Source organism: Coffea eugenioides, chromosome 10 (assembly GCF_003713205.1).
Source record: "Coffea eugenioides isolate CCC68of chromosome 10, Ceug_1.0, whole genome shotgun sequence".
In the NCBI taxonomy this organism is placed as follows: domain Eukaryota; kingdom Viridiplantae; phylum Streptophyta; class Magnoliopsida; order Gentianales; family Rubiaceae; genus Coffea; species Coffea eugenioides.
Genome location: NC_040044.1, coordinates 37,647,061 through 37,785,695, shown reverse-complemented (window position 1 = coordinate 37,785,695; position 138,635 = coordinate 37,647,061). Strand labels below are relative to the sequence as shown.

Genomic DNA, 138,635 nt, shown 5'->3' with positions numbered 1-138,635 from the left:
TAGATAAATCATAATCCAAACACTGATGTACTGGTATTGATTCTCTATAAGAAATGTACATGCATACATCGAGTTGGGAGTAAGAACCAAAATTATGGACATTAGCAAGGTAAATTTCTCGTACATGCATATGTCCAAGGGTAAAAAAAATTGCTAAACATTAGTAAAATAAAGATTTAAGCTGTAAAAATAATTTTGATTGGATATATCATTGATGGGGTGTTAACGATCTATCACATGTAATTATTTCTAGCTATTTGTCTATTTTTTCTTTTTCAACTATGGAATTTTTTCTTATTTTATTTTATTTTATTATACTACTATCCTTTTTTTTTTGTTTGAATACATATTCATCTAATTTATTTTTTAATCAAAGGAAAAAGAATTATGGCAATGAAATTAGAGTTGGTTCGTTGTTTATAGATGAAATATATGAACAATTTTCGTTGTTTTCTTAAATATGGTTAAGTTGAACATAATTTCAATTAAAGCTAAATTATTTTTATGTTTGTTGTTTTTCAGGTCAATTTTTTTTATAACAAAACATATTTCATTAATGGATAGCTAGAAAACGTCCAGCATGATTGATATACATCGTTGCCCTAATGTCAGATCTACAATTTTAGTACATGTTTTACCACATACCATCAATTTTAAAATCATCTCCTCATAGAATAAATTGCTGCAGTCCACTCTGTGCATGTTGCAATCGTCAAATCTGCTAATCAACAATTGTAAACTCTAATAAAGTTGATGAGATCTGCCGACATAGACTGAAACCTAAAATAAATTCAGATCTGACAACTAGATCTGAAGTAAATTCAAATTTAAATAACAAAACAAGGAAAATAATACAAAATCTCACTAGGAACTCTAAGGAGAACAAAAATTCTCACTAGCAACCATAGGAGGAACAGAGAAATCCCACTAAGAAAATTTAGGAGACTTTATTAGGAAAATAACAAAAACAAAACCTATGAGAGGAAGACCATGGTGATCTCCCTCCTGGAAACGAAGGCATTCAGAAAAAAGGAGCAGTAGAGAGAAGTTGGAAAAGAAGAGTAGTAGGTCAATTTAACTTATCTTTGTTTCTGATGAATTTGAAACATATTAAAATTGAGATGCAATGTTCACTGAACTTGGACTGTTTGCTCTTTATTTGAGTACCATTACGGTTAATAAGGTGTGTATAATCCATCGGATATTGGCATTTTTTCTTATTTTTTTTCATATTCATATAAAGTAGTAGTACATAATTATGCACTATGCAAATGGCTCGTGATCTTCTTATAAAGATTTTTCAAGTCAATAAAAGGACTTTTTTTTTCTTGCATGTCTTCGGTTTGTCCTAAGAGCATGTATATTTCGACATTAATATCCAATAATCATCTTAAAATTCTAGCTATTTAACATTTTGTCATTGCTTTGAGCAAGAAATTTTAAACACAAGAAATATTAGGAAATGAAGTGCAAATGTTAGTAAATAGTTTGAAATGGGAGAAATTTTCATTTGAATCAACAACATCATTGAATTAATTGGTAATGTTTTAGTGTTCATTTTAATTACTGACATTATTAAATTAATTGGTAACATTAAATTCATTTAATTAGTACCATAACTGAAATAAAATATTTGGTTATAGCCAAAACTAAAAAAAATTACTTATACTCGGCTTGCCTAGACTATTCATAATTAACAAAAAATTACTTACACTCTACTTGCCTAGAACATTCATATTTAGTATTGAGATTGGGGTTCTAGAATTTAGAAATCTCGAGCTCTAATCCCCATCTCCCTCTCCAATTTCTTAAATCCTATCCCTCCCGTACTAGTAAAAAGTTTTTTTTTTTTTTTTTAAAAAAAAACCAAGTATAGGTGATTCATAATTAAATATTACTTACACTCCACTTGCCTAGACGGGATTATATAGACACATCGTACAACTTATCATTTAGTATTAATTTGTCAATTTAGTCGTAAAGAATGTCATTAAATACTTAGAATAAGTTCATTTGGTTGCTCGGCTCTGTCACGCATTAGTGGGGGTTACTTTCGTTCTTTTTTCCGCTATCCATTAAACCAAAAATGGTGGTTATGCATGCTGCCATTTACTAATCATCGGGGATTATATGGTAATAAGTAAAATCACTGGGTGGTATTTGTAATTTACCCTATTTAGCAAATGCTTGGAAGTTTCTTGGAATTTCAATTAGAGCACCAGAGCAAGTTTCCTGGTACGTGCGCAAAATTGAGAATTCTCCTGTCCATATACTGATCTGGACACACCCAATAGTATTGGCCAAAATTTGGGTAGACCTGGTATTCAAAAATCTAATAATTCAGATTGTGCCACGTCACTTAGTGAGATGTTGCGTCACAATTTGGACTGTTAGATCTTTGAAGATCGGATCTACCCAAATGTGCGTCAATACTTGACTCCTTAGCCATCAGGAAACTAATTTATTCTCCAAAATCTAAGTTGCAATTGGCTGCAGCATCCCTTTATGATCTCTTTACAAAATTTCGGTTAAGTATAGGCTCATTTATCTTTTGAACATTTTGAGACTTTGAACCCTAAATATGTGGTATCAAATCCTTCATCCATCCTGTTGTAATCCTGGGACCAAGACCTCTTGAACTAGTGCTAGTCTGCTACAAACTTCATTCAGGTTTTCAAACAACAAAAGAGGTGAAATTTGCTTTTAGTCTATTCAAAATAAATGTGGAATTGCCAATAAACGATAACTGCACAATTAGCCTTACTGATCATGCTAAAAAAAATAATAATAACAGACAGACAAACAGAAAAACAAACAAAGACTCAGGATGTCTGGCAATGAACATTGGTGTGAATGCACTCGGATACTTCCCGGCATGCAGGGCAGATTCTCCATAGCAGCGAGAAACTTCCATCTAAGCATGATTGAGTGAGTGATACGGAGATGATAATGATCATAACTGTTAAGATAACTCATTGATAGGATAAAAACACTTGCAACTGTCACGCAAAATACTTCAGTTTGCTATACAAGCACGCTTCCGGGATCAGAAGCAATTCTGGCTTATGGTTATTCTGGATTTTGATATTCTGATCTGCCAAGAAACTGCTTGATGCCGCCAAACTCATTACCTGCATTCCCTCTTTGCTACCTCCTTTGCAGTTCCAAAGCACAAAATATTCAAAAGAAAAAGAACCTGACAGTGTAGAATCAGTTTTCCAATACTACATAATTTTGTTACTTTTTAGCCTAGGCTAACATCCACAGATGGACCTTATAATTTGCTTTCTTTATATATAGTTTTCCCTTTCTTGAAAGTTTTTCTTCTGTTCCTTTTCCTGTTTTGTTATTTTTCCTTTTTCATTTACGGTCTTTTATCTTCCTTTTTCTACCTCAATTACAAATATGTTCTTCTTGCCTTCCAGAATCCATTAACATTATCATTTGATCATTACAATAGGCCCGAGGTAATGGGTGAATTTAAAAGACAAATTGTTCGAGCAAAACGTTAATTTTAGTCTTTGTAGAAGAAACCAGAAGGTACATAGTTTTGAGGGCAATAGATGGTACGGTTAATCTTGACAATCTTTATCCCAAGAAGACAGATTCTTGACAATTTTTTGATTGCTCAGGAAATTCTTCACCTTTTGAAAAACAAAAGAAAAGGCAAAACTGGATTCATGACCATTAAACTGGACAGGTCTAAGGCGTGCGATAGAATTGAGTGGACTTTTCTTGGGAGAATGATGATGCAAATGGGATTTTGTCCCATCTTTGTTAGGTGGATCATGGTCTATGTTTGTTCTGTTTCTTACTCTTTTAACTTAATTGGTGGCAAAGTAGGACATGTTCTACGTAGCAGAGGCCTGAGACAGGGAGATCCTTTATCCCCTTATTTATTACTAGTAATAGTTCACGTGCTTTGCACGTGATTGTCATAGCTTAAAATATATATTTTTCAGATACTAAAAATTTTTTATAAAATTTTGATCATCAACATCCTAATATAGTATTTTAATGTTATTTATTTTTTTAAACTAGTTACTTTTAAAAATTTTATTAAATGAAATGAGGCAGAAAACATTCCAATGTAGTTGACATATCCCTTAGGATTGAATTTGAAATCATGAATAAAACACTTTTTGATTTATAGCTTGAACTCTAATATATCAAATATTGATAATATCATGTTTTACCAAAATTATTGTATATTCATGACTCTATTGCATATAAACCACAATCATCACAATTTTTTTATAAACGAAGAATATAATTAAGTTAGAAAAATAAACATACATGTATTTAAATTCTTTGTATTATGTTAATTCTATTTTTGTCAATAATGGAGTATAAACGATCCACCACGTAAAGTTTTTTTGGCTTATACATTCTAACAATTGAAATTTTATAGATAGAGATAGTTGGAGTTTTTCTATTTTCTTTTTCTTTTATTCATGTTTTTAGCACAATCCAATGCGAAACAAGAGCAACAGGTCTACTTTTTTCATATGAGGACAATATTTTTGGTTTTAATATTTTTTTTTGATGATCATGAAATTGGAATGAGAATTGTGGCTAATTAATAATTTTAATATTAATTTTTTGTATATTGTAGTGTTTTAGTTTTTAATTGCTAACTTTTAATCCATAACCGCTATCATTATTATCAATTATTGGAATACATTAAATCTATCTAATTACAATTGTCACCATAAATGAAATTTACTTAATTTTAAAGCTTTTCATTTCATAATCGCTTCCATTATTCACTAATATTACAATACAATAAATATATGTAATCCTTAAAAAAATAAGGGTATTTTGGATATCACCAAAAACAATTTAGATATCATTTTCATTTTATATTTACTCTTATTATAATCCTTATTTTATCATTGGAGATGGTTTCTGACTTGATGGATGGATGTAGTCTGCTCAAACCAACACAAATGAAGCATTACTATATTATTGTCAATAACAATGTTTGTCTTCCCTTGGATATCAGTGATTTGGATGTTGTCTTTGGTACTATTTGATTTGTATTCTAGCTTTTTAATTCATTTGCTATTTACTTTATTTCATTTTATAAATAGTTTTCAATTTTATTTCAGTTTTTCTTGTTTTGATCAGTTGTTATTAATGATAATAGTGGTTTGTATGGTGCTATTTTAGATTTCTTTTTTCTAGTTTAATACTGCTATTTTAGTTATAAAAGTGTCATCATTTTTTGTATATTGAAATTTCATCGGGTGCAACATGAAAAATTCTTCATATTGGTAAAAGTGCATAATTGTAAAATTTACTTGTGATATTTGTGTGAAAATATACAGATGAATAAGGATTTTCTTGTCATTGTATGTTTCTCCATTTCTAGAGGGTATCTATTTTTGGAAATTGATTTTTTTTAATAATCTCAACTAACGACTAATGAGAAATTTTTCATGCTTCAATTAAGAAATTTTGATACGTATAATAATAGGAGATGGAGTCTAAGGGTAGGTAAATAGTTTTTAATGAGGAATTTTTAATTATAATTACCAATACCATTAAAATGTAATCAATTGGAGTGTTTTATTTCTTTTAATTAGTGCCACTTTAAGTAGTGCAACCCAATACCAACATTCATACTTTTTATATAGTTACTTTTTTATCTTAGTTTTTGTTATTCCTAACTTACCCTCATATCTTTTAATTAGAATTATTGCATTTTAATTAGAATTAAAAGAAATAAAAGACTCCAATTGATTACATTTTAATGGTATTGGTAATTATAATTAAAAATTCCTCATTAAAAACTATTTACCTATCAGTTATAAAGGTGTCATCATTTTTTGTATATTGAAATTTCATTGGATGCAACATGAAAAATTCTTCATATTGGTAAAAGTGCATAATTGTAAAATTTACTTGTGATATTTGTGTAAAGATATACAGATGAATAAGGGTTTTCTTGTCATTGTATGTTTCTCCATTTCTAGAGGGTATCTATTTTTGGAAATTGATTTTTTTTTAATAATCTCAACTAACGACTAATGAGAAATTTTTCATGCTTCAATTAAGAAATTTTGATACGTATAATAATAGGAGATGAAGTCCAAGGATAGGTAAATAGTTTTTAATGAGAATTTTTTAATTATAATTACCAATACCATTAAAATATAATCAATTGGAGTGTTTTATTTCTTTTAATTAGTACCACATTAAAATGCAATAATTCTAATTAGAAGACATGAGGGTAAGTTAGGAATAATAAAAACTAAGATAAAAAAGTGCTTACACTTGCACTACCCAATACCAACATTTATACTTTTTATATAGTAATGATCTGTGCTGAAGGACTTTCTGGATTACTCAAGAAAGCTGTGGATGACAAATCCTTGACATGAATAAAAATCTGCAACGCTAGTCCTGTTCTTTCACACCTCTTTTTTGGCAGATGACTCTTTACTGTGTTGTAAAGCAACTAAATAGGAAGCAAGGACAGTAAAAGAGATCCCCAAACAATATGAGAAAGCTCCAGGGCAAGTGGTGATTTTAAAAAGTCAGCAATGTATTCAGTAGGAACACACTAAACCAAGATAGAAAGAAGATTGGTGAGGTGCTGGAAAACATGAAAGAAGCCACAAGTGGGACATACCTTGGATTACCAATGGCAATTGCAAAATCCAAGAACCAAGTTTTTGGGTATGTGAAGAGCAAAATAAGGATCAAAGCTGCTATCATGGCAATTCTAAACTATACAACGTCCTGCTTCAAACTTCCTAAAAGCCTGTGTAAGGATATTAGCTCAAGAATAGGAAACTTTTGGTGGGAAAATGGTGAAAAGCAGAACAAAGTGCATTGGGCTAGTTGGAAGAAGTTGACAGAGGTGAAAGGCAAAAGAAGGATTGGTTTTAGAGACTTGGAAGCACTTAATACAGCCCTGCTTGCAAAACAAATTTAGAGGTTCATCAGAGCTCCAAATTTGTTAGTAAGCAGAGTTATCAAAGCTAAGTATGTGAGAGATCACTGGATGAATAAGAAACCCCCTAACTCAGCTTCTTGGACCTGGAAGAGTATTCACAGTGCCAGACACCTGTTATTTAATGGATTATGGAAGAGGATTGGAGATGGAAGCACAGAGGAGATTTGAAAAGATAAGTGGATAACAGGAAGTTGCCCTCATCAAATAGACCTAAGAACTGCCAATTTCAGAGAGTAAGTGATATAATCATGGAAGGAAAGTGGGATCAGCTAAAGCTACAACAGTTGTTCAATCAAAAAGAGGCAGAGTTAATAGCCAGCATCCCTCTGAGGCTATATAGGAGGAAAGACAGGATGTTCTTGAAACACTCCAAATCAAGCTCATATACAGTAAAATCTGGCTATGCAATTGCTAAGCAGGACATACATAGTGATGGAAGGAGGAAGGAAGCGAGAGAGGACACAAGCTGGGAGATAAGAAAACACAGAGTCTGGAAGAAACTTTGGAAGCTGAATGTGAAGGTGAAACTGAAACACTTCATGTGGAAAGTTCTACAAAACTGCTTGCCAATAAAAGAGGTCATCTATAGGAGAACAGGTAAAGGAGATTAGATATGTGAGTGCTGTGGGGAGGCAACTGAGACAGTAGAGCACTTGTTTTTCCATTGTCCAATGGGAGAAATGACATGGAAAATGGCACCAGTCAAATGGGAAAGGGCCACAGAGCTAAGAGATAATATATGGAGGTGGTGGGAAATATTAATTCAAGTAGAGGAAAAAGCTCAGGGAAGAGATCGAATTAACCTCACAGTCAATCTTTTGTGGCAGCTGTGGAAGGCAAGAAACAAACGAACCTTTGAGCACAGAGTGACAGAAGAGAGAGACATAGTGCAAATGGCACAACAGGAATGGATGGAGTTCGAAATGGATAATGAAACTGAAGAGGAAAAAGCCAAAACATTAACAACACAGCAGAAACAACAGGAGAGATGGGAACCACCAAAGCCAGGGGTTAACCACAGATGCAGCCATCTCAAATCAATCTGTAAGAACAGGACAGGGAATCATAGCAAGGAACTAGACTGGAAAACTAATGAAAGCAAGGGCTATAATGGAACACAAGAATGGAACAGCTATTGAGGAAGAAGCTCTGGCAGTAAGAGCTGCGCTTATGATGACCAAAGATGCAGGATGGACTAAGATAGAAGTCCAATCAGACTGCAAATCCATGGTCAACCAAATCAATGCAAGCAATGTTCAAGACATTAGCATTGCAACAGTCCTAGAGGATATTGAGGAGATGAAAGAAGGTTTTGAACAGTGTGACTTCTCTTTTGTGTATAGAGCAGGGAATATGTGTAGCTATATACTAGTTCAACATGCAATCAAACTAGTACATGACATAGAATGGGACATTGAGTTCTCAGTATGGCTAATGGATATAGCAAGGAAAGATATGAGAGCAGTTGCTCCTTTTTATAACTAACTCTTGTACTATCAAGTGTTAATATATAAAAGTACTGCTTCCGTTTGTTGTAAAAAACAAAAAATAGATTGTACGGTTAATCTTTCCTAGAGTGGCCACAACTTTCTTGAGTTGCAAAGCTTCAGCTTCAATTGGAAGGCTGTTAAAAGTACAAAATTATTGAATTTTGACATGGGGTAAATCTTTTCTCAAGCTAAGAGTTGAAGCCCAAATATTTAAAAACAACATTTGGGAGTTGATTGATAATGGATTGGTGGTTGACCATGTACAGTTACAGAACCAGTGTTTTGATGCGTGAGCATGTACATTGTTTTCAATGATTATCACTTGCAACTGTTAATAAATTTTGGTCCCTCAAGCTGATTCTTAATCAAAGGACTATAAAGCTCTGATCACTGTTACCTTTTACAGACAAATGAGTCTTAGATTGCCAAAGCAACAGGAAGCTGTAGAAGACATCAGTTAGCTAATCAGGACAAACATACGAAAGGATCTGTTAATTTTTAAGAGAGATAACAACAGTAAGCTATTATCGGCTGGGTTCCATCAAAGCATTGATAGAATCCTAGAACTATCAAGACTGCTAAAGTTGCTGGATATGTTGATGTGCTTTCTGCTTTATCAGGGCTCTTCTATTTCCTTCCTCCTTAGCAGCTGCAACACGTTCAAGTTCCTCGACAACTTCTTTCATTGATGGCCTGAATTGCGGTTCATGTTGAAGACACATGGACGCAAGAAAAGCCAATTTTTGTGCAGGTTTAAAAGGATATTTGCCTTCTAACTTTGGATCCATAATTTTCTCCAATTTGTTTCTTTCGAGACTCATAAAGTATGTGATTGGATGGATTTCCACCCAACTAAGTCGATGTCTGTTCTTTGTAGATAAACCAGTTAGCATTGCAACCAATACCACACCAAAATCATACACATCGCTTTTCACATTCATAAGCCCTGTTGCATGGGAGAGACAATTATTCGCATTATAAACTCTTTTTTTTTTGTTTTGTTAAGTCAAAAAATAAATTTTTTGGAATCTGATTAAGCTATTACTGGAGCTTTACTTCCTTTGGCAGTGCTTTTGTGCCACAAGATCCGAAACCTCTAGTCTGGAATCTCAAGAGATCAATCTGGATGAGTTACCTGCATCTGCACCTGGAAAGACATTCCCAGGAGGAGGATCAACATCTCTTCTATTCCGGAAAAAATTAGGATGTACTTCATAGGGGGCTATCTTTGCAGGGCCAACACCCAATATCTTCACATTGTAATCCTGAAAACAAGATAGTATACCAAATTTGAGATGGATGAGAATTGCATCAGTAAATGATTTGTCAGCAGTTTTACTGAAGATATATAAAAGGTGGCATGCATTTTAAATTTTCTAAAGTAGTTTGATAAACTCTGGTGGATGTATATTATTTGATTGCACATGCAGCAAACTTGTATTGGTCAAATATTTTGCTTCTCAACTTACAACATCAAGCAAGATATCTGAGGTACCGAAATATTCACGAAAACCTTGCTTCTCTGTTGCATGCAAGAATGCTAGGCCTCGAGCTGCTCCAATTAAAATGTTAAGTCTTGTGTCCCAGGAAAGTGGCTGAACATCAGAGCCCCCTAAAGACATCCAAGTATCAAGATTATTTCAATAAAGATAGATCATGCTTAGATTGTCTGAGATCCTATTAGAACAATATAATCCAAATCTCACCTGCAAAGAGATGGTTGTCTAGGCTGCCATTTTGCATAAATTCGTGGACAACAAAGAGCTCTTTCTCCTCACAGTATCCGAGGAACTTGACTAGGTTAGGATGAGATAGTTTTCCAAGTGAGTGTATACGAGACTGCCCAGAAGATGCAAAAGAAAATATTAAAGCAACACAGGAAAGTTTGAACAAGTAACCAAAAAGCATATTGAAGTTCAATTACCACTGAGTTTGCCAATGATAAATTTCGCATATGGAGATAACAACAAAAAATTTCCAGAGAACTTAGGTGGATATGTGCTTGTGTTGTACGAGGTAGAAAGTACAATTAATATAGGAAGGAGCAAGATACAAATTCATAAGGAATGGATTTTGTTAGAGATCTAAAGTGACTTGCTACTTACAAGTTTGGTTTCCATTACCTTTACTAGCTGCTTCATGTATTCAGAGGACATGTTTCTGACAGCAAGTGAGCGTATACGAGACTGCCCAGAAAATGTGTAAGAAAAATATAAAGCAACACAGAAAAGTTTCAATAAGCAACCAAAAAGAGAATTAAAGTTCAATTACCACTGAGTTTGCCAATGATAAATTTCTCATATAGAAATAATAGCAAAAAATTTCCAGAGAGCTTAGGAGGATATGTTCTTGTGTTGTGCGAGGCAGAAAGTACATTTGCAATAGGAACGGGCAAAGCTTGGAAATTAGATACCAATTGAAAGGAATGGATTTCTTTAGAGATCTAGAGTTAGTTGCTACTTACAAGATTGGTTTCCATTACCTTTAATAGCTGCATATATTCAGATGACATATTTCTGACAGCAACTAGAGATCCATTGCCATGCTTTGACGAGGATTTGTCTGGAAGCCAGGCTTGGTATACTCTCCCGAATTCAACCTCTCTAACCGCCAGGTCACTTCCAAAATGTCTGGTTGCTTCCAAAAGTTCTGAATAAGAGAAAGTAGTTAGACTGGGATGAGCAAAGATCCCTCCATTTGGACAAGTCTCCTCAGAGCCACCAGCTTGTGAGATTCCATGGTTACTTGAGGCAGTACCACTTCCTAAAGTTTCTGTATAAGCAGTTGCCGGCCCTGTCCTTCCTGCAAGATATACTTTTATTTTCGCATTCGTCATTTCACGTTCTTAAAATGCTAATGACATCCATAAACCAACCTTCAAGTTTAGATCCCCAGAGTGTCTCTGCAATCTCCATAGCTACTCCAACTGAGTCATTATTACCAGTAGTCTTGGGGGTTCTACTAGTGAAACCTGATGATTTGATATGCTCTAAAGCCAAAAGTATCTGAGCCATTTGGGGACGTTTAGAAGATTCAGGACTGAGACACGCCTTAGCAATAAAAGAAACTGCCCATACTTGGGCCAAGACATGCTTAGCCATGACTAAAGATGAGTCGATGATGTTCATAATGAGTTCAGCATTATCTGGGAGAATATAAGACAGTACATTTGCCATCCAACCATTGGTGGTGGAATCATCTGTGGCACTTAAACCCAGCTTTCCTGTAACTAGCTCTAGCAGGACCTTTCCAAAGTTATAAACATCATTGGAACATGACGTATGACTTTCTTTAGATGTACCTGATTGTTCAAGATAATAGACTAGAGCACATCATCTATAGTATAACTACTTTCAAAATGAAATTCACAAATGTTTACCGGGTCACCAAAAAGTTGCTTAATGTATTGAAAAGAAAAGGACGCAGCATGATCTATCTGCTTTAGCAATTGTCATGGAACATGGGGAAGAATAGCAACCCTATAGCTGAATCTGGAAGGCTTTGTGAAAATAGCTTTATCATTTCCATCTTTTAATAGGGAATATCAGTCCAACACTACTCTATATTTCCTTATTACCTCAAAATGATCAAGAAGATGGTTTTGCCTAGTATTGCTATGGCATAGACATGTATACATGAGGTTCTTTGGCAAAATCAGGTCTATGTAATTATATAGAATAAACTAGACTGAACTCAAAAATTCTAGGTAGTTAAGGTTACACTAAATATGCTTCATGCTTATTCAACCATATCATGTGGAATAACAGATGTGGATGATGTGGAACTATCGTTGAGTGAAACTTTATGTACCAATAATGCCTTGTCCAAATGCCCTGAGAATATTAAGAATGAAATATACAAGTCAGACATAAAATTTGTAAAATTGGTAAGCAAAAGAGTGATGGTTTCAGTTTGGCAGGTATAGCTAAGACACCCCCAAGAACCAAATACTTGTAGAATCATGGGAAAGATGAATGTAACACCAGTCTCACATGTAAAATAGAAGAGCATCAAGTATCAATCTGACTGATAGATGTCATATCAACTAAAGAAGTTAATTCCTGGTCCCTTTTCCATTTTCAAGACAGCAGACGGCTATTTGGGGATGTTGCAATCTTGGCTTGATTTATTTTGTTGTAAAGGGGGTAAGCTTATATGTACGCCCTCCTTCATCTATAAAATTAGCATTTTATGTGAAGCCAAATGCCCTTAACAGGACAATTTTAATGTCTATCGATGTGAAAAACAAGAAAATGAATTGTTACACCAATCAATTTTGACTCAGTTGCTGATGTGTATGTGCTTCCATTCTGCTAAAGATTTTACATGTAAGCATTCTCACACAACTTCTTTCTTTTACCGCAACCACAGAAAAGTCAAACACAGCTAATGCTAGAGAAATGTTGAAAGGTAATATCACAATGAGCTCAGAGCTTTCAAAGTTGGGTAAATTACTTATCACCTCCCTGTGATTTTACAGAATTCCAAATGACCCCTCTAAGGTTTTAAAATGGCCACATAACCCCCTTGTGGTTTTATGTAAAGCAGAAAATGAACGAAATGCACAATTAGTTATGGTGTTTATACCAAATGCATTTTTAAAAGCGCATATGATAAAATCTTAATATCCATGTAACCTCTTATGATTTGTATAAATATTACTTTATTCCCGTGTGATTTTTGCATTTATCCACGCAATCTCCCTATGCTTTTATGCAAGGTGTTTAAACTATTGCTTAATTTAATATTTAAGTAAAGACACTATTAGTATTTCAACTAATGACATTACATAGCTATTTTTCGTCAAATTTTCACTTCACATAAAACTATAAGGGTGAAGTGGACATTTAGAAACCTTATGGAGGTCATGTGGTAATAGATAAAACTACAGGGGGTTGTATGTAATTTACCCTTTAAAGTTTCGACTACTTCACTGACCTGGAAATACCATTCTGACGCATGTTGTTTTCTTCAGCAAAGACCTCAAAAAGGCTTAACCTCACTTCAAACTTGTCATCAAGATGTATGCTACTTGCTTGAATGTTGCTAGAACAATAGGAAAGATAAGCTGCAGCTTATGTCCCAAAAGCCAAAATAAACATGCAAATAACAAAAGTTTTCTAGGAACAAAGTGAGGAACATCTCAGCTACCTGTGAACAAGGGGAGGGACACATTGATGCAGATAGCATAAACCCTCAGCAACTTCAGTTGCCATCTTCAACCTGGTTATCCAGTCCATCAATGGTAATTGTCTAAGATTACCTGAATCGATTTTCCGAGGCAAAGAAGTTGACAGATCCTTGATAGCCATATTCTTGTAAACCAGAAACTTCTTTTCGTTCTCCAAGCAATGACCAATCAGAGGGATAAATCTATGATGATGAGAAACCTCCCCAAGAACTTGCAGTTCTGCTATGAAACGGGATTCTTTGGTGACCGATGAAAGATCAATTTTCTTGACTATAACTTGAGTCCCTCTTTTTAAAACTCCAATCCGTCTTTTTAAAACTCCATAAAAGAGATCCCCAGAGTTGCCATGCTTGATGAGGTTGGATGCACTCAAGTAATCTGTCACTTGGAGAATTTGATTGTATGAAAATGATTCCCCCACCAATAACCTGGATAAGTTGAAAGATGAAACTTGTCGAGAGGAAGAAGCTAGATTGAAGGAGGAAAATGGTGATAATGACGCCAAGGAAAGGTCACTTGGGGTCCTCTGAGCGGTGAGGCGGAGATCTTCTCTTCTCAGGGTGGCTGTCACCAGCCTTTCCCAGTTGTCATAACTCCTAGCCATCTATAATCTATTTCGATCATGACTAGTATCACACTCTCCTAGTGAAAATCAGGTTATCAATAGTCTTAAATCATCAAATTCAGATGATCTCGGGTTCTCTAATAAGAACAGCATGTGTTTCAACTGGAAACTAAAGATGTAGACCACTGGAAAAGTGTTTGAACTAGTTGTTGTATTATTCAGTTGACTCTGACAGGTAATCAACTAGTCTTCTCGCAAGCATTTTGAACTAGTCTGTATACACGTATTATTAATGGCGTAGTCAAGGGGTTGCCTACGTTTTGAAAATTTTAATTGATAATGTGTGAATATATGTATAAAATAAAGTTGGCTCTCCTAATTTTTTATAATTTTAGTTTATATTATGAGAGTTTATATACATACATATATATATATATATATATATATATGATTTAGCCACCTTTGAATTAATGTTTTTCTTAAAAAAAAAGTTATTTATTTTTTATTGTGCTGATTATTTAACATTGAAAAAATTATCTGAACAGTTTTTGTTGCTTGCTTGGATATGGCTAAGTTGAACATAATTTCAACTAAAGCTAAATTGTTTTTACATTTGTTGTTTATCATGTCAATTTAACTTTCTTTTCTTCAATTGAATTTGAAACACATTAATTGAGATGCAATGTGCATTGAACTTAGATTATTTGCTCTTTATTTGAGTACTATTAAGGTAAATAAGGGGTGTAAATATCCATCCAAATTTGGCATTTTTTTTACATTTTTTCATATTTTTTTTGGCAAACCCCATATACAAAACTATTATTTAAAGTACATAAACCCCGTATATAGTTACTATTATATACTTAACTATTATATAAACCCCGTATATTTTTTCTTATATGTATATATATAAAGTTCATAACTATGCAAATGGCCCATGATTTTTTTATAAAGATTTTTGAAGTCAATAAAGAAATTCTTTTCTTGCATGTTTTAAGCTTTTCCTAAGAATCCAACAATCTTAAAATTCTAACTATTTAACATTTTGCATTTCTTTGAGCTAGAAATTGTAAACATAAGATAAACGGAAATGGAGCGCAAATATTGACAAATAGTTTTAAATGGGAGAAATTTTGATCTTAATCAATAACATTATTAAATCAATTGGTAACATTTTAGTTTTTATTTTGATTACTAACATTATTGAATCAATTGGGAATGTTCAATTCGTTTAAGTAGTACCATAATCAAAATGAAATAATTCTAGACCATTTATAACTAAGATAAAAAAAATGACATTTAGTACTTAGAATAAGTTCATTTGGTTATCATTTAGAATTAATTTGTTAATTTAGTTGTAAAGAATGTCATTTAGTACTATACTTGCAATAAGTTCATTTGGTTGCACGAAACTGTCTTGCATTAGAGAGGTTATTTTCGTTGATTTTCTACTTTCCATTAACCCAAACGGTGGTTACGCATGTGAATGGCTCCCTCTCCTTGAAACTTCCTCCGTTTTCTCTCTGGAATCCATTCTCTTTTCCTTCTCTTTAACACTCCTCCAATTTGACTTCCAACAGGGAAAGACTAGACAATCTGGTCTTCCCCTGCGGGTAGGAACTCTTTACCTAATTATTTTCTTTTCTTGAATAAATTCTCTTTTACGGTTTCCTAACGAGAGATTGATCTCTCCTAGGTTTCCTAGTGAGACATTCTTCTTCTCTAAATTTTTTAGTGGACGTTTTATTTTCTCTAAAATATTCTCATGAGAGTGTTTTTCATTTTTCACCTTTTTCAGCTAGAGAAATTAAAGATTTGGTAAATCTTAACAACCAATTTTGGAAATCAAATCTAAAATTTTCTTTGAGCTTGAAGCAGTTTTTATCAAAATTCAACTATCTAACAATCGAACGGTGGTTACGCATGTGAATGGCTCCCTCTTCTTGAAACTCCCTCCGTTTTCTCTCTGGAATCCATTCTCTTTTCCTTCTCTTTAACACTCCTCCAATTTGACTCCCCAACAGGGAAAGACTAGACAATTTGGTCTTTCTTTGCGGGTAGGAACTCTTTACCTAGTTATTTCCTTTTCTTGAATAAATTCTCTTTTACGGTTTCCTAACGAGAGATTGATCTCTCCTAGGTTTCCTAGTGAGATATTCTTTTTCTCTAAATTTTTTAGTGGACGTTTTATTTTCTCTAAAATATTCTCATGAGAGTGTTTTTCATTTTTTGCCTTTTTCAGTTGGAGAAATTAAAGATTTGGTAAATCTTAACAACCAATTCTGGAAATCAAATCTAAAATTTTCTTTGAGCTTGAAGCAGTTTTTATCAAATTCGACTATCTAACAATCGAACGGTGGTTACGCATGTGAATGGCTCCCTCTCCTTGAAACTTCCTCCGTTTTCTCTCTGGAATCCATTCTCTTTTCCTTCTCTTTAACACTCCTCCAATTTGACTCTCCAACAGGGAAAGACTAGACAATCTGGTCTTCCCCTGCGGGTAGGAACTCTTTACCTAGTTATTTCCTTTTCTTGAATAAATTCTCTTTTACGGTTTCCTAACGAGAGATTGATCTCTCCTAGGTTTCCTAGTGAGACATTCTTCTTCTCTAAATTTTTTAGTGGACGTTTTATTTTCTCTAAAATATTCTCATGAGAGTGATTTTCATTTTTCACCTTTTTCAGTTGGAGAAATTAAAGATTTGGTAAATCTCAACAACCAATTCTGGAAATCAAATCTAAAATTTTCTTTGAGCTTGAAGCAATTTTTATCAAATTCAACTATCTAACAATCGAACGGTGGTTACGCATGTGAATGGCTCCCTCTCCTTGAAACTTCCTCCGTTTTCTCTCTGGAATCCATTCTCTTTTCCTTCTCTTTAACACTCCTCCAATTTGACTCTCCAACAGGGAAAGACTAGACAATCTGGTCTTCCCCTGCGGGTAGGAACTCTTTACCTAGTTATTTCTTTTTCTTGAATAAATTCTCTTTTACGGTTTCCTAACGAGAGATTGATCTCTCCTAGGTTTCCTAGCGAGACATTCTTCTTCCCTAAATTTTTTAGTGGATGTTTTATTTTCTCTAAAATATTCTTATGAGAGTGTTTTTCATTTTTCGCCCTTTTTCAGTTGGAGAAATTAAAGATTTGGTAAATCTCAACAATCAAATCTAAAATTTTCTTTGAGCTTGAACTTGAAGCAGTTTTTATCAAATTCGAGTATCTAACAAAAAGACATGGATACAGATTTGTTAAATTGTAATGATATACATCTGTTGGAAGATATTTTTGGAGTTTCAATGCTATGATCACATTTATAATTTTTTAGATTTGTTGTATCATTTGATTTTCAAATCGATAAATATTTGTATCATGTTTGATGTACTTGTTGTCACTAGTGCAAATATTGAAATGAAATTATCCTTTTTATCAAAAAAAAAAAGTTAAACCAAGGGGTGGTTATGCTGCTATTTACTAACCATAGGGGATTATGTGATAATAAGTAAAATCACTGGGCAGGATTTGTAATTTATCCTATATTAGCAAATCTGGTTTCTTGGAATTTCAATTAAGGCACCAGAGCAAGTGCTTGGAAGTTTCTTGTTACGTGCCACGAATGCCAAAGTCATGTCCACAAAATTGAGAATTCTCCTGTCCATACATTAATCTGGAAAACAACTAATACTGTGTCCGGATTTCTTAGCCAATTATCCGGAAAACACCTAATCTGGAAAACACCTAATACTGTGTCCGGATTACTGTTGCAGTTTGTTTGGATAGCCAATTATTCTAAATAATATTTCGTTTGCATCATAAATACATTTTTCAACCCATCTTTTTATATTTTCACCCATTTTTTTATCTCATATACATTAAATCACAAAAAATGCTATAATAATTATTCCAAATAATACTCTATCCAAACAAAGTTTGGATCTAAGTTGCAATCAATGTTTTGAAAATCGAACCGGACCAGCCGATTCGAACGGTTGAACCACGAACCGGCCATGGCACCGGTCCAGTTCTATACTAAAGTTGACTTTGTAATGAAACCGGACAAACTCATCAAAACTGGTGAACCGAGTCGAACCGGTGATTTCCAGTTTTTCAACTTTCCCCACAATATTTTTTTAAGTTTTGCAAAACGCAATTACCAAAGATCAAACTCATGACCTTTGTGATAGAAAACCAATATAGTAACCATTGTACCATTACATCCTATTAGTTTTTTGTTATAACACATTTATATAAACAAACATCCATCTTTCTTTTCTTTGTTTTTCTTACAAAATTTCATTCTATCATGACTCTTTTTTTCTATGATCAACTCTCTCTCTCTCTCTCTCTTTCTTCTTTTCTTTTGTCACTCCCTTTTTAATCAAACCTCTTTAGTTTTAATTTATTGATGTTTTCTTCCATCTTTTAATTTTATTTTTGTCCATTAAATTGAAAAAAATTAAAAAAAAAGAATTATTTTTCTTTAACTCTAAAAACTAATTATTAAATGCCACAACCATTCACTTTTATCTCATGTTTTGTTTGTTATCAAATTTGCATTTCTATTTTCGATTCTCCTGACTTCTTTCATACTCCAAATTTCTTTTTTTTTTTTAATTGCAATCTCTAAATCTCAAAAACATAAATTAAATTTTAAACTCACAATGTCAAAATTCCCATAAATGTGAATTTTGTATAATTTCAAAATATTGTGGTATTTTTGGGTTGGATTTAAGATTATTTTTTGTTAGATATAATTGAAATTGAGATGAAATTTATTTGTTTCAACTTATAATTTTAAAAATTTATTTTTGAAAATCCAAGTTATTCGAAAATACTAAACTTTTCATCATATAAAGTTTTAAATTAGTCCATTGCATGTCTTATTTTGTGCATATATATATATATTGATATAAATTATTTTTAAAAAAATTCATTGAACCAGATTTGAATCGGTCCGACCGGTTGAATCTTGACCCAAACACCTCATCGGTTCAATTAACGGTCCGAGCTTTAAAACATTGGTTGCAATTGGCAGAATCCCATTATGATCTCTACAAAAAGTTTCACGTAAGCTTGGCTCATTTATCTTTTGAACATTTTTGAGTCTTTGAACTAATTATCCAATATCAAATCCTTTATCCTTCCCATTGTAATCATATGGCCAAGACCTCTTGAACTATTGCTAGTTTGCTACAACTTTCATTCAGGTTTTCAAACAATAAAAGAGGTGAAAGTTCCCTTTAATTGTGATATAGATTGAGAATCCTCAGGTTCAAGAATCTCTCGTTTGCATCGATAATACTTAGTTTAGAGTTTTTAATTAGTATCTTTACTGTAGTTCTATTGTTATTTTTATTTATTTTAGCAAGGTATTATTGTTGTTGTTTATTGGGAATAATACAAGAGAAAATGACTAAAAATTACAAAGCAAATAATGCAGAAAAATTTCAAATTGTGACTTGAGATCACTTTCTTTTAGGTTTTATTTGTCCAGAAATTTATGTGCAAAGATGTTGGATAAATATCCTTTAGCACAATTTGAAAGATATTTGCCTTAACTCTTGCATAAAATTAGACAAATTTACTTGAACTATGGTGTGCTTTTGCAAAAAAAAAATTAGCAATAGGAAACCATCCCTACTAGATCTTTATAGAGTTGAGATTGGAAATGATCAAGAGTTGCAACCTGTCACCACTAATTTGTGTATTTGTGTTGGCCAAAAGGTTTCTCAACATCAATACAAGTCTTCAGACAATTTTTTGGATGTTTAAACACCAATTAGATGGTAATTAACTATAAAAAATATGAAGAGGTGTCAAATAGATTTGAATAATTTCTAAACATTGCAAGAACCAAACAGTGATGGATCTTATGTCGGGTTCTAAGACGGACCCCCATCATGCAAATGATCAAATTTTGAAAAATATCTAATAATCTCTCGTCATTTTCAAGATTTAGAAAATAGACTTCTACTTTCAAAAGGTCACATAATAATCTAACAATTATATATATAAATAATGGTGTCTTTTGATTGAACCACTATCTTAATTAGAGTTCTTTGAAACTAATCAATACAAAATAATGGACTAGTTTTGAGCCACTTGTACATTAGATTAACATCATAAAGACATCACACATAGATCAATACACAACTATAGTTTTTTAATGATACATTTTACGGTTTTGTATCACTATCCTTTCATGAATGTTTCAAAGCAAAATTCTTAACTCTGTAGTTTGTCAAACTTACATTCATATAGGCAACATCTTAGTGCTCCCGTCACTAATAGCACTTTCAAGATTCATTAAAAGTCAACAACTCAACCTAACTGTGAATAGGGAAGAATAAAATACACTATTTTACCTTGGAATGAAAAATGAAATAGTGCTCCAATCATTAGAATGATGTGCTTAAGGATGACAATGGGGGCGGGTGCCCGCAGGCACCCGCACCGCGGGGGTAGAAATGGGGTGGGGGATGGAGCGGGGACGGGGGCAAAATATTTCCCCCCGCCTTAAAACGGGGCGAGGGGTTGGGGAAACATACACCCGCCCCATCCCCCGCCTCGTCCCCCGTATACAATAAATATATATATATATATATATAATACAATCCTAAATTTCTTAGAGTTGTACTCTTACTTACAAGTACAACGCTAGTCAGTATCAACGGCCGTCGCAAAAACTGAAGAAATTTCTTGGACTATTGTTGATTTGTTTGTAACACCCCCTTCCCAAAGACTAAGGTATCCAATTCCAACCTGTTTTGGTCCTAACCCTTTTTTATTTCGATTGGTTCCCTTCCTCCGCACTGAATGTAACTTGACTTGTTATGCTTTATTTCTATCTTGACAGCTTTTTAATCTTATTTAACATTGTTTATAATTGTATTATTGTAAATAAACATTTATGATAATTTAATTTTTTTCCCCGCAGTGGAAATGGGACGGGGGATGGGGCGGGGGACGGGGGGTGGGGGAAGGATCCCCCATGGGGCGGGGGCAGGGGAAGGATCCCCCACCCCAACCCCCACCCATTGCCACCCCTAGTTGTGCTTTCACTCATTGAATTTAAGGCTAGACGTTGTATCTAACGTTGAATTGAGATTCCACCATTAATAGTTATTAAGTTTGGACTTTAAATCCATCCCCATTGATGTTTTTAACATCAAGTCTCTTGATAATTTTTTGTCAAAGTATCACTCAAGTTTCTACTAGATTTCACAAAGTCAATTGATATGACTCCATTTGTGATCAAATCTTTCACATAACTATGTCTCAACTAATATGCCTTGATTTGTCATTATACACTTAACTATATGTTTTAACAAGTGTAGTTGTACTATTACTCTGTATTGAGATAGGCGACAATGATTTTGGCCACAATGGTATATCATAATGTAAATTTTGTAACCATTCAAGTTCTTTACAAACTGAAACAAGAGCTACAAACACAACTAACATTGTTGAATCGATGATACAAGTTTACATCTTAAATCCCCAAAAAACTGCACCACCACCTAACATAAAAATCCAATCACTTGTCAACGAGTGATTATCTCTATTAGTAATCCAACTAGTATCTGAAAATCTTTCTAAAATTGAAGGATAACTGGTATAACAAATACTATAGTCCTTAGTGGCTTTCAAGTACTTCAAATATCTAATTACACATTGCCAATGTAACCTATTAGAATTCCTTGTATATCTATTTAATATACCAACAGCATATGCAATATTTGTTCTAGTACATGTCATTGCATACATTAAATATCCTATAATTTTGGCATATTCTAATTGAGAAATTGGATTCCTTTCATTTTTCACAAAGGTTATTTTAGGATCCGATGGTGTTGAAGTTGGCACACATTCATTTTGATTGAACTTGCTAAGAATCTTTTCAATATAATGTGATTGAGACAATACTATATTGTTTGTCTCTTGAGATTTTTATGCTCAATATGACATTTGTCTCACCCATGTCTTTCATATCAAACGTGTTAGAAAGTAAAGTTTTGGTGAATTTGACTTGCTCTAAATCAGTCTCAAATATTAACATGTCATCCACATATAAGCAAATTATGACATCTTTACCTTTATTAAACTTGCTATAAATGCACTTATTAGATTCATTAACCTTGAATCCATTAGTAAGTATAACTTGGTCAAATTTTTTATGCCATTGTTTAGGTGTTTGTTTTAACCTATATAAGGATTTAACAAGTTTATGCATCTTGTACTCTTGTCCAAGTACTACAAATCCTTCAAGTTATTGCATGTAAATTTTTTCATCCAAATCACCATTAAAAAATGCTATTTTAACATCCATTTGGTGTACGATTAAAATTTGGTTTGAAACTAGAGTAAGCAGTACTTGAATTGTAGCAATTCTTGCTACTAGAGAATAGGTGTCAAAATAGTCCACACTATGTTTTTATGTGTACCCTTTCACACCTAACTTGGTCTTGAACTTATCAATAGTTTCATCAACTTTCATTTTCTTCTTGAAAATTCACTTACAACCTATTGGTTTTGAACCAAGTGGTAAGTCTACCAATTTTTAAATTTTATTATCCATAATTGAGTCCATTTCATCATTTATTGCTTCCTTCCAAAAGGGATTATCATGTGATCTCATTGCTTCTTCAAATGTCTTAAGACTAGCCTCAGTATTGAAGCAATTAGAGATTTGATTGCTTAACATATCTCTAGTTCTTTCGACTAGATACATATAAAAGTCCAAAACAAAGTCTTTTGACTTTTTAGCTCTTTTGCTCCTTCTTAACTCAATAGATTCATTTCCATCATTTTTTGTTAATTCATCCTTTTTTTAATCCACTTGATTTTGAAATATCATCCTTTATTTTAGAAATGACAGTGAATTTATTTTCTTCAAAAATAACATCTTTAAACTCAATTATGATATTAACCAAAATTGAATCATTAGATTCAAATACCATGAACCTATAAGCTTTGCTATTATGTGCATATTTTAAGAATATGCACTCAACACCTCTTTTCTTAGGTTTTGGAAGTTTTACAATAACCCTACAATCCCAAACTCTCAAATAGTTGAGATTAGAGTTCCTTTTATTTCAAAGATCATAAAGGGTATAGAATTCCTTTTATTTGGCATTCTATTTAGAATGTGACAAGACATCAATAAAGTTTCATCCCAAAAACCTTTACTAAGGTTAGAATTTCACAAAAGTGCATTAACCATTTCTGTTAATACACGATTTTTCCTTTCAACTACGTCATTTTATTGTGGTATATAAGGAGTCGTAACTTCATTTTTAGTCCCTATTGACTCAAAATATATAGTTGATATCAATTTTAATCCCAGTTGATATGCTTCACCTCTATCAGACCTTAAGTACTTCACAAATGTTTCATGATGAAATTCAACTTCACTTTTATAACTTTTAAATTTATGCATGACTTCATCTTTCGAATGTAACAAATAAACATAGTAGTATCTAAAGAAATCATTTATAAATATGACAAAATACTTATTCCCTCCTAAAGTAGATGTGTCATGTAAGTTATATACTCCACTATAAATCAAGTCCAATACTTTGGAAATTCTTTCAATTTTCGAAATGGACTTCTTGTAATCTTTTTTAACATGCATATATTACATTTTCCTTCATTTTTGTCATAATATGGTAAAATATCAAGTTTCATCATTTCATGCATTCTTCTATAATTAACATGACCAAATTTATTATGCCATAAACTAAAAGAAAACTCAACCAAATATGCAGAAATAACATTATTCTTATTATTAGTAATAGCAAGTATATTCAAGTTGAACATTCCATTACAAAGATAACTCTTGCATACAAACATACCACTCTTGGACAAAACAAACTCGTTAGGCTCAAAAATAAGTTTAAAGCCAAATTTGTTTCATAAACCATCCGACAATAAGTTCTTCCTAACTTTTGATACATAAAGTACGTTAGTTAAAGTTACAATATTTTCGAAAGTTAATTTTAATTCTATTTCATTGACTCCTTGAACCGGAATGGTGGGAGAATTTCCTATATGCACCACATTCATCTGAATGTTTCATGGACTTGAAGAATTTCTTGTTGTTGCAAATGTGTCATGTAGCACCAGAATCAACCCACCAATCAAAATCATCTTCTACCAAGTTGGTTTTAGAGATCATAGCAACTAGATTTTTGCTTGCGTTGTTCGAAGAGTCTTGTTTCTCCTTCTCCTTCTTGTTTTTAAGGATTTTGCATTCAAACTTGTAGTGTCCTTCCTTTTCGCAATAGAAACATGTTTCGTTCTTCCTTTTCTTATTGTTTTTGGGTTGACTCTGTGACCGTTGGCCTCTCTTGCTACCTTAGAACTTGCTTGATTGTCTCTCTTCAATCACATGCACTTTTGTGATAGAGTCTTCATTCTTTTCAAACATTTGATTATCCTTCTTTTCCTACATGTGAATTTCCTCTTCTAAACAAAGGGATTTAGCAAGAGTTTTAAGAGAGATTTCCTCTTTCTTATGTTTAAGATCTCTCTTAAAATTTTTTCAAGATCAAAGTTGGCATTTTATCTAAAATAGAACACATAACAATGGCTTCATCTATGTGTAAGTCGTGTTGATTGTAATAGTTAAAAAACCTTTCAAGTTCAGCAAATTGTTCCATTATATATTTATTGTCTACCATTTTATAATTATTAAACGATGAAACAAGGAACTTTTTACTTATTGCATCCTTATGCATGTGTTTTGACTCCAACTGGTTCCAAAATTTCTTTACGGTTGTAATGGTATGGTAGACATCAAAAAATTCGTCACTCATGACGTTGAGAATATGTTTGTGAAAAATCTCATCATCATTCTCCCACTTTTGATGCCTTTGAATGTCATCAAGAGTATCTTCCTCAAGATTGATGGTGAGTGGTTTTGCAATGGTTAATACATAGATCACTTGCAGGGATGTGAGAAGGAAATGAACTCGTTTTTGCCACCTTATGAAATCTCCTCCATCAAAATGATCAAACTTCACAAAGTTGGTTGCTAATTCCTTCAACGAACTTGCCATTATTATACAAGAAGAATAAAGTCTAAAGATTGTTGGAGACAATACAAGAGAAAATCGTTAAAAGTTACAAAGCAAATAATTCAAAAAAATTTCAAATCGTGACTCAAGATCACTTTTCTTTAGACTTTATTTGTCCAAAATTTTGTGTGCAATATTGGACAAATATCTTTTAGGATAATTTGAAAGTTGTTTGCCTTAATTCTTGCAAAAAAATTAGACAAATCTACTTGAACTATGGTGTGTTTTTGCAAAGAATTCTAATAGTAGGAAAATGATCTTTTGCAGCAAACCATCCCTACTAGACCTTTATAGAGTTGAGATTGGAAATGATTAAGAGTCGCAACCTTTCACCACTGATTTGTGTATTTGAGTTTTCCTCAAATTCAATGCAAGTGTTCAAACAGTTTTTAAATGTTTAAATACTAATTGGATGGTAATTAACTATAAAAAATATGAAGAGGTGCCAAATAGACTTGAACAACTTTTGAGCATTACAAAAATCAGACAATGATGGCCATATGTCGGGTCCTAGATGGGTCCCCGTCATGCAAATGTTCAAATTTTGAAAATATCTAACATTGTTGGTAGCTAGGGTCTATGTGAAGGAGAGCTAGAAAATAGAAGAAAAAGTCGCGCACATCAAACTTCAGAAGAAGTCCAACACCAAGCTGGTTTCATACCCGGTGTTGGATATCCTATTGGTGATCCTTAGAGTACATCTGGCCTAAAGACTAATCATGTGCAGGGTTGTTTTGATGTCTATTTTTTCTATTTTTGTATTATTTAGTTTCTTGTTCTAATTAGATGTTCAAGGAGTTTATTATTAGTTAAGTAACTAGACTAATTATTTTCTACTCCTCATGTATTCATAGTTGTGCTTGTAGCACATATATAGGCATGTGTAGAACCTTTTGTATTAACCCTCTTTTATCAAATAATATTCAAATTTTGATTGGAAATTCCAATTCTGTGAGTTTTCTCACATTTCTAGATTCTTGTTAAATCTTGATATTTTCAAGTTTGATCATGAATCAACCCCTGTTTCTTCCTTATGGAGAGTGTTCATGAAACCCTTATGATTTACCACACTTTCGCCTCATGTGACTTGGTACTTTTTTTTTTTTTTTTTTTGTCAACACAGGTGTGTCCGGGTCATGTGACTTGGTACTTGAGCAGGTTTTTCCTGTTCCTAAATTACATCAATGATCGGTAACAAATTAGGTGATAGATCTTCTGCCTCTACAATTGAAGCGTAGATTTAAAATGAATGCTTGGATTGTTTGGAGCATATTTGCAATGACCTAGGAACCCGTTTTACTTGCATGAAAAAGACTCTTGATGTGTGTGTTCAAGACATGGATTTATAAAGCAACCAGGGACAGAATTGACAAGGCGATCAAGACGAGAAAGTATCTCTTAACCAAACCCTAGTCAACATAGAGCAAAGAAGATCTTATAGAGAGTAGGCCTATCAGGAAAATAAGTACTCTCTCCGTCCCAATTATTTGGTTCTATTTCAAGAATCCAACTTTTTAAGAATAGTAGTTTGATTGTGATGTTTGTACTTCTCTTTTCAATTTTGAATTGCCCCCACAAATTCAATATTTGAATTTGAATGATAACATATATATGATTAGAGGGAGGGGTTACATTGGAAAAAAAAAAACCAAAAATGTGCTTTAACTTTCTCAACAGGACAAATATTTTGAGATATCCCAAAATGAAAAGTAGAATACTTTCAAAGGGACAGAGGGAGTAGAACAATGAGATGTTAATTGATTTTGGTAGGGAAAGCCCTAATTAAAAGGGTAATCAATGTCGAAATTGAGCACCTACAAAGTTCAAATTGAAGGTGGATGTTCCCTTTGTCATCAGTAATTTGGAAATCAATGATTTCTTGAATTGAATTTTAGAAATGGATAGATTCTTCGATTACATGAACATCCAAGAAAATTGATAAGCCAAGCTTGTGGCTTATTGATTAAAGGGTGGCACGTTGTCTTGGTGGAAGCAGTTACAAGCTCAAAGGCGTCACTTGGGAAAACAGCTTGTAAGGACATAGGTCCAGATTAAGCATCTTGTGACTATTAGATTTTTACCACCGGATTATGGCAGTACTTGTTCTCCCAATTTCAACACTATACCCAAGTTAATAGGTCTGTTCATGAATATTAAACTAAATTTTTGCAGTTACTTTCCTGTAACAACATTACAAAGACCGAGGGACAGCTCATGTCAAGATTTTTAGATGGTTTGAAAAAGAGTATATATATATGGGATGAAATTGGTATAAAATAATTCTTACGTTGTCAAATGTTAACAACTTAGACTTGAATGTCGAATTAAATTTGGCTTGGAAAAGCAATGCAAGGAGAATGAGTTCGCGAGGATCATGTAGAAGAGTCCATAAAACCGCCAATTGATGAGAAGTTTTAGCCAGCACCAACGGTTCATCAAGGCAGGTATAGAGAAGATAAAAAGCAAAATGGTGAAATGAAGGGGGCTACAAAGAAGCAGTATTAAAAACTAATGCAAATCCCTATGCCAAGCCAATGGCAAATAAGTGTTGGAGGTGCGAACAACTCGGACATCATTCAAATAATGGTCCACAACGAAAGCCAGTGAATTTTACTAAAAATAATGGAGCCACAAGCAAACAAGGAGAAGAGGAGGGAATATATCTATGAGGCCAAGAATGAAGAGGAAGAAGACTATGAGCAACTAGTGTACGTGGTTCGTCGAATCGAGCCAAAGAAAGAAGCTAAAACATAGCGTGAGCAAATCTTTAGGTTTAGGTGCAAAATTTCTAATCAACTTTCTGATTTGGCAATTGAATTTGCCTATTGAACTACATCCTAAGGCTTACATGATTAGTAGGATAAAAAATGTACAACCTGTTAAAGTAGTTGAGAAGTGTTTAGTTCCTTTTTCAATAGGCAAATATTACACCAATAGTGTCATTGACAGGGTGTAAATTGTAACTATATGGGTAGTTTTGTGACAAAGTAGTGATATCTTTTTGCACCTGTTAGAAAATTGGCTTAAATTCTTTTAGCTAGATTTTTTATTTTATTTGGAAGTAACTAGTTTCCTAATTGGTTTTAGTTACTTAAAGTAGTAACCAAGGAATATTCTATTTAGTTTAGAATTAGAAGTTATTTCCTATTCTGTGTAAGTCTACGAATTAGAATTGATTTCCTATTGTTATTTGGGTTTTGATCAAATAATATTCCCTATAAATAGGTGGGTTAGTATACTATACAAGAGACACACAAGGGGACATAAGGGCATCATGTAGCCTTATACATGGGGTGTGCGAGAGAGTTCTTGGGAGATGAGAGATGGTATATAAGGGTTGGATTTGGGTTCAACTTGTATTCTTGTATAGGATTTTCCTCTCATAATAAAGAACGAATTTCTCTCCGTGGACGTAGGCTCGATGGTGGAGTCGAACCACGTTAAATATTGTGTGTCGTTTATTTTTTATGCTTATGGCTTGTTTGCCATTAAATTATTGTATACTTGATATCTCAATAGTTGTGTGTTCTGCGCTTGGATTCTAACAAGTGGTATTAGAACTCGGTTGTGAGATTGGGTTGCTCAAAAACACTTGGATCCTAACAAATGAATGGTTGGATCAAGTGCTTAGTTGTTCAAAGTTGGATCCTGATTAACTATTGAGATTAAGTGGATTGGTGGTTGTTACCAATTGAATAATTTAATGGGTGATATTCTTGTTTCAATGGCTTGACAAAAAGCATTGATGGTGAAGAATGGAAAGCTGAAAGCATGGAGGCGCTTGACGGTGAATCTAGGCAGGTGATTCAAGAGTCAAGGAAAATATTGAGTACAATATTGATTATGGACGTGAATCGGTAGAAACTTTCTCACACCTCCAACGGTTGATATTTCATTCCGGTGGATTTTAGATTTCGATTATGTTCTTTGGGTAGTGTGACACATGTCCCGAAAAAATAAAGAGATCTAATTTTCACGCGCCAGAAAACTCTGACAGTTACGAGTTTTTTATTTTAGGTGGAGTATTGAAAATCACACGTGGCGAGACAGTCCTGAGGATGAAAAAAAATATGGTGATTTTTCCACTTGATTGCCTCAATAGTTATGGTTAGAGCTCACAAAAGGGGATCCCCGATTGCAAGTAGTGGTGAGAAGAAATCCTGTAAAGGGAGATGGTGAATTGAGGCACCTTCTCACGAGTCAACTGGAGGTTGGACTCGGGGTAACTACACATGTTCATTTGCCGATTGAATCAATTTAGTGTTAAGACTGTATTGATTCAGGTGTGTAGTTCGATACCATATTATTTGGTAATTGAAGGCAAATGATTGCTGAAAGAAATTTTTGTCAAGGTGGAGATTTGCTAGATAATTGGCTTAATTTCTTTTAGATAGATTTTTTGTTTTGTGTGGAAGTAACTAGTTTTCTAATTAGTTTTAGTTACTTGAAGTGGTAACCAATGAATATTCTATTTAGTTTAAAATTAAAAGTTATTTCCTATTCTGTGTAAGTCTAGAAATTAGAATTGGTTTTCCCTATAATATTCCCTATAAATAGGTGGGTTGGTATACCACACAAAAGACATAAAAGAAGACACAAGAGCATCATGTAGCCTTATACATGGGGTGTAAGAGAGGGTTCTTGGGAGATGAGAGATAGTATACAAGGGTTGGGATTGGGTTCAAGTTGTATTCTTGTATAAGGTTTTCCACTCATAATAAAGAACGGATTTCTCTCTATGGACGTAGACTCGATGGTAGAGTCGAACCACGTTAAATATTGTGTGTCATTTATCTTTCATGTTTGTGGTTTGTTTTCCATTAAATCGTTGTATACTTGATATCTCAATAGTTGTGTTTTTTGCGCTTGGATCCTAATAGCACCCATCAGGATGTAGAGCCGCTTAATTTAGTATTGTTTTGATGTTGCAGGAAAATGACAAGGTGTTAATCAGAAACGGCTAAGAAAGGAAATGAATTGAAGTTTGAGAGACCAACTCCAACACCAGTGTTTGCATTGGTCCTATCGCCGGTGTTGGTCTGACGAAGCAAGTAGCTGAAGTCCGAAGGAACTTCGGCGCCGGTCTTCATCAGGTCTTGACGCGCACGTTTGTTTTAAAGCTGAAAGAAACCTAATCCAAAGGGGATTCACTTGTAACTTCTAGAGGTTATAAATAGGAGTTATTTAGGTCGTTTTAGGGGAGGAAAAACACTAGTTTTAGCAAGAGCAATATACTTTTACATCTTTTTATAGCTTGATCTTGAGAGATCAAGATCAACAGAAGAGAATCAAGGAGCACAAGGGAGAAAATTGGCGACGAGCATTGGGAAGTTTTTCTATCTCAATTTCTTCCCTTTGTATTACTTCTTGAACTTGTGGTTTGATTCCTTCACAATGTTGCACTCAATTTACTCTAGGGTTAGGGTTCTTATAAAGAAGACTTCATTTCTTATAAAGAAGACTTGATTAACTTTCTCAATTAAAGTTCTTGTCTTTTTCTATAATTTATTTATCTTGCCTTTTTATCACGTGTTTATGGCTGATCACCATGAACATGACTTTAGGGTTTGTATCAAATTGAGAATGGAGATGCAACCGTGCACCAGATAAATTAACATATTTAGCTTAATTACGAGAGTAGGTTAGGATTGTATAACGCACTTATATCACCAAAGTTGTTAAAGGGTTTAATTGAATGTTTGTGGTCTCGAGAGAGACGTAAAATTTGGTTAAGCACAATTTAGATGCATCAAGAAATAATCCAAAATATAATTGTGTGATGCGTTAATAGCTTGACAAGAAAATAATTAGGAAATTAATTCAACCTTTGGATTAAAGCTTATCAATCAGTCATGCGTGATGTTGTAGATATGGATGCATATTATGTATTATTTGGGAGACTGTGGCAATACATGATCGGGATGTGATTTTCTATGGAAGGAAAAGTGTCTATTGATTTGTCAGAGATGGCAAAAATATCAATCGAATGCAATTGAAGCCTAGTTCACAATTTAGGTCTAATCAATTGAAAGAGACTAATTTGTTGTTTATAGATTATAATTTTAAAACAGGTACAAAGGAAGTTGAAGGTGCCAAAGACATTGAAGTTCGTAATTCAACTGCTGAACTCCAACTAGATTTGGCGTCTAGTAAATTTGACGATGTAATTGTGATCTAGGATGATGGAAATAAAAGTCCTTGTGGATATTGAATCAACAAAATTCCTCCAATTGCAAATCCATCTCACTTCTTGGGTTGTCCATCACATTCATGGGATCAGCTGTTTTCCCAAGCCAAAAAAATACCACTTTTGATGGAAAAATTATGTTTGATAAATTTTCTTCTATTGACAATTTTATGTGAAGAACAGGTTGAGTTTCTTGTCAATCAGGGAAACATCCTAAAGTTTATTTTGACTATGGTGGATTACAATATTAGCAGGTGCCGAACCTGTGCAATAATAAATACCTACTCGAGAAAAATACAGATTTTGTATATAGCGGTGAGTAGGGTCGAATCCACAGGGACTGGGGATAATTCGTTTCTTCTAGAGTCCAAAGTATGGGGGGTTTTGGATTAAATGCTAACTAAATAAATTAATTGCAGAAAATAATTGATTAAGAGGAATAATTAAGGGAAAACTCTAGCCAAGGGTACACTTCAGAAATGGTTCATGCACTGATCATTGATGCAAAAATAATTCCAACATTTAGTAATAGATTAGTTATAGTTGTCATACACGCGATAAACAACCAACCCTTCCTTAATTTCTCGATAGCTAAGGTACGATCGTTAGCTATTTCTCTAACCCAAAAATAACCATAGGTACGACCGTAGGATTTAATTTCTAGATTGCATTAATAATTAGAAAGGCCCAATCCTAACCAACAAACACGCTACGAGGGTTTGTTTAAGCTAGATCATATGCTCCCCTGACATAAACCCAATTACGCCAGTTGCTACTAAGATAGAGATAACGAACAATTACGGATTCAATTACCTCTATTTAGCAAAATAACCTATATGAATAATTAATTATTGCGCACTAATCAATCATACATAAGGACTATAACAATTAAAAACAGGAAACACATAAATACCAATAAATGAGGAAGCGATTAAAATAATTTCGATCTCACAGTAATTGTTGAACCAAGTCTTCAGTTGTCCCCTTGACTAGAATTAAGAGGTTAGTCCTCCATTAATGGAGAACAACCATGCGAAAGAGCTAAAAGAAGAAAAAAACTAAAACTATGCTAAAAGCCTAAACTAAAACTATTGATTGATAAAAGTTCTCTGTACGTTTGTCTCCTTTTTAAAGCCAACAATGACTAAAGCTTCTTATCCCTGTGGTCCCCGCTGGAATTGAGAATCAAACCAAAAATGGAGCTCTACCGAATTCCTTGCTTTTAGTTTCCTATTGCCCGTAGGACTCCAATCTCCTAATCAGCAAAGGAAATGCAATCTCTTTGTAGCACTATGTGGGCCCGGTTGTTTGAAATCCCAATTATCTCCAAAAAGTCCCTCATTTTTGTAGTTTTCTGTTTCACTTCCTGAAATTGAGTCCAATACCAAATATAAGTAAATATTAATAATTAAAACAATATTTGGCAAGGATAAAGGGAAAAATTAACAATAAAATAACCAACAATTAACACCCTATCAAACATTGTTGATTTTGAAATTGTCTCAGGATCATATACAACTTCCTACATTCACAATTGGGTGTAAAAGTTTCATTGCAAGCATCGACCCTATAAAATTCATGGCAGGATCATAGCTATGTCTTTTTATGATTCCTTATTAAACTTCTCCGTAGAACTCGAGGACAAGTTCTTTTTAAGTGAGGAAGTCTGATACAAAATGGAGACCCCAGGGATTCACGAGTCTCTTGTTTGTATCGGTAACGCTTAATTTAGGGTTCTTAATTAGGATATTTTTTTTATCATTTTATTGTTATTTTTATTTATTTTAGTAGGATATTATTGTTATTGTTGGTGGTGAGGGTCCATTCGAAGAAAAGCAAGAAGAAAGAAAAAGAAAGCCGTGTGCGTCAAAAAATAGAGGAAGCCCGACGCCAAGTCTGGCTTCATGATCGGCGCCGGATATCCTGTTGGTGATCATCAGAGTATGTCCGGCCTAAAGACCGGCGTTCAGGGTCATTTTGATGTTTGTTTTCCTATTTTTGTATTATTTTATTTCCTATCCTAATTAGAAGTTTTAGGAGAATCTTATTAGTTAAGTATCTAGACTAATTATTTCGTATTCCTTATGTATTCATAGTAGTGCTTATAAATAGACATATCTAGACCCTATTGGATTAACTCTTTTTTTATCAAATAACATTTAAATTTGATTGGAAATTCCAATTATGTGAGTTTTCTCATGTTCCTAGATTTTTATTTGGATCATGATATTTTTAGGCTTGATCATAAATCAACCCTTGTTTCTTCCTTATGGATGGTGTTGGTGCCACGCTTCCACCCCGCATCAAATCGTTTCATAATCAATGTGGAATCGCCAATAACCGATAATTACACAATTAGACTCATGATCATGCTAAAAAAAAAAATAACAGACAGACAAACAGAAAAATAGACAAAGACTCGAAATATTCGGCAGTGAACGTTGGTGTGCATGCACTCGGACGCTTCCAGGCATGCTGGGGAAGATTCTCCATAGCAGGGAGGAATAACCATAAGCATAAAATATACAAAAATACTTCATTCCTGGTGTGAATGAAAACCTTCCGAGTTCAGAACATAGCAAACTTCCGTTGGTGTGAATGAACATACTGCGTTCCCTCTTTGCTACCTCCTTTGTAGTTCCAAAACACAAAATATTCCAAAAAAAAAAAAAAAAAAAAATCTGACAGTGCAGAAACAGTAATCCAATGCTATATAATTTTTTTACTTTTTAGCCTAGGCTAACATCCACATATGGCCCTTATAATTTGCCTTCTTTCTATATTGTTTTCCTGTTCTTTAAGTTTTTCTTGTGTTCTGTTTTCTGTTTTGTTAATTTTCCTTTTCATTTACGTTCTTTTATCTTCCTTTTTCTACCTCAATTACAAATATGTTCTTCTTGCCTTCCGGAATCCATTAACATTATCATTTGATCATTACAATGGGCCCGAGGTAATGGGTGAATTTAAAGGGCAAATTGTTCAAGCTAAACGTTAGTTTTGGTCTTTGTAGAAGAAACCAGAAGATGCATAGTTTTGAGGGCAATAAATCTTACAGTTAACCTTTCTTGGAGTGACCACAACTTTCTTGAGTTGCAATGCTTCAGCTTCAATTGGAAGGCTGTTAAAAGTGCAAAATTATTGAATTTTGACTTGGGGTAAATCTTTTCTCAAGCTAAGAGTTGAAGCCCAAATATTTAAAAACGGCATTTGGGAGTTGATTGATAATGGATTTGTAGTTAACCATGTACAGTTACTGTTTGCGAGCATGTACGTTTATTATTTTCAGTGATTATCACTTGCAACCGTTAATTCATTTTGGTCCACTATTATCTTTTACAGACAAAAGATTGCCAGAGCAATAGGAAGCTGTAGAAGACATCAGTTAACTAATCAGGACAAACATACGAAAGGTTCTGTTAATTTTTAAGAGAGAAAACAACAGTTAGCTATTATCGGCTGGATTTCATTAAAGCATTGATAGAATTCTAGAACTATTGAGACTGCTAAAGTTGCTGGACCTGTTGATGAGCTTTCTGATTTATCCAGGGCTTTTGTGTTTCCACCTTAGCAGCTGCAACATGTTCAAGTACCTCGACAACAACTTTCATCGATGGTCTGAATTCAGGATCATATTGAAGACAAATGGAAGCAAGAGAACCTAATTTTTGTGCAACTTTAAAAGAATATTGGCCTTTTAGCTTTGGATCCATAATTTTCTCCAATCTGTCTCTTTTGAGATCCATAAAGCACAGAACTGGATTGATTTCACCCCAATTAAGCCGCTGTCTCCCTTTTGTAGATAAACCTGTTAGCATTGCAACCAATACCACACCAAAACCATACACATCACTCTTCACATTCATAAGCCCTGTTACATGAGGGAGACAATTTTTAGTATTATACTCTCATTTTTTGTCAAGTCAAAGTTTTTTTTTTTTTTTGAATCCGATTAAGCTACCACTGGAGTTTTAATTTCTTTGGTAGTGCTTTTGTAGCACAAGATCCCCAACCGGTAGTCTAGAATCTCAAGAGATCATTCTGGATGGGTTACCTGCATTTGCACCTGGGAAGACATTCTCAGGAGGAGCATCAACATATCTTCCATTCCTAAAAAAATTAGGATGTACATCATAGAGATAACTTAGAGGGGTTATCTTTGCAGTGCCAAAACCCGATATCTTCGCATTGTAAGCCTGAAAACAAGATAGTAAACCAAAATTGAGATGGATGAGAATTGCATCAGTAAATGATTCGTCAGCAGTTTTACTGAAGATATAAAAAGGCGGGCATGCATTTTAAATCTTTTGAAGTAGTTTGATAAACTCTGGTGGATAATTGGATATATATTATTTGATTGCACATCCAATAAACTTGTCTTGGTCAAATATTTTGCTTCTCTACTTACACCATCAAGCAAGATGTCTGAGGTACCGAAATATTCATAAAAACCTTGCTCCTGTGTTGCATGCAAGAATGCTAGGCCTCGAGCTGCTCCAATTAGAATGTTAAGTCTTGTGTCCCAGGAAAGTGGCTGAACTTCAGAGCCCGCTAAAGACATCCAAGTATTAAGATTGTTTCAATGGAAAATTTATACAGGCAGATGATGCTTAGATTGTTTAAGATACTAATAGAGCAATATAATCAAAATCTCACCTCCAAAGAGTTGGTTGTCTAGGCTGCCACTTTGCATAAATTCATGGACAACACATAGCTCTTTGTCCTCGCAATATCCAAGGAACTTGACTAGGTTAGGATGAGAAAGTCTTCCAAGTGAGCTTATACGGGACTGCCCAGAAAATGCAATAGTAAAACATCAGCAACTGATAGAAGTTTGAACAAGTTACCACAAAGCAAACACTCTCGATTACATAATTTCCGATTACCACCGACTTTGGCAATGATAGATTGTTGGAATAGAGCTGACAGCAAAATATTTTTAGAACGCTTAGGAGGATATGTTCTAGTGTTGTATGAGGTAGAATGATCATTTGAAATAAAGAGCAATACTTGTGAGGTAAAATGAATTAGATACAATTGCGAGGAATAGAGTTTGTTAGAGTATCTAAATTTAGTTACTACTCACAAGCTTGGTTTCCATTACCTTTAATAGCTGCTTAGTTTCGGAGGACAAATTTCTAACAGCAACTATGGATCCCTTGCCATGCATCAACGTGGATTTGTCTTGAAGCCATGCTTGGTATACTCTACCAAATTCCAGTTCTCTCATCCCTATATCACTTCCAAAATGTCTAATTGCAGCCTTGAGTTCTGCATAATAGAAAATAGTTAAATTGAGCTGAGAGAAAATCCCTCCATTTGGATAGGTCTCCTCAAAGTCACCAGCTTCTGAGATTCGATGGTTCCTTGAGGCAGTGCCTCCGCCTAGAGTTGTTCCAGAAGCAGTTGCCTGTGCTGTCCTTCCTGCAAGATATAGTTTTATCTTTGGCATTCCTCATTTGAAATTATCAAAATGCTAAGGACATTCACAAAACCAACCTACTATTTTGCATCCCCAAAGTATCTTTGCAATCTCCATAGCTGCAGATCTAACTGAGTCATGATTACCGGTAAAGTTGAGGTTTTTATTAGTGAAACTTGCTGATTCAATATGCTCTAAAGCAAGATGTATCTGAGCCATCCGGGGTCGTTCAGAAGATTCAGGACTGAGACATGCCTTAGCAATAAAAGAAACAGCCCATGCCTGGGCCAAAAGATGCTTAGCTCTGACCAAAGACGAGTCAATGATGTTTACAACAACTTCCACATCATCAGGGAGAATATAAGACAGCACATTTTCCATCCAACCGTTCAATGCGGAATCATCTGTGGCAGTTAAACCCAGCTTTCCAGTGACTAGCTCAAGCAGAACCTTTCCAAAGCTATAAACATCATAGGCACATGATGCATAACTGTCATTAGATGTACCTGATCTTTTAAGATAATAGACTAATTTAGACAAGATTATGCAGCACATTAGCAACCATTTTAACTGTCTAAATGAAATTCACTAATGATTACCGGGAGACAAAAAAGTTACTGGCCTCTTGTCATCATTTTTTAGTCCTGTACTTGTCTTTGACCCTTCAGGTACGAATGATCTACCACGTGTATCTGAAGCTGGAACTGGGACAGAAACATACCTACCAGCTTCTTGGTCCCAAATGACCGATGCCCTCTTGATATCTTGTAGCAGTGAAGTTGTTGGTGCTGCAGCTGAGAGCAATAATGGTTCTGTTTGCTTTAGCAATTGTCATGTAACATTGGGAAGAAAAGCAACCCCTTAACTGAATTGGAAAATTCTATTCAATATCTCTATCATTTCCTTCTTTTAACTGGGAATATCAGTCCAATACTGCTCCATATATCCTTATTACCGTAAAATGCTCATAAAGATGGTTTTTCCTTGTATGGTATAGCATAGACATCTACATATGAGGTTCTTTTAGCAAAATCAGGTCTATACTGGAATAAAGAATATACAATTTTTTGAACTGAACTCTTAAGTATTTAAGGTTACACTATGTATACTTTATGCTGATTCAACCATTTGGAATAATATATCAGATGGTGTAGAACTAAAACTGAATGAAAATTACTTACCAAAAGTGCCTTCTCCAAATGCCCTGTGCAGAAGAAGAATGAATACAAATCAGAAGTAAAATTCAAAAACTGGGGGAGCAAAAGAATGAATGGTTAATTTCACTTTTGCAGGTATGGCTAAGGCACCCCGCAGGAACCAAATACTTGTAGAATCATGGAAAAGAAGAATGTAACGCCAGTCTCACATGTAAAATCTCAAGAGCATAGAGTTTCAATCCAACCGAAAGAAGTCATATCAACTAAAGATGTTAATTCTTGGTCCCTTTTCCATGTTCAAGAGGGCAGATGGCAGGGATGTTGCAATCGTGATGCTATGCTAATGAAGTATAAGGCTACGCTTGGCTTGATACAATAGACTGCTTTGACTATAAATTTTGTTGAAAGGGACCAGGTTAAACATACACTCTCTAAATTTGATCTTTTAGCATTATATGCCGAATCCGGATACCCTCAACCTACAACTATGATGTCTACCGATGTCAAAACAAGAAATGGAATCATTGCTCCAATCATTTTGACTCAGTTGCGGATGCTTATGTTATTTTCATAACTGACAGATACGCTTTCATTCTCGTAAAGAATTTTAGATATAAGTACTCACATGGCACTTATCTCTTTTTCTGCAACCACAAAAACTAAAATACAGATAATTCTAGAGAAATACTGAAAGGATGTCACAATGAACACAAGAAATATTAACTTAAGCTACTGCACAAACCTGAAGTAGCAGTCTGACGCATGTCTTTTTCTTCTGCACAGACTTCATAAAGGCTTCCTAACTTCACCTCAAACTTGTCATCGAGAAGTAGGCTACTTGCTTGAATGTCGCTAAAATAGTAAAGATAAGCTGCAGGTTACGTTCCAAAAACCAATATAAAAATGCAAATAATAAAACCCTGCTGGGCACAAAATTAATGAGGAAAACTTTGCAACCTATGAACAAGGGGAGGGACACATTCATGTAGATAAGACAGACCCTCAGCAACTTCAGTTGCTATCTTCAACCTTGTTATCCAGTCCAGGAATGGTAATTTTCTACGATTACCTGATTCGATTTTTCTAGACAAAGAAGTCGACAAATCCTTATTAGCCATATGCTCGTAAACCAAACGCTTCTCATTCGCGTTCTCCAAGCATTGACCAACCAGTGGGACGAATCTATGATGATGAGAAACCTTTCCAAGAACCTCCAAGTCTGCTATGAAAAGGGATTCTTTGTTGACCGATGAAAGATCGATTTTTTTAACTACCACTTGAGTTCTTCCTTCCAAAACTCCATAAAAGAGATCCCCAGAGCTACCATGCTTGATGAGGTTAGATTCACTGAACCAATCTGTCGCTTGGAGAATTTGATTGTATGAAAACGATTCCCCAGCCAATAAGCTGGAGAAGCAGAAAGATGAAACTCGGCAAGTGGAAGAAGCAAGATTAAAGGAGGAAACTGATGATAATGATGCCAAGGAAAGCTCGCTTGGGGTCCTCTGAGCAATGATGCGGTCGTCTTCTCTCCGCAGGGTGGCCGTGACCAGCTTTCCCAGTTGTCATAACTCCTACTCATCTATGATCTATCGATCACTAGAATCATACTTTCCTTTGAGAATCACGTAATCAATAGTAATAACCCATCAAATTCAGATTATCTTAAATTCTTTAATAAGAGCAGCAATGTATTTCAGTTGAAAACTTAATGATGTAGACAACTGGGAGAATGAAATATTTAAGTTGGTGTATTATTCAGTCGACTTTGAAAGCGAATCACATGTCTTCTCACGAACACTTTGAACAAATTTGTGTATACCCGTGGTTTCACTTAATACCACGGAATCCCCCCTATGATTTAAAAATGGCCACTCAACCCCTCGTGATAATATGTAAAGAGAAAACCAAATGAAAATTGCCTCAGGATTAGTGTTAGTTAAAATGCTCGTTGGAAAAATAAAACCTAGCACCTGCTTGTACACTCGAGCCTTGATGAATTCGTCTAGAGTAGAAAACCCATAAAAAAAAAAAATGGGGTTATCTCCCCTGGAATACACTACAATGCTTAAATTAGTAAAGAATCCTAATTTGAAAGATAGTATTGTTATTAGAAAAGTGGATTATCTATCTTACTTTTTTCCTTTAGCCGTTTCCTATTTATTTACCTGGCACAATTTTTCATGTGCTCGCCGCTACACATTATATTGAGATCATAATATCAAGATCTTATTATGACGTGACAAATTGAGACCTATCCAACTTTTTTTTTTTTACTGTGAATTAATGACTCATCAATTCTTTAAATGACTTGTCCTCTTGTTATAATAAATGTCATGTCACTTGTCAAGTCACCAATTATTCCTACATGACTATCATGTACTTCATTTCTCTTCAATCCTTATACTTTTAAGGAATAGATTTTTATATATTTCTTTGTTTAGTTGTATATGATTTGATATTACACTTTATTTATATGTTCATGAATCTTGTGATTTTTTTTTTTTTTGTCATTAGTCTTACGGTTTACTCATCCAATGTACATCTTTTGATTCAAACTTACACTTAGTTAAAATGTTTGATTTACTTGTGATTTTTATACTTGCTTTTTTTATTAGATTTTACAACTTGTCATTTAGTATTTACAAGTTCATTTAGTTATATAAAAAAAATGTTTGCCGAAGTTCTTAATCAAACAAATGTTTGCCGAAGTTCAAACAAAGCCAGCTAGCATCTGCTTGGTTCTTTCTCGAAGAGTGTGCCTTTAATAGTTTTATATCAGAATAGTCAACCATATGAGACTCAAAAGAGTCAACCATATGAGATTGGCTGCTCCTAGTTCTGTTCATACTTCTTCCAAAATTTTAAATTTTTCACTGTCTCGTTTAATTGAATCCCACTGCAACCTCCTAATGAACCAAAGAACGAAGAATTGAAAATGCTACTACCAATTTTTAGGAAACAAGAAACATCACTCTTCTTCTTTGAGAATGGAAGTTCCCTATTAGAGGAGCTAGTTGCTTCTTTTGGTGGAAGATACAAAAAACACCCATTCGTTGCTTCACACTCATGGGTGCGATGAACAACTTCACCAGAATAATTGACCTCACAGATACTGGACATATGTTTCATGGTGTTGTAAAGAAACAACAAATTTTAGACGAGGGATTCAGTGGTAAAGAGATCAGCTCTAGAGCTTTTCATGGCACTATATTCCTGTTTGTTTCAAACCAAATCTTGGGCCAGATCAGGTTCTGAGAGTAAGGGAAATTTTCCTTACAGGATCAGGCACCAAATCTGGCTCGAAATTCCAGCTTTGGTATATGAATGAACTGGAAATTGACTGTTTCCTTATATTCTCCACATTTCAGAAGAGAACAAATGCGCCATCACTTCAAACATTAAACCATTGATGACGTTCTATCTTATGATACATAGAATCCTTAAGCAAGAAGGGCCTAGAGTGTAGTTCCCCTCCCCTTCTCTTCTCTGATGTCTCCAAGAACAAATTCCTATCCAGTCATCGAGTCAAAGTTACAACAATCTTTGCCAGAAAAGTTAACCTGTGGATATGATCTTCCTGAGTACTTTTTCCTCACTACACTCCCCTTTCCCTTCCAGTCCCGTTAAGAAACTCCATTTTCTTCTCTGACGGTTGATTTTCACAACACCATGTTAATTGTCCTTCATCAGTAATCTCAAGATGAGACTGAAGGAATCAATCCAACAAATTATTATCTTCTATTACTTCAGACTCTAATTGCACTTACATCTTTTTCAAAGTCAATTCAGTGTACAATTAGTTTTTGTTGAATGCTAAACTAATTCATTGTGTAGGTATGCATTCTTTGGTCCGAGCTGATTCTTCGGAGAACTTGCTTTTAAACCAGTGCAACTCTTAACCTTTCAAACAAAACGAAGCTGAGATTACAAAAAGGAACAAGAACGAACAGATTACATATCAACCAACTAATCAGGACAAATATTTAAGGATCTGTTATGTTTATTTATGAAAGCAATAGGTCAGCTTTTATGGGACGGATTTCCACCAATGCTTTGTAGAAGTGGAAAACTAAGAATGCTGAGGGTGGTAGTCATGATCATAAGCTGTCTGATTTGTCCTAGGCTCTTCTGCTTATTCCTTAGCAGATTCAAAGCGTTCTAATATCTCCACAACTTGTTTCATTGTTAATCTGAATTCAGGTTCATCTTGAAGACATAAACAAGCAAGAGCCCCTAATTTTTGAGCAGCTTTTGCTGGATATTTTCCCTCTAATTGGGGATCCATAATTTTCTCCAGTTGGATCTTCTCCAGATTCATATGGTACCTGAAAAATGGAACCAGATGGTGCTCTCCCCAACTAAGGCGATATCTACCTTTTGCTGATAAACCTGTTAGCATTTCAGCCAATACCACACCAAAACCAAACACATCGCCCTTCACATTCATAAGCCCTGTTACATATGAGTTGATGATTAGAATTTATAACATTTTTCTTTTGTTACTCAAATTTGTTTTAAATCCAATCGAGCATGTCCAAGAGCTTAACTTTGGTGAGTACTCAGTAGTGGGCTCAATTTTAAAAGCTCAAACAGTCAAGCTGGCAATATTACCTGTTGGGATATTTTTTTCTCAGATCATACTCAGGAGGAGCATTAAAATACTTTCCCCTTTCATACCAAAGAGGATGTACTTCATTAAAGACATTTCGACGAACAATCTTTGTTGTGCCAATACCTGATATCTTGGCATTGTAAGACTGTCAACAAAAAATATGACCAAAATTCAAAGAAAATGAGTTTTTCATCGGTAATAGATATTGCCATCAATAATTCAAAGAAAAAACTCAGCATTCATGTTAAACTTTATGTAGTCCTGATAAGTACAGAAACCTCTAAGTTTTGGCAAATACATTTCATGAGAACATTGCGCAAATAGATTTTAACTTACACCATCAAGCAAGATGTCTGAGGTGCCGAAGTATTCATAGTAACCTTGCCACTCTGCCGCATGCAAGAATGCCAGGCCTCGAGCTGCTCCAATTAGGATCTTAATTCTTATGTCCCAAGAAAGTGGCCGAACATCGGAGCTTGCTAAACACATCAAAGTAAAATTATTTCATCTGAAGCTTACTATCAGTAAATGAGGCTTAGTTTGAGTAACTATTAGAGCATATTAGTCTAAACCTCACTTCTAAAGAGATGGTTCTCTAGGCTGCCATTTTGCATATATTCATGAACAACGAATAGCTCTTTGTCTTCCAAACAATATCCAAGGAACTCAACTAAGTTTGGATGTGAGAGCCTTCCAAGCAAGCATACCCGAGACTGCTCAAGAAAATGTGAAACGAATAAGCAACTTAGAAAAGATTGGACAAAGCAAGTTAGAGTTCTTCACTATATACTTGGAGGAGTTATTAAACTTATCTAATGCAATTACCATATCAATGCCAACAGTAAATTACTTCAAGGGAAGATGATAGCATACATTAACCGAAAGTGTAGGAAGATTATGTTCTAGTATTGTAAGAGCCAGAAAAGACCAATTGAATTTGGAGTAACGCTTGTGAGCCAAAAGGAAATTCGGTTCCAAATGAACTGCAAAAATTTGTCAGAGAAGAGGTAGTTTCTATTTGCGGGTTAATCTACCTGCCAATCATTTAATAGTAGCATATTTTGAGAGTAAAATTTTCTAACAGCAACTAGTGCTTCACTGCTACTCTTTGATGTGGATTTGTCTTGAAGCCAAGCTTGGGTTATTGCACTGAATTCGCCTTCTCTCAGCACTGCATCACTCCTGAAACCTCTGGTTGCAACCATGAGTTCAGAATAAGAGAAAATAGTCAACTTGGGATGAACAAAGCTGCCCCCATTTTGATAACCCTCTTTTAAGGCAGTGCGGCTGCCTAGTGTTGCATTGCCAGTTGCCTTTGGCATCCTTCCTGCAAGATACACGTATTTTTCAACATTTATCATATCAAATTTCTTACACTGCTAAAGAGAGTCATTAACCAACCTACTATTTCAGATTCCTGTAGTATCTTTGCAATCACCAGAGCTGTACTCTCTGAGCCATGATGACCAATAGGCTTGAAATTTTCACCACCAAACCTTGCTGATATAATATGATCTAAGGCCAAAAGTATATGTGCCATATGGGGCCTTTCAGAAGATTCAGGACTGAGACATGCCTTAGCGATAAATGAAACTGCCAATACTTGGGACAAAAGATGCTTATCCGAGGATAAAGTCGACTCCACAATGTTTACAAGGAGTTCCTCTTTATCAGGAATGATATAAGCCAGCACATTTTCCATCCAATCCTTCATGATGGAATTTTCAGTTGCACTAAAACCCTGCTTTCTCGTGACTAGCTCGAGCAAAACTTTCCCAAAGCTATAAACATCATAGGCACATGTTGCATAACTTGCATTAGACGTACCTGGCCATTCAAGATAATATGATTTGGAATGCTTCAGAAGTAGCTGATGGTAACACCTAAATTGGAAACATTTCACCTCATTCTTGGAACAAAAAATAATTGGGGATACTTAAGACAAAAAGACACACCAACATCTGTATGCTCTGCTGATTACCATGAAACATGGAGAAGAGTATTTGTGTAACTTAATTGCAAAGTTGTACTAATTTTCTTCAATCATTTCTTCTGTTATTGGGGAAAGTCAATTCCTAACTGCCTTATGATGCTTAACTCTGGAACATGGTCAAGCCAACTGGTTTTTTCAAATATGACACATAAGGCAAAAGTGGGGACTATTGTGAGGCTTTTCTAGCAGAATCTGGCATGTGCAAGAATACAAACTTGAATTTGAACTGAAGCCGAGGCAGTTTCTATTAAACTAACACGTCTTTGAGTAATGTTCATTTCTTGTGACTACTGAGCAATCTCCTCACGTAATCCAAAATTGGCTTCATACACCATGTCATTTGAACAGATTCAAGTGGAATGATAAACAGAACATGGTTTACAAGTATCCTCTACATACCAGGAGTGCCTTGGTTGGATCCCCTGTATAACAGAAGAAAGAATGTCACAAACTTAGTACAGAAATAAAACTCACAAGTTAGCAGTAAGCAAAAGAGTGGAAAGTTGCAGTTTCATAGCTTAGCGATTCCCAAATACCACATATTGTACACTCATGGAAAAGCAGAATCTATCCTTAGTCTAACAAATAAACATCTGAAATTTGAGGAGCATCAAAAAGTCTCAAGTTTATAAGGCAGAGTTGTCAATCCCTCGAAAAGTACATATATATTTCAAATAAAGAACTTTATTTCTGGCCACCTTTCATCCTAAGCACAAAAATTGTTGAACAAAGTGGTAGATGTGACAGCAAATCATGGATACTAGATAGTAGCAATGCTGATATCCAGCCAGAAATTTTTAAGCTAAGTTATGGTAGATAGGACGCGTAGCTCTTGCTGTAGAGTGCTTAAATATGTCTTGAAGGAGTATCTATGTTTCAGACAAATGTTTTCAACTCCCTAGCTGATGCTTGCATTAGAATCACTATGAATTTTATCAAATTACTCTTTTAACTGAAAAATATTCTTCCTTTGTTATAAAGAATTTGCAGTCTTCATTAGCAGGGCATTGCTATATTGCAAAGAGAAATCCCACATAAAGTTGAGAGAGTATCAGAAGTACCACCCTAACCTAGCAATGGTATTCGGAGCAATGTCTTTTTCTTCAGCACAGACTTTATAAAGGCTTCCTAACCTCACTTCAAACTTGTCGTCGAGAAGTATGCTGCCTGCTTGAATGTCTCTACACGAATCAAAAGAGGACTTAAGCTTATACTATTTATTTTTCAAAAAAAAAATAAAAATCTGTGCTTGGTCTAAAATGATGAGAATATTTATTACCTATGGACAAGGGGAGGGACACACTGATGATGTAGATAATACAAACTCTCAGCAACTTCAGTTGCTATCTTCAACCTCGTTATCCAGTCAAGGAATGGTGATTGTGTATTATTACCTGAAATATTTTTCCTGGACAAACAAGTTGACAAGTCCTTGTTAGGCATGTACCTGTAAACCAGAAACTTCTCATTTCCATTCTCCAAGCAATGGCCAAGGAAAGGGACAAATCTATGATGATGAGAAACCTTCCCAAGAACTTCCAACTCTGCTATGAAAAGGGATTTTTTGTTGACTGATGAAAGATCAATTTTTTTAATTACTACTCGAGTCCCTTCTTCTAAAACTCAGTCATAGAGATCACCCGAGAGACCATGCTTAATGAGCTTGGACTCATTCAAGTAATCCGTTGCTTGGAGAATTTGAAGACGTGTAAATGAAACCCCCGCGAATAAGTTGTTGAAGTTGAAAGATGAAACTCGGCGAGAGGAAGAAGCTAGATTAAAGAACGAAATTGATGATAATGATGCCAAGGAAAGCTCACTTGGAGTCCTCTGACCGGTGAATCGGAGATCTTCTCTTCTCAGGACGGCTGTCACCAGCCTTTCCCAATTATCACAACTCTTAGGCATCTATTGATCTTTCGATCATGACTATCATCAGTTTCCTATTGAAAATCAGGTAATTAATGGTGACAAATCATCAAATTCAGATGATCTCAGGTTCAATTGGAAACTTATGATGCAGAAATGTTTGAACTAGTCGGTGTATTGTTCAGTTGACTTTGAAAGCCAATCAACTAGTCTTCTCGCAAACACTTTGAACTAGTCTGTATACATGTATTATATTGTCCTGTAGTTTCACTTAATACCACGGATATTCCCTAAAGGCCACCCAATCCCTCGTGTTCGTGGTTCCCTGCAATTCTGAGAAATTTGACTCGCTGAGAAGCCATCACGAAGAGTTAAAACGGTCGAATTACATCGATTCACTCCGAATTATCTTGAATCAATTCGAATTTTTATTATTTTACTAATTTTTTATTTATTTTTATTTATTATATTTTTTACAGTTTTTAGAATATTAAATATTTCAAAAATTTGCTTTTCGTCGAGATCGTGACCAATATGCCAAAACGATGTGAAACGGTTCGGACCACGACCGCAACTTTGAACCATGATATGTATAACGTCATTCCTATTACTGTTAGTCTTGTATAGAAAATCCAGTTTCTTGCCTTTTTTCTGCTTTCTAAACACTCCCATTAAAACCTATCCAATTTCTCTTTTAGTAAAGCTGGTAAAACAACGTCCTAGACTACTAATCCTTAAATATCTCCTCATCAACCCCATCTCTTTTTGTTTGTAAGCAATGATAATGTCCATCGATATATTAATAATGGTTAACATTTTCTTTCTTCTCAAACTTCTACCTAAAATCCGAGACCAGAAATTCCCTTCATGTTGAATCATAAGTAAATTATAGGAAAATACCAAGAACTATGAGCAAAATACAAGATAGAGTTAATACCCAAAGAAACAAGAACAAAAACAAACAGCCAGGTAGACAGCAGCTTAGTACATGGAGGCCTAATGGCTAATTAAGAATTATGTAAATTGCTCAATCATAGGTAAGTCAGATATTTCTTTGTCCATGCATGTTAAAACTAGGTGAGATGTGGTGGCATGTGAAGGATTATGCTATTGCATCATTCTGCTTTTGCATCCAAGTGGAAATATTCTTAATGAAACAAATGATTGCGAAAGGTCAAACAAAGCCAACCAACATCTGCTTGGTTCTTTCTTGAAGAGTGCCTTTCATAGTTTCAGTTAAAGAGGTCAACCATATGAGATTGGCAGCCAAAAAAGAGAGAAACACTGCAACATGCAACTTCATAAGAACTGGCCTTGCAGATACTGGACATATGTTTCATGGTGTTACAGAGGAACTGCAAATTTTGGTCAAAAGGTTCTGCAATAAAGAGATCAGCATCAGCCCTTTCATAGTTTCAATTAAAGAGGTCAACCATATGAGATTGGCAGCCAAAAAAGAGAGAAACACTGCAACATGCAACTTCATAAGAACTGGCCTTGCAGATACTGGACATATGTTTCATGGTGTTACAGAGGAACTGCAAATTTTGGTCAAAAGGTTCTGCAATAAAGAGATCAGCATCAGCCCTTTCATAGTTTCAATTAAAGAGGTCAACCATATGAGATTGGCAGCCAAAAAAGAGAGAAACACTGCAACATGCAACTTCATAAGAACTGGCCTTGCAGATACTGGACATATGTTTCATGGTGTTACAGAGGAACTGCAAATTTTGGTCAAGAGGTTCAGCAATAAAGAGATCAGCATCAGCTCTAGAGCTTCTAATGGCACTATTCGTGATATAATGGTCTGCTCGCAGATGACGTTGGGAACTTTCAAAATGTCTGGTGACAGCAAAGCAAAATAACGGATCAGGTCCTCTGCTGTCACCAATGGCGACAGTAGGATAAATTCGAACAAAATAAATATAGACACTAAAACAATAAATAGGGATGACAATGAGGTGATTTTAGGACAAGGAAATGTCTCATTTTCCAAACCCCCCTCCCTCCACCACCCTTGTGATACACCCGCTCCGCCCTACTACCATTATTATTTTTATTTAATTAAACTTTTTTCATCTATATAAATCTTATAATAGTTTTATTAATCATTCTTTTGAAGTTTTAATAAAAAAACAATTACATCATTTTGTCATGACAAGTTATGTTATTTATTTCATATAAATATATTTATATAATAACAATAACATAGCATTTATTTTGTATTATACATATTAAAATATACATATATGTTATACCATATCAAAATTTAAGTGGGGCGGGGAAACATCCACCCCAACTCCTGTCTCGTTCCTTCCCTGCAAAGTAGACACTCACTTTCATTACTATCCTTAACAACAAATGTAGATATCAACACATCAACATGTAAAAATCGAACAAATTTGGGACGCATATTTCAATGATAGAAAAAATTTCTTGTGTTTGTTCACTTTATTTTGTTAGTAGCTATATTTACTAAATTAGTGTCTACATCCTACATCTAACTGCATGTCACTGTCACCAGAGGACCTTTATCCCAAAATTTCCAGGTGAGGTCCAGCGCTGAATTTGGGTTTGCTTGATTGCTTCAAATTGGATCTTGGGTTATAGGAGCAAGGAAAAGTTTCCTTACTCTGGAATTGGATCTCTCGGTTGTTGATCCGAGGAACCAAATCCATTCAAGAGAGTTAAAAGTATGCGAGGTTTGTTTTTGACATCTATTTATACGGTTGGCAAAATTACCCAAAATCCAACAATCAGATTGGCGTGGATTGTGTTGAATTAGTTGGGTGTTGGATGAAATGGACGGAAACGAGTTTCAGGCGGTTTGAGTTTTTAAATTGGGTAGCCATCAACTCAAGTACTAGTACCTAGTAACTCATAGCATCTGCAATGGACCGTGACACGGGCTTATACGGCCATCCATTGTGACAGTGTAATGTCCATTATACGCATCATTCTGATAATACGTGTAATGATATGCCAGTGTCAGCAACGAACAAATTTTTTTGAAACTGCAACGATCCAATGATTCTTGTGACCTCATCTAAAATGACATTAAACAATCAAAATGACATTAATCCATATATGATCTTAGTTTTTTTTTCGGTTTTCCTGCAACTCCTTTTCTTTTTTGTTTTGTTTTCTTGCATTTCCTGGTCTTTCCTTGGCAAAACGGACGAGCAATTGTTTGAACAGCCATCTAAGACATTGTCCGGAAAGAGCATGGACACGTTAATGTCAAAAAATTTGTAATGTCTGGTTCTGCTTCAAAACTTGCTATCATCCTTGAAAACACAAATGTAAACATAGCAACACAGACAAACAAAGAGAGCCAGTTAAGAAAAAAGCTTTCAATCAATCAGGATAGAATATTTCAGAATATACTACTGAAACAAGAAAAAGATATCATTGACATAATTGTTATTGCATTTAATGTTCCATTATTTGCATGCAAGCTTGTGAAGGATGATAGCAACTCAAGTTTTTCCAAGAACTTACATGGCATCCATGCATTCAATTCTACCCACATTGTATTTTCCAACTATTTCATACCCTTTATTTGAATCATTGCCAAAGAAAGTTTTCTTAACTGTGATAACTTCGAACAGATATGGTCTGTCTCCTGTCTATCACCAATTAAGTGTGTTTAACATTCATGTGATGCTTTTTCTGTTACATGAGATAGATTCATTTAGGCTCTTAATCTGGAAATCTAAATCATGTCTCATAATTTGGTGACTCCTTTGATTGCATTTTACGTGATTTGATTTGATTTGCTTTTGAAAAAGGATTTTCTGCTCTTGATCCGTCCATCCAAGTAGTTTAAAAGGTCAGAATATAAATAGGCTATTTATATTCTAAGTGGTTATTTAGCCGCCAAAGGATGCCTCAACTTCAGAAATACACTATCTGATCACTTAAACCACTTATGTTAACACCTTTTCTGAATGAAACAAAGCCTTAAAAGAGTTGTCTAACAATTAGCAATAAGATAGAACTTTTGAAGATCAACAATCCAAACTATAAAAGATCACGTGGATGATTGATTTGCTATATCAAATGCCTCATTGCACATACTCAAAAAGTAACTGAAAGATTCAGAATATTCAGCAAGAAACAATGCAGTAGATGCTCAGGCTGGGAGACAATTATCCACGACATTGTGAAATTTCCATGTGCACGTGTGAAGGAAAGCTGGACATGTAAATGATGAAATCCAAAAAGATAAATCAATAAAAGAATCACAAAAATCCGTATTGTTGCTATAGAAGTTTTTATTTGGTCTTCAGAGTTCAGGAACTAAAAGATGGACTGTACATTCTGAGAGACATGGACAAACACACAGATATACCATGAACAGTTACCAATCGATGCAGAGCTATTAGATTGCAATTATAGGCTTCATTGATTTGAACTGCCTTAAAAATTGTGGAAGGGCATTCATCCCAAAAAAAGAAAAACCTGCTTAATATGGCCTATAAGGACTTGGATGCGTTTTAAGTTACCATCAACTGCAGGAAGATGAAAGAAGGCCTACAGTCCATCTGCTATGACATGCTGTCTTATCAAGTCGTTCCGCAATGCTGGGAACACATAATAGCTATACCATCTCTGAAAAAATGGCCACTTTATTTCCAGATTAATTTAAGCAAATATTTCCCAAAAGAGGACATGTTTGTTTACCTGAGCCTGAGAGTCGTTCCTTACTTTTTGTGATATCCATCTACCAGTCACACCATGCCAGAAGAGCAGGAAGCTAAGGTCTAAAAGACAGCTCTGGCTGATCTTGTTTATGGTTAGCCCTGGATTTCTTGGTACAAGTGGAGGACTAAGACTGAAACGTTCTTGACCTTGTTGGATGAGCTGTCTGTCCATGGATTTTTGGTTTTCCTGGAGCAGATTGAATGCGTTGAAGTGTCTCCACAACTTCTTTCATCGATGGTCTGCTCTTGGGTTCAGGGTCAAGGCATGTTAGAGCAAGCAGAGCTAAATGCAGTGCACCTTTTAAGGGGTATTTTTCTTCTAACCAGGAATCAAAAACTTTCTCCAACTGTCTTCTGTCAGACAAATGGGACCTGAAAAACTCAATCAGATCACATGAACCTAATCTTGGTAGACTACATTTGCCTTTTCCTGATAGACCAGTAAATGTTTCCACCAATACAACACCAAAACCATATACATCGCTCTTGGCGTTCCTGAGCGCTGTTAAATATGAGTTAATAAGTAGAATAATAATGCCATCCTTATTTGCGATCTTTCTAAGAACTTGTCCCAAGTCTAGGCATGCATGTCATTTCAAGCTTTACTTTGGCCAGCAGTAGCATAGTACTGTCAGGAAGTAGTCAGGAGCAGAATAGACACATCTTCTCTTACTATAGAAACGCAGATGTACATCATCAAAGGGCTTTGGACGATCTATTTTTGCTATGCCAAAACCCAATATCTTTGCATTGTAAGACTAAAAAAAAACCAACTTCACATGCAATCGACTGAGTTGTACTTCAATTTAATTATGTATCTTACACCATCAAGCAATATGTCTGAGGGCAGGAATACCAGGTCTTGAGCTGCTCCAATCAAAATTTTGAGCCTTGTGTCCCAGGAAAGTGACTGAATGGAAGAAACCCCCTAAGTAAATAGAATAATCAAGAGTAGATCTTGAGTGGAATGTTATTACCAGTTAACCAGTAACTAATGCAGAAGGATTATTCAAGATAACATTTAAGCTGCACAATCAACATCTCACTGTTAAAGAGATGGTTCTCCAAGCTCTCTCGTTGCATAAATTCATGAACGAGGAATAGCTCTTCCCCCATCAAACAGTATCCAAGGATCTCAACTACATTTGGATGAGAGAGGCCTCCAAGCAAGTGTACCTGTGACTGTTCAAGAATGTGCAAAATAGAACAGTTACAGCAGCTCAGAAAAGTTTAGGGCAGTAGAAATAGAATAGATCAAGTTCTCCATTTGGACCATAATTGGAGAAATTACTATGTCGAAGAAACGAGATAGCAGCACAGTATTACCGGAATCGGTTAATATTGTTTTCAAAAAGATGGCAGTACACATTAGCAGAAACAAATATGTTCTGTTTTGGATGAGAATTTAACCGAATTTAAATGGGAGGGAAATGAACTTGGTAAAATTAATGAAATTAGATATCAGGTCACACATCAGCTTGAGATAAGTCAGGACTTACAGGTTGAGCTGAATTACCTGACACAAATCTAATACTTCCATATTCTGAGAGTACAATTTTCTAACAGCAATTACAGAACCACTGCCACTCTTTGACGTGGATTTTTCATGAAGTCAAGCTTGGTATATAGTCCAAAGCTTCGTAGCTCCAACCACTGTTCTAGAATTCTTGGTTGCATCCATGAGTTCTTGAAAAGAGAGTACAGTTAAATAGGGGTGAGTCAGGAACTCTGGATTTTGACAAGGCTCATTGATCCCTCTAGGTTCCAGGATTTCATGGTTTCTTGAGACATTGTTGCCCAAATATGTCCTATTTGTGGTTGCCTTATATGTCTTTCCTGCAAAATATGCCCAAATTGCTACAACAATGTAATTTTGAATTTTCAAACAGCTAATAGAAAGTCATTAGTTCACCTATTAGTGCAGACCTCCTGAGGATCTTTGCAATATCATCAACTGGATCAAGTGGCCTGAAATGACCAGTGGGTTGAAAGTTTCCATTACCCAAGCTTGGTGACGTGATATGTTCCAAAGCCATCCATGCATGTGCCATTTGGGATCTCTTAGAAGGCTTGGGACTAAGGCAGGCCTTAGCAACAAGAGCAACTGCCCATGCTTGCATCCGAAGATGCTTATCTACTATTAAAGGCGGGTCCAAGATCCTGACAATGAAGTCCTTATTGTCTGAAGTTATACAAGACAGTAAACTTTCCATCCAATCCTTGATGGCAGATTCATTATCAGCACTGAAACCCAGCTTGCCCGCAATTAATTCAAGCAAAACCTTTCCGAAGCAATACATCATAGGAGCACATGGCGTTAGTTGTACCTGGCCATTCAATAGTAGATTTAGAGAATAATCACATTAGAATAGGCTACCCTTGTACCCTATTTTCAAAAATAAAAAAATAAAAAAAATCCACTACTGGTTCTCAGAGAGACAGATAAACTGGGGGCTTGAAGATTAAAGTATGGCCAAAAATGGAGTATCATGTGGCATGGAGAAGAAGAGTAACTTTCTGACAAGCTTCCAAAAGGTTCTACTTGTTGGTAGCCGACAAACTATATTTCTTAAACCAAGTGCTTTACAGTGAGCTTTATAGCAAAATCCGGTAAATGTAGGTACTAGCTAGGGTTGAAAAGGATGAATTACTCATATTTTAGCATAGTTCTTAAGGACATTTATAGCTGGCCAGGCTAAATATCATTTTGTCTCTACTCAATTTTCAGGCAATAATGAAATTGGCAAGGATCTAGGCCAAACTTCCACCATATAAAGGTAGCTTTACAGTGAGCTTTATAGCAAAATCTGGTAAATGTAGGTACTAGCAAGGGTTGAAAAGGATGAATTACTCATATTTTAGCATAGTTTCTTGAGGACATTTATAGCTGGCCAGGCTAAATATCATTTTGTCTCTACTCAATTTTCAGGCAATAATGAAATTGGCAAGGATCTAGGCCAAACTTCCACCATACAAAGGTAGGTTTCTGTCACACTAGATAATTCATGTACCAACATTTTGTGCTCGGATGCTCGTGCTTGCATCAAAATCCATCAACTTTTCCAATGAAATTGAAAACAAAAATTATGCCTCTACTATAATGAACAATTTACTTCCCAAGTTCTTCTTGTATAGTTTGTTTCTCCATGTAAATTACTAAGGCATGGCTAAACTTTGATATTTTATCAAAATATTGGTCAAAATAGAATAAGTATCACATCATCAATAACTTTGGGAACTGCAGGAACTTGGGAATCGCTTTCTGACTGATTCTTATAGAGAGCAACTTATCTTGACTGATCCTTTTTTCTTCATCAGAGATGTAACAAGGCTTCCTGATCGCACTTCAAACTTGTCATCAAGAAGTATGCTGCTAGATTGAATATCTCTACAAGAAGCAAAACACAAGAATACCAGGTGAACACCACAACACAATAATCTGAAAATCAAATAACCATCTTCCATAGTAAACCCAAAAAATAAAAATGAATAAAGGAATCTTGCACATTAAATGAAAAAATACTTGTGCTACCTGTGAACAAGGGGTGGAACACATTTGTGATGTAGAAAAGACAGAGCTGCAGCAGCTTCACTTGCAATCTTCAACCTCACAGTCCAATCCAACCATGGTAATGGTTTATCATGATCTGAAACAACTTCCATGGGCAGACAACTTGACAACTCCCTGTTAGGCATATACTTATAAACCAGAAACTTCTCATTTTCAGTGTCCAAGCAATGCCCCAGAAGAGGGACAAATACAGAATCAGATAACTTCCCACGTACTACCAATTCTGAAATGAAATACAATTCTTTCTTAACCAATAACATATCAATTTGCTTAACTACTACTTGAGTCCCACCTACCAAAACACCATAAAAGAGATTCCCTGATTGACCATGCTTGATGAGATTGGACTTGCTTAAGTAATTTGTTGGTTGGAGAATTTGAAGATAAGTAAATGAAGTCCCTAAAAGCGAAATTGAGAAGTTGGCAGGTAAAGTTTGGTGAGGTGAAGGACTTAAACTGAAGGAGGAAAATGATGATAATGATGCTGAGGAAAGGGCACTGGGAGACCTTTGACCACTATGGCGAAGATCCTCCCTCCACAGAGTAGCTGTGACCAGCCTTTCCCAGTTGTATAAATTCTAGCCACCTATGATCTATCTGTTACCATAACCAGTATAGTTTCTGTTGAAAATCACGCTAGCATTAGTAAGAGAAGATCAAATTCATTAGTCGCATGCACGTATACTGGAAATCAGAGATAGAAGGTGCTGAAAACTTGGATGGTGGGCTAGTGACAAATAATTATTTAGTCGACGGACTCAGACATTTGATCTTCTCCATCTATTTCTATTTTAGATTTGGGCAGTTGACTTTGGACCTTGGAGGCTCTGCAGACGGTAATTTATCATCTTCTTTTATGTTGATTCCATAATTTGACAACCATCTACTACCTGAATGCCCATTAAATCCATGTATAATGTATTTGTCCATGTATTTCTCTGGCCTTTCCAAATTCAAAATGTTGGTCACGGTTCGCATCTACCTCTCTTGGCATGGTATGCTATACTGGCTTACTACCTATATTTTCTGTATCATTTGCTGCAGAATGTAACAAAATTGAAATTTGAGTTCAATTCTACTTAGATATTGACAATTTGGATAGAACCTGAAATAATAATTTAGGTACTCAAAACTTTTCACAGCACAGGTCAAGATAATTTCACAATTGTATTCCACGGATGAAAGTCTGAAATATGCTTTAATCAATTCAAAGAAAACAGTGTGAAAGTGGTACTGCACTGTGGCTTTATTCAAAGCAATCTTATTGTGCAACTTGCTCTTCAACAAACTTTGTACTATACACCTAGTATATTTAACAAGTTTGTCATCACTTCATGCATGACAAGCTAGCAGGAGATAAGCTACTAATTACATCAACAAACTTCACTTGGCATTACAAGTTTTCTTTTTTTTTTTTTTAAATAAATAAGAGAATTTCATTCATTCAGAGGATGCTGCACTAATGGCGGCAAATACATGAAAAAAAATGCACAACAGGGGTTTCCTTTAGATCTGAAAGACCAATACAAGCTAGAAGCGACAAATAAATGCATTAGGTGAAACCTGTGCACAGGATGTACCTATTATCAGAAACATGGTATATTGAGACTATTAGGCAAAGAAAGCTGGCCAGGCCAATGCTCACCATTTGATTTTCTCTGATCATGCTATGATAAAACAAAGATTGCATTAGCTTCTTATGCTATCTGGCATGATCTAGTGATCTAGAGCGTTCAAGTTCATCTGAAGGATCCCAGTCCAAAGATGAGGAAAGAATCTTGGACAGTGTCACGAAAACCTCAGCCATCAGGGGACGAGTATTGAGATCATAAGCCACACAATTCCTAGCCAGTTGAGCAACTGAATGGGCCAAGTCTAATGGGTACTCATTTCTGAATTGAGGATCCATAAAGTCTTGTAGCTTTTCCCTCACGTTTTCCCCATCTAACACCTTATTAATAGTTGCATAGAGTAACTCCTCTTCCCCAAGCTTTCCCACTTCACCTTGATGACGGATTGCCTCCCTTCCAGATAATAGCTCCAAAATCACCACTCCAATGGCAAACACATCAAGTTTTGGGGTCACCAATCCGTTCTCGATGTACTCTGGCGGCATATAACCATGAGTCCCAATAACATGCCTTGTCATTTGCACATTCAAGCTCCCTTCATTTTGGTTGTCAGCATTCAAAGGCCTTGCAAGACTAAAATTGGAAACCTTGGCCCTCATGTTACCATCCAAAAGAATGTTGCTGCTTTTCAAATTCTTATGAATGTAAGGAGGATTAGCATAATTGTGAAGATAATTTACAGCATCAGCAACATCATAAGCAATCTGAACCCTCTGTTTCCAATTCAAAGTACATGAAGAAGAATAACCTTCCTTTTCAAGTAGACCATAGCTATCACTTTCTTTATTCTGAGAATGCAACAAATCACTCAAGCCACCTTTCTCTGCATACTCATACACAAGGTATGCGTTACCATCATGCAAACAGAAACCAGAAAGCCTTATTATATTTGAATGACTAATTTGCTTGAGTACATTAATCTCCTCTAGTGCCTCCCCTTTTATCATCTTCACTGCTGCATAATCCCCCTTAAAATTGCCTCGATAAACGGATCCCCTGATTCTGTTGGCTTCCGCGAAAGAACCTGTGGCATGCTGCAATTCCTCATACTTATACATAGTGAGACTTTCAATTGCAAACTTAACCCCTTCAGACCATGACTTACTTTCTGATTCTGGCAAAGCCCTGTAAACATCAACAGATTCAGAAGCAAAGTTGTTATCACCGTGATCCTTAGTCTCTGCCAGTGAAGTACCTTTCCGGTGCCTATACCGCAGGAACCAAACAAGAAAGCCAACCAACAAAAGCAGCAAAACACCAACACCAATTCCAACTCCAATAAAAACCCATTTGCGAGAGGAGTTATTACTAGTAGGTGGTGCAGGCACCACAGGCAGCTGTGGAGGGGAAGGAGGTGGGTGCAATGAAAGCAATGAGGTATTGATATAAGTAGGCTCAGATTTATATGGGATCAAAAGAGGATTGAAGGGATGAATAAGATGGTTAGGAGACAACTCATTAGCAGCATATATACTCTGCACATCAGCATTAAACATGCTAGCAATAGCCTCAAAAGAATCACCCCATGTTATAAGATAAGCTAAAAGATACTTAAATCCAGAGGCAGTCTGATTTTTGGTAGGACAAGCACACCTAACTGGAATATTAAGCTTCATATTCACTTTCAAATTCCTGAAATTATACGAATTCTGAGCTTGCAGTGACTGGCAAGTAGTCAAACCTTGATAAGTTTCATTAGCAACAGCATAATAAGTCTCCACGGTTCCTTTCAACACATAACTTGCATTATGCTGATAAAATTGACCAGAACAAGAACAATTTACAGGAACAAGGATCAAAGTACCAGAAGGAATTCTGCCCACATCCGAAACATTGTTGATTCTGGCAATTTCAGTCGCATCTGTATCCAACAAATAAGCTATGGTGACTGGACTGTTGTAGGTTGAAGTTGCCCTGAAAGTCAGGTATGACCTGCAAGATTTAGCTGCTCCATTGCATTTAAATCCCATCGCTGTGCTCCAGTTTACGTTACAATCAAACTGTTTGTTGTTAAGATAGCTTTGCTGACTGTACGATTGGTCAAATTGATAAACAAGAATGAGTAAAAACATGTACTGAAAAATTGCAGTTGCAGCAGCCATGGCTTTCTTGATGAATTATCTCTGGAAATTTTTGTGTTTTTTTTTTTTGGATAGACAAAGATATTTAAAGAAAAGGGATGCAGCAAATAGCTAAGTAAAACACTGCAGTCACTATCTGAAGGGGAGAAAAATTGAAACTGGATGTGGGAACTGTGGCGAAAACGTGTTGTTTAGTGGAAGAGAATTAGCAAATGATAAACTTCAAAGATTGGCAGTGGACAGAAACAGTTGAAAGAGTGATTATTTGAACGCGGTTTTATCGTCGAAAGTTGCTACTTTCGCCTGCTTCGATCATGACTCTGCTCATTCCTCATTCAACGAGTTTTTTTTTTTTTTAAATGTTAATTACACTATACCTCCTAGTACCTGGGGGTAAGTGGCAGTTTGCCCCTCCTGAGATTATTTTATTGTCACTTTACCCCAAGAACTAGCCGCCAATAATTATCGAGTTCTAACCATCAAAAAATATAGCAAAAGGTATCCGTTTGCCTTTAGTAATTAGTACGTGGGATTAATTTTATATATACCATCAGTGTATACAACATATGAACTAACCTATTTTTTTTTTCAAATTTTCTTTTCTCTACTCAATTTGTCCTGCCACCATTTTCTCTCTTGCCCTACGACTTATTTTTTTCAAGTCATGTTGGATCATTCTTTTTTTTTAACAATGATAATCATTTTTGTTTTTAGTTTTAAATTTTTCATTTTTAATAGTTGATTCATCATATAACAAGATACCTGCGTAATTAACGAATACAAGTAATTAAGGATGCTAACTCCTCCCTTTCAAAATGTTGATTTCATTGACTTAGATTATTCTTCAACAACTTAAAAAGAAAATAATTTAGTTCTTTCTACGAGCTTCCGTGTTTTTTCCCCTATCGCATTAAAAATACATCACAATGAAAAGACGTGGCTTTTAATTTTAAATCATATTTGGTCAAGTAATTCAGCTTTAAAACACATAGTGACTAACCAATTTCTAAAATGAATGTAACAAATTAAAACTTACAATAAATTAAAATAAGGTTAAATAGAAAAATATTTTTATACAAATGATTGTAACTAGTGTGAGAAAAGCAGCAATACATTCATAAGAGATGAAAAAGAAAAGGAAAAAATGGATAAGAAAGGGCAAATGTGTTAGAGCACTAAATATGCAAGGGTATGAAAGATTTGTTTCTTAAGCTCTTGGATGGCAAAATTATCCTATATAGTTAACCGCTAGTCTTAGAGGACAAGTTGTTGATAAAATGATTTATCAGGGGCAACGTGCAGTAACTGCCTAACTACAAGTGGGTATAATTAAGGCAGAAATAACAAATTTAACTCTTTTAGTGTATACCAAACTTCTAGCATATGTGAGATAAAAAATGTGTACATAATTTGACTTCATATAATACACGTTTCCACTCAGTAATGCACATTTCTATTCCATTTTCCCATTCACGTTATTGGTTGCGAGTCTTGTGACGCTAACGGTCAATTCTTAGCATCTGTTGTGTGCCAAACGATTGGAGTTCAATTGAGTAACTCACTCGCTAACTTATTCGGTCAAAATTTGAGTTCAAACTCAGGATGATTGACTTTGTGCTTGAATTCAAGTAATTCAAATAACTTGACGAGTTCAAGTCCAAACCTAATATGTTAAGTTCGAAAGCTCGTCAAACTTAATTCAATTTAATTGCACATCACATTTATATTTTTTTAAAAAATGTATTTATTAGTGTGGAAGTCTATCTTGTCCCCAGTTTAAAATAATATAAAATATAAATTTATATTACTTAAATTTGATTGGACTCGATTTGATCAAACTCAAGTAAAACAAACAAATCGAGATCGAACTTTAACTCTTGCACAACTTTTAAGAGTTCAATATATTTGAACTCGAGTTCGAGTCCAAATATTTTTTAACTCAAATCGAATTCGAGTAGTACACTACTCGATCTCGAATTGACTCTAATGCATCCCTTTCACTAACTCGAAGAACAGAAGTTAATACTCGCAACTTTTCCCCGGTGTATCGAAGACCAAAAAAATGGTTCTGCAATTATCAATGAACTGTCCTTCTAATAACAACATTTTTCTTTCCCAATTTTTGAGAATTTGGCCATCCGCTTTACCTTTATTTGGGCTCGAAACCAGTTGTATCATGTATGCATTAGGTTCAATCCAATTTGCCTCTTCAAAAAAATACCCTTTTCCCACCTTTGCCCATATTATAAGTTAACAACTGCATCAACCTCTCCAACGGCTTTTAATTTTCTCCACATGACTACACAATTTGGAGTTTTCCTTTCACAAACCATACAATGTGGGATCTCAAGGCACATTAGTGCCCATGTGTTTCCATAAATTCTTGTACAGGAATACAAACAAAACCATTAGAATAATTGGCTGCAAAATGTCAAATTTTCATTGAATTGAGTCTGGCCCTTAAACTCTTTCCAACGAATCAAATGTAACCAAAACCATTCGATTATTTGGTTGGGAGTGTCAAATTTCAATTTCTTTGGATGGTATGCAAACTTGATAGTTACTGGTGAAGAATATTCAAGTCAATGGAGCACATAAATGTTTGAGTTCCTTTCAGAAAAATCGAATCAAAGGTTAAATAGTATGCATTACGATGATGACAATTTCAAAAGTTATGAGTCTTTACATGACACTGCATTGGACGGAATGAGTGCCAGTGCGGTTTTGGTTCCGTGTAATTCAATTGGACATTATACTTGTTACACGGTTTGTTGTATGGCCTTGTTTGGCACTTGAGTTTTTTTATCAAATTTGTCTGATATAAGTTTTTTAAAAACTTTACTTACAGTAATCTCAAAAAACTTTTCAAAATTTTTAAACTATACACTTAAAAATATTCAAAAATTTATACACCTTAAAAAATTTTTTAAAAACTTTTACAGTAAACTACAGTAAAAGTTCTAGACAAACACCCAAAAAACTCACTTGCCAGACGGATGTATATTGAACTCGTGAAAAAAAAAATAGTGTACATTAATAAAATACTTTACATATATTCGGTATAATATTATAATATAATTTTACACAAAAAAATGTTAAATATGTACAACACAAAAGCATTATGGCACTCAATTCGAATCGCATGCATACGTGTAGGAAACTGAGATTTAAAACCAAGATGGATGGGCTGCTACAGTAACTTGACTATCCTCTTATTTATATGCAATGTAGAAATCCATTGAATCCATCATAAAGCATAAAATATCCCATGCACTCATCCTCCAAGAATAGAGTAATTGGACACGATGAGGTATAACAAGTAAACCCAAATATAATTTAGGACAAGTTTTGTTGAGATCTCCACACGCATATTTGATCGGTGTATATTGTATATAATTTAGTATGCATGAATATTGTTTTACTATATACATGTGTTCATGTATATTAAATTAGTATAGTATATGAATACAATCACGTTTGTAAACGTATGCTAACTTTTGTAAAAAGTATAATAATCGCACCAATTGTATCAAACGTCAATCATACGGTCAAATATACGCAAAAACCTAATTAATAGTTTACAGTCGTATTGGTCCCGAGTCTACTAAGGTTTATTACAGCTTTTCATTTAGAAGCAAAGAACTTAAGCTCGAGTCTGGTCACTCTAAGATGCAAGCGTTATCTGGAATGATTGGGCGTAAACCGTCTGTAGGTGGCTTTCTAAGTCTGCGGTCAAATCGCAGGGCTCAAGTCAGCCCTTAATGCATTTTGACTAGCATCTAACCTCAGTCTATCAATGCTTGAATCTGTCCTTGCACAAACGGAGTAACCTATGTACTAATTATCAAATTTCACTAGTCTACTGCAAGTATTTTCCTACTCGAGAGGGGAATCTCATCCACAATTCCACTCTGGACAATGGCAAGATTTTTAATCTCAATTCATGCAACTGAAAGGATTTGTCTCGCGCTAGCACTGCTGACGGTATTGGTGTTGCATGCCAAAAATCTTCCTTTGGACGCGGCTTCCACAAAAACTGTTAGGACCGGGCCAGGAATAGACAAACTCAAGTTAGCACAAAGTAGGCGGTATAACCGACCATATAATAGATAGGCGGTAGATACCAGCCATATAATAATTAGGCGGTAAAACCGACCATATAAAGACGGATAACAAAGCAAATAAAAGACACAAAAGATTTACGTGGTTCGGTCAAATTGACCTACGTCCACGGGCGAGGGAGGAGCAATATTTCTACTATGAAGAAGAAATACAAAAGACCGTAGGAAAGTGGTTCCTAGGCCAATAGGCACTTACAAAAGAGTTTAGAAAATATTCCTAAACTCAAAATAAGAGAGCCTAAAATATTTGACTGAATGGGCTAAATGACTTAAGAAGCTAATAGCCCATATAACTCTCTTAAGTGGTGCAATTAACTTCAACATATGAGGCCTATATTTATAGGCACAAAACGGAAGGCATCCTCAGCTTTCCTCCGATGTGGGACGAACCACAATTCTTCTGGTCAGCAATTGCGGCTTCAACAAATCTCCACCTTGGTGAGTTCCCAACATCGATAATAGTAAAAAAAAATGCTCCACCTTCTTCACATAAGCCCCAATGGGCTTAAATCACCAACAATGAACACCAACCAAATCCAAGCACTGCTTGAACTTGTAAACTGGAAGAGGTTTCGTAAACATATCGGCTGGATTGTCCTTAGTATTGATTTTCTGAATAAGGACTTTTCCCTCAGCAATGATATCCCGAATGAAGTGATACTTCACATCAATGTGTTTCGTCCTCTCATGATACATCTGATCTTTAGTCAAGTGTATGGCACTTTGACTATCACAGTGAATATCAGTAACACCTTGATATAGACTTAGCTCGCTAAATAAACTCTTCAACCACAAGGCTTCTTTGATTGCCTCGGTCACAGCCATATATTCTGCTTCAGTAGTAGACAAAGCTACGACAGGTTGTAGAGTAGCTTTCCAACTAACAGCACAACCGCCAATGCAAAATACATAGCCTGAAAGTGATCTTCTCCTGTCAAGATCCCCAGCGTAGTCTGAGTCTACAAAACCAACCAAAGTGTTATTATTTCTTCCAAACTCCAAACATGCATTTGAAGTACCTCGCAAGTATCTGAGAATCCACTTCACAGCCTGCCAATGTGTTTTACCAGGACAAGACATATATCTGCTAACAACACTGACTGCTTGTGCAATATCTGGACGAGTACAAACCATTGCATACATAATACTGCCGACTGCACTGGAATAAGGAACTCGTGCCATATAATCTTCCTCTTCATCTGATTTTGGTGATTGAGCAGCAGATAGCCGAAAATGGCTAGCAAGAGGAGTAGATACTGGTTTAGCATCTTTCATGCCAAAACGCTCCAAAACTTTCTCAAGGTAATTTTTCTGGGTCAAGAACAATTTCCCTACTCCTCGATCTCGCTTGATATCCATGCCAAGAATTTTCTTAGCTGCTCCTAAATCTTTCATTTCAAATTCACTATTTAACTGCAGTTTCAAAGTGTGAATTTCTGACAAATTCTTGGCAGCAATGAGCATATCATCAACATAAAGCAGCAAATAAATGAAAGAACCATCATTTAACTTCCGGAAGTAAACACAACTATCATACATGCTCCTCAAATAACCATGACCCAACATAAAGGAATCAAACCTTTTATACCATTGTCTTGGAGACTGCTTCAATCCATATAAGGATTTCTTCAATAAGCAAACATGGTCTTCCTTACCTTCAATTTCAAAACCCTGGGGTTGTTTCATATAAATTTGTTCTTCAAGTTCGCCATGTAAGAAAGCTGTCTTAACATCAAGCTGCTCTAACTCCAAATCATACATGGCAACTAAAGCAAGTAAAACACGAATAGAGCTATGTTTAACAACAGGTGAAAACACATCATTAAAATCAACACCTTGTACCTGACTATAGCCCTTTGCAACCAATCGTGCTTTATATCTTGCATCTTCAACCCCTGGAATACCTTCCTTCTTCTTGAAGACCCATTTACATCCAACAATTTTCTTAGCTGACGGCGGCTTTATAAGAACCCAAGTTTCATTACGATGAAGAGATTCAATTTCTTCATTCATCGCAATCAACCACTTTGCAGAATCATCACAAGAAACTGCTTCTGAATAGGTGGAAGGCTCACCAACTGCATCAGTTTCTTCTGCAATAGACAAAGCATATGCAACTAAATTTGCATATCTTTGTGGTGGTCGAATGTCTCTCCTTTGTCTATCTCTGGCTATGGAATACTCTTCTTCTTCAGAACTATCTTCAACAGTAGATTCAGGTGTATCTACTGGCATTTGAATAGAAGATTTGGTCTGAGAAGGACCAGAACTGCCAATATCAAGCTCCACCTGCTTCTGTGTACTATCAGTAGTACAAGGACTGGAAGACTCCTTCTTAGAGGATAACATAGACAATTCATCAAAAGTAACATCTCTACTGATCACAAATTTTGGAGATTTGGGATCAGGACACCATAATCTGTATCCTTTCACCCCAGAAGCATACCCAAGAAAAATGCACTTTTTAGCCCTAGGCTCCAATTTTCCATCATTCACGTGCATGTATGCTGGACACCCAAAAACTTTTAAATTGGAGTAATCAGCAGGAGTACCTGACCAAACTTCCTCAGGAGTTTTGAAATCAAGAGATGCAGAAGGAGAACGGTTGACAATATAACAGGCCATATTGATCGCCTCTGCCCAAAAGTCGTTTGTCAACCCTGCATTGGAGATCATACATCTTGCTCTCTCCAAAAGCGTTCTGTTCATACGTTCAGCCACACCATTTTGTTGAGGCGTCATCCTGACGGTGTGATGCCGAACAATTCCTTCATTCTTGCAGAATTCATTAAATTCACCTCCACAAAATTCCATGCCATTATCTGTTCTCAACCGCTTAATGTGTTTTCCTGTTTGCTTCTCAATCAAAACTTTCCATTGCTTGAAAGTTAGGAAAACATCATTTTTATGCTTAAGAAAATATACCCAAACTTTCCTTGAATAATCATCAATGAAAGTCAACATGTACCTGGCACCACCTTTAGAAGGAGCACGAGAAGGCCCCCAGAGGTCTGAATGAATGTAGTCCAAAGTTCCTTTTGTCCTGTGAACTGCCGGCAACTGGAAGCTAACTCTCTTCTGCTTTCCAAAAATGCAATGTTCACAGAGTCCCATCTTTCCAATACTTTGACTACCAAGAAGACCTCGTTTGCATAAAATAGATAAGCCTTTCTCGCTCATGTGCCCCAATCTCATGTGCCATAATTTGGTAAAATCAGAATCAGACAAAGTTGATGTAGAAACAGCAGCAGCACCTGTAACAGTAGATCCCTGCAAAATATATAAAGTACCAGATCTGTGTGCCTTCATAACAACAAGGGCTCCTCGACTGATTTTGAGAACTCCATCTCCACCTGAATACCTGCACCCAATAGACTCAAGAGTGCCCAAAGAGATGAGATTTTTCTTCAAATCTGGAACATGTCTAACATCTGTGAGCGTCCTCACAATACCATCGTACATTTTAATCCGGATTGTGCCTTTGCCAACAACTTTACAAACAGCGTTGTTGCCCATTAAGACAACTCCACCTTCAGCTGATTCATATGTTGAAAACCAGTCCCTATTGGGACACATATGATATGAACAACCCGAATCTAAAATCCACTCATTGTTAGACCTAAAATTATTTTCCGTTGCACAGAAAATGGTTCCATCATTCTCATCAGCTGCTATACTAGCCTCAGCGGATTCAGTATTTTTCTCAACAAATTTCCCTTTTTGCTTTTCTTTATTTTTCAATTTAAAGCAATCAGAGATAACATGGCCCTTCTTTTTACAATAATTGCACACCACATTTTTATGTCTGGATTTGGATCTACTTCTATTTTCTGTGTTTCTCTTTTCAGATCTACCCCGAACAAACAAGCCATCGGCTTGACTCCCACTAGTTTCCCCAGTAATATCCCTATCTATCTGCTCTTTAGATTTTAATGCAGATTTAATTTCCCGATACGAAATTGTTTCCTTTCCATAAATCATAGTATCGCGGAAATGCTTAAAAGACTGGGGAAGGGAACACAAAAGTAATAGGGCTTGATCTTCATCATCAATTTTCGAATCTATATTCCCCAAATCCATAATAATGGAATCAAATTTATCAAGATGGGAGAGTATAGATGTACCTTCAGACATCCGAAGCATGTACAAACTCTGCTTCAAATATAGCCGATTTTTGACTGTCTTCTTCATATACAAGGCTTTCAATTTATCCCACATAGCCTTGGCCGAAGTCTCCGTTGCTACCTCACGCAATACCTCATCGGAGAGGTTTAAGATTATGCTGGATCTGGCCTTCTTATCCATATCGGCGAAATCCGCATCCTTGACATCTTCTGGTTTGTTCTCGATTCCGTGAATCGCTAGATCAACTCCGTCTTGAACAAGAATGGCCTCCATCTTGAGCTGCCACATTCCGAAGTTGACATTCCTGTCGAATTTCTCGACAACCGTCTTTGTTATCGTCATTGTTGCCACAAATTCTGTAACTTGAAGTTTGTCTCAAAAAACTGGCCAAACAAATATGCAAGTCTCGTGAGCGGGCCCCACAGGGTGAGCGGGCCCCACGAGATAGGCGGGCCCCACGGGATGAAAGGACCCCACAAGGTGAGCGGGCCCCACGGATAAACGGACCCCACAGGATGAGTGGGCCCCACAGGATGGACGGACCCCACCAGATGAACGGGCCCCACCAGATGAACCTGTCTTGCAAAATATAACAACCAGCTCTGATACCAGTTTGTTAGGACCGGGCCAGGAAATAGACAAACTCAAGTTAGCACAAAGTAGGCGGTATGACCGACCATATAATAGATAGGCGGTAGATACCAGCCATATAATAATTAGGCGGTAAAACCGACCATATAAAGACAGATAGCAAAGCAAATAAAAGACACAGAAGATTTACGTGGTTCGGTCAAATTGACCTACGTCCACGGGCGAGGGAGGAGCAATATTTCTACTATGAAGAAGAAATACAAAAGCCGTAGGAAAGTGGTTCCTAGGCCAATAGGCACTTACAAAAGAGTTTAGAAAATATTCCTAAACTCAAAATAAGAGAGCCTAAAATATTTGACTGAATGGGCTAAATGACTTAAGAAGCTAATAGCCCATATAACTCTCTTAAGTGGTGCAATTAACTTCAACATATGAGGCCTATATTTATAGGCACAAAACGGAAGGCATCCTCAGCTTTCCTCCGATGTGGGACGAACCACAATTCTTCTGGTCAGCAATTGCGGCTTCAACAAAAACAATGGCCAGAAGAGAAGCACATAATCGTGATCGTGATGGTGATCCTGTTGCTTTATTGGATTTCAAGTCAAAAATTCAGCATGACCCTTATGGGATTACGAACTCATGGAATGACTCTCATGATTTCTGCTCGTGGAAGGGAATTCTATGCGGTCGCAAGCACAAAAGAGTGACCAGCATAGATCTTCAAAGCAGAGGCTTGGTTGGCTTCTTGTCACCTTTTCTTGGAAACCTCAGCTTTCTTCGTACGTTGATGCTAAGTAACAACACCTTCCAAGGTGGAATCCCTCCCCAGTTTGGAAATCTCTTCAGGCTGCGGGAACTGTATCTGTCACGGAACTCCCTGGAAGGCGAAATTCCGAGCAATCTATCCCAGTGCTTCAAGCTTTTGCATCTTAACCTAAGCTCCAATAAGCTAGTTGGGAGTATACCGCCAGAATTTGGTTCTCTGAGGAACCTTGAATCCCTCGTGATTCGCAACAATAGCCTAACAGGAATTATCCCACCTTCCATGGGGAATCTTACTTCCCTGAGTATACTATCTGCGGCCATAAATCATTTGGAGGGAAAAATTCCCGAAGTATTAGCTCAGTTGAAAACGTTAAAACGCATTGCATTTGGCGGAAACAGACTAAATGGTAACATCCCTGTTTCTCTCTATAATCTTTCTCAACTGGAGGTTTTGTCTCTGCCAGTTAATCAGCTACATGGAACTCTTCCTTCAGCATTAGGTCTCATGCTTCCTCAGCTTGAGTATCTCCAGTTGAGAGACAATCAGTTCTGGGGGGTACTTCCAGCCTCTTTGTCGAATGCCTCTGAGCTAGGCTGTATCGACATTGGAGACAATGGATTCAGCGGCAGAATAGCAGTTGATTTTGGAGGCCTGCAAAATTTTAGTTTGCTATATGCTGCAAATAATAATTTTGGAAGTGGGGAAGTACTGGATGGATTGCAGTTTCTCAGTACCATGACAAACTGCAGCCAATTAGTTGCAATTGAACTAGCTCACAACCAACTAAAGGGGATCTTGCCCAACAGTATCGGTAACTTATCATCCCAAATTTTGTCACTTAGACGAAACCAAATATACGGAGAAATTCCTTCAACGGTAGGTAATCTCATCAGCTTAACGAATTTATTTCTTGACAGTAATCAACTCACAGGGACAGTTCCTAGTACAATTGGTTATCTTCACAAAGTCCAGCGGCTGTCTCTTCAGTCCAATAAATTGTCAGGAGAAATTCCAGAGTCTGTAGGAAACCTCTCACTGTTGAATGAACTATATTTAGCTGATAACCACCTGGGGGGATCCATTCCACCAGCTCTTGGAAACTGCAAGCAGTTGTTACTCCTAGGACTTTCTAAAAACAACTTGAGTGGTACGATACCAAAAGAGATTTTTGGGATATCTTCCCTGTCCATTTCATTAGATCTTTCTCAGAATCATTTATCTGGAACCATACCATCAGAGGTTGGCAACTTGAAAAACTTAGATGGATTGGATCTCTCACAAAATCACCTGTCGGGTGAACTTCCTGGGACCTTTGGTGGTTGTAGTAGCCTTGAAATCCTTTCCCTTGCTGGTAACTCTTTCCAGGGATCTTTTCCAGAATTTATCAGTTCTTTGAAAGGTATTCAAAATCTTAACCTTTCTAGTAACAATTTTTCTGGACCAATCCCCCAATTTTTAGTAAGAATGTCCATAAAGTCCCTGAATTTGTCCTTCAATGATTTTGTGGGCGAGCTACCAACACAAGGTATTTTTGGAAATGCCAGTGCAGTATCAGTTGTTGGGAACAGGAGACTCTGTGGAGGCATTCCTGAACTACAACTGCCAAAGTGCCACCCTCTGAGAGAGTCAAAGAAAAATAAGAAGCTTCTCAGGTTCATCATACCAGTGGTAATTACAAGTTCCTTCCTGGTGATAGTGGTAATCTCAATCTCAATTTTCCGACTGCGGTCATTTAAAAGGAGAAGGACCCAACCAAAGTCACCAAACTTCTCAGGTAGACTCTTCCTGAGAGTCAGCTACAGACAACTTGTTCAGCTACTAATGGTTTCTCTGCAGAAAATCTAATTGGTGCTGGTAGCTCTGGCTCCGTATACAAAGGAGTGCTGACTGAAGGAGGAAACTTGTCAGTGGCTATCAAAGTCTTTGACCTTCAACACCATGGAGCCTTCAAGAGTTTTATTGCTGAGTGTGATGCAATGAGAAACATCCGGCATCGGAACCTCGTGAAGATTATAAGTTCTTCCTCGGGTCTGGATTTCCAAGGGAATGATTTTAAAGCTTTAATCTACGAGTTCATGCCCAACGGCAGTCTAGAAACTTGGTTGCATCGAACAGATGAACATCAGCAGCACATTTTTCCTATACCAAACCTTCTTCAGCGAATTAATGTTGCTATTGATGTGGCTTGTGCGGTTGATTATCTACATCATCATTGCCACAAGCAGATTGTTCATTGCGATCTAAAACCAAGTAATGTTCTACTGGACAGCGATCTGACAGCCCATGTTGGAGATCTCGGGCTGGCAAAATATGTTCATTCAGCTTCAAATTTACAGGAAACGAGCTCTGCTGGAATCAGAGGAACTATTGGATATGTAGCTCCAGGTAAGAAAGAACAAATCTGACTGATTTTTTTAAATTAATCTTTCTTACCTATGTTCATTCAACATCGTATACAAAACAACAAATTTTAAAACTGAGCTATTTTTGACAATTCATACTTTGGCTGTCTGACAAGCTTCAACATTAATGCAGAGTATGGCTTAGGTGCCGTGGTATCAAGTAATGGAGATGTCTACAGCTTCGGAATCCTATTGCTGGAGATGATAACAGGGAGGAAGCCCACACATCCTTTGTTCACTGGAGGCCTTGATCTTCATACATATGTTGAAATGGCAATTCCTGAGCGCGTGATGGACATTGTGGATCCAGTACTTCTGAGTGAAGATCACAGAAGAACTACAGCAGCCAATAACAGAAGCAGTCCACTAGGGGAAACAAAATGCAATTTACTAGAGCAGTGTTTGATTTCATTGCTTAAAGTTGGCTTGGCTTGCTCCATGCACTTGCCAGAAGATAGAATAAATATGACGCAAGTTGTTTGCAGATTAAAATCTATCAAGGACACATTTACCATGGCAGAGCTTTGAAATAGCTCCGATAAACAGAAAAACCTTGGAAATTCATAGTGTACTCAAACGTTTGTATTATGATCCACAAATCTCTCATTTTAATGTAAATGAACTTTTACTCTTCTTGGCTTTACACATTTGTTTTGATCAAATCCCCCCAACTTACTCTCCACATTGCAGTTAATCAAGTCATTTAACACTAGCCTTTTCGCACATTCTCGAATGAGTTGAAAGTAAATTGTTCAATTCACCTTAAGGCTTAAAAAACAGTTTCTTGTTTCGGATCAACTCAAGTTAATAATGTTTATATGTTGTCAGTGTGGCAGTGAACTAATTAACTTCAGGTGTGAGAATCTTTAAGCAGCAATGACTGACCTTTTGCTTAATGATCTGAGGAACCTTGAAGTACAAGAAGGTTGTTTTTGTTTTGGGAGAGAGGAAGAGATTTCAGTCTTTCATCTTGCTATTGCATTATGATTCAATCCATACAGTATGAGCCTTTGAAAAATGTTGGACATTGGGTTAAGATTCAGCTATAATTGATGGTTTTCTGTAGCAGTAGCAGAATGGGATGCATGACAGTGGTGAAAATCAGCAGAAAAAGGCTTAGCATGAGCTCAAGATGAAGTTGAATCAAGCTCTAAGTTTCCAAATTAAATCCATACGTGCATAACCAGATGTTTAGGGGAAAGAAGAAAGAAAGAAAGAAAAATGCCAGGGTGTTTGGATAGGAATTATTTGTCAAAAAATTGTTTGCTTGTATCACAGACACATTTTTTAATATATCATTTTATTTTTTCAGTTATTTTTTTTACCTCACATATATTACATTGCAAAAAGTACTACAGTTATTATTTTAAATAATATATTAAATAATCTCCTGTCTATGTATATGAATGTGAATTTGGTTAACTACTAGTTTTTGCAACTGAATACATTCTGTATTGTAAAATGTGACATAAGTCGTTTCGTGTGGAAAGAAATTATAGAATGATTAACAAAAAAGAGTACCATGTAAAACTTTTTTTTTAATTGTTATCAAAGTTTTTAATTGTTTGGGCAGTATGAAGAAGAATGGATAAAAATAATAAATTGGAAACTTTTTTTTAAAGGAAAAAAGTTGATGTCGCTTGGGGGGAAGCAATAAAGATAATGTCAGGGAAAAAATTCAAATCACCTTAAACATTAAGGGTTTAGTGCATTTAACACTAGTTTGAGAGAGGCTTGCCTTTCACTTCATCCCAGAATTAGTGCCTGTTTGATAACATAAAAAAGTGCCCTTCCTGGGTAGCTCAGCCGGTGACCACATGCGGTAGTATCCCGTAGGTCACCGGTTCGAGTCCCAGTAACGAAAATGGGGTAACCCAACAACCCGAATAAGGGTTGGGGCCTGAAGTGGGGCCAGGTCCTTTTTTTTGACAAAAAAAAAAAAAAGATAACATAAAAAAGTGCTGAAACTGAATTCATTCAGACATTCAGATGTTGTGGGTGTTTGATAAATAAAAATTCACCTGCTGAACTTATTAAGTGGTACTGAATTTGTATGTATTTTTTTCAGCACAAGAATCGTAGCTGAATGCTTAATTTGATAAGAGTCAAGAGATTTACTTCAACTACTTTATCTTATCTACCAAATATATCCCTATTTGTTAATTACATTCAAAATCCTTATTTAATTAAACAACCTAATATTCCCTATTCAAAATCCTTATTTAATTAAACAAAACAACCTGATATTCTCTATTCAAAAATTTTTTTTAACAATAATATTTTTTTGCAGTAATTTTCATCCACAAACATTTATATTTTGATATTTTTTTTGTGCAGATAAATATTATTTATGTGATGCAGCTTATCCACACATACGTGGCTTTATGACACCATATCGAAATATTAGATATTGGTTGTCTGATTTTCGAAATGCCTCTCGTCCAAGATCAAAAGAAGAACGCTTTAACCAGGTACATGCAAGATTGAGAAATGTAATTGAACGTGCTTTTGGAGTATTAAAAGATCGTTTTTCCATTCTCAAAACGATGAAACCATACCCTTTTCCCACACAAAGAAACATTGTCATTGTATGCATTGCTCTTCACAATCATTGTCATTTTCATACCTAACAATTTTAAGTTAATTAAATCATAGGTTCTATTTCCTTTTTGGATTAAAAGATAGAAGGGCAAAATTGTACAATTTAGCTTATTAAGCATTAAGTTATGAATATTTATCAAACAGTATAAATAGATTCAGCATTAAGATTCAGACATTCATGTATCTCTTTTCAATGCTTAAAATTCAGCAAATTAATTATCTCAAACCAAATCCCCATGCTCACTCGCAGTCACACAAATGTGGGGCACCTTCGTGTGGATGATTTCTTTGGATTGATCTGTTATGTCATTAAAATTCCTTCATATGCGCGTTTTATTTTTTATCATTAGATGTTTCTTTTCCTTTAACAGAGGTCAGGTTTGGATCTCTTTAATTTGATGTACTCTTTTTCGGTTATAAATAAATTAAGGGATGGCATCCCTATTTAAAAAAAAAATAAAAAAAAAAAAAAAATTATTTCAGTATTCAGAATTCAGAGTTCAGAATTCAGAATTCAGATTCAGTGTTATCAAATGGAGCCTTAGTCTCAAAACTTTGAACCATTCTTCTTTTTTTTCAATCCTAATAATGGAAGGGTGGAATTTAAGAAGTCGTTAAAGATAAGGGAAGAATTTAAACTCAGAACTTCGGCGACCTCAAGCCTTCTCAATCTTTTACATGGCACTGTATTGGAGGCATATGTATAGATAATTAAAATCTAAAATCTTTTATGGGGGTTGCCGCAATTTGGTCATTTTAATTCCAACATGTTTTTTTTTTAAGGATTTCAAAAATAATAAATTTTTCCCCTATAACAATATACCAAAAACTTACCCCCTTCTTAAAATTTTCGAATCCGTCTCTGCCCCTTTTCCAATTTTCCCAATAATTTATGATCCGGTTGCATACTCCTACAAAACATCATTGTCTCAACTTTTGGTGAAGTGAAATTGTTCAAGTGGGCTAATCTCATGAAACCTATTAGGATTAATATATATATATATATTTATATATATTCTAAGTAGATTGATCAAAACCCCTACCTAAACTCTTCACCATGATGTAGCTTTGTAATCAATCGCCAGTCCTCTGATGTTAATAGTTAACAGTCCTAATCACCACCATTTTTTCTTGATGAGTCAAACAAGCAAATTGCGATGATCAAATAATCAAATTACAGGAAAAAGTACAAGATTTTGCTGTAAACACTAAGATTTATCTAATACAACTAGGAGGAATTCATGTGAAAAATGTAAAGAAAATGTTTGGATAGGAGATTGTTAGAAAATATTATTTGGAATAATACTATAGCATTTTTTGCGGTGTAATGTATGTGATATCAAAAGACAGTTAAGAATATAAAAAAAAAAAAAGTAGTTAGAAGATGTGTTTGTGATACTAACTATATATATAGATATATTAGGTAGAAACTTGTAATATTGTTTGTGATACTAACAATATGTAAAATATCTCGGATATTATGTAGAAACCCATAATATTTAACAACATTTCTATTTAAAGTGTTCAAGACTAGCCAAATTTAATGGAGTTCAACTGTATATTTTGTTCTTTTGCTTAAGCATGAGACCATTAGTTTTGTTCAAGCAATAAGCTTTAACATGTGTTTAAACCAACACTTAAGGGCCTTTAATTTTCTTTCTACATACATGAATATCTATTCAATTTTGCTGAAGTACATCTTGTAACTACAATTTAAAAAATAAAAAAAAAGCCATGTGCAATTTTAATGGTGCAATTTTGCGAGTAAAACAAATTTATACAAAAAATTCCAGCACTACATCATGAACAAACACCCCACTTAAGGGGATCAAAATCATGAGGCAAAGAGCATAATTCAGAGACACAAATGTGAACTCTTTGACTAAATTTGCGGTAATATACATTCTGCAGTAAAACATCAAGGGATACTAGTTCCTTGTGTTCATCAATGTCCATCACAGATGGATGTACTTCTAAACTTCTCCTAGGTATACCTTCCTACTTTTTGGTATGTGTGTATAAATATATAGACAGTAATTTTATACAATGAAACTGTAGAACAATGAAAGGGATGTGGCGCTACTCGGTAGCGCCTATATATATATATATATATATATATATATAGACACACACATACTTATATATACACACACACTACGTAGGTACTGCTGGAATCAACGACATACTTAGCCAATCAGAGTTGATGGATTAGCTGCCAATAGTGGTAAACGAAGCTAGGATACGTGGAAAATTCTGTATAAATTCTTCCTATGTACATAATATACTTGATTAACAGTAGTATGACAAATTCAATAACTAACTTCACAGAGTATAATTAAGTACAAGTTCCTGTCTTGTTTTTGGCACTTTCCGAGGCGTCTATATATCTACTTTACCTAATGTAGTTGATTACTAAGCTAGGTTGTACCTGGCTTAATGCAACCAAGATTAACTATGTAGCTTTTTAAATAATGAAAGAACTCAGTCCCAATCAGTCACTCTAACTAACCTTCCTTGCATTTTCACTGGAATCTAACCTCAGTTTTGTCAATGCTGGAATCTGTCCTTTACATGTGAAGTCACTGATGAAATTATAAATAATGCTTACAGTACTGATTGTCCATTTTCACTAGTTTACTTACCTGAGAATTTTCCTACTTGGGAAGGGAATCACATCCACATTTCCACACTGAACAATGGCTAGATTTCTGATCTCAATTCCTGAAACAAAAAGAATTTATCTCGCGCTAGCACTACTGACATTGGAGGTACATGCCAAAGGTCTTCCTCTGAGCATGGCTTCTACAAAAACCATGGACAGAAAAGAAGCAGACCATCATGATCATATTGCTTTATTGGATTTCAAGTCAAAAATACAGCATGACTCTTATGCGATCATGAACTCGTGGAATGACTCTCATCATTTCTGCTCATGGGAGGGTGTCAAATGCGGTCGAAGGCACAGAAGAGTGACCGGCATTGATCTTCAAGGCAGGGGCTTGGTTGGCTTCTTGTCACCGTTTCTTGGGAACCTCAGCTTTCTTCGTAAGTTGATACTAAGAAACAACACCTTTCAAGGTCGAATCCCACCCCAGTTTGGAAATCTTTTCAGGCTGCAGGAACTTTATCTGTCAAGGAACTACCTGGAAGGCGAAATTCCGAGCAATCTATCCCGGTGCTCCAAGCTTGTGCATCTTTACCAAAGCCGCAATAAGCTAGTTGGGAGAATACCGCCGGAATTTGGTTCTCTGAGGAACCTTGAATCTCTAGTTATTCAGAACAACAGCCTTACAGGAGCTATCCCTCCTTCAATAGGGAATCTTACTTCCCTGAGTTTAATATCTGCTGCTGCAAATTATTTGGAGGGTAATATTCCTGAAGCCTTAGGTCAGTTGAAAACGTTAATAGGCCTTGGATTTGGCGATAACAGACTAAATGGTAACATCCCCGTTTCTGTCTATAATCTTTCTCAACTGGAGATTTTGTCTCTGCCAAGTTATCAGCTACATGGAACTCTTCCTTCAGCATTAGGTCTCATGCTTCCTAAGCTTGAGTATCTCCAGTTAAATGACAATCAGTTCTGGGGGGTACTTCCAGCCTCTTTGTCAAATGCCTCTGAGCTAGGCCGGATCGACATTGGAGACAATGGATTCAGCGGCAGAATAGCAGTTGATTTTGGAGGCCTGCAAAATTTTATTTCCCTATTTGCTGCAAATAATAATTTTGGAAGTGGGGAAGTACTGGATGGATTGCAGTTTCTCAGTACCATGACAAACTGCAGCCAATTATTTGGAATTGACCTAGGTGGCAACCAACTAAAGGGGATCTTGCCCAACAGTATCGGTAACTTATCATCCCAATACTTGTCACTTGGTGGAAACCAAATATACGGAGAAATTCCTTCAACGGTAGGTAATCTCATCAGCTTAACGACTTTATTTCTTGACAGTAATCAACTCACAGGGACGGTTCCTAGTACAATTGGTTATCTTCATAAAGTCCAGCGGCTGTCTCTTCATTCCAATAAATTGTCAGGAGAAATTCCAGAGTCTGTAGGTAACCTCTCACTGTTGAATGAACTATATTTAGCTGATAACCACCTGGGGGGATCCATTCCACCAGCTCTTGGAAACTGCAAGCAGTTGTTACTCCTAGGACTTTCTAAAAACAACTTGAGTGGTACGATACCAAAAGAGATTTTTGGGATATCTTCCCTGTCCATTTCATTAGATCTTTCTCAGAATCATTTATCTGGAACCATACCATCAGAGGTTGGCACCTAGAAAAATTTAGCTGGATTGGATCTCTCACAAAATCACCTGTCAGGTGAACTTCCTGGGACCTTTGGTGGTTGAAGTAGCCTTGAAATCCTTTCCCTTGCTGGTAACTCTTTCCAGGGATCTTTTCCAGAATTTATCAGTTCTTTGAAAGGTATTCAAAATCTTAACCTTTCTAGTAACAATTTTTCTGGACCAATCCCCCAATTTTTAGTAAGAATGTCCATAAAGGCCCTGAATTTGTCCTTCAATGATTTTGTGGGCGAGCTACCAACACAAGGCATTTTTGGAAATGCTAGTGCTATATCAGTTGTTGGGAACAAAAGACTCTGTGGAGGCATTCCCCAACTACAGCTACCAAAGTGTCAGCCCCTAAGAGAGTCAAAGAAAAATAAGAAGCTTCTCAGGTTCATCATGCCAGTGGTAATTACAAGTTCCTTCCTGGTGATACTGGTAATCTCAATCTCAATTTTCCGACTACGGTCATTTAAAAGGAGGAGGACCCAACCAAAGTTACCAAACTTCTCAGGTAGACTCTTCCTGAGAGTCAGCTACAGACAGCTTGTTCAAGCTACTAATGGTTTATCCGCAGAAAATCTAATTGGTGCTGGTAGCTCTGGCTCCGTATACCAAGGAGTGCTGACTGAAGGACGAAACTTGTCGGTGGCTGTCAAAGTCTTTAACCTTCAACACCATGGAGCCTTCAAGAGTTTTATTGCTGAGTGTGATGCAATGACAAACATCCGGCATCGGAACCTCGTGAAGATTATAAGTTCTTCCTCAGGTCTGGATTTCCAAGGGAATGATTTTAAAGCTTTAATCTACGAGTTCATGCCCAACGGCAGTCTAGAAACTTGGTTGCATCGAGCAGATGAACATCAGCAGCACATTTTTCCTATACCAAACCTTCTTCAGCGAATTAATGTTGCTGTTGATGTGGCTTGTGCCGTTGATTATCTACATCACCATTGCCACAAGCAGATTGTTCATTGCGATCTAAAACCAAGTAATGTTCTACTTGACAGCGATCTGACGGCCCATGTTGGAGATCTTGGGCTGGCAAAATATGTTCATTCAGCTCCAAATTTACAGGAAACGAGCTCTGCTGGAATCAGAGGAACTATTGGATATGTAGCTCCAGGTAAGAAAGTACAAATCTGACTGATTTTTTTAAATTAATCTTTCTTACCTATGTTCATTCAACATCATATACAAAACAACAAATTTTAAAACTGAGCTATTTTTGACAATTCATACTTTGGCTGTCTGACAAGCTTCAACATTAATGCAGAGTATGGCTTAGGTGCCGAGGTATCAAGTGATGGAGATGTCTACGGCTTCGGAATCCTATTGCTGGAGATGATGACAGGGAAGAAGCCCACACATCCTTTGTGTTGAATTGTCAAGCATTGCGGCTTGACTTGTGTGGCAAACATTTCCATCCCACATTGATGGCAGCCAAGGAAAGCCTTCCGTTGTTTTCTTATAAATAGGGAAGCGTATGAAGGTTTAAGGTGAACCACTCAAGAGAGTTATATGGGCTATTAGCTTCTTGAGTCATCTAGCCCATTTAGTCAAATATTTTAGGCTCTCTTGTATTGTGTTTAGAAATATTTCTTAAATCTTTTATAAGTGCCTTTTGAGTGGTGCACCTTAAACCTTCATACGCTTCCCTATTTATAAGAAAACAACGGAAGGCTTTCCTTGGCTGCCATCGATGTGGGATGGAAATGTTTGCCACACAAGTCAAGCCGCAATGCTTGACAATTCAACAAATCTCCACTTTGGCAAAATTTGGAATCCCACCGTCGACAATAGTAAAATTGCTCCACCTTCTCCACATAAGCCCCACATAGCCTTGGCCGAAGTCTCCGTTGCTACCTCACGCAATACCTCATCGGAGAGATTTAGGATAATACTGGATCTTGCCTTCTTATCCATCTCAGCAAAATTTGCATCTGTCACATCTTCTGGCTTTTTCTCAATTCCTTGAATTGCCAAGTCAACTCCGTCTTGAACAAGAATGGCCTCCATTTTGAGCTGACAAGTCAAGCCGCAATGCTTGACAATTCAACAAATCTCCACCTTGGCAAAATTTGGAATCCCACCATCGACAATAGTAAAATTGCTCCTCCCTCGCCCGTGGATGTAGGTCAATTTGACCGAACCACGTAAATCTTCTGTGTCTTTTATTTGCTTTGTTATCCGCCTTTATATGGTCGGTTTTACCGCCTAATTATTATATGGCTGGTATCTACCGCCTATCTATTATATGGTTGGTTATACCGCCTACTTTGTTCTAACTTGAGTTTGTCTATTTCCTAGCCCGGTCCTAACACTTTGTTCACTGGACGCCTTGATCTTCATACATACGTTGAGATGGCAATTCCTGAGCGTGTGATGGACATTGTGGATCCAGTACTTCTGTGTAAAGATCACAGAAGAACTACAGCAGCCAATAACAGAAGCAGTCCACTAGGAGAAACAAAATGCAATTTACTAGAGCAGTGTTTGATTTCATTGCTTAAAGTTGGCTTGGCTTGCTCCATGCACTTGCCAGAAGATAGAATAAATATGATGCAAGTTCTTTGCAGATTAAAATCTATCAAGGACACATTTACCATGGCAGAGCTTTAAAATAGCTCCGATAAACAGAAAAACCTTGGAAATTCATGGTGTACTCAAACGTTTGTATTATGATCCACAAATCTCTCATTTTGATGTAAATGAACTTTTACTCTTCTTGGCTTTACATATTTGTTTTGATCAAATCCCCCCAATTTACTCTCCACATTGCAGTTAATCAAGTCATTTAACACTAGCCTTTTCCCACATTCTCGAATGATCGAGTTGAAAGTAAATTGTTCAATTCACCTTAAGGCTTAGGGGGGGGAGGGGGGGAAGAGATTTCAGTCTTTCATCTTGCTATTGCATTATGATCCAATCCATATAGTATGAACCTTTGAAAAATGTTGGACATTGGGTTAAGATTCAGCTATAATTGATGGTTTCTGTAGCAGTAGCAGGATGGGATGCATGACAGTGGTGAAAATCAGCAGAAAAAGGCTTAGCATGAGCTCAAGATGAAGTTGATCATGCTCTAAGTTTCCAAATTAAATCCATACGTGCATAACCAGATGTTTAGGGGAAAGAAGAAAGAAAGAAAAATGCCAGGGTGTTTGGATAGGAATTATTTGTCAAAAAATTGTTTGCTTGTATCACAGACACATTTTTCAATATACCATTTTATTTTTTTAATTATTTTTTTTATCTCATATATATCACATTCCAAAAAGTATTACAGTTATTCTTTTAAATAATCTCCTGTCTATGTATATGAACGTGAATTTGGTTAACTACTAGTTTTGCATCTGAATACATTCTGTATTGTAAAATGTGACCTAAGTCGTTTCGTGTGGAAAAAAATTATAGAATGATTAACAAAAAAGCGTACCATGTAAAACTTTTTTTTTTAATTGTTATCAAAGTTTTAACTGTCCACGGAATGCATATAATGGATATATTACCATATTTCTATATCACCTTCACTTATTAATGTTTATAATTTGAGGAGGAATATTTTGGATAATAACAAAGTTTTGAATTTATTTAATTTGGTGATTTTTCTAATAGAAGTGTAATATTTTGGAAATTTATTCCTTGATTTTGAAAAAAAAAAAGAAAATAAAATTTCAGCACTAAAAATATGGATGATAGGAGAAGTTTGGGCAGTATGAAGAAGAATGGATAAAAAAAGAAAAAGAAATTGGAACCGTTTTTTTTAAGGCAAAAAGTTGATGTGGCTTAGGGGAGGGAAAAAAGTGCAATAAAGATAATGTAGGGGGAAAAAATTCAAATCACCCTAAACATTAAGAGGTTTAGTGCATTTAACCCTAGTTTGAGAGGGTCCTGCCTCTCACTTCATCCCAGAATTAATCTCAAAACTTTGACCCTTTCATTTTTTTTTTAATCCCAATAGTGGAAGGCTAGAATTTAAGAAGTCAAAAGGAATAAGGGGAAAGATTCAAACCTAGGGATGGCAACCGCGGAGGCTAATCACCCCGTCCCATCCCTCGCCCCCCACTCGTTAGTGTATATATATATATATATATATATATATATATATATATATATATGTATGTAATATTTAATTTAATTAGTTACAAACTTATAATAATAATGTTATTAATTATAAGTATTATATAATGTATATTAATATATGTAATATAATTGATATTATCAATTAGACTAATAATTATACATATCTACTATACCTGGCAATTGGTCGGATTGAACGGATTTTGGGCGGATTAATATTGGGTTTTTACTTAAATGGGTAATACCCAACCCGCCCAAGTTTAGATTGGGTCAATTTTGGGTTGGGTCATATTGGGTCATCTCAAACCCATGACCCAAATATGACCCAATATATTAATTAATAGATTTTGATACATAAATTCTCTTAAATATATTTTTACATACAAAAATTTTTTTCACACACTAAAACATCTTCACAAATACAAACACACACTCACTTCTTAAGCTCTTTAGAAATACATTATTTTTACACACTAATATACTTTCACAAATACACACGCAAACTAACTATTTAAACTATTTAGATGAACTCATTATTTTTTTATACAAGTAAGGATTTTCAAATGGGATAGTGGATATAGCTTTGATCCAAACTAAGAGATCGAAGCACCAACCAAGTTGGATATAGCATGAAAAAATGGTATGTCAATATACGATTTTACAAGTCTTGTTACTTGATTTAGGACTTGATTTAGCATTAGTTGTACCAAACATATTTCTAGTCTCATAAAAAATCCAATCACGCCTTAATTAAATTGAAATTTTGATGCGAGAGATACAATTCTCAACCAATTAGTTCAAATATCACTATCTATAGTAGAGCCAAAGACCATACCAGATCTGCTTTATCCTCAAATATATTCAAGTACCTACATTTTTTTTCTTGCACTACAGTCATGGAAAAAGAATACGATGTTGGAGACCTTCGGGGATAATTGCATTCTGCTTTGTGTGTATGCATACAGACCATCCTCCAATGCACAAAATGCCAGATTGCAGCTAACAAGGCTACAATACAGCTTACGCCGACACAAAAAGGATTATCACCACCAGCTTCTCTTATCTAAGATGTATCAACCCAAGAGATCTTGATTGTTTCTTTACGCGAGATTGTATCAACCCAAGAAATTTAATTTCTTTATTTGTTTTTAAAATTTAAGTTGAGTAATGGGTGCCCAACACAAATACTCAAACCGCTCAAAATAAATTTGGGTTTTTATTATCCAACCCAAAATTGACCCAACACTCAAATTACCCAACCCAACCTCTCAAATTAGTGGGTGGGTTGGGTGGGTTGTTGGGTTTTGGGCATAATTGCTAGGTGTAATATCTACTAATAGAAATTATTAATTAGTTATACTAAATTTACTAATATATTTATACTAAATTTCTAATTACACTTAACACAATAATATTTTTTGTCAAAAAAAAATACAATAAAGACTTAGTGATTGTATTTATTTCAAAAGTGAAAACTTGACTATTTTAGTTTTATTTGTTTCATCATGTTAGATTGTATTCAAATAATTTTTGTTTGATTGTTTTCACGGATTTCAATTGTTAAATTACAATGTATAACGATTTAGTAATGTATTGATATTTTAGTACTTAATCATTTGCTAAAATTTGACTACAATGAAATTATATGACAAATTTTTATTAATCCCACAGCGAAAGTAGGGCGGGTGGGGGCGAGGTGGGGGGAAGCGGGGGATGGGGGGCAAGGCAGGGGTGGGGGGAAGTATTGGACAGCGAAGCGGTCCCCGCCCCAAACCCGTCCCGTTTAAACTCATAACCTTTAATACCTCAAACCTCCTCAATCTTTTACATGACACTGTATTGGAGGCATATGTGTAGATAATTAAAAGCTAAAATCTTTTATGGGGGTTACCGTAATTTGGTCATTTCAATTCCAACATATTTTTTTTAAGGATTTCAAAAATAATAAATTTTTTCCCTATAACAGTATATCAAAAACTTCCCCCTTCTTATAATTTTCGAATCCGTCTCTGCCCTTTTTCCAATTTTCCCAATAATTTATGATCTGGTTGCAACAAAACATCATCGTCTCAACTTTTGGTGAAGTGACATTGTTCAAGTGGACTAGTCTCAAGAAACCTATTGGGATTAATATACATATGTGTGTATATATATAGGTAGATTGATCAAAACCCCTACCTAAACTCTTCACCATGATGTAGCTTTGTAATCAATCGCCAGTCCTATGATGTTAATAGTTAACAGTCCTAATCACCACCATTTTTTCTTGATGATTCAAACATACAAACTGTGATGATCAAATAATCAAATTACAGGAAAAATTACAAGATTTTGGATTTATCTAATGCAACCAGGACGAATTCATGTGGAAGATGTAAAGAAAATGTTTGGATAGGAGATTTTTAGAAAATATTATTTGGAATAACACTATAGCATTTTTTATGGTGTAATGTATGTGAAATTAAAAGACAGGAGTAAATCTTTCCTACACTGACGGTGTATACACTATTATCGTTGGATTCATGACATGTGTGCAAAAGTTGAATTTCAAACTCAAATTTTACATAGTTGTCATTCATCCAATGCTGATAGTGTATACACTGTCAGTGTAGGAAAGATTAATCCAAAAGACAGTTAAGAATATTAAGAAAAAAAGTAGTTAGAAGTGTTTGTGATACTAACTAACTATATATATATATATATATATATATATATATATATTGTTTGTGATATATATTTAGGTAGAAACTTGTAGTATTGTTTGTGATACAAACAATATGTAAAATATCTCGGATATTATGTAGAAACCCATAATATTTAACAACATTTCTATTTAAAGTGTTCAAGACTAGCCAAATTTAATGGAGTTCAACTGTATATTTTGTTCTTTTGCTTAAGCATGAGACTATTAGTTTTGTTCAAGCAATAAGCTTTAATTGGTGTTGGTAGCACTGGCTCAGTATATAAAGGAACACTGACTGAAGCTGGAAACTTAGCAGTGGCAATCAAAGCCTTTAACCTTTTCCACCATGGAGCTTTTAAAGAGTTTTAGTGCTGCGTGTGAAGCAATGAGAAACATCCGCCATCGAAACCTTGTGAAGATTGTAAGTTCTTCCTCTGGTCTGGATTTCCAAGGGAATGAATTTAGAGCTTTAATCTATGAGTTCATGCCTAATGGGAGTCTAGAAAAATGGTTGCATCCAACAGAAGAAGATCAGCAGAAGATGTTTCATAGACTGAACCTTCTTCAAAGAATTAATGTTGTTATTGATGTGGCTTGTGCCCTCGATTACCTACATCATCATTGCCACAGGCAGATTGCTCATTGCGATCTTAAACCAAACAATATTTTCTTGACAGTGATCTGATAGCCCATGTTGGAGATTTTGGGCTGGCAAAGTATCTTCATTCACCTCCCAGATCATTAGAAAGCACCTCTGCTGGGATCAGAGGAACTATAGGATATGTCTTATGTGGCTCCAGGAAAGAAATAACACATATATTTGATTCTTTATTGTTTGTACATATAATTATGCAACATCATATAAAAAACACGAAAATTTTCCCTTGATATAAATTGTTTTTGACATTTTATGTTTAAACTTTGGCTGTCTGAAATGGTTCTGCAATTATCAATGAACTGTTCTTCTAATAACATTTTTCTCTCCCAATTTTTGAGAATTTGGCCATCCGCTTTACCTTTATTTGGCTAGAAACCAGTTGTATCATGTATGCATTAGGTTCAATCCAATTTGCCTCTTCAAAAAATTACCCTTTTCCCACCTTTGCCTCTCCAGCGACTTTTAATTTTCTCCACATGACTACGCAATTTGGAGTTTTCCTTTCACAAACCATACAATGTGGGATCTCAAGGCACATTAGTGCCCATGCCTTAGCATAAATTCTTGTCCAGGAATACAAACAAAACCATTAGAATAATTGGCTGCAAAATGTCAAATTTTCATTGAATTGAGTGTGGCCCTTAAAACTCTTTCCAAACGAATCAAATGTAACCTAAACCATTTGATTATTTGGTTGGGAGTGTCAAATTTCAATTTCTTCGGATGGTATGCAAACTTGATAGTTACTGGTGAAGAATATTCAAGTCAAGGGAGCACATAAAGGTTTGAGTTCCTTTCAGAAAAATCAAAGGTTAAATAGTATGCATTACGATGATGACAATTTCAAAAGTATGACTCTTTACATGACACTGCATTGGATGGAATGAGTGCGAGTGGGGTTTTGGTTCCGTGTAATTCAATTTGGTCATTATACTTGTTACATGGTTTGGCGTATAATCACATTTTATGTTATTGAACTTGTGAGAAAAAAAAAATAGTGTACATTAATAACATACTTAACATATATTCAATATAATATTATAATATAATTTTACACAAAAAAAATTTAAATATGTACGACACAAAAGCATTATGGCACTCAGTTCGAACCGAATGCTTACGTATAGGAAACTCAGATTTAAAACTAAGATCGGTTGCCATATAGTAACTTGACTTTCTTCGTATTTATACACAAGGTAGAAATCCAATGAATCCATCATAAAGCTTCCAAGTTGATCCCCATTGAGGACAATGATTGTATAATCCTTCCTATACAATTAGAAACGGTATAGATGAATAAAATATCCCATGCAGGCATGCACTCATCCTCCAAGAATAGAGTAATTGGACACGATAAGGTATAACAAGTAAATATAATTTAGGACAAGTATATTTTATATAATTTAGTATGCATGAATATTGTTTTACTATATACATGTGTTCATGAACATTAAATAAGTATAGTATATGAATACAATCACGTTTGTAAACGTATGCTAACTTTTGTAAAAAGTATAATAATCGTACCAATTGTATCAAACGTCAATCATACTTGTTCTGATCTGGGTCAAATGTATGCAAAAACCTAATTAATAGTTTATAGTTGTATTGGTCCCGAGTCTACTAAGGTTTATTACACAGCTTTTCATTTAGAAGCAAAGAACTTAAGCTCGAGTCTGGTCACTCTAAAATACAAGCGTTATCTGGAATGATTGAGCGTAAAGCACGCGTAGGTGGCTTTCTAAGTCTGCGGTCAAATCCCGGGGCTCAAGTCTAGCCCTTAATGCATTTTTACTAGCATCTAACCTCAATCTATCAATGCTTGAATCTGTCCTCGCACAAACGGAGTAACCTATGTACTGATTATCAAATTTCCCACTCGAGAGGGGAATCCCATCCACAATTCCACTCTGGACAATGGCAAGATTTTTAACCTCAATTCATGCAACTGAAAGGATTTGTCTCGCGCTAGCACTGCTGACGGTATTGGTGTTGCATGCCAAAAATCTTCCTTTGGACACGGCTTCCACAAAAACCATGGCCAGAAGAGAAGCACGTAATCGTGATCGTGATGGTGATCCTGTTGCTTTATTGGATTTCAAGTCAAAAATTCAGCATGACCCTTATGGGATTATGAACTCATGGAATGACTCTCATGATTTCTGCTCATGGAAGGGTGTTCTATGCGGTCGCAAGCACAAAAGAGTGACCAGCATAGGTCTTCAAAGCAGAGGCTTGGGTGGCTTCCTGTCACCGTTTCTTGGGAACCTCAGCTTTCTTCGTGCGTTGATGCTAAGAAACAACACCTTCCAAGGTGGAATCCCGCCCCAGTTTGGAAATCTCTTCAGGCTGCGGGAACTGAATCTGTCATGGAACTCCCTGGAAGGCGAAATTCCAGGCAATCTATCCCAGTGCTTCAAGCTTTTGCATCTTAGCCTAAGCTACAACAAGCTAGTTGGGAGTATACCACCAGAATTTGGTTCCCTGAGGAACCTTAAATCCCTCGCGATTCGCGACAATAACCTTACAGGAGCTATCCCTCCTTCCATGGGGAATCTTACTTCCCTGAGTTTACTAAATGCGGCTGCAAATCATTTGGAGGGAAAAATTCCCGAAGAATTAGGTCAGTTGAAAACGTTAAAAATCATTGGATTTGGCGATAACAGACTAAATGGTAACATCCCTGTTTCTGTCTATAATCTCTCTCAGCTGGAGGTTTTGTCTCTGTCAAGTAATCAGCTACATGGAACTCTTCCTTCAGCATTAGGTCTCATGCTTCCTCGCCTTCAGTGTCTCCAGTTGAGAGACAATCAGTTCTCGGGGGTACTTCCAGCCTCTTTGTCAAATGCCACTGAGCTACGCTGGATCGAAATTGGAGGCAATGGATTCAGCGGCGGAATAACAGTTGATTTTGGAGGCCTGCAAAATTTTATTTGGCTGTTGGCAGCAGCTAATAATTTTGGAAGTGGGGAAGTACTGGATGGATTGCAGTTTCTCAGTACCATGACAAACTGCAGCCAATTACTTGTAATTGAACTAGCTTTCAACCAACTAAAGGGGATCTTGCCCAACAGTATCGGTAACTTATCATCCCAATATTTGTCACTTGGCGGAAACCAAATATACGGAGAAATTCCTTCAACGGTAGGTAATCTCATCAGCTTAACGACTTTATTTATTGACAGTAATCAACTCACAGGGACGGTTCCTAGTACAATTGGTTATCTTCATAAAGTCCAGCGGCTGTCTCTTCATTCCAATAAATTGTCAGGAGAAATTCCAGAGTCTGTAGGAAACCTCTCACTGTTGAATGAACTATATTTAGCTGATAACCACCTGGGGGGATCCATTCCACCAGCTCTTGGAAACTGCAAGCAGTTGTTACTCCTAGGACTTTCTAAAAACAACTTGAGTGATACGATACCAAAAGAGATTTTTGGGATATCTTCCCTGTCCATTTCATTAGATCTTTCTCAGAATCATTTATCTGGAACCATACCATCAGAGGTTGGCACCTAGAAAAATTTAGCTGGATTGGATCTCTCACAAAATCACCTGTCAGGTGAACTTCCTGGGACCTTTGGTGGTTGTAGTAGCCTTGAAATCCTTTCCCTTGCTGGTAACTCTTTCCAGGGATCTTTTCCAGAATTTATCAGTTCTTTGAAAGGTATTCAAAATCTTAACCTTTCCAGTAACAATTTTTCTGGACCAATCCCCCAATTTTTAGTAAGAATGTCCATAAAGTCCCTGAATTTGTCCTTCAATGATTTTGTGGGCGAGTTACCAACACAAGGCATTTTTGGAAATGCTAGTGCTATATCAGTTGTTGGGAACAAAAGACTCTGTGGAGGCATTCCTGAACTACAGCTACCAAAGTGTCAGCCCCTAAGAGAGTCAAAGAAAAATAAGAAGCTTTTCAGGTTCATCATGGCGGTGGTACTTACAAGTTCCTTCCTGGTGATACTGGTAATCTCAATCTCAATTTTCCGACTGCGGTCATTTAAAAGGAGGAGGACCCAACCAAAGTCACCAAACTTCTCAGGTAGACTTTTCCTGAGAGTCAGCTACAGACAACTTGTTCAAGCTACTAATGGTTTCTCTGCAGAAAATCTAATTGGTGCTGGTGGCTCTGGCTCCGTATACAAAGGAGTGCTGACTGAAGGAGGAAACTTGTCCGTGGCTATCAAAGTCTTTAACCTTCAACACCATGGAGCCTTCAAGAGTTTTATTGCTGAGTGTGATGCAATGAGAAACATCCGGCATCGGAACCTCGTGAAGATTATAAGTTCTTCCTCAGGTATGGATTTCCAAGGGAATGATTTTAAAGCTTTAATCTACGAGTTCATGCCCAACGGCAGTCTAGAAACTTGGTTGCATCGAACAGATGAACATCAGCAGCACATTTTTCCTATACCAAACCTTCTTCAGCGAATTAATGTTGCTATTCATGTGGCTTGTGCCGTTGATTATCTACATCACCATTGCCACAAGCAGATTGTTCATTGCGATCTAAAACCAAGTAATGTTCTACTGGACAGCGATCTGACAGCCCATGTTGGAGATCTTGGGCTGGCAAAATATGTTCATTCAGCTCCAAATTTACAGGAAACGAGCTCTGCTGGAATCAGAGGAACTATTGGATATGTAGCTCCAGGTAAGAAAGTACAAATCTGACTGATTTTTTTAAATTAATCTTTCTTACCTATGTTCATTCAACATCATATACAAAACAACAAATTTTAAAACTGAGCTATTTTTGACAATTCATACTTTGGCTGTCTGACAAGCTTCAACATTAATGCAGAGTATGGCTTAGGTGCCGAGGTATCAAGTAATGGAGATGTCTACAGCTTCGGAATCCTATTGCTGGAGATGATGACAGGGAAGAAGCCCACACATCCTTTGTTCACTGGAGGCCTTGATCTTCATACATATGTTGAAATGGCAATTCCTGATCGCGTGATGGACATTGTGGATCCAGTGCTTCTGTGTGAAGATCACAGAAGAACTACAGCAGCCAATAGCAGAAGCAGTCCACTAGGAGAAACAAAATGCAATTTACTAGAGCAGTGTTTGATTTCATTGCTTAAAGTTGGCTTGGCTTGCTCCATGCACTTGCCAGAAGATAGAATAAATATGACGCAAGTTGTTTGCAGATTAAAATCTATCAAGGACACATTTACCATGGCAGAGCTTTAAAATAGCTCGAATAAACAGAAAAACCTTGGAAATTCATAGTGTACTCAAAGGTTTGTATTATGATCCACGAATCTCTCATTTTAATGTAAATGAACTTATACTCTTCTTGGCTTTACATATTTGTTTTGATCAAATCCCCCCAATTTACTCTCCACACTTTTTGTAGCAGTAGCAGAATGGGATGCATAACAGTGGTGAAAATCAGCAAAAAAAGGCCTAGCATGAGCTCAAGATGAAGTTGATCAAGCTCTAAGTTTCCAAATTAAATCCATACGTGCATAACCAGATGTTTAGGGGAAAGAAGAAAGAAAGAAAAATGCCAGGGTGTTTGGATAGGAATTATTTGTCAAAAAATTGTTTGCTTGTATCACAGACACATTTTTCAATATACCATTTTATTTTTTCAATTATTTTTTTTATCTCATATATATCACATTCCAAAAAGTATTACAGTTATTCTTTTAAATAATCTCCTGTCTATGTATATGAATGTGAATTTGGTTAACTACTAGTTTTGCATCTGAATACATTCTGTATTGTAAAATGTGACCTAAGTCGTTTCGTGTGGAAAAAAATTATAGAATGATTAACAAAAAAGAGTACCATGTAAAACTTTTTTTTTTAATTGTTATCAAAGTTTTAACTGTCCACGGAATGCATATAATGGATCTATTACCATATTTCTATATCACCTTCACTTATTAATGTTTATAATTTGAGGAGGAATATTTTGGATAATAGCAAAGTTTTGAATTTATTTAATTTGGTGATTTTTCTAATAGAAGTGGAATATTTTGGAAATTTATTTCTTGATTTTGAAAAAAAAAAAGAAAATAAAATTTCAGCACTAAAAATATGGATGATAGGAGAAGTTTGGGCAGTATGAAGAAGAATGGATAAAAAAAAAAAAAAAAGAAATTGGAACCGTTTTTTTTAAGGCAAAAAGTTGATGTGGCTTCGGGGAGGGAAAAAAGTGCAATAAAGATAATGTAGGGGGAAAAAATTCAAATCACCCTAAACATTAAGAGGTTTAGTGCATTTAACCCTAGTTTGAGAGGGTCCTGCCTTTCACTTCATCCCAGAATTAATCTCAAAACTTTGACCCTTTCATTTTTTTTTTAATCCCAATAGTGGAACGCTAGAATTTAAGAAGTCGAAAGGATTAAGGGGAAAGATTCAAACCTAGGGATGGCAACCGCGGAGGCTAATCACCAGCTTCTCTTATCTAAGATGTATCAACCCAAGAGATCTTGATTGTTTCTTTACGCGAGATTGTATCAACCCAAGAAATTTAATTTCTTTATTTGTTTTTAAAATTTAAGTTGGGTAATGGGTGCCCAACACAAATACTCAAACCGTTCAAAATAAATTTGGGTTTTTATTATCCAACCCAAAATTGACCCAACACCCAAATTACCCAACCCAACCTCTCAAATTAGTGGGTGGGTTGGGTGGGTTGTTGGGTTTTGGGCATAATTGCCAGGTGTAATATCTACTAATAGAAATTATTAATTAGTTATACTAAATTTACTAATATATTTATACTAAATTTCTAATTACACTTAACACAATAATATTTTTTGTCAAAAAAAAAATACAATAAAGACTTAGTGATTATATTTATTTCAAAAGTGAAAACTTGACTACTTTAGTTTTATTTGTTTCATCATTTATATTGTATTCAAATAATTTTTGTTTGATTGTTCTTACGGATTTCAATTGTTAAATTACAATGTATAACGATTTAGTAATGTATTGATATTTTAGTACTTAATCATTTGCTAAAATTTGACTACAATGAAATTATATGACAAATTTTTATTAATCCCACGGCGAAAGTAGGGCGGGGTGGGGGCGAGGTGGGGGGAAGCGGGGGATGGGAGGCAAGGCAGGGGTGGGGGGAAGTATTGGACAGCGAAGCGGGGTCCCCGCCCCAAACCCGCCCCGTTGCTATTCCTATTTAAACTCATAACATTTAAGACCTCAAACCTCCTCAATCTTTTACATGACACTGTATTGGAGGCATATGTGTAGATAATTAAAATCTAAAATCTTTTATGGGGGTTGCCGTAATTTGGTCATTGCAATCCCAACGTATTTTTTTTAAGAATTTCAAAAATAATAAATTTTTTCCCTATAACAGTATATCAAAAACTTACCCCCTTCTTATAATTTTCGAATCCGTCTCTGCCCTTTTTCCAATTTTCCCAATAATTTATGATCTGGTTGCAACAAAACATCGTCGTCTCAACTTTTGGTGAAGTGACATTGTTCAAGTGGACTAGTCTCAAGAAACCTATTGGGATTAATATACATATGTGTGTATATATATATATAGGTAGATTGATCAAAACCCCTACCTAAACTCTTCACCATGATGTAGCTTTGTAATCAATCGCCAGTCCTATGAGGTTAATAGTTAACAGTCCTAATCACCACCATTTTTTCTTGATGATTCAAACATACAAATTGTGATGATCAAATAATCAAATTACAGGAAAAATTACAAGATTTTGGATTTATCTAATGCAACCAAGACGAATTCATGTGGAAGATGTAAAGAAAATGTTTGGATAGGAGATTTTTAGAAAATATTATTTGGAATAACACTATAGCATTTTTTATGGTGTAATGTATGTGAAATTAAAAGACAGGAGTAAATCTTTCCTACACTGACGGTGTATACACTATTATCGTTGGATTCATGACACGTGTGCAAAAGTTGAATTTCAAACTCAAATTTTGCATAGTTATCATTCATCCAATGCTGATAGTGTATACACTGTCAGTGTAGGAAAGATTAATCCAAAAGACAGTTAAGAATATTAAGAAAAAAAGTAGTTAGAAGTGTTTGTGATACTAACTAACTAACTATATATATATATATATATATATATATATATATATTGTTTGTGATATATATTTAGGTAGAAACTTGTAGTATTGTTTGTGATACAAACAATATGTAAAATATCTCGGATATTATGTAGAAACCCATAATATTTAACAACATTTCTATTTAAAGTGTTCAAGACTAGCCAAATTTAATGGAGTTCAACTGTATATTTTGTTCTTTTGCTTAAGCATGAGACTATTAGTTTTGTTCAAGCAATAAGCTTTAATTGGTGTTGGTAGCACTGGCTCAGTATATAAAGGAACACTGACTGAAGCTGGAAACTTAGCAGTGGCAATCAAAGCCTTTAACCTTTTCCACCATGGAGCTTTTAAAGAGTTTTAGTGCTGCGTGTGAAGCAATGAGAAACATCCGGCATCGAAACCTTGTGAAGATTGTAAGTTCTTCCTCTGGCCTGGATTTCCAAGGGAATGAATTTAGAGCTTTAATCTGTGAGTTCATGCCTAATGGGAGTCTAGAAAAATGGTTGCATCCAACAGAAGAAGATCAGCAGAAGATGTTTCATAGACTGAACCTTCTTCAAAGAATTAATGTTGTTATTGATGTGGCTTGTGCCCTCGATTACCTACATCATCATTGCCACAGGCAGATTGCTCATTGCGATCTTAAACCAAACAATATTTTCTTGACAGTGATCTGATAGCCCATGTTGGAGATTTTGGGCTGGCAAAGTATCTTCATTCACCTCCCAGATCATTAGAAAGCACCTCTGCTGGGATCAGAGGAACTATAGGATATGTCATATGTGGCTCCAGGAAAGAAAGAACACATATATTTGATTCTTTATTGTTTGTACATATAATTATGCAACATCATATAAAAAACACGAAAATTTTCCCTTGATATAAATTGTTTTTGACATTTTATGTTTAAACTTTGGCTGTCTGAAATGGTTCTGCAATTATCAATGAACTGTTCTTCTAATAACATTTTTCTCTCCCAATTTTTGAGAATTTGTTCATCCGCTTTACCTTTATTTGGCTAGAAACCAGTTGTATCATGTATGCATTAGGTTCAATCCAATTTGCCTCTTCAAAAAATTACCCTTTTCCCACCTTTGCCCATATGATAAGTTAACAACTGCATCAACATCTCCAACGACTTTTAATTTTCTCCACATGACTACACAATTTGGAGTTTTCCTTTCACAAACCATACAATGTGGGATCTCAAGGCACATTAGTGCCCATGTGTTTCCATAAATTCTTGTCCAGGAATACGAACAAAACCATTAGAATAATTGGCTGCAAAATGTCAAATTTTCATTGAATTGAGTGTGGCCCTTAAACTCTTTCCAAAAGAATCAAATGTAACCAAAACCATTCGATTATTTGGTTGGGAGTGTCAACTTTCAATTTCTTTGGAGGATGGTATGCAAACTTGATAGTTACTGGTGAAGAATATTCAAGTCAAGGGAGCACATAAATGTTTGAGTTCCTTTCAGAAAAATCAAATCAAAGGTTAAATAGTATGTATTACGATGATGACAATTTCAAAAGTATGACTCTTTACATGACACTGCATTGGACGGAATGAGTGCCAGTGCGGTTTTGGTTCCATGTAATTAAGTTTGGTCATTATACTTGTTACATGGTTTGTCGCGTATGGCCCTGTTTGGCACTTGAGTTTTTTTATCAAATTTGTCTATTATAAGTTTTTTAAAAACTTTACTTACAGTAATCTCGAAAAACTTTTCAAAATTTTTAAACTATACACTTAAAAATATTCAAAAGTTTATACACCTTAAAAATTTTTTTAAAAACTTTTACAGTAATCTACAGTAAAATTTTAGACAAACACCCAAAAAACTCACTTGCCAGACGGATGTATATTGAACTTGTGAAAAAAAAAATAGTGTACATTAATAAAATACTTTACATATATTCCGTATAATATTATAATATAATTTTACACAAAAAAATTTTAAATATGTACAACACAAAAGCATTATGGCACTTAATTCGAATCGAATGCATACGTGCAGGAAACTGAGATTTAAAACCAAGATGGATGGGCTGCTACAGTAACTTGACTATCCTCTTATTTATATGCAAGGTAGAAATCCATTGAATCCATCATAAAGCATAAAATGACTTCTTACACTTGTCATGGAACCTATATAAAACCAAGGTTGAAGCTTCCAATACAATTAGAAACGGTATAGATGAATAAAATATCCCATGCACTCATCCTCCAAGAATAGAGTAATTGGACACGATAAGGTATAACAAGTAAACCCAAATATAATTTAGGACAAGTTATGTTGAGATCTCCATGCGCATATTTGATCGGTGTATATTTTATATAATTTAGTATGCATGAATATTGTTTTACTATATACATGTGTTCATGTACATTAAATTAGTATAGTATATGAATACAATCACGTTTGTAAACGTATGCTAACTTTTGTAAAAAGTATAATAATCGTACCAATTGTATCAAACGTCAATCATACTTGTTCCGATCTGGGTCAAATGTACGCAAAAACCTAATTAATAGTTTACAGTTATATTGGTCCCGAGTCTACTAAGGTTTATTGCACAGCTTTTCATTTAGAAGCAAAGAACTTAAGCTCGAGTCTGGTCACTCTAAGATGCAAGCGTTATCCGGAATGATTGGGCGTAAAGCGTTTGTAGGTGGCTTTCTAAGTCTGCGGTCAAATCCCGGGGCTCAAGTCTAGCCCTCAATGCATTTTGACTAGCATCTAACCTCAATCTATCAATGCTTGAATCTGTCCTTGCACAAATGGAGTAACCTATGTACTGATTATCAAATTTCACTAGTCTACTGTAAGTATTTTCCTACTCGAGAGCGGAATCTCATCCACAATTCCACTCTGGACAATGGCAAGATTTTTAATCTCAATTCATGCAACTGAAAGGATTTGTCTCGCGCTAGCACTGCTGACGGTATTGGTGTTGCATGCCAAAAATCTTCCTTTGGACACGGCTTCCACAAAAACCATGGCCAGAAGAGGAGCACATAATCGTGATCGTGATGGTGATCCTGTTGCTTTATTGGATTTCAAGTCAAAAATTCAGCACGACCCTTATGGGATTATGAATCTCATGATTTCTGCTCATGGAAGGGTGTTCTATGCGGTCGCAAGCACAAAAGAGTGACCAGCATAGATCTCCAAAGCAGAGGCTTGGTTGGCTTCTTGTCACCTTTTCTTGGAAACCTCAGCTTTCTTCGTACGTTGATGCTACGTAACAACACCTTCCAAGGTGGGATCCCGCCCCAGTTGGGAAATCTCTTCAGGCTGCAGGAACTGTATCTGTCACGGAACTCCCTGGAAGGCGAAATTCCAGGCAATCTATCCCAGTGCTTCAAGCTTTTTCATCTTAACCTATGCCACAATAAGCTAGTTGGGAGTATACCACCACAATTTGGTTCTCTGAGGAACCTTGAAGCCCTCGTGATTCACCACAATAACCTAACAGGAAATATCCCTCCTTCCATGGGGAATTTTACTTCCCTGAGTTTAATATCTGCGGCCGCAAATCATTTGGAGGGTAATATTCCTGATGCCTTAGGTCAGTTGAAAACGTTAATAGGCCTTGGATTTGGCGATAACAGACTAACTGGTAACATCCCTGTTTCTGTCTATAATCTCTCTCAGCTGGAGATTTTGTCTCTGTCAAGTAATCAGCTACATGGAACTCTTCCTTCAGCATTAGGTCTCATGCTTCCTCGCCTTGAGTTTCTCCAGTTGAGAGACAATCAGTTCTGGGGGGTACTTCCAGCCTCTTTGTCAAATGCATCTGAGCTAGGCCGGATCGACATTGGACACAATGGATTCAGCGGCAGAATAACAGTTGATTTTGGAGGCCTGCAAAATTTTAATTCCCTATTTGCATCAGGTAATAATTTTGGAAGTGGGGATGTACTGGATGGAATGCAGTTTCTCAGTACGATGACAAACTGCAGCCAATTACTTGGAATTGACCTGGGTGGCAACCAACTAAAGGGGATCTTGCCCAACAGTATCGGTAACTTATCATCCCAAATTTTGTCACTCGGTGCAAATCAAATATATGGAGGGATACCTTCAACATTAGGTAATCTCATTGGCTTAGAGACTTTGTATCTTGAAATGAATCAACTCACAGGCACAATCCCAAGTACATTTGGTAATCTTCAAAAGCTTCAGCTGCTGGCTCTTATTTCCAACAAATTGTCAGGAGAAATTCCGGAGTCTTTAGGAAACCTCTCATTGCTGAATGTACTATATTTAGATGATAACAACTTGGAGGGATCCATACCACCAGCTCTTGGAAATTGCCAGCAGTTGATACTCTTAGGACTTTCTCAAAACAACTTGAGTGGTACGATACCAAAAGAGATTTTTGGGATATCTTCCCTGTCCATTTCATTAGATCTTTCTCAGAATCATTTATCTGGAACAATCCCATCAGAGGTTGGCACCTTGAAAAATTTAGCTGGATTGGATATTTCAGAAAATCACCTGTCAGGTGAACTCCCTGGGACCTTTGGTGGTTATAGTAGCCTTGAAATCCTTTCCCTTGCTGGTAACTCTTTCCAGGGATCTTTTCCAGAATTTATCAGTTCTTTGAAAGGTATTCAAAATCTTAACCTTTCTAGTAACAATTTTTCTGGACCAATCCCCCAGTTTTTAGTAAGAATGTCCATAAAGTCCCTGAATTTGTCCTTCAATGATTTTGTGGGCGAGCTACCAACACAAGGTATTTTTGGAAATGCTAGTGCAGTATCAGTTGTTGGGAACAGGAGACTCTGTGGAGGCATTCCTGAACTACAACTGCCAAAGTGCCACCCTCTGAGAGAGTCAAAGAAAAATATGAAGCCTCTCAGGTTCATCATACCAGTGGTAATTACAAGTTCCTTCCTGGTGATAGTGGTAATCTCAATCTCAATTTTCCGACTACGGTCATTTAAAAGGAGAAGGACCCAACCAAAGTTACCAAACTTCTCAGGTAGACTCTTCCTGAGAGTCAGCTACAGACAACTTGTTCAAGCTACTAATGGTTTCTCTGCAGAAAATCTAATTGGTGCTGGTTGCTCTGGCTCCGTATACAAAGGAGTGCTGACTGAAGGAGGAAACTTGTCGGTGGCTATCAAAGTCTTTAACCTTCAACACCATGGAGCCTTCAAGAGTTTTTTTGCTGAGTGTGATGCAATGACAAACATCCGGCATCGGAACCTCGTGAAGATTATAAGTTCTTCCTCAGGTCTGGATTTCCAAGGGAATGATTTTAAAGCTTTAATCTATGAGTTCATGCCCAACGGCAGTCTAGAAACTTGGTTGCATCGAACAGATGAACATCAGCAGCACATTTTTCCTATACCAAACCTTCTTCAACGAATTAATGTTGCTATTGATGTGGCTTGTGCCGTTGATTATCTACATCACCATTGCCACAAGCAGATTGTTCATTGCGATCTAAAACCAAGTAATGTTCTACTGGACAGCGATCTGACAGCCCATGTTGGAGATCTTGGGCTGGCAAAATATGTTCATTCAGCTCCAAATTTACAGGAAACGAGCTCTGCTGGAATCAGAGGAACTATTGGATATGTAGCTCCAGGTAAGAAAGTACACATCTGACTGATTTTTTTAAATTAATCTTTCTTACCTATGTTCATTCAACATAATATACAAAACAACAAATTTTAAAACTGAGCTATTTTTGACAATTCATACTTTGGCTGTCTGACAAGCTTCAACATTAATGCAGAGTATGGCTTAGGTGCCGTGGTATCAAGTAATGGAGATGTCTACAGCTTCGGAATCCTATTGCTGGAGATGATAACAGGGAAGAAGCCCACACATCCTTCGTTCACTGGAGGCCTTGATCTTCATACATACGTTGAGATGGCAATTCCTGAGCGTGTGATGGACATTGTGGATCCAGTACTTCTGTGTGAAGATCACAGAAGAACTACAGCAGCCAATAGCAGAAGCAGTCCACTAGGAGAAACAAAATGCAATTTACTAGAGCAGTGTTTGATTTCATTGCTTAAAGTTGGCTTGGCTTGCTCCATGCACTTGCCAGAAGATAGAATAAATATGACGCAAGTTGTTTGCAGATTAAAGTCTATTAAGGGCACATTTACCATGGCAGAACTTTAAAATAGCTCCAATAAACAGAAAAACCCTGGAAATTCATAGTGTACTCAAAGGTTTGTATTATGATCCATGAATCTCTCATTTTAATGTAAATGAACTTTTACTCTTCTTGGCTTTACACATTTGTTTTGATCAAATCCCCCCAATTTACTCTCCACATTGCAGTTAATCAAGTCAATTAACACTAGCCTTTTTGCACATTCTCGAATGAGTTGAAAGTAAATTGTTCAATTCACCTTAAGGCTTAAATAACAGTTTCTTGTTTCGGCTCAAGTAGCTTTTCCTTTTCCTTCTCGTATGATTGGACAAGTAGAAACTATAGAATCAATCGCTGTAGCTTTGCTATCTTTTCAAACATTGGAACCGAATTGAATTTCCCCAATTTCAAGGGACAATGGCCGCGGCTCTCTTTACAATTTCTTGTGGGTTCTTTTCATTCGGGATGAACTAAATCCTTTGTCTAGTCAAGGAACAACGGAGGCTTTGATTCGCCTAAAAATTGTGAGATCGATTTAATTTTATCTTTTTCTTTTATTTATTGGTATTCGCATATTTCTTATTTGCAGTGCTTGTGATTATTTAATTAATTGATTGTCTTGAATCCAGATAATTAGTTGATTGGGTAATCTATTGTCAATTAGGGCATTAAATCCGTAATTGTTTAATTGCTCTAAAATAGTGACAACTGACATGATTAGGTTTGTGTCAGGGAAATATGCGGGCAAATCTAAAATAACCCTGGTAGTGCGTTATTTGGTTAGAATAGGGCTCCTCTAATACGTAAGGTAATTGGGGAATTAAATTCTACGGGCGTACCTAGGATTATTTCTCAATTAGAGCAGTGATTAACGGGCGTACCTTGATCACCGACACAGTAAAGAGGGGTTGACTGTCATCGCTTGTTTGGCAGTTATAACCTATTTATTGGTAAATAATTGTAATTGGCTTTGTATCGATGATCAATTAGGTGAACCATTGCTGAAGTTATTCTTTGGCTAGATCCTTAATTATCACTCATTTTATTTTAGTAATTTGTTATTTAATTTTTAGTAGTTTCTTAGATTTTATTTGAACTTCTTTTATTGTCACCTTCTGCACAAAAACACCCCCTTTGTTACTGTGAACTTGAAAAGAAACAATTACTCCCAGTCCCTGTGGATTCGACCCTGCTTACCACTATCTACAGAAATTACTTTTAGTTTGAGCAGGTTTTATTATTGCACAGGCTGACAACCTGTCACTTAAATAACAGTTTCTTGTTTCGGGTCAACTCAAGTTAATAATGTCTGTATGTTGCCAATTTTGCCTCAGCTCATCTTATTTGTGTGCAGTGAACTAATTAACTTCAGGTGTGAGAATCTTTAAGCAGCAATGACTGACCTTTTGCTTAATGATCTGAGGAACCTTGAAGTACAAGAAGGTTGTTTTTGTGTTTGTTTGTTGTGGGAGGGGGGGAAGAGATTTCAGTCTTTCATCTTGCGATTGCATTATGATCCCATCCATATAGTATGAGCCTTTGAAAAATGTTGGACATTGGGTCAAGATTCAGCTATAATTGATGGTTTTCTGTAGCAGTAGCAGAATGGGATGCATAAGAGTGGTGAAAATCAGCAGAAAAAGGCTTAGCATGAGCTCAAGATGAAGTTGAATCAAGCTCTAAGTTTCCAGATTAAATCCATACGTGGATAACCAGATGTTCAGGGGAAAGAATAAAGAAAGAAAAATGCCACGGTGTTTGGATAGGAATTATTTGTCAAAAAATTATTTGCTTGCATTACAAACACATTTTTCAACATACCATTCTCTTTGTCTTTTCAATCATTTTTTATTTCACATACATCACATTGCAAAAAGTACTACAGTTATTATTTTAAATAATATACTAATGTGAATTTGGTTAACTTCTAGTTTTTGCATCTGAATACATTCTGTATTGTAAAATGTGACATAAATCGTTTCGTGTGGAAAAAAAAAATTATAGAATGATTAACAAAAAAGAGTACCATGTAAAACCTGTTTGTTAAATTGTTATCAACGTTTTTAACTGTCCACGGAATGCATAAGGGATGTATTACCATATTTGTATATCACCTTCACTTATTAATGTTCATAATTTGAGGAGGAATGTTTTGGATAATAACAAAGTTTTGAATTTATTTAATTTGGTGATTTTTCTAATAGAAGTGGAATATTTTCGAAATTTATTTCTTGATTTCTCAAAAAAAATAAAATAAAATAAAATTTCAGCACTAAAAGTATGGATGATAGGAGAAGTTTGGGCAGTATGAAGAAGAATGCACAGAAATAAGAAATTGGAACCCTTTTTTTTAAGGAAAAAAGTTGATGTGGCTTAGAGGAGGGAAAAAAGTGCAATAAAGATAATGTCAGGGGAAAAAATTCAAATCACCCTAAACATTAAGAGGTCTAGTGCATTTAAGTATTTAACCCTAGTTTGAGAGAGGCCTGCCTTTCACTTCATCCCAGAATTAATCTCAAAACTTTGACCCTTTCATTTTTTTTTTTTTAAATCCCAATAGTTGAAGGATGGAATTTAAAACATTGAAAAGAATAAGGGAAGGATTTAAACTCAAAACCTCTGCAACCTCAGGCTTGTCAACGGGTCGAGCCCGGGTCGGAATTCATTATTCCGGACCCGGATCCAACCCGTTTATCCGACGGGTCTTCTACTCTATGTTCCGGATCCGGATCCAACAGGTCTCCGATTCGGGTCGGGTCTACCAGAAAAAAGTTTATTAAAACTTACAATTTCTAATAAAAACGAAAAAAAAAATATTTGTAAACTAATTTCTAACTAATACCAAAAAAACAAATAAGAAAAGAAATCAAATTGACTTTACTCAAATATATCACCCTAATCAAATTATGTTGATAAATATATATATATTTTAAATTATTAATCCATTTATATTCGGATCCGGATCTAATACGGGCCGAAATACTATATTCCGTATCCGATCCGTTTTTTTGTTTGACAAAATGGATCCGGATCCGGGTCCGGATAATGGAATTAAATCCCTACCTGTACCCGCAATAATTTCACGGATCCGGTCCCGATCCGGGTCCGGATCTAGACCCGGACCCGTGACAGGCCTAACCTCAAGCCTCCTCAATCTTTTACATGACACTGTGTTGAAGGCATATGTGTAGATAATTAAAATCTAAAATCTTTTATCGGGTTTGCTGTAATTTGGTCATTTCAATTCCAAAATGTTTTTTTTAAGGATTTCAAAAATAATAAATTTTTCCCCTATAACAATATACCAAAAACTTACCCCCTTCTTATAATTTTCGAATCCGTCTCTACCCTTTTTCCAATTTTCCCAATAATTTAATCCGATTGCATACTCCTAATAGGGGTGGACAAAATTATCTGCTAACCCGAAAACTCGATATATCCGATCCGATTCAATCTGATCCGAAAATTAGAATACTCAATTTATATTATTTGATCGGGTCAAAAGAAGGTCAAGTATCCGCTAAATATGGGGCGGATTAGGGTCTCATAATTAAAAACCCGCGGGTATCCGATATACAATGTTACAGTAAAATTTTTTAAAAACATCCCAAAAAACAACTAATCCAAACTGAAACAATATTTTTAGAGCTAAATAAGTAATTTCATTGAACAAATTACATTACAAACATGAGATACTATAGTTTATTTGCAAAACTCATTTATAGAGGTCATAATCTTATGTTTTATAGAAAAGAATTTAATTAATGTGGAACACATATTTTAAAAAAAATGTGCTAATTATTTCAAACTTTTATTAATTTTGAATCTTTTATTTTTTTGCCTTTATCTTGTATTCTCTTCGCATGCTTGTTTCCTGGTGGGAGACTTTTTTTGACAAAAAAAACTTTATTAAATCTTAGATGAATGTGTAAAATATAAAATTAAATTAATATAATTTTTTTTTAAAAAATTTAAATGATAAGTGGGGCGGGACAGGTACCCGTTAACCCGACCCTATCTCAACAGGTACCCTATAACTGGATACCCGCTAATATACAAGGCAGTTAAAAGTCAGAAAATGGTTGACCCGTAAGGTGCAGGTCAGATCAGCCAAATGGTAGACGGAGTACCCGACCCGCACCCACCCTTCCTACAGAACATCAACGTCTCAAAGCTAAGCCAATCAACTTTTGGTGAAGTGACATTGTTCAAGTGGGCTAGTCTCAAGAAACCTATTGGGATTAATATTAGATTGATCAGAACGCCCACCTAAACTCTTCACCATGATGTAGCTTTGTAACCAATCGCCAGTCCTATGATGTTAATAGTTAACAGTCCTAATCACCACCATTTTTTCTTGATGATTCAAACAAACAAATTGTGATGATCAAATAATCAAATTACAGCAAAAATTACAAGAGTTTGCTGTAAACACTAAGATTTGTCTAATATAACCAGGACAAATTCATGTGAAAGATGTAAAGAAAATGTTTGGACAGGAGATTGTTAGAAAATATTATTATTTGGAATAACACTCTAGCAATTTTATGGTGTAATGTATGTGAAATTAAAAGATAATTAAAAATATAAAAGAAGTAGTTAGAAGATGTGTTTGTGATACTAACTATATATATAGATATATTAGGTAGAAACTTGTAATATTGTTTGTGATACTAACAATATATAAAATATCTCGGATATTATGTAGAAACTCATAATATTTAACAACATTTCTATTTAAAGTGTTCAAGACTAGTCAAATTTAATGGAGTTCAACAGTATATTTTGTTCTTTTGCTTAAGCATGGGACTATTAGTTTTGTTCAAGCAATAAGCTTTAACATGTGTTTAAACCAACACTTAGGGTCTGTTTGGTTGGAAGTAAAATGTTTTCCTTGGGAAAATATTTTCCGTGGAAGTAATTTTCCATGAAAATGATTTTCCTTTCATCATTTTCAGGTGTTTGGTTAGTTTATTGAAAATATTTTCTTACTTCATTTTTCTGGTGTTTGTTTAACTTTTGAAATATTTTCACTTTTATCTCTATCTTTACTTTCTACACATTATAACTACATACTTCTTCCCATGCAAAATAAGAAAATTTATCTCATTGTTTAACTTTAAAAAATCTTGGAGAAATGTATATATGAATAAAAAATATCTCCTTAAGCAATAAACAAATTGCTGGCCATTTAGTGTCAAATATCAATCACATGCAATGCTTATTATGACATATATCTTGCACTCTCACTGCTAAAAATTTCTCTAGAAAAGAATGTCCCTATTATACATAATTAATTACTAACATAGGATGAACAGGATGAGATTTTTTTTTATTTTGAATATACTAGGGGGAGAGTTGGGTTGGGTGGTACGGGGGAGGGAGTGTAAGGAAGAGGTCTTGGGTTCGAGTCCTCCTGTTTACACTAAAAAAAAAAAAAGAACATACTACAAGATGTTTTCAGTAAGTTTGGAACATACTACAGGCGGGATGCATGCATTTCGGAAAACAACTTCAGTAAGTTTGGAAGGGAAGTTGTTTTCCATAAGATGAGTGAAAATATTTTACATAGGAAAATGTTTTCAGTAACTTTTGTGCAACCAAACACGGGAAATTAGGAAAATATTTTCCTGGAAAACATTTTCACCCGAAACAAACGGACCCTTAAGGGCCTTTAATTTTCTTTCAACATACAGGAATATCTATTCAATTTTGCTGAAGTACATCTTGTAACTACAATTTAAAAAATAAAAAAACAAAGCCATGTGCAATTTTAATGGTGCAATTTTGCGAGTAAAACAAATTTATACAAAAAATTCCAGCACTACATCATGAACAAACACCCCACTTAAGGGGATCAAAATCATGAGGCAAAGAGCATAATTCAGAGACACAAATGTGAACTCTTTGACTAAATTTGCGGTAATATACATTCTGCAGTAAAACATCAAGGGATACTAGTTCCTTGTGTTCATCAATGTCCATCACAGATGGATGTACTTCTAAACTTCTCCTAGGTATACCTTCCTACTTTTTGGTATGTGTGTATAAATATATAGACAGTAATTTTATACAATGAAACTGTAGAACAATGAAAGGGATGTGGCGCTACTCGGTAGCGCCTATATATATATATATATATATATATATATAGACACACACATACTTATATATACACACACACTACGTAGGTACTGCTGGAATCAACGACATACTTAGCCAATCAGAGTTGATGGATTAGCTGCCAATAGTGGTAAACGAAGCTAGGATACGTGGAAAATTCTGTATAAATTCTTCCTATGTACATAATATACTTGATTAATAGTAGTATGACAAATTCAATAACTAACTTCACAGAGTATAATTAAGTACAAGTTCCTGTCTTGTTGTTTTTGGCACTTTCCGAGGTGTCTACATATCTACTTTACCTAATGTAGTTGATTACTAAGCTAGGTTGTACCTGGCTTAATGCAACCAAGATTAACTATGCAACTTTTTAAATAATGAAAGAACTCAGTCCCAATCAGTCACTCTAACTAACCTTCCTTGCATTTTCACTGGAATCTAACCTCAATTTTGTCAATGCTGGAATCTGTCCTTTACATATGAAGTCACTGATGAAATTATAAACAATGCTTACAGTACTGATTGTCCATTTTCACTAGTTTACTTACCTGAGAATTTTCCTACTTGGGAAGGGAATCACATCCACATTTCCACACTGAACAATGGCTAGATTTCTGATCTCAATTCCTGAAACTAAAAGAATTTATCTGGTGCTAGCACTACTGACATTGGAGGTACATGCCAAAGGTCTTCCTCTGAGCATGGCTTCTACAAAAACCATGGACAGAAAAGAAGCAGACCATCACGATCATGTTGCTTTATTGGATTTCAAGTCAAAAATACAGCATGACTCTTATGGGATCATGAACTCGTGGAATGACTCTCATCATTTCTGCTCATGGGAGGGTGTTCTATGCGGTCGAAGGCACAGAAGAGTGACCAGCATAGATCTTCAAGGCAGGGGCTTGGTTGGCTTCTTGTCACCGTTTCTTGGGAACCTCAGCTTTCTTCGTGCGTTGATGCTAAGAAACAACACCTTTCAAGGTCGAATCCCACCCCAGTTTGGAAATCTTTTCAGGCTGCAGGAACTTTATCTGTCAATGAACTCCCTGGAAGGCGAAATTCCAAGCAATCTATCCCGGTGCTCCAAGCTTGTGCATCTTTACCTAAGCAGCAATAAGCTGGTTGGGAGAATACCGCCGGAATTTGGTTCTCTGAGGAACCTTGAATCCCTAGTTATTCAAAACAATAGCCTTACAGGAAATATCCCTCCTTCCATGGGGAATTTTACTTCCCTGAGTTTACTATCTGCGGCCATAAATCATTTGGAGGGAAAAATTCCTGAATCCTTAGGTCAGTTGAAAACGTTAAAAGGCATTGGATTTGGCGAAAACAGACTAAATGGTAACATCCCTGTTTCTGTCTATAATCTTTCTCAACTGGAGGTTTTGTCTCTGCCAAGTAATCAGCTACATGGAACTCTTCCTTCAGCATTCGGTCTCATGCTTCCTCGCCTTGAGTATCTCCAGTTGAGAGACAATCAGTTCTGGGGGTTACTTCCAGCCTCTTTGTCAAATGCCTCTGAGCTAGGCTGGATCGACATTGGAGACAATGGATTCAGCGGCAGAATAGCAGTTGATTTTGGAGGCCTGCAAAATTTTATTTTGCTATCTGCTGCAAATAATAGTTTTGGAAGTGGGGAAGTACTGGATGGATTGCAGTTTCTCAGTACCATGACAAACTGCAGCCAATTATTAGGAATTGACCTAGGTGGCAACCAACTAAAGGGGATCTTGCCCAACAGTATCGGTAACTTATCATCCCAATACTTGTCACTTGGTGGAAACCAAATATACGGAGAAATTCCTTCAACGGTAGGTAATCTCATCAGCTTAACGACTTTATTTCTTGACAGTAATCAACTCACAGGGACGGTTCCTAGTACAATTGGGTATCTTCATAAAGTCCAGCGGCTGTCTCTTCATTCCAATAAATTGTCAGGAGAAATTCCAGAGTCTGTAGGAAACCTCTCACTGTTGAATGAACTATATTTATATGATAACCACCTGTGGGGATCCATTCCACCAGCTCTTGGAAACTGCAAGCAGTTGTTACTCCTACGACTTTCTCAAAACAACTTGAGCGGTACGATACCAAAAGAGATTTTTGGGATTTCTTCCCTGTCCATTTCATTAGATCTTTCCCAGAACAGTTTATCGGGAACAATCCCATCAGAGGTTGGCACCTTGAAAAATTTAGCTGGATTGGATCTCTCACAAAATCACCTGTCAGGTGAACTTCCTGAGACCTTTCGTGGTTGTGGTAGCCTTGAATACCTTTCTCTTGCTGGTAACTTTTTCCAGGGATCTTTTCCTGAATTCATTCGTTCTTTAAGTGTCCAAATTCTTGACCTTTCTAGTAATAATTTTTCTGGCCAAATCCCCCAATATATGGCAAGTATATCAATTAAGACCCTGAATTTGTCCTTCAATGATTTCTCGGGTGAGGTGCCAAGACAAGGTATTTTTGGAAATGCTAGTGCAGTATCAGTTGTTGGGAACAGGAGACTCTGTGGAGGCATTCCTGAACTACAGCTGCCAAAGTGCCACCCTCTAGGAGAGTCAAAGAAAAATATGAAGCCTCTCAGGTTCATCATACCAGTGGTAATTACAAGTTCCTTCCTGGTGATAGTGGTAATCTCAATCTCAATTTTCAGACTGCGGTCATTTAAAAGGAGAAGGACCCAACCAAAGTCACCAAACTTCTCAGGTAGACTCTTCCTGAGAGTCAGCTACAGACAACTTGTTCAAGCTACTAATGGTTTCTCTGCAGAAAATCTAATTGGTGCTGGTAGCTCTGGCTCCGTATACAAAGGAGTGCTGACTGAAGGACGAAACTTGTCGGTGGCTATCAAAGTCTTTAACCTTCAACACCATGGAGCCTTCAAGAGTTTTATTGCTGAGTGTGATGCAATGACAAACATCCGGCATCGGAACCTCGTGAAGATTATAAGTTCTTCCTCAGGTCTGGATTTCCAAGGGAATGATTTTAAAGCTTTAATCTACGAGTTCATGCCCAACGGCAGTCTAGAAACTTGGTTGCATCGAACAGATGAACATCAGCAGCACATTTTTCCTATACCAAACCTTGTTCAGAGAATTAATGTTGCTATTGATGTGGCTTGTGCCGTTGATTATCTACATCACCATTGCCACAAGCAGATTGTTCATTGCGATCTAAAACCAAGTAATGTTCTACTTGACAGCGATCTGACAGCCCATGTTGGAGATCTTGGGCTGGCAAAATATGTTCATTCAGCTCCAAATTTACAGGAAACGAGCTCTGCTGGAATCAGAGGAACTATTGGATATGTAGCTCCAGGTAAGAAAGTACAAATCTGACTGATTTTTTTAAATTAACCTTTCTTACCTATGTTCATTCAACATCATATACAAAACAACAAATTTTAAAACTGAGCTATTTTTGACAATTCATACTTTGGCTGTCTGACAAGCTTCAACATTAATGCAGAGTATGGCTTAGGTGCTGAGGTATCAAGTAATGGAGATGTCTACAGCTTCGGAATCCTATTGCTGGAGATGATGACAGGGAAGAAGCCTACACATCCTTTGTTCACTGGAGGCCTTGATCTTCATACATACGTTGAAATGGCAATTCCTGAGCGTGTGATGGACATTGTGGATCCAGTACTTCTGTGTGAAGATCACAGAAGAACTACAGCAGCCAATAACAGAAGCATTCCACTAGGAGAAACAAAATGCAGTTTACCAGAGCAGTGTTTGATTTCATTGCTTAAAGTTGGCTTGGCTTGCTCCATGCACTTACCAGAAGATAGAATGAATATGACACAAGTTGTTAATGCCTTGAAATCTATCAAGGACACATTTACCATGGCAGAACTTTGAAATAGCTCTGACATACAGAGAAACCTTTAAAATTCAGAGTGTACTCTGACACTTGTGCTCTTATCTACAATTCTCTCATTTCATTGTAAATGAACTTGTATTCTTCTTGGCTTAGCGCATTTGTTTTATGAAATTCCCCCATTTTACTCTCCATGTTACAGTTATTTAAGTAGCAGTTCTTTGTTTCTGATCAACTGAAGTTAGTAATGTTTACATGTCGTCAATTTTTCCTCAGCTCATCTTATTAGTGTTGCGGTGAACTGATAACTTCAGCAATGATTGACCCCCTTTGCTTGATGATTTGAGGAACTTGGAAGTACCGGGAAATAAAGAACTACTAATTCAGTCTTTCCTCTGTTAAGTTTTCACGATTGGTGACCTCTGCATAAGAGATGAGCAAGGAAAGAACATTGTGATCTTGTTGTCAAAATCTCTCTCTTTCCTTTTAACGATTGATTGAAGAGGCAGCTGCAGATATGGCAATTGGGTCATGATCCATACAGTACAAGGCTTTGAAGAATGTTGGACATTGAGTTAAGACTCAGCTATGACTGATGGTTTCTTGTAGCAGTAGCAGAACCAGATGCAAAGGAGTGGAAATCTGCGAAAAGGCTTACCTTGAGTTCAAGATGAAGTTGAATCAAGCTCTACGTTTCCAGATTTAAATCTGAAAATGCATAACCAAATTTCTGGGAGAAAAAGGGTTTACGTCTAGTAATGCTGTTAAACTATTAGTTTTTGCAAGGGACCAATTTCTTTAATCATACGGATGATGTTGGAAAATGCTCTGGTCTCAACTCTTTGGTAACAATTTGCACATCCCTTCTTTCTCGAGGAAACTTTGATGAATAATTAGTGCCATTATTTGTTTGATAATTTTTTGACGCTCTTTTAGACCATAAAGTTCCTTGATATGCTGGTATTCTGGAACTATTTCGCAAGTCTGTGCCTTAATTGAAGCCATCTAGTTTTATGTGTAGTGTTGATCTGTTCTTTCCTTGAACACATATCTTTTGTATGTTGAAAAGATTTTCTAAATATGTTATAGGTGACCGTGTAAGTTGCAGAGGCCAGTGGTAGTGTGATCTTTATGGCAAATTGTTGTGGTACATGCAAGTCAGATACTTCAGTTTCTTTTTTTTCTTTGGGGTCTAGAGGGATATCCCGAAATCACCCAGACTAATTCCCCAGGCTGAGCAGAGCTCGCTAGTCAAATACTTCAGTTAGCAATCCAAAAGATGAAGTATTTCGACTTACATACCGACTTTATTTACTACTCTTAAAGCCAACGGTAAGAACAAAACAATTATCTCATCAAACCAGTCTGAATCATAGGTGATTATATCCTGAAATCCCACAGCAGGCCACTGTGGCCGCGAATTGGCTGCTACAATCACTCGCACCTATGACTACAGAGGCCCCGGATCTTCATAGTGTTAATTGTTATGGTGTTAAAAGTAACATGCTACAGAACAAGAGCAAAGAAAATAAAATTTCAAAGATTAACAGGAAAGAGCAGACAATTGGTGATGTTCTGATAGAAGTGGTACTATATTTCCAGAACAAGGGTCAGGCCAATTCTAAACAAATGCATACATGACCATTTACAGAAAAGGAGTTCCTTAATGCCTAACACCCCAATTAAATAACATTTACCAGATATTATACTGGATCATCACATGACCCAGACATGAGTATAACTGTAGAGACAGAATACATTCAGCAGTAGGAAACAGCACACAAGAGAGAGAGAGAGAGAGAGAGAGAGAGAGAGAGAGGGAGGGGAGATGGAGGGAGAGGGGTTAGATCAGAGGTTAGATTACCTATCAAAGAAAACCCCCATTCAAGACCAATTGCAAGCCTGCATATCAATAATACGAGACACAATTTCATTGTCTACTCTTGTACTGTGACCATTAGTCACGCCATGCAAAGTCTCCTTTCCCTTGTCTCAAGCTTCGGCCTCTCCTGTACTCAACTTCTGCATCCGAGCTTGACAAACCAAGATGATATTTTCTACTAATTCGAGAAGCTCCCATCTTAGAAAAGATGTCCTCATCATCACTCAGAAGGTGGTTCCCAGGTGCACTTCGGACAGAGATGTTTCCAGATTGCCTATCAGAGACATGGCCTGAGATAGAAAAGAAACGGTTATAGTCCCTGCAGAAACAGGACGCATGAAGACATGGGAAAAAGCAAGCAATAAGAACTAATATAAGGAGAACCACATAGATTTCTTATACTCAGAAGACAAATAAAAGACATCTCAGGTATGTACGTGCCACCTTGACGACCATCAGGAGAAACTGCCACTTTTCTCTCAACCACAATGGGATTCAAGACTGGTTTAAAGAATTCTGGACTTTGAGTATCTTTCTGCGTTTTCTCTGCTTTTGTTTTCTCCATTTTTGTTTCCTCAACTGCTGCTGCAGTAAGAATACCTTCCACCTCATGTTGCTTAGTCGAGGGAAATGGTGTCATGGTAAACGAGTCCTCGAGGACATCCGAAATCTCCACATAATGAGCTGTAGTGACAATCTCATCAGCGCTGAAACCAAAAGATGCTCTGTAAGCTTCCAATTCCTCAACATCCTGCTTAGCTGTCTTGGTTTGCCTGTTCTGATGCCCATTCCCTCCATTTGAGTAAGCATCTGACTCTCTGGAGACACTCAACCTCCCACCAGACTGCGGGAATGATGAGGGATCCAGATAATATTGGGCAAATGTAGCTGGGCAGAAGAAATTTGACTCTTGGGACTTTTTGAAGCCACCAGTTGCATTTTCATCAAGCCCAATCAATCGGCCAGATTCTGACCTTGCATAATTAGTCTCTTGAGAAGAAACTGAAGGATCCCATTGAGGTGAAAACTCTCTTTCTGGAAAAGATGACGATAGAGCATCACGGGAAGCCCTTGAAACAGGTGATCTAAGAGTACTTGCAGGACTCCCAGGAAACAGTGAATATGTCGCTTGAGGATCACTAGCAGCGACATAATTTGTCTTCCCAGAGCTTCTAAAACCAGCTGAAGATGAGAGAAACTGAGCATATGGTACATCAGGTGAAGAGGGGGTAGTTAAGTGTGCTAATTCTGGAGGGGGTGTGAGAGGAGCAGTAGAAGGCTCAGTTGTGAAAGTCGAGAAAACTGGAGGAGATACCAGTTGTGTCTCATGGGCAAATGGACCAGTATCAAACATGGTTGAAGAAGGACCCCCAGGTGAATTTGCAGACAAGAAACAGCTGGGGGACTGAACTGTTGAAGGGAGTGCTGAATTTGAGAAGGAAGCAGGTGAAGATGGTGGAGCCAAGAGCGCTGCATTCTGATTAGTCAATCCTCCAACTTGAGCTCCATTAGGCTGATTGGCCACTGAAGTTGCCTCAGGGATAAGAGAAGCCGGTACAATACGTTTGTCACCTTTTTGATTGCCAAAACAAGCCAATCCACACAAACATCCTCCCCATCTCTTGCGATGTAAAAAAAAAAAATTTTTAAAAGTGAACTATTAGCTTCCATTTGTTACCCAAATAACAATCAAGCACAGTGAAAAAGTTTCCAAGAGTATATATTTTTTGTCGCAAGTGTAAAATTTCACATTCAGAAAACTACCAGCATGAACTGCCTGATTCTGTGTGAATACTTCACATGTATTGCAGAAAACCTAGGAAATCAAAGTAAAAGAATCCAGAAGGGCAAAACTTCAATCAGACGTAGCACTAACCAGCATAAGAACATTGATGCATGACTTTCATTTCATCAAAGTTGGATACTTCTTTCACTATATGAATCTCCATTGCAATAGAAGTAAGATAGCATCATCCATTAACAAGGACAATTTACTAGTTACAACTGCAAGCTAGCATCTTCCATTAAACTTAACTAAACCAGATTTGGCATGGTATTGACCTTGAAGTGCAAGCAGTGGTATGCCACAGCAGAGAGATCAAAGTCTAACTGTATTCCATGGAATAAAGAACTTTTCTCCACCCAAAGCTGAAAGACTAATCCAGTGCTATTACATCCCATTCAATACCTTCCGTTCTTCCTATTCTGAGAGTTCTTTCCCCCATCTTGTGACAAATGAAAAAGTAAAGCAGAAATAAACTAAAACCGGATGTTGTATTCTTTTACAGGGTATGGAAGAGAGACAGAGAGAGAGTGTGTGTGTGTAAGTTTGTGTGCTAGTCTCCCATATTGCCCGACTTTCCTATGAACACCAGGTTCTTTACAACTGTAAATTTCTTTCTATCTTTTGAACCTCTATGCAGTGGTTTACACTAACAGATGCAAGATGGGACACATAACAAAAGGGGAAAAAAATTATGCATGACAAACTGAAATGACTACATAGAGATACATAATGCTTGCTAATCAAAAGGAACAAAACCATATTAAGCAAATAAATGAAGTAGGAGAAACAACTATAGCATGCTTCAGGACGAAGCAGTACTGTTTACTCCTAGAGTAAATAATTGAATAGGGTACAAAGAATAAGACATTTGTCCTTTAAAATAATAACAACGATGCCATCTCTTAGAATGATTAAGCCTATATTTTTATTCTCTTTTCTCATATACAGGGAACACAGAAGGATCTCAAAGCAGGTCGGTAGAACAACTGAGCAAACCAACTTCAATTTTTTTGAAGAGCTGTAGATTACAACAGAATCCTATCACAGTAACTCAGCTATCAAATTCATGGATTCTTGTTTACAACTTCATTTTCTTGAAGAGCTGTAGAATACAGCAGAATCCAATCACAGTAACTTGACTACCAAGTTCATTGCTTCTTGTTGATAGGCCTATGTAATAAATTGAAACAAGAAGCATCAAAACCTGATCAATTCATTTCCTTACCCAAAGTAAACCAAACAAGGACATGTACAGAAATATATGGTAAACCAGATAGGGTAACACTATAATCTTCCTAATCATCATATTGCAGGAAGGCAAAATTATAAAGGCATAGGCTTTCATAAAGTATTTTGTATATATAACTCAGTTGAGACATTATCTGATGCACAACCCAGCCATATGAAAGCAAGATTAATGGAGGCTGAATTCCAGTCTCATTGGATAAGATGGCTAGAAACCTTGACTAGGAGATATCCATGTTCTTCACCCTCTTGTCATATAAGAAACAACAAACAACCAATGTGAACAATAGAAAAAGGAACTCCAACAGGTTTTTTTTCCTCTTTCCTATAGATAACAGATCAATGTATAATTAATTTTGACCAGAATTCAAGGTTCACATTAACATAGCTTATCTTACTCGAAAGGAAAAATGATGCACAGTGAAGAAATAAAATGCCATAGAAAGCAAAAAATTTGTTTTCTATTTATAGTTAGTTCTGCATTGAGCAAATACAAATAGTACCTTTTCGGTTTCAGTAATCATCAGACCTTATCATCAATCATGAAATTCTCACAACTGAGAAATTAGATATGACGAAGAGGTCATAAAAAAGAATATTAAACGAGCTTATGATTGGTCTAGAATATCTTCACTTCCTTCCATTCCTTTCTAGCTTGTTCAGATGAGAGGACCTATGATTACATGTTACAACTTTAAGACCAGCAAAGAATACAATAAAATCATTTTGGCCATCACAAAATCATTAATTGTGTATTTCTGATCTCCAAAAATTGGTAAACCTTATATTCCAAATAAAAAGCTAATTTTAAAAAAAAAAAAAAAGCAACTTGTTAGTAATAAAAGCTCTACTCATCTTTTCACTTTACCATCTGCATTAACTCAGGCAATGGCAAACATTTATCCAATACTTTGAAGAAAGTTCTCATATTTTCTTATCTCTAATATTTAACAATGTCAAGTTGACAACATATCTGCATCTTCTCAAAACAGTCATGAATGCATCTAGACAAGCATGCTCAGTTGGACACAACATATAGTAATGATATACAAACTCGCCAAACTACTTCCAGGGAACAAAAGGACTGCACCAACCAAATTGTTTTTAGTCATACATAGCACAGAAATATTGCAAAAATGATAGATGCATGAGACAAATAGTAATTTCTCGAAGGCAGTACAATCAAAATGAGACAACTTATAAACCTGTGTTTTCATTTGGAAGAAAAATTCTAAAAACAAAAATGTTTAGCCTCATCCTCCAAAAAAATTGTTATTATCTAACAATCTATAGCAAACCCAAAAAAAAATGGAACACTTCACAAAAAAGAGTGGCTAATAATTTTTTTTAAAAAAAGGTGGCAAACAATTAATCCAAGAATGTCTAATTGGAACTTGTATGTGCCTAAAAAATTAAATCCCGGTCCATTGACGCATAATCCTTAAAAACTATCCAAAAGACACAATATACACTAAATTGCATCGATGTCTTCCATTCCTCTGTCCTATGAGCAGAAAAAGAAAAGATCAAGAAAAGAATAAAGCTTTTATTGGCAGATCACCAGTAAAACCACTTGATTTCTATATATCCCTCAAGGATTCACAGCCACAGGGAAATATTTTGCTCCACAAGAAATTAGCTAATAACCAGCAGCACCATGGAAAACTAATATTCACATCATGAGAAGAAAATTACAAATAAAGTTTTCATAGCAACCCTATAAAACAATTAAACTACACAAATTTTTATACATGTTTCAAATAAGAACATCCACGAAAAATGCATTATACCATTGCTCGTGAACTATCCAGATGATGAGGCTACAGCCCGACCCGACCCGGTAAGAAAAGAGCTGAGATTTAAGCACCTGAATTAAGAATTTTAAAAAGTAAACAGAACTCATTATCATATAATACCAATAAATGAAAACTAGTATGATATAGAAGAATTAACCATATAGTTCTCATCAGATCATCACACAAATTTTCAACAAATTCAAGAAAAATAGAAGAAAGACCACAATTATATAGCATTCATGTTTGAGATCTGAATTTGTGCTTCAATTTATCAAAAACCCAAATGCCCAAAAACTCAAACTCTCCTCAAAATAATGCAAATCCCATTTGCAATATCACATAATATCTAACACCGTACAACTCAAGCTGCACTTCCATGCAGTATATACATAAAAGGGACAAAAGCCCACATGAGAAAAGTTCAAATAAACAAAAAATGTGAACAAAAGTGAGCTAACCTGACTTTGAAGTCAGCTTACACAATCTCATCAATGTCAATGTGATACTGAGAAAAGTAATGGCCTAAAGCAGAAAACTTTACACCGCTAGTGTGTGAAATGTGCGTGGAAAATATGGAAGGAAGAATAGTGCAAGAAACGTAAAACACACCAGAATTCCGCAGAAAATGCAAAAGGGTATCGAGAATGGAAGGAGATCCAAGGTTAGAAAGTGGAGATCTGCTGGAATTGCAGAGAAAATTCAAGGTGGGGGGAGGGGTATTCTTGGTTGGGGGTTAGGAAGCTAAAGTGAAAGGATACAGGGAGTGATAATGATAGTGAAGTCAGGTGATATTAGGGCTGGGAAAATCCAAAGGAATGGATGGAATTATGGACCTTGATAGGCAGCTAATTTTCATAGACCGGCCCCTCAGATTTGGGACAATCTGAAGTTTGGCCCCTACATGGTATTCCAATCCTAATAACTGGCTTGCCAGCTCATAACGACTAAAAGTGTAAATAAATAGGATAATTCATAATAGAATCGGCCACCTCTTTTATTTTTCCTATTTTTTTCACAATTTGGTCTGTATAATCAATTCCATATATCTAATATGTTATTTGGATGAATTGGGCAACATTTTCATAATTCTTAACTTGTTTGGATGAACATGAAATTTAAGAACACTAACATCATGTTCTTCAGAAAAAAAAAATAATAATAACGATCTAAAAGTTGGCTTTAAAGATAGTTGAAAAATTAAGTTGATATTAGTGTTCCTTAAATTATACAACTTTTGATCAATTAGAATTGAGCAAGTGCCAAAAATTTTGCTTAATTAAAAGTGATAGATAGAAGCAAAAGCAATCACAAGTCATCATGATCAGAACAAAAATAATAATAATGTATTTGTAAGTTGCAACAACTGAGATGTGTTCATATGTATTACTGAGGCACTTTAGATCAGCAGTTCAACTTTGACTCCCTGTAGAGAAGGTACAGTACAGAAGCATCCCTTTTTTGAAACTGGTACAGAAGCATCCCAGTTTGTTTTCTTTTGGTGGAAGAAATCACGACTTTATACAATAGTCATCATCATATTAAGTAAATAAAAATCACAACTTGTTATATTTCCCCCAAACTAAGAATAATTACAGATTATAGATTTTCTGTCTCTTTCTTTTCCTGATTATAGATTACAACACTGTCCATCATCTCATCCTTACAATTTTGTAGCATAAATTCCTAAGGTACTACTAGGTATATATATACCTTTCCATGGGAAATCTTTTCCATCCCTCTTTGCTTCATGCATTGAAATGTATGAATACTAATTTTTTTTTTTTTTTACTATATGAAAGTTTCCTGGGAAATCCCTCTTTTTCACTCTTGATCCAAACTTTTAGGTGTAAAGAAATAAACCCTTTTAGACAAATCCAAAGACTGAAAAATAAGGTACAACAATAATGGAGAATTAATTAATAATCCATCATGTCTCATTTGTAGTCTCCAATTTTTTAATCACCTAACATGTTAGGCATGTGTATATCAAATGATTTGACAGGAAATTTGGTCTTATACTACTATTGCGATAGAAGATGGTCCATCCATCCAACAATAACAACATCACTCGTTAAAATTTCATTTGCCAATGCCCTCAGCAGTCAGCCCTCTCTCTCTCTCTCTTTTTGGCTTTATGCGCTTGATTGATAAACTTTTTCTTTTTAGGACTTTTATGAGCATGGTTGTCTCTACTTTTCTCATTTAGCATTTTTCTTTAGAGGAAATCAGACAATAGTAGTGTTAGTACTGTGTGGTAGAGCAATAAAATAAGGAGGATATATACTTTACATTTCATTGTACAAGTATCTTTTTAAGAAGAACAAATTATATGTATTTGCTGTATGATTCAAATATAGCAACAACAAGGGCTTGGTTATTTATTTGCATCAATAGTTACCCCTTTATTCAAGCTAACATGTGTGCAGTTAATAAAAAAAAAATTATATTTATCTAATTTATCTCTTTATAATATTTTTTTTATTGGTTAAGTTCTTTTATAGTGTAGATATGCAGACAGACTCTCCCACCATAGCCAGGTGCGCGACGCGGGTCGGATCCGAATTAGTCGGGGCAAAAGCTTCGGATACCGAGCGGGCAACCAAAAAAAAAAATAGTGTAGATATTTACACAGAAAGATGATGGAAGTTGAGCAGATTAGACGGGAGTTGGAAGTTAGTGTGGGAAAGTGAATAGCCTCAGCAAATAACCGATTCAAATAGGTCTCTCCTAATTGTGGGGAATTTTTTTTTTTTTTTTAATAAATTGGGATAAGGGTTTGTTTGGATTGTGTTTTATTTGGAATATTTTTACTGTAGCACTTTTTGTGATGTGATGTATGTGAGATAAAAAGGTAATTAGTAAGATAAAAAGGTGTATTGAAAATTATAATGATGATATAAGCAGATAAAATTGGGAAAATAAAACACAATCCAAACAAATTTTATTTACCCTTGTCATTAAGTGTAGATTAGAAATTTTAAAAAATGACACGGTATGTTTACACCACACAGTGATGCTTAGGCATTGTATATAATATAGATATTTTTTATTTGAACTTCAGATTTAACGGTTTTTTGTTTTTGTTTGCGTTTTTAATTTGTCTTTGTCTTTGTCGTATTTGTAGTATTTAAAATTGACTTTGCTTATGACGTGTATATTCTTAACGTATCCCGCTATCCGCTGTAAGAGATGACGTTTTCTCGGTTGTTATTAAAAAAAAGGACCACTTTAGTCATATTTGATATTTCCTTGTCAAACTTCCTTTCTTTTATGTTTCTTTTTCCCTTTATATTTCTTGCTACCTCTTATGACGAAATTTCTGATGGCAAAAGAAAATGGGATATTTGACAGGCCCGTAACAATTCTGGTAACAACTAACAAAGAGCAACTGAAAGCCCAATCTTGCAACTCAGATGGATCTCAGCAAATTTCTATCTTTACTTCAAAAAATTTACTAAGAGGTAATGACCGTGCAGGATTGCAAAAGATTTACCTGCAGTACATCTTTCTTTATCAATCATTGTGAGTTCAGAAAAAAGAAAGGAAAAAGATGATATGATGAACAAAATGGAAGTATCTCTGAAACATGGCTACATGGAGCTGCAATTACATGGAGCTAACTTAGGCAGCAGTAGGTACATCTTGGCTTGCTAGTCCTTCCTCTTCTAACTCCTTAACCGCCCTAACAAGACTTCTTGTTTTCCCATTTAGATGCAATCCATTCTCCCCCATCTTTTCCAGTAGCTTCTCTGCTGTTCTCCAATCTAAGGCTTTCATGCAAAGAGATCTAATTAGTTTATTATACTCATCAGCATTCGGCTGAACGCCGTAGTTCTTCATTTCTCCAATCAAGTCTAAAGCCTTGTCAAATTGTTCAAGCTTGCAGTACCCCCGGATGAGAGTATGATAAGTAGCAGGGCTAAGCTTTGAATGCTTCTTTTTGGCTTCATCCAAGACTTTGCAAGCCTCCTCCATTGCACCCCCCACTACATAACCACTCATAATGACAGTATACGTGTAAACGTCAGGTTTTAGACCCCTTTCCTCCATCATTTTCAATGTGTCTATAGCCTCTTGCATTTCTCCAGACTTGGAAAGGCCAGTGATGATTGTATTGAAGATCGTATACCCAGGAGGTGGACCTGCTTCGATCATCCTATGGAGTAACTTCTTTGCACCTTCAAAATCTTTAATCCTACATAAACCCCCAGTGACAGATGAAAATGGTTTAATAGCATGCTTGAGTTCTTCTCCAGAGATATCATCTAACATCTTTAAAGCCAGATAAACATTTTCTTTCTCTTCATGTGCTGCACCTTCTTCTGCTTGAGAATGTGAATCAGTTTCGCCCTTCAGTCTTTCCACTTCCACTCCCTTTTGTTTCTCATTCTCACAAAGTGAGCTTATCAAAGAATTTACAGAAGACTGGGGGGGATATACTTTCCCCTCCTTTGCCCACAAGTAAACAGCATGGGCATCCTTGAGCTTCTTACCTTTGCACAAATGAGACACAATCTTCCCAACTTTCTCACTATCTGGCAGTCTACCTGCATTTAGCATCTTCTCACTAACAGAGCATGCCCAATCAAAGATCCTCCTCCTACAAAGAGCATCAATAGTAAAATAATATGTGTCTGCATCTGGTACACAACCAAAATCCTCAAACTTGTTAAAAACCTCAAAGGCAGCTTTCCCCTTACCTAACCTTGAAAACATGGATAACAACTCACTCAGAGTTTCTGTACTTAATACTCCAATATCCTTTCCTCCTACCTCCTTTACCAGATCCCACAAAGCATAAGCATCCCTAGTCTTAACTTCATTGCTGATTGCTCTAACAAGCATATCTATAGCTGCTTTTGTAATTGAAAACTGACCATTCTTTAGAACCCACTTGAAAAAACCAATCAAATTTTCACCCGGAACAAACGGAGTTTCAAGCACTTTCACCACCAATTCTTCGTTCAAAACCAACCCCATATCCTCAAGACTAGATTCTAAAGACTTCGCATCGCCACTACTCTGAAGCAAAGACAATAAATCCTCCAATTTCTGCACCATATCCTCTATTTTCTCAGTTTTTCCAGCGTTACCATCTCCACCATCCAAAACGCCACCTTCATCATCATCATCATTTCCAGCCGAAGACCCAACCAAATTATCAGCTAAATCACCAGTTTTTTCACTCTCAAAAACAAATTCAGGAAAAACCTCACCTGGGTTATCAACCAAATCCCATCTTGGGTTAGATTCTACAAAACTAAATCCAGGGTTTTCATCAAAACCATCAATGACCGGTTTCTCAGACTGAGAATCCTCATTTTCAAGATATGGGTTCGAAGAAAAAAACCTTGCTGATGGATAATACGGTACTTTCACACAAACGGATGAAGTAAATCGATTCCATTGAAACAGAGCTAAATCAGGGAGCGGTGGACTCTGATTATGAGATCGGGTTACCTGAGTACTATAAGGGTTTTGTATTGTACGGAATTTTGGAGTTCCTCGAAGAAAAGCTGCTTTCCTCGCCAATCTCCACATTTCCTTTCCTTTGTGATGATCGGGGGGAATGGTGGATCCGTGGTGGCGGAAATAGGAAGAGCAGCGGTTGCTAAAACCCTAGACTGGAAGGGTTTTGATTTTGGGCTATGGGCTCATTTTTCACTTTAGGATAATTTCAGAAACATCTCTGGAGATTTCTGACAATTTCACTATCCTCCTCTCAAGTTTTAAAAATATCACTTACCTTTTCATAGACCATAAGTCATTTGAAATTCAATGTTTATCTCATCGATGGTCAACTAACTTTACTATCCTTACAACTTAGGAAATACTACGTATTTATATGGAGAGAAACAATTTAGTCACTTGTACTAAATTAACCATGATTTTGAATATAAAAAAATTTTGAAAATCTTGAATACTAAATTTTTTTAATGATAATTGTTAACATTTTAAAATTATTTTTCTATATTTTAGTAGTTCTTGTAATTTCTTTCTCCTAAGAAGAGATTAAAATTCCTATTTAAATATTATTATTTCATAATTTTTTCATAAGAATAACAAGATGAATATGAAAATACACAAAAAGAGGGTAAAGTATTAAAATATGTTTACAATTCGACTTTATTAAGTTATGGATAAAATGTAACTGCACATAATCTATTCTTTCCTTTCTTTTCCAAAATATTTGGTGTTTCTTTTCTTTTCTTTGTATAAGTAATCCAAATAAGATGGTTAGAAAAAAAAATTTCTACTTTGATTTATTTGCTTTTTCATTAAAATCATACCTTTTTATTAATCCAAACATTGTTTGAGAGTTGATTTTTTATAATTACAAATGATGGAAATTTCTTGTTAATCATGTGAAATAATAGACCCCGAAAGTTAAAGAAATAATTCAAAAAACATAACATATTTTAGCATATTCTATATTTTTTATCATTAGCTATCTATATTTTTTATCATTAGCCATCTATTGTGATGTTTTTTTCATAAAAAGGCCATACTTTGTCTTCTTCAATTCCTTTTCAAAATCTTTCAAATTCTGATACTAATAGCTATTGGATGTTTAGGTTAGAAAAAAAAAGATTGGAAATGTTAAGTTATGAAAGAAAAGAAAAGAAGAGATTTTAATATTGTTTGGGAATTAAGGTAGGAAAAGAGATGATTTTGGATATATATGTCAATAAAAATTTATTCAGTACACATTTGAGGACAAAATTGACATTTAAAAAAATTTTATTAGGCATTCTTAGCTTTTCCGATGCTTTCCACCCACATTTAGACGAAAAACTTTGATAACCATAACAGTAGGAGCTCATCGGTGCAAATTAGACACTTTCCATCCTTTTGTGCCCCTTGAAAACTTCCAAATGCTAGAAAGAGTGTCTCTTTTCTTTCTAGTTTCTCATTTTATTCTCAAGAAAATATCATAAGATGAAATTGTTTTCCTTTCTTTTATTTCTTTTTCTTTTTCTTCTCTCTTTCATCCTGCCCAATAGAAATTCCATTTCAACGAAAATTTTTGTTTTGAGTTTGTAATTGCATATTTCTGGGTGAAGGTTTAAAAGGCATCAAAAACTAATTTTGATTTTTTGTATGATGACACGTGTCACAAATTTCAATTGATGATTATTAATCAGGTCACAATTTCATTTTAAGATATTTTCTTGGGAATAAAATGAGAAACTAGAAAGGAAAGAGGAAAACCCAAAATTAAAAGAATTGAAAGGCTAAAAAAATTGTATTTTAGGAAAGTGATTTGAATATTTTTTTAATCATTTGAGGAGAAGATAGATCTTTGCAATTCCTCTTTTTTAATTTCAATCATTAAGGTGAAGATTTTTGTGGGAAAGATGAAGAATTAAATAAAGCAGAAAGAGAAAAAGAAATAAAAGAAAGGAAAACAAGGTAAATGAAAAGTCAAAATAATGCAAGGGCAATTTTGTCCTAAAGGGGGTTAAGTGAGCAAAATTAAAGATTAGGGGGTAAACTGAGAAATGTGGTATTCTTTAAGGGGATAAAATGTGATTAACCCTAAAAATAATTTATGAGATGCTAGAAAACTCGATAACAGCTAATGATATTAGGTAACAAGCTTCTGACTCTCGGAAATTGCTATGAGAGTTAAAACTTTGATTTTTGTTTGAGGAATTTGGTGTGAATCTTATTTAGCATTTCATTTTGACATTTCACTTCATTACTCTATTTCTCGGAGGTAATTAAACTAGTATTTTTATGATAAATTCAGAAAGGGCCTCCTGAATTATTTGGTGTGAATAAATGTATAAACCTTGGCTCTAGTGCTATATTTAGAGGGGAACCAAACTAATTGTCACGGCAATTTTAGGAGGCAATCTAAAAACAGCTTAATTTCGTTTTCAATATCAGATGCAAGGTTTTGGTTTTTCTTAAAGAGACAAGTGTTATCAATACAGAAATGACTGAAGATCCTTCTCCAATCATTGATGAACATTATAATCTCACAATGAGTATGAAAACGACAAATACCAAATGCACTTGGAACGCTTTGAAACTTAAACTTGATCCCATCCGGTAATCAAATTAGTCTTAGTCAAGCCTAATATATTTCAGAGTTGTATGGCTCATATTCCATGCTCTTCTGCTGTCTATGATTAGAACAAAAAAAAGATAGAAAAATCTGAAAGTTTATCAAAGAGTTCTGCATTACGGAACTCTTTCCTACATTTTCTTTCCTGCATTTCCTGGTCCATATTTTCCACCGAAGAACTGCATTATCCAGAATGCATCATATTCACAGACCACTAGTAACTCTTGTGAAAAGCTACAAAACAATATCAGGATCATAATCAAATGAACCACTGTATAAGGACTAATACCAAAAGAAAAACGGGGTGAGGGTGAAAAAGAAATCAAAGATTGTATTACTGGTAAGTACATCCAACTAGAATGCGGCTCTCTAGTTTATATGACATCCTACTATCCAAAATGCTGTTCGAAGTTCGTAGGAGCAGTTGGATGAGGGTTTGACTTTGGGAGAGATCCAGCAACCTGCACCTTATGAGATTTATTTTTGTCATCTACCTGAACAGAAAGCAACTTCTCTGGTCGAAACTGAGCTGCATCTCCCAACTCTGTTTCTGATTTCCTTTTTATTTTCTTCGACTGTAAAATTTCAGACGCAATTGCATCAGGATGGGTGCTAGCACTTCCCTTTATTTTCTCTTGCTTTGGACGGTCCACATTAGAACCATTTAAGAAGTTAACTGGCATTCTTACAGCAGCACCAGCCACCGTATTGCTGGAGGCAGGCCTATTTACTAAAACTGTCCCATGATCACTGGAATCAGCAACCGACTTTTCTTGTATATATACTGGCTGAGCAACAGTATGCGCTTCCATTCGGGCAGCCTCAGTTTTCCGAGCCAACATCTTCTTCCTCTTAATTTTCTCTGGATCCTATCCATGAAGAGTTTAATTTAAAGCCAGTAAGCACAACAACCATCCAAACAGAGTGTTTTGAGAAATGAAAGCCACAACTTGGGAAACGATAACTCAATCAACAGAACAGCCTAGCTAAAATGTGCACAGCACGTGCACCTGTGTATTGTGGGTCGAGGGTAGCAGTGAGAAAAAGCTTTCCATTTACAAGCACATTCTTCTTTAATCAAGATTAACTCTAACCAAGGCATACAAGTTCCATTACACAATATTCATTCATCTCAAATTGGACGTGTAGCACCTCATCATAGATTTTGCCAATGCATCATCTAAACAGTTACAGATTGGATAAAATCTAAGTGATCAATTGGGTAGGGAAATGGGATATCGGTCCGAGGAATTCAGACTGCAGGTTTACAACTCTTTAACATATTTGTATTTTAATTATACCTGTTAAATTGCTTAACTATTTCTTTTGAATTAGCCTAATTACATCCATGGTCCTATTAGCTAAACTTGCATGGAATCATTCTATAACCATTTACCAATAAGACCCCATTCACTTATAAACAATCATTCTATTATCCACTGACCATTGATAGACAAACCCCCCCCCCCTTTTTCCCCGGGGGCTCCCCAATAAAAGGGGGAAAAGGTAGAAAAACTAGACTTGAAAGAAAGAAGCCCACAGTTGTCATTCCAAAAGTCAAGAAACCAGATGCAGTAAAATTATGAGTGATATTTTCATTATGCAGTGATTTTCTTATAGGCTAAGGAGGATGATTGTGTGGGTGCATAGCTGGGCTGTTGAATTGAAACACATTCCAGTAAAAAGCAGAATGGAGAGCAATAAAGTCGGATCAATTTCAGTGATAAAAAGGTTCTATGTGTGTCATAACTCTCCAATTTTTATCACACTACACTCACTCCTACATTTATCAGAATTTAGTTCTAAATTTATCGACGAAATTTGACCACAAAAATGCACAAAGCTGAAAGGCAGAACTGTCCTGTAGTGACATATATGGAGATCCAATTATCATTTGGAAATGGTATTTCCTAAACTTCAGCCTCATGAAATATGTTCAAATGCTGAAGAAGAAAGACAAGCAAAATAACCAAGGATGAATTCCAGGTTTCTTGAAGCCTGATCCTCTTATATAAATAAATCCTTCAATTTAACAAACTTAGGACCTCAGGGAAACTAACTCCACTCAGACTATACTATGTCCACACACATGCTCCTAGATTAGAGGAGCTAACAGGTGAATTTTTAGATAGCCAAGTCACTAAGTCTACAACCACGTAGGAGAAGCAAATCCATGTCTGGATAAGCATAAATGAAGCTTAAAGAGGAAAAGGAAATATGAAAGAGAACATAACTTCGAGGTGGTTAGGAAAGATACAAAAGAAACAAAGGGTATATTGATACCTTATGACGACTGTATAAAGCTCTTCTCCTATCTTTAGCTCTATATATGGCACGTTTGATACCATGATTATCCATAAATCCACTTGGCCATAGTGCAGTTAACTGCATCATAACAAAAAGTCCGATGTAGGAAGCATTATGTAAGGAATATAATGTAGTGCCCACAGACTAGGAGACAAAAAGTAACAACAGAAACTTATTCTTGAGATAGTAGTCATTTGTGATACAGAATATCTAGTGCTTCATGGCAACGGCATCCATTTTAGGATAACTTCTTTCGGAAGTCAACATAAACTGAAAACAGTGACAACAGGCAATAAACACCATTGAGATTTCCAAGAATCTTTTTTTTTTTTTTGGGGGTGTTAAGATAAACACAATGCTCGGCCTTGGCCTCATATTCTCAAATAATGCACCATGCAGTAATAGAATCCACCGGTGATTCAAAATTAAGTAACACCATTGACATGCCAATTACCTCAGCGTACAATTTTCTGACTTGTGGACCGGCATCTTCTTCTAAGCCCTGCCACCGCAGATTAAAAAAAAAAGCCTAACTTAATTAAGCCACAAAACAAATAAATCAGATAATAAATAAGAAGGTAAAAAGAATCATAGCAAAATAAACAAGGACATCTTAAGAAATTCATACTTCTATATAAAGATCATAAAGGTCACAAATTTTATCTTCCAGTGCATCATCCAGGCTATATTTCCTCTTAAATGCTTCTTTCTCCTCAGCACTAATTTCTTGGAAATCATCAGAAGTTCCAGCTTGTTGCTCAGCTGCCTGGAAGACAGATAGCAAAATTTAAGCTGCCCGATGACCCTTCATGAGCATCAGAACTATCAGACTAAACAATGTCTACAAGAAAGTTTACTTGTACTATTTCGAAAGACAATGAATCACCCTCATGCAACAGAAAAGTTGGGCAAACAGATTAGTAACACAGCACACTTCATGAAAAGAATACCTTGGACTTCATGAAAGGAATCCGCATCTTAATCATCTCTGCAACTTCCTTCTTCACCAGCTGCACCCTATTGTCTTTCTCTTGCTTTGCTGATAATCCCATACTAACCATGATCTTTAAATTTCTCTGCAGCAAAATAACAAGCAGTAATAATCAACACTTGCTCCAGACTAGTAACCATTTATTTATAAATGATAAGAGTTCAAGAGATGCGCTCAAAATAATAAACTTCATAGAAAAATATCACATTGCTTTTGCCCTCTCCAAGACGTTCACCATTCCAATCACATCTCTCTCACAATTAAGCAGCTTTCTTCTTAACTACATAAGCAGAAATGTCTATTCCCTAATCCATAATCACCAAAAAATTAACTTAATAATTACAAAAGCAAATAGACACGATACACAAGCAATTCTATACGAGGACTCTTCCAATTATATGAGTTGTGAAATGCACGCTAAAGTTTCATTAGCAACACAGTCCTTGGACACTACACACAGGCGTAAGTAGTTCAGTTGAGCACTTAACTATGCCACTAAAAATATGCACAAAGCGACGGCACATGCAAAAAACTATCACGAGTACAAAATCCAGAAAGGTCCTCTTATCAAACCATTGATTGTTCAACTCTTGAGTAAATTAAATCACCCAACTTTAACAATGGGGGAATCAGGCAAAACTTCCCAATTTATTCCCCATAAAGCAACAAGAATTTGCAAGAGAAGCAAATGCAAACCCCAAAATTGGCAATTTAGCGTTTGCGAGAGAAATTGTCGAAGGAAGTATATTAACAATTCACCATCAATCACTGTCTCAGCATTAACTAAATTGCTTTCCCAGTTACTTCAGAATTAGCATGTCATGACAATTAACTAGTAGATTACTATGGAAGATTCTTAGGTCTTATAATCCTTTTCAGGCTGGGAAAAATAATTCTTGGCGCAAAATTCTATTTGGAGACATTTTCCAATATTTAAATGCACACACAGTTAAAGGGTCAATTCTTATTCAATTTATGACTATTATTTAGCATTCTATCAACTAAAAATAGGATCTAAAGCTGTTAAGATCAATTTCAGAAATGTATGAATTAGCATTCTGTTTTTGGATAGTGCAATGCTCTTCAGTTAGACACGTAACCTTTGTATCATAATATTCTAGGCTATTCCAGTCTTTTTCTGCACATTTCCTACCCTTCAGGATTTTCTAAATTACAACTATTCAATGTTCCTCCAAAATAATCTCTTTCTTCTTTTCCTGAATCAGTCATTCTACATCTAGTTTCTAATAGAATCTAGGCAGTCTTGCGCCAGCCAAATGTGTCAAAAATCAACCCTAGCCTCAAGGCTAACATTAATATAAGACTTCTCACAAACTGTACCAACTAGTCAGTCTATAAACAGAGGTCCAGGTAACAAGGGATCTCAGTTTTTTCAACTGTTGTTGACCATCTAAGCTTGCTGCTGGGACATGTTATAACAAATAGTTTCCATTACAAGAGATGCAATCAGCCATAAAACAACTTATATAGCTACTTTCTTGTTTTAACCAAAGAAAGAAAGGTTAATCCTAAAAACATGTGGATTGTCTGCTAGTATAATTCAAGTTTATTGTTCAGATATGTATGCCTAATACCACCTAAACCAGCAAGTTCACCAAAATAAATTCCCCTCTTGGGCAGGGGGTGCCAGAAACGATTAATATCCCAAAAGATACTTCAATGCTGGAATGGAACAGATACTAGTATAGTTAACTAAAGATTTTGGTTTTGCTTGAGATGTTTCCAGTGCTGAAAGTTCAGCTTTCAAAAGTGCTTTTAGTTCAGAATTACAAAAGCACTTAAATCAAAACTTAACCCATAATAGGCAGTTAAATACACAGCCACACAGAAGGAAACTAAAAAGAACATAATGTACTCATGATAATCTAGTGTCACAGAAAATTTACCTTTAGTGTCCTAAGCTGAATTAAATGGCCAACAATACTCATCAAACGGTTAACCAGCTCTTTGGATATTTTTCCATGGCTCGCCTGCTGCAAACAGACAAATATGAAGGTTCAATGCTAATTGTGGTTGATGGACACATAAGAGTGCAGATGGCAAAAACTATAATTGTAGCCAGCCTCTTTAATATGTACATAGTATGCTAAATCATAGTTAATACCGCTAATCTGGCAACTTTAGCAAGCTTCTGCTTTATTTCAGGTGGCAATCTCCTTTTGACTCCCTGAGATGAATTATCTGCATCCTGAGCCTCTGCTGTGGGGGGTCTAGCTGTTACAAGGGAAAAAGAAAAAAAGACTTAACTTGTATATAGAATTTCTATTCATGTTTGTAGATAAAAAAAAATGCAAAAAATAGGCCACTATACATTCTGCGACTATCTTCTCCAAGTCCCTAATAGCCTTCTCAAGCAATGTACTTTTAGGTCTAGCACTGGAACCTTCCCTCTTCTGCATGTACGAAACTCTCTGCGAAGGTTTACAAAGAATCAACATTTAATAAAATACAAAAAGACCATAAAATACAATTACGAAATCAACAGTCTCAAAACTGCATGCAGCAGGGAGCAAAAATTAATTTGGACTTCAGGATACATAAACAGATGCAAATAACTGCTCATATTAGACCAATTTGTGCAGAAATATTGTTAAAAGCCAACATAGAACATTGAGAGGTACAGCTATATACATGCTTCTAATTCAGAAAAGAATAACATATAACAGAAATAAACAAGATATTACTACTCCAGAGAACTGATATGCTAAAGGTACTAATCATTCAACTGAAAAAGGAGAACTGCAGTGCAAAGTAGCAACATTATCAAAAGTATGCCGAGTTTTAGCTTTTTGCACTTTTTCCGCATTGCTTCTTATAATGACCAAATATCTGCTTTTTCGTCGGTTAATGATAATTCACTCTGTTGAGATCATAAATATTGCATAACAAGACAAAAGTTTATCATGTACCCTTCCAGCTCTTCTTAATGCCTCCATTCTATGGTCTAGAGCTGACTCTATATTCTTGGTTTATTTTAAGAAAACAGATCATGCTAATACACTTGCAACCATCACTAATCATTTATTACATGATAATGCGTCCTCATCTTTACAGAATAAAATTATCTGTAAGAGTAAGGTTCCTTGCAAGGCTAGCCCAATCACTTTAATGTGTACATGAATAAAGTTAATACTCTCCCAGCCTCATTCTTTTGTCACATCCAAAATCTTAGGGCTTGTCTGGGGACATCTAGATACTCCCCACATCTCTTTGGTCTATCTAGCTCACAAATAGGAGCACCTTAAAATTGTCTGTGATACTTATGGAATATGCAGACAAGAGAGATATGCCATAACCTTTAATGCATACATGAATAAAGTTAATACTCTCCCCATCAAATTCTTTTGTCGCATCCAAAATCTCACAGCTTGTCTGGGGACATCCAGATACTCCCTACATCTCTTTGGTCTATCTAGCCCACCAATAGGAGCAGCTTAAAATTTTCCGCGATACTTATGGAATCTGCAGGCAAGAGAACTATGCCATTCCCTTTTTTTAAAAAAAGCCCCACTAAGCATCTCTTGGCCGAATCCGTTTTTGGTTGTCTGAAAGAATTCTCCGCCTTTAAGTTGTCGGGAAAAAAACTATAAGTAGAAAGTGAAAATAATGTTTAAAAGTTACCAAATTTTATATAAACTTCACTTCGTTTTCCATGAGTCTAATGTGTCAAAGACATTAAACATAGGTACTTTTGAAGTACTTTGACAAAATTTAAGTCACAATAGTGAAATCAAACTATGTGCATAGCTGGAAAATAGGGTGCTGGTGCAATTTTACATAAAATATTTTTGTATAATAAATGAATAGTCCTAATTTTCTTTCAGGATCTTTATCATCATATGCTTTTATTTACTTTTTTACATCGAACACTCTATTTATTTTCTTAAATTCCTTACTTCATACAGCAAAACAATGAAAAGGGATGGAGAGAGTGACAGAAAAATGACAAGCCTGGTGCCCTAAAAGGCACTAATCCAAATGAACTTGTTGGGTGCATCCAAGACAACAATACTTAGCCTATCTCATCATGACAAGAATGGTTTTAGCTCTCATTTAGCTCAGAAGACTATCACTGTGCACCTTCCAAGGTAATGTTAAGGAGATTTCGAGTACTATTGGCAAGAAAACTCGAGAACTGCGTCAATATGATCGATTTCCATCTTTGGTCCTTTTCTAAATGCAAAAGATATATTAGCAACCAGGAATGAGTTTATGCCAGTAAAGCAACATTAAGAGGGAGATTCTCATTTCCTCAGTAGCCACTAATAGCTGGAGTGTTGGCCAACCAAACCAGTGGACTATAACATAAATATTCCTTTTTCGGGAGAGTTACTCATCGTCCAATTTGTTTTACTTCCAACCTAACTTTAGAATAAAATTCATCATTCAGTTTAGACCAAAAAGCCTAAGCTCAAGCCCAAACCATTCTGTCCACAACTAGATGAAACAAGCCTTGATTGTAGCAGAAACACTGAATTAAATTCTCAAAACATGACTAAGTTTTTCCAAACTTAAAAGCCCAAGTAACAGCTCTGAGATAGCAAATAACACCTTTGCATTTTTTCCATTCCAATGCTTGGTAGTATAAAGCGAGACTGATAAGCTGTCAAGATTTCTTTCCTTTCAGTTATTCTTTTCTCCTTTCTGCATCCACATTAATAGAAAAACAAATTTTTCCAGCGATTGTGTTTGGAAACCTCTTAATGGGGAATCACACGTTCCTTTCTCTTCTGTGCTTTCTTCAATTTTGGTTTTTTGTGTATGTGGTGGTCTGCCTCTGCCATTAGGAACTGCTTAGCACTAACTGACCACTAACTTAATTCTATTGTAGACCCCAATCACTGAAATCAAATAGCTTCCTTTATGAAGCTAGAGCAAGGCCCAATTGAAAATGAAGTTCACGCTATCCAACACATTCACGACTTAGATGTATAGTTTACACGATTGCTTGCTTGCTTGCTTGCAAGTATAAACGGAAATGGAAGCACTTATATCCCCATGAGAATTTCTTCACTTGTTGGCTGTATCAAAGATAAAAAGTACTATAAACTCTACATTAAGGCAAACTGAAAAAACCTCCAATCATGAAGTTCAAAACTTCACTGGTCTTAAAGAAGAGAAATTTCAAAAGCAACACCACAAACAGTCAGAAATTCCATTGACGACATACTCAAATGTTAACTCTTGGAAGAAATAAATGCATAACCTTCAAGCAAAGACCTGAGTGTGCAGGCTATTGCATATAGCAACTGATATTTCATGAATCTTAATTTGAGCAACTTACCATGAAATTTTCCTTGGTGATTACGTACTTATTTATGGTGGAAGTCCACACCATATCCTTTTTTAAAATTCTTTTTTTACTTATTACCTATTAATTTTCCCTGATAGCACAATTAACACAGAATTACATAGTGCTTTGAAAATAAAACCAATCAATAATCATCACTGTTAAGAAAAGCTTTGGAGTACAAATAATAAATGATAACTCATAAGCATCATTCCCAATCTACAAGTCAGAACAAACACTTAATATACATTGAACAATTAAACATATTCCATGAACTTTTACCATTATGTATGTGATAACTCACCACATTCTGCATGGAGTTCTTACTATCAGCAACACCAACTTCAGACCTTTCACGAATACCACTTTTTTCTTTCTGTGGAATAGATTGATCCAGCGCAGCATTGTTTAAAGCTTTACCTGGCAGAGGTTTACTTTGAGAATAGGAAGTTTTCTCCTGTGATCTTTGATTTGAAGTATCAGAATATTCACAACCCTCTTTCATTTGGTTACCCTGATTGTTGGCCAGGTGAGTTCCAAGCTTCTGTTGTTCAGCAACCTTCCCCAGCGTCACAGCATCTCCATTCATTACTCCTAATGGAGGTTGTTCTCCAGAATCATGAGATCTCTTTTTTGAAGAAACTTCCAAAGCGTTCACCTGATTCTGAAATTTTAGATCCTCACCATGCACATTAGGTAGAGCTATAACGGTAGGAAGACCAGATGCATTCCTCCCAAACATTGGCACTGGTTTTCCAGCCTTCTTTCCAGCTTTTAGATGTTTACCCGGATTAAGAGCATCATCACTGCCATCAAGACCTTTTCCATCTTTTCTTCTCCTTTTCTTCGGCTGCTCATTTGGCAACATGCTTGGTTCACTACTAGCACAAGTGGCATATGGATGGACAAGTGTGATTAAAAGAAATCCAGGGAATTGTAAAACCAAAATCTAAAAAATCCAAATTAAAATGACAAATGCAAATGTATTTATTCTAAAAGCACATTTTCATATCGCAGTGGATAGCAAATAAATATAACAAAAAAATATAGTGCAACCAAAACATGGGAAAACAAGACAAATAAGTGTCCAAATATCTGACCAAATCCAAATCAGAAAAGTCATACACCAATGTATGGTCAAAACCCCAGCATAACAGTAACAAAACATTTATCCCATCAACACGGAATAAACATAGATAACTTTGAACACAAAACCAATTAATGTAAACTGAGATAATCTGGAATTTGAGCACAAACACAAGCAATAAAAGAAGAAAGATTCCAGCTGAGATGTTAGCACCACCATCACTCATGTCCTCCTTGCATTAACAATATACCAAAAAAAGAAGCTTTTGGGGGAAATAACTCACACTCTCTCCAACTTTCCCCGGTTGACAAAAAAACCATCATGTTTTATTGCTGAATTATCAACCTGAAAGTATTCATCCTGCACCATAGCAATCCAACAAATCGTATCAATCAGTTTACTTGTCGAATTTGAATTTGATATCAAAAGGCTATCAATAGATGCCGTAACTAACCAACTCAGTATCATCTATGAAAGAATCTTCAGTATCATACTCATCGTCATCCGGCACAACATCGTTCAGATCCTCCTCATCACTACTAGCTCTCCCCTAAAAACTCAGAATTGTTTAATTTACCACATTTCATCAATAAAAAAATATTAACTTTAACCCAAAAAAAATAACAATGCATACCACATATAACCGTTCAATTCTTTCAATTACTGTATTCAACCGATTGGGCGGTTGCGGTGCATCTGTCTCTCCCTTTTCCCCAACTTGCCCCTGCCCAACGCAATTACATCAACTAAACCAACTGTAATTAACCCAAGCTCAGAGGGCAAAACTGTAAACTCACCCCAGAAAAACTAACCGGAGCCAACCGGGGGTCCATGGAAGGAGGATGAGGAGGAGGAGGAGGACCAGGAATATTATCATGATTGTTGACCTGAGTCGAAAAAGACGAAGGAGCAGCCGGGTCCGGGCCGGGCCCAGGTCCATTTGGCTTCGAAGCCGAGGCAGAAGCTCCAGCTGCAGTACTACTAGAACCCATAGCGGCGGCGGCTGCGGCAGCGCCGTGGCCGTGGGCGTTGGCGTCCTTGAGAAGCTTCTTCCATGAAACGATTGTCGTTTCGCCGGGCCTTAATTCTACTCTAAACCTCAGCCGTTCACCGCCGACCTCAACCGACGTCGTGCCACTCCTCCCACCACCGCCACCACCACCGCCCGATTCACTTCCTCCGGCTCCGCCGGCGCTGCCACCCCCTCCGCCTACTTCGTCCATTGCAATTCAATTGAAAAATTGGAATCACTTGGGCTCCAAAAAATTTGACATGAATTAATTCTAAACCCTAAAAAATTGAAAAATGGGATTTTTTGAGTGTGTGTGTGTCGCGGGGGAGGGGAACGGAATTTTCTTTCTTTTTCTTTTTTCAATTTGCGTTTTTAATTTTCTTTTTTGGCTTTTTTTGGGAATTTTGGGGTTTTGAAAAAAATTTGGGGAAACGGGACGGGGGGAAGAATCGCGTTTACTTTCACCGCTTCAAAGGTACGTGTGGTATTTTGGCGTTTAACTGAGGTTTGCTGCTTTGCATTTCGGAAGAGGCTGCCCCACGGCAGAGGAGTGACGAGGAGACTAGGCCTTGTTTGGGAGTTGGGAAAGTTAAGGAAAGGAAACGAGTGGATCACTTGAGAATGCATGTGTGATTAGAGCACGTCCAACTCGGATTTGGTCTAGTTATGTCGGTTTGGATATGGTTGTTCTTGGTGTTTGTCTAATGGCTGGCTAGTTTGGGAGTTTAGGATAGAAAAGAAAAGAAAAGAAATGCTAAGTCATGAAGGCTTAGGATAGAAAAGAAGAGAAGAGAAATGTTAAGTCATGAAAGAAAAGAAAAGAAAAGAAGAGATTTTGATGTTATTTTGAAATTTATAAGGAAAACAAAAGTAGAATGATTTTGGATATATATCTCAAAAAAATTTTATTCGATAGTTTTGTGAGGATAAAATCGACAATTTGAGATCCTACAAAATGGGTTCTTTTCTTTTCTTTTCCGTCTCACTTGAAAGTTCCAAACATAAGGAAACTTAACTTTCTATACCATTCTTTTGGTTTTGTTGGAATCTCACTCCCAAATGCACTATGAAACTTTATCATAACTTATTGTAATTTTTTGAAAAAAAATATTTATATTTGTTTAGAATACTCAAAATATCCTCTAGTTTCCAAAACCCATTCACTCGTCACCCAGCACTGACAACTTTTCGATATCTACCATCAGTATCTTATTTAACGTACTCTTTTTTCTGTCACCCATCACCGACAACTTCTAATATCTACTATCAATACCCTATTTAATGTACTCTTTTTTACGTCACCTATCACTGACAACTTTCGCTATTTACCATCGGTACCCTATTTAAATGTACTCTTCCATTTTTTTTTTTTGTGTTTCTATAAAACTTGCCGATGTTTTAGAATGCTAATGTATACTAGACTTTAGACTCATGCTATACACGAATTAAGATTTCAAATCAAAATAGTAAAATTATTGTTATTAGAAAATAGTTATTTGAAAAGAAAAGGCTAAAAAGCTAAAAATGGTATTAGTTTTACTACCAATCTATATAAAAATGTATTATTCTAAATGAATGTAAAGGACAAAAATTTTTCACTCATGGAAAGTGTGTAATGACATACTCATCACTAGGAAAAACTTTAGAATTTCTTAAAAATTATGTTTAATTGTCATATACTCTTGCACTTGCCTATAAAATTTTATCCTATCCTAAAAAAATTCCTTTTTTTCATCATATTGTACCCTAAGAATTTAGTATATTTTTAATTACTTATGATTCAATGAATACAAAAAAAATAATAAATTGTAGCTATAGTATTACACAATATTTTGTTAAAATAACTACATTTTTTATTTGAAAAAAAAAAAAGAAAAACAAAAAATAAATAGAAAAACACCCAAATAAGATAACAACATATGTTACAAAAGATTTAAAAGATACGCCAAACATATACATTTTCACCTTTCTCCTCATATCTTACGCTATAACAATATATTTATTACTACTCTCTCCCTTCTTTTGCTATACTCTCCTAACTCTCTAACCTTGCCCCTACCCTTGTCCATCTCCTTTTCCCCACTCTTGTCCCTGCCCCTATCCTTGTTGCACCTCTTGTGGTTGCACCTGCGTGGCCCCATTATCATTGTAATATCTATACTTTATCTTATATTTTCTATATGTATAACACTAATGATTTAACTAATAATTCTTTTAATTTTTAGTAAAAAAATTGAATGTGAATAATATAAAAAATTGTTTTGATTTTTTAATTCATTTCTCCATATTTGATACTACATAATATTTAAACTAATTGTTGTTGTTTCTTTATAAATAACATACATTATATGAAAAAAATTAAATAAACTAATAGAAGAAATAACAATTTTACCATAATAAATTGATAATAACAATTCATCATTTTCTCATAACAAAATATCATGTTATTCAATTCATACCATAGATAGATATATATTATGCTGTATTAGATTATAAGTGGGAGGACCCACTCCCAGTGTCATCTCCTCCATTCTCCTTTCGTGACTCTATTTTCTTCAATCTTAAAATCCTTCCTCTTCCTTTCACCACGCAAGCATCACAATGCCTCTATTTCACTCAATAATTTCATCTCCTTCCCACTCTCATAGCCCTATATATTCCTTCTTTTAGCATACTTCCTCCATTCTTCCACCTCTCAACTTTATTTTTCTCGATTCATAACCTATTTCAACACCATCTAAAAGGTTTTAGCCAAATCTAATGTTAGAATTCTGATAAGTAAGATTAGTGTAAAATCTCATAAAATTTTGCATCTTTGAAATTTTTCTATAAATATCCATTGAAAAAATTTTAAAATTCCTAAAATATTATTGAAACGAACCATCTAAATACATCCTTATTTTTTTAGGTTCATCTCAGTAGAATATATTTACTATATAGCTCACCTTCAAATAATTTTACTATATAGCTCACTTTTAAATATTTTATGTCACACATATATGTATGTGGTGTGGGCACATGCACATGTGGATATATCAAAAACATAGTTTATAAAGGTCTAAACTTAGTAAACAAAAACGAAGTTTGCATCAATCAAAACGATAAACTTTTAGTGTAATGTTAATAGAGTAGTGAATGTCAAATGAGGTCTATCATACGATAAAAAGAAGTGGATCTAAATCTTGCTACATATACCAAATTAACTTGTTGAGATAGTCTATTTAACATGATTTATGAAATTAACATGTAAATAATTATAATTCAAAATGAATTCTAAAAAAAAGAGCAATATAATTTGTAAAATATGAGTTAAATGTCTTTTTCATTAATTAACCAAAAAAATCAATTCACATGCCACATGCATATTTCTTTTATTTTATGAAAATATGCCACTCGTATCATAAAACATAGCATAGCAAAATATTTTAAACAAGCATATATGATATATTTTACATATATTAAAATAAAGTATTAATTGAAAAAACTTATATCTATCATTTCAGAAAATACAAAGGGGTAGCTATCTCAAACTATTGACTTGAAGATATCTTAACATGTCGTATACTTGGTTCAAACCTATTGTCAATAATATGTATACCGTAATTAGTTCTCATGTCTTACTCTTAAATCAGTTATTTCTTTTTTAAGTAAGCCTATAAAACATGTCTGGACTTTCTATATAATATTATAATGCACATGAATAGTGGTTTCCCCTTTCTAGAAAGTTTCTTAATTTATAAAGTTTTCCCTTTTAAAAAGTACCATAATTTGGTTGTCCTTGAGATAAGCATTATTTTATTCATTTATTTATTTAACTTATTAATTTATTTATTAATTTATTTACTTTAGTAGAAATGATCCACATTATTTTGGGTCGAATTTAAATTTAGGGTTAGGACCTAAAACTAAGCATATAATGAAAAAGCCTTGTGTAAGGCCCAAAAACAATTCAAGAGAAGGGTGAATTAGGTTGATCACACAAACCAATAAAAAAAACAAATTTTCACCTAAATAAAGCACTCCAATTAATTGCACAATTTCACAATTATAAACCAAATATAGGGCAATAAAGATTGCACACTTAAGTAACAAAAATGAAAGAAAGAGATAGAAATTCTTCCCAAAACTTTCAAGTTTTTTCGAAACTTGA

General features: G+C 35.7%; 14 protein-coding genes and 2 pseudogenes across 25 annotated transcripts; 9 read left to right on the top strand and 7 right to left on the bottom strand.

Annotated features, from left to right (window-relative positions):
• Nucleotides 1-8,809: 8,809 nt before the first annotated feature.
• On the bottom strand, nt 8,810-14,374 carry LOC113748921 (receptor like protein kinase S.2-like). The gene is made up of 10 exons (XM_027292520.1): nt 13,606-14,374; nt 13,393-13,500; nt 12,265-12,287; nt 11,330-11,755; nt 10,937-11,256; nt 10,578-10,640; nt 10,161-10,293; nt 9,924-10,066; nt 9,590-9,719; nt 8,810-9,400 (listed from the first exon to the last, which is right to left on the bottom strand). Exons 1-10 carry the CDS (start codon nt 14,247-14,249, stop codon nt 9,033-9,035), a joined length of 2,358 nt encoding a protein of 785 aa, XP_027148321.1. The 5' UTR covers nt 14,250-14,374; the 3' UTR covers nt 8,810-9,032.
• Nucleotides 14,375-34,919: 20,545 nt separating this feature from the next.
• Nucleotides 34,920-40,253, bottom strand: LOC113750833. The gene is made up of 12 exons (XM_027294773.1): nt 40,219-40,253; nt 39,051-39,457; nt 38,793-38,921; nt 38,676-38,694; nt 38,075-38,097; nt 37,493-37,687; nt 36,971-37,399; nt 36,576-36,895; nt 36,128-36,260; nt 35,880-36,022; nt 35,526-35,667; nt 34,920-35,342 (listed from the first exon to the last, which is right to left on the bottom strand). Exons 1-12 carry the CDS (start codon nt 40,251-40,253, stop codon nt 34,978-34,980), a joined length of 2,340 nt encoding a protein of 779 aa, XP_027150574.1. The 3' UTR covers nt 34,920-34,977.
• Nucleotides 40,254-41,977: 1,724 nt separating this feature from the next.
• On the bottom strand, nt 41,978-46,738 carry LOC113748641 (probable LRR receptor-like serine/threonine-protein kinase At2g16250). Of its 3 annotated transcripts, none has more exons than XM_027292144.1 (9): nt 45,938-46,738; nt 45,720-45,839; nt 45,058-45,080; nt 44,067-44,492; nt 43,700-43,992; nt 43,243-43,378; nt 43,002-43,144; nt 42,665-42,810; nt 41,978-42,505 (listed from the first exon to the last, which is right to left on the bottom strand). In XM_027292144.1, the coding sequence occupies exons 1-9, from the start codon at nt 46,099-46,101 to the stop codon at nt 42,454-42,456; spliced, it is 1,503 nt and encodes a 500-aa protein (XP_027147945.1). In that variant the 5' UTR covers nt 46,102-46,738; the 3' UTR covers nt 41,978-42,453. The 3 variants fall into 3 exon arrangements, with proteins under 3 accessions (XP_027147945.1, XP_027147946.1, XP_027147947.1); XM_027292145.1 differs by having other exon boundaries at nt 45,729-45,839; XM_027292146.1 differs by lacking the exons at nt 41,978-42,505; nt 42,665-42,810 and having other exon boundaries at nt 43,018-43,144; nt 43,238-43,378.
• A 9,480-nt stretch (nt 46,739-56,218) lies between these two features.
• On the bottom strand, nt 56,219-58,681 carry LOC113748640 (protein LYK5). Its single transcript, XM_027292143.1, has one exon. It carries the CDS (start codon nt 58,535-58,537, stop codon nt 56,507-56,509), a length of 2,031 nt encoding a protein of 676 aa, XP_027147944.1. The 5' UTR covers nt 58,538-58,681; the 3' UTR covers nt 56,219-56,506.
• A 9,210-nt stretch (nt 58,682-67,891) lies between these two features.
• Nucleotides 67,892-71,052, top strand: LOC113750832 (receptor kinase-like protein Xa21). Its single transcript, XM_027294772.1, has 3 exons — nt 67,892-69,820; nt 69,919-70,507; nt 70,658-71,052. The coding sequence occupies exons 1-3, from the start codon at nt 67,892-67,894 to the stop codon at nt 71,050-71,052; spliced, it is 2,913 nt and encodes a 970-aa protein (XP_027150573.1).
• Nucleotides 71,053-75,821: 4,769 nt separating this feature from the next.
• LOC113750830 (putative receptor-like protein kinase At3g47110) lies at nt 75,822-77,408 on the top strand. Its single transcript, XM_027294770.1, has one exon. The coding sequence runs from the start codon at nt 75,822-75,824 to the stop codon at nt 77,406-77,408; it is 1,587 nt and encodes a 528-aa protein (XP_027150571.1).
• Nucleotides 77,409-77,621: 213 nt separating this feature from the next.
• On the top strand, nt 77,622-78,800 carry LOC113750829 (probable LRR receptor-like serine/threonine-protein kinase At3g47570). Its single transcript, XM_027294769.1, has 2 exons — nt 77,622-78,543; nt 78,694-78,800. Exons 1-2 carry the CDS (start codon nt 77,622-77,624, stop codon nt 78,798-78,800), a joined length of 1,029 nt encoding a protein of 342 aa, XP_027150570.1.
• A 3,612-nt stretch (nt 78,801-82,412) lies between these two features.
• Nucleotides 82,413-85,071, top strand: LOC113750828 (annotated as a pseudogene).
• Nucleotides 85,072-86,758: 1,687 nt separating this feature from the next.
• LOC113750826 (putative receptor-like protein kinase At3g47110) lies at nt 86,759-88,360 on the top strand. Its single transcript, XM_027294768.1, has one exon. The coding sequence runs from the start codon at nt 86,759-86,761 to the stop codon at nt 88,358-88,360; it is 1,602 nt and encodes a 533-aa protein (XP_027150569.1).
• Nucleotides 88,361-88,573: 213 nt separating this feature from the next.
• On the top strand, nt 88,574-90,040 carry LOC113750825 (receptor kinase-like protein Xa21). Its single transcript, XM_027294767.1, has 2 exons — nt 88,574-89,495; nt 89,646-90,040. The coding sequence occupies exons 1-2, from the start codon at nt 88,574-88,576 to the stop codon at nt 90,038-90,040; spliced, it is 1,317 nt and encodes a 438-aa protein (XP_027150568.1).
• A 3,047-nt stretch (nt 90,041-93,087) lies between these two features.
• On the top strand, nt 93,088-93,797 carry LOC113750824 (annotated as a pseudogene).
• A 2,362-nt stretch (nt 93,798-96,159) lies between these two features.
• Nucleotides 96,160-99,069, top strand: LOC113750823 (receptor kinase-like protein Xa21). The gene is made up of 2 exons (XM_027294766.1): nt 96,160-98,524; nt 98,675-99,069. Exons 1-2 carry the CDS (start codon nt 96,160-96,162, stop codon nt 99,067-99,069), a joined length of 2,760 nt encoding a protein of 919 aa, XP_027150567.1.
• Nucleotides 99,070-105,771: 6,702 nt separating this feature from the next.
• LOC113750822 (putative receptor-like protein kinase At3g47110) lies at nt 105,772-109,163 on the top strand. Its single transcript, XM_027294765.1, has 2 exons — nt 105,772-108,490; nt 108,641-109,163. The coding sequence occupies exons 1-2, from the start codon at nt 105,772-105,774 to the stop codon at nt 109,033-109,035; spliced, it is 3,114 nt and encodes a 1,037-aa protein (XP_027150566.1). The 3' UTR covers nt 109,036-109,163.
• A 1,395-nt stretch (nt 109,164-110,558) lies between these two features.
• Nucleotides 110,559-116,492, bottom strand: LOC113749389 (uncharacterized protein At1g76660). Of its 6 annotated transcripts, none has more exons than XM_027293109.1 (5): nt 116,162-116,492; nt 115,698-115,774; nt 112,753-113,832; nt 111,318-112,497; nt 110,559-111,166 (listed from the first exon to the last, which is right to left on the bottom strand). In XM_027293109.1, exons 3-5 carry the CDS (start codon nt 112,756-112,758, stop codon nt 110,952-110,954), a joined length of 1,401 nt encoding a protein of 466 aa, XP_027148910.1. In that variant the 5' UTR covers nt 112,759-113,832; nt 115,698-115,774; nt 116,162-116,492; the 3' UTR covers nt 110,559-110,951. The 6 variants fall into 6 exon arrangements, 5 of the variants coding, with proteins under 5 accessions (XP_027148910.1, XP_027148911.1, XP_027148912.1 ...); XM_027293110.1 differs by having other exon boundaries at nt 116,313-116,492; XM_027293111.1 differs by lacking the exon at nt 112,753-113,832.
• Nucleotides 116,493-119,119: 2,627 nt separating this feature from the next.
• LOC113748693 (pentatricopeptide repeat-containing protein At3g02650, mitochondrial) lies at nt 119,120-121,347 on the bottom strand. Its single transcript, XM_027292225.1, has one exon. It carries the CDS (start codon nt 121,242-121,244, stop codon nt 119,325-119,327), a length of 1,920 nt encoding a protein of 639 aa, XP_027148026.1. The 5' UTR covers nt 121,245-121,347; the 3' UTR covers nt 119,120-119,324.
• Nucleotides 121,348-123,874: 2,527 nt separating this feature from the next.
• Nucleotides 123,875-135,014, bottom strand: LOC113749659 (ubinuclein-1-like). 5 transcript variants are annotated; one of them, XM_027293482.1, is made up of 14 exons: nt 134,271-135,014; nt 134,108-134,197; nt 133,928-134,023; nt 133,757-133,833; nt 132,900-133,264; nt 132,691-132,806; nt 129,408-129,507; nt 129,201-129,310; nt 128,983-129,069; nt 127,035-127,160; nt 126,713-126,850; nt 126,539-126,586; nt 126,061-126,162; nt 123,875-124,646 (listed from the first exon to the last, which is right to left on the bottom strand). In XM_027293482.1, exons 1-14 carry the CDS (start codon nt 134,694-134,696, stop codon nt 124,167-124,169), a joined length of 2,361 nt encoding a protein of 786 aa, XP_027149283.1. In that variant the 5' UTR covers nt 134,697-135,014; the 3' UTR covers nt 123,875-124,166. The 5 variants fall into 5 exon arrangements, with proteins under 5 accessions (XP_027149283.1, XP_027149282.1, XP_027149279.1 ...); XM_027293481.1 differs by having other exon boundaries at nt 132,691-132,980; nt 133,071-133,264; XM_027293478.1 differs by having other exon boundaries at nt 132,691-133,264.
• Between the last annotated feature and the right edge of the window lie 3,621 nt (nt 135,015-138,635).

Excerpts from the sequence above, each read along its gene's own strand:
- LOC113748921 (XM_027292520.1), bottom strand. The coding sequence starts at position 14,249 with ATGGCTAGGAGTTATGACAACTGGGAAAGGCTGGTGACAGCCACCCTG. Across the intron at positions 10,641-10,936 it reads AATATATGCAGCTATTAAAG|TCTCGTATACGCTCACTTGC; the intron begins GTAATGGAAACC and ends TTTTCTGGGCAG. Across the intron at positions 10,067-10,160 it reads AGACAACCATCTCTTTGCAG|GGGGCTCTGATGTTCAGCCA; the intron begins GTGAGATTTGGA and ends GGATGTCTTTAG.
- LOC113750833 (XM_027294773.1), bottom strand. The coding sequence starts at position 40,253 with ATGTGTAGCGGCGAGCACATGAAAAATTGTGCCAG. Across the intron at positions 38,922-39,050 it reads AGCAACTGAAGTTGCTGAGG|CTTATCTTTACTATTTTAGC; the intron begins GTCTGTCTTATC and ends CGTAACCTGCAG. Across the intron at positions 37,688-38,074 it reads ATTTGGAGAAGGCACTTTTG|CTGCAGCACCAACAACTTCA; the intron begins GTAAGTAATTTT and ends TATTGCTCTCAG.
- LOC113748641 (XM_027292144.1), bottom strand. The coding sequence starts at position 46,101 with ATGCCTAACAAGGACTTGTCAACTTGTTTGTCCAGGAAAAATATTTCA. Across the intron at positions 43,379-43,699 it reads TACTATTAAATGATTGGCAG|TCTCGGGTATGCTTGCTTGG; the intron begins GTAGATTAACCC and ends TTTCTTGAGCAG. Across the intron at positions 42,506-42,664 it reads AGAAAAAAATATCCCAACAG|GGCTTATGAATGTGAAGGGC; the intron begins GTAATATTGCCA and ends CATATGTAACAG.
- LOC113748640 (XM_027292143.1), bottom strand. The coding sequence starts at position 58,537 with ATGGCTGCTGCAACTGCAATTTTTCAGTACATGTTTTTACTCATTCTT.
- LOC113750832 (XM_027294772.1), top strand. The coding sequence starts at position 67,892 with ATGGCCAGAAGAGAAGCACATAATCGTGATCGTGATGGTGATCCTGTT. Across the intron at positions 69,821-69,918 it reads GTTCCTTCCTGGTGATAGTG|CTACAGACAACTTGTTCAGC; the intron begins GTAATCTCAATC and ends CCTGAGAGTCAG. Across the intron at positions 70,508-70,657 it reads TATTGGATATGTAGCTCCAG|AGTATGGCTTAGGTGCCGTG; the intron begins GTAAGAAAGAAC and ends ACATTAATGCAG.
- LOC113750830 (XM_027294770.1), top strand. The coding sequence starts at position 75,822 with ATGGCTAGATTTCTGATCTCAATTCCTGAAACAAAAAGAATTTATCTC.
- LOC113750829 (XM_027294769.1), top strand. The coding sequence starts at position 77,622 with ATGTCCATAAAGGCCCTGAATTTGTCCTTCAATGATTTTGTGGGCGAG. Across the intron at positions 78,544-78,693 it reads TATTGGATATGTAGCTCCAG|AGTATGGCTTAGGTGCCGAG; the intron begins GTAAGAAAGTAC and ends ACATTAATGCAG.
- LOC113750826 (XM_027294768.1), top strand. The coding sequence starts at position 86,759 with ATGGCAAGATTTTTAACCTCAATTCATGCAACTGAAAGGATTTGTCTC.
- LOC113750825 (XM_027294767.1), top strand. The coding sequence starts at position 88,574 with ATGTCCATAAAGTCCCTGAATTTGTCCTTCAATGATTTTGTGGGCGAG. Across the intron at positions 89,496-89,645 it reads TATTGGATATGTAGCTCCAG|AGTATGGCTTAGGTGCCGAG; the intron begins GTAAGAAAGTAC and ends ACATTAATGCAG.
- LOC113750823 (XM_027294766.1), top strand. The coding sequence starts at position 96,160 with ATGCTACGTAACAACACCTTCCAAGGTGGGATCCCGCCCCAGTTGGGA. Across the intron at positions 98,525-98,674 it reads TATTGGATATGTAGCTCCAG|AGTATGGCTTAGGTGCCGTG; the intron begins GTAAGAAAGTAC and ends ACATTAATGCAG.
- LOC113750822 (XM_027294765.1), top strand. The coding sequence starts at position 105,772 with ATGGCTAGATTTCTGATCTCAATTCCTGAAACTAAAAGAATTTATCTG. Across the intron at positions 108,491-108,640 it reads TATTGGATATGTAGCTCCAG|AGTATGGCTTAGGTGCTGAG; the intron begins GTAAGAAAGTAC and ends ACATTAATGCAG.
- LOC113749389 (XM_027293107.1), bottom strand. The coding sequence starts at position 114,431 with ATGATTACTGAAACCGAAAAG. Across the intron at positions 112,498-114,410 it reads TGATTACTGAAACCGAAAAG|AGATGGGGAGGATGTTTGTG; the intron begins GTACTATTTGTA and ends TTACATCGCAAG. Across the intron at positions 111,167-111,317 it reads TCCTGATGGTCGTCAAGGTG|GCCATGTCTCTGATAGGCAA; the intron begins GCACGTACATAC and ends TTTCTATCTCAG.
- LOC113748693 (XM_027292225.1), bottom strand. The coding sequence starts at position 121,244 with ATGTGGAGATTGGCGAGGAAAGCAGCTTTTCTTCGAGGAACTCCAAAA.
- LOC113749659 (XM_027293478.1), bottom strand. The coding sequence starts at position 134,696 with ATGGACGAAGTAGGCGGAGGGGGTGGCAGCGCCGGCGGAGCCGGAGGA. Across the intron at positions 126,851-127,034 it reads TTCCTTTCATGAAGTCCAAG|GCAGCTGAGCAACAAGCTGG; the intron begins GTATTCTTTTCA and ends TCTGTCTTCCAG. Across the intron at positions 126,587-126,712 it reads TTTATGATCTTTATATAGAA|GGCTTAGAAGAAGATGCCGG; the intron begins GTATGAATTTCT and ends CTGCGGTGGCAG.